This window comes from Macaca fascicularis, chromosome X, assembly GCF_037993035.2.
Source record: "Macaca fascicularis isolate 582-1 chromosome X, T2T-MFA8v1.1".
Lineage (NCBI taxonomy): Eukaryota > Metazoa > Chordata > Mammalia > Primates > Cercopithecidae > Macaca > Macaca fascicularis.
Window position 1 is genome coordinate 48,055,104 of NC_088395.1, and position 144,179 is coordinate 48,199,282.

Below are 144,179 nucleotides of genomic sequence, written 5' to 3' on the forward strand. Positions count from 1 at the left end.
GATGTCAGTATTACAAAACAAGCTGTGATTTGGGTGGCACCAGGACGCATTGCACAAGAGGGGAAGTTCCCTACAGCAGGAGACCTCCTGAGACAGCGGCATGGGGCCACTGCTCAAAAAGGGAAGACGGCAATGGAACTCCCGGTGGAGAAGGGAATTGGAGAAGGGGTTATGTGTTCAGGTGATGTGGCTCAGCAGCAAGATGGGGCGTCTGTGTCAGAGAACTCTGAGGGGCAGCAGCAGCTTGGTGTCTTTTCTAGCCCCAGAATTTGTTTTACCTATGGCTGGCAGAGGCTAGGTGCAGTTTGGCAGGGTATGCAAAGCAGGGAGGTTCTGAATGGCTAAAAATATTACTTGGGCTATATTTAAAGCAACTGATGTGTAAGAATTTGAATTTGGCACCAGCCTGCTGTGAGGAAGTGAACAACAAAGAGTCAATATACAGGGACCATCTTTGGCTTGTTTATGTAACAATCTTTAATTCTCGCAGTATGAGGTAGAGATCAAGATTATTTTTTCCAAGGCTATTCAGTTGCTCCGGCACCAAAAGAGTATCTGTTCCCCATTGAATTTTACTGTGGCCTTTATTGTAGTTCAGCCAATAATCTATGTGTAGATCTATTTCTAGATTGTTTACTCTGATCCATTTATCTATTTGTCTATCCTCGTCCCAGTACTTGACTGTCTTATTTAGGTCTTTACATTCTTTCAATAATATTTTGTAATTTTCTCTACAGTGGGTTTTGTATGTATTTTGTTAAATTTTTTCCTAGTTTTTTTTTGTACATTTCTTGATGTTCTAGTAAGTAGCCTTAAAGTTTCATTTTCTTATTATTGTTCCTGATACGTAGAAATATAGTTGTATGTATACAGTTTTATATGTTGACATTTTATTCAATGATCCTGATAAGTTCACTTATAAATTGTACTAGGTCATCTGAAGATACTTTTAGGCTTTTTTACATTCACAAAAATGTCATCTGCATATTATGGCACTTTTATTTCCTCCTTCCTATCCTTTACATTTTTAGTTTCTTTTTCTTGATGATTGCATTGGCCCTTTAATACAATGCTGAGCAGAAATGGTGATGGTAATAACAGATATTCTTTCCTGGCTCTTAATCTATGGAGAAACTGTCACTCATTCACCATTAACTATGATGTTTGCTGTAGGTTTTATATAGATACTCTTTATCAGATGAGGGGAGTTCTTATCGATTTCTAGTTTGCTAAGTTTTTAAAACATGAATGAAAATGCCTCTCCCAATCCCTTCATTCTGGTGGGTTTATAAATTTAAAAAAATACATATTATTTTAAGGGCAGTATATTTGTGTCTAGGGAGAGAGAAGACTAAATGTTTGTGGCCAATTCCCCTTTTTAATTGGAAGACTTAGATTGTTTCTTTTTTATTTTTAATCTCCTTGTATGTGTAATAATGTTCCCTTTCTCGTTCCTAATGTTTATCTTTTTTCTTAGTCAGATGTCATTGACCTATTACTTTTAAAATCTACCCTAGTGATTTTGTTAATGAAACTTAATATTTTGTTCTGTGTGTTAATGTCTCATTTTATCCTTAATTCCTACTTTTTACATTATTTGGACTAATTTTGCTGTTTTTATATTAAATGTTTGGTTCATTTTTTTCTAGATTCCACTTATAACGTATGCAATGTGCACATTTTCAATTCAGTTTTTGCCACATTCTACATTTTTATATTTATATTATTTTATATTTAATGTGTACTCATTCTTGTTCATTTCTAATGTTCATACTTTTATTCTTGATTTTTTCTTTAATAAAATAATAATTTTATTAAAGAAAGAGACTTTTTCCATTTCTAATTTTTTTCACATTGTGCTTAAACAAAGTGTCCCTACAATTTGTTGGGATTCTCTTTGTGATCTTCTACTGAGTCATCTATGTTTGTAAATGTTTCCTGTGTATTCCTCATTGGATTTAAATATGTGTATGTATACCCATATCCATGTATCATACATAGATCAAGCTTAATAATTGTGCTATTCAAATGAGTCATTAGTTTCTGTCTAAGACATGTGTGATAATTTCTGTCTCTGTAATTGAGGGTTCATCACTGACTTTAAATCTATGCTGTTAGGTACATAAACATGCATTACCATCATGTCTTTTGATGAATGTTACCTTTTATTATTATTAAAATATCCTTCTTTGTCCCACTTAATGTTTTTGCTATCAAATTTTATGTCCATTTTTCACTGTTAGCATTTTCCTAATATTTTTTTGAGACAGGATCTTGCCCTGTCACCCAGGCTGGAGTGCAGTGGTGACACAATCTCAGCTCACTGGAGCCTCAACTTCCTGGGCTCAAGCAATCCTCCCACCTCAGCCTTCCGAGTAGCTGGGACCACAGGCATGCAACATCATTCCTGGCTGACTTTTACATTTTTTTGTAGAGATGGGGTTTCGCCATGTTGCCCAGGCTGCTCTCGAACATCTGAGCTCAAGTGATCTACCTGCCTCAGCCTCCTAAAGTGCTGAGATTATAGGTGTGCCTGGCCTTTTTATTTTTAAAGTTATTTTTAAAAATTATGAAATATTTCAAACAACCCAAAAAGTATAGAGAAAAGTAGTTGGGTAATGTGCAGATCACATGTTTGTGTCCCCTTCCCCTGTCCAACTCATATGTCAAAACCCTTAACGTTAACCTTAATGGGATGGTATTAGGAAGTGGGGCCTTTGAGAAGTAATTAGGATTAGATGAGGTCACAAGAGTGGAATCCCCGTGATGAGGTTAGTGTCTGATATGGTTTAGGTGTCTATCCCCTTCAAATCTCATGTTGAAATGTGATCCTTGATGTTGGAGGTAGGGCCTGGTGGGAGGTGTTTGCGTCATGGGGGCACATCCCTCATGAATGGCTTGGTACCATCCTTGTGGTAATGACTGAGGTCTCACTCTATAAGTTCATGTGAGATCTGACTGTTTAAAAGAGCCTGGCATACAGAGTGATATAATAGACTTTAGAGACTCAGAACGGGGAGAGGGAAGGGGGGCCAAGGATTAAAAAAAAAACAAACTATACATTAGGTAAAATATTCGCTACTTGGGTGATGGGTGCACTAAAATCTCAGAATTCACCACTATAAAATTCATTCATGTAACAAAAAAAACACTTGTACCCCAAAAGCTATTGAAATAAAAAAATAAAAGAGCCTGGCACCTCTCCCCTCCCCCTCTCTTGCTCCCTCTGTCACCATGTGACATGCTGGCTCCCCTTTACCTTCCATTATGATTGTAAGCTTCCCCAGGCCCTCACCAGGAGCAGATGCTGGCACTATTCTTCATGTACAGCCTGCAGAACCACAAACCAAATAAACCTCTTTTCTTTATAAATTACTTGAGTCTCAGGTATTCCTTTATAGCAATGCAAAAATTGACTAACAGAAAATTGGTACTGAGAAGTGGGGCATTGCTATAAAGATACTTGACAATGTGGAAGCAGCTTTGGAACTGGGTAAGGGGCAGAAGTTGGAAGAGTTTGGAGGGCTCAGAAGAAGACAGGAAGATGAGGGAAAATTTGGAACTTTAACGTTAGAGACTGGTTAAATGATTGTGACCAAAATGGTGATAGATTGTGTTGAGTCTTGACAATGAAAAAAATGCTGATAGAAACATGGACAGTGAAGGCCAGGCTGATGAAGTCTCAGATGGAAATTAGGAATTTATTGGGAGCTGGAGCAAAGGTCACCCCTGTTATGCTGTAGCAAAGAATTTAGCTGCATTGTGTCCATGCCCTAGGGATTTATGGAAGGTTGAACTTAAGACTGATGACCTAGAGTATCCAGCAGAAGAAATTTTTTTTTTCTGAATGTGATTTTTTTATTGTCAAGAGAGTAAAGAAGACATATTATGATTTGTGGATATGAACAAGTAATATGATCGAAGGAGATGACAAATATTTTCTCAGTCATATGTGATCTTTAGTTAAAGTTTTTTTGTGTGTTTGAGACGGAGTCTCACTCTGTTGCCCAGACTGGAGTGCAGTGGCACGATCTTGGCTCAGTGCAACCTCTGCCTCCTCCAGCAGAAGAAATTTCTAAGCAGCAAAGCATTCAAAAAGAGGTACATGGATAGATATGGGAGCAAAGAAATGACTTTAAAGTTGGAACTTATATCTAAAAAGGAAGCAGAGCATAAAAACTTGGAAAATGTGACCAGGCATGGTGGCTCATGCCTGTAATCCCAGCACTTTGGGAGGCAGAGGCGGGCAGATCACCTGAGGTCAGGAGTTCGAGACCAGCCTGGCCAACATGGCGAAACCCCGTCTCTACTAAAAATACAAAAATTAGCCGAGTGCGGTGGTGGGTGCCTGTAATCCCAGCTACTTGGGAGGCTGAGGCAGGAGAATCACTTGAACCTGGGAGGCAGAGGTTGCAGTGAGCCAAGATCACGCCATTACACTCCAGCCTGGGTGACAAAGTGAGACTCCGTCTCAAAAACAAACAAACAAACAACAACAAAAATAAACTTGGAAAATTTGCAGCCTGGCCATGTGGTAGAGAAGGAAAGTGCATTTTCAGGAGAGGAATACAAGTGGGCTTTGGAGCACCCGCTTGCTGGAGAGATTAGCATGACTGAAAAGGAGCCAAGTGCCAACAGCCAAGACAGTGGGGGAAAGGCCTCAAAAGCATTTCAGAAACCTTCGGGACAGTCCCTATCATCACAAGCCCAGAGGGCTAGGAGGAAAGAATTGTTTCATGGGCCAGGGCCGGGGCACCACTGCCCTGTACCACCCCAGGAGGCTGCTCCTCACATCCCCGCTGCTCCAGCTCTAGCCTTGGCTCAAAGGGCCCCAGACACTGCTCTTGCCACCATTCTAGAAGGCAAAAGCCATAGCCTTGGTGGCTTCTCTGTAGTGTTAAGCCTGTAGGTGCACAAAATCCAAGAATGAAGGAGGCTTGGCAGCTTCCAGTCAGATTTCAGAGGATGTATTGGAAAGCCTGTAGGGCCAGGCAGAAGCCTTCCACAAAGGTAGAACTCCTGCAGAGACTCTACTAGGGCAGTGCCAAGGGGAAATATGGGGTTGGAGCCCCCATAAAGAGCCCCCACTGGGACACTACCTAGTGGAGCTGTACGAATGAGGCCACTGCCCCCCAGACCCAAGAGTGGTAGAGCTATCAGTGGCTTGCACCCTGAGCCTGAAGGCACTTAACTCCAACCTGTGAGAGCAGCCAAGTCACAGATGCAGAGTTGCCCAAGGCCTTGGGAGCCCACCCATTGTACAAATGTGCCCTGGATGCAGGACATGGAGTCAAAGAAGGTTATTTTGGAGCTTTAAGGTTTAATGTCTGTCTTGCTGGGTTTTGGACTTGTGTGGAGCCGGTTGCCCCCATTTTTTGGCTGCTTTCTCCCTTTTGAAATGGAAATGTTTACCCTATGCCTGTACTACCACTGTATCTTAGAAGTAAATAACTTGTTTTTTATTTTTACAGGCTCATAGGTGGAAGGACTTACCTCACATCTCAAATGAAACTTTGGACTTCTGAGTTAATGCTGGAATGAGTTAAGACTTTGGGGGACTATTGGGAAGAAGAGTTGCAATGTGAGAACTCATTGCACATTTTGCAATGTGAGAAAGACATGAGATCTGGGAGGCCAGGTGGGCAGAATGATATGGTTAGGATGTTCGTCCCCTCCAAATCTCATATTTAAGTGTAATCCCCAGTGTTGGATATGAGGTCTGGTGGGAGGTGTTTGGATCATGGAAGTGGATCCCTCATGGATGGCTTGGTGCCATTCTTGCAATAATGAGTGAGTTCTTGCTCTGAGTTCATGCAAGATCTGATTGTTGAAAAGGGCCTGATACCTCCTCCTGTCTCCCTTGTGGCATGCTGGCTTCCCTTTACCTTCCACCATGAGGCCCTCACCAGAAACAGGTGTGAGCACCATGCTTCATGTACAGACTACAGAACCATGAGCCAAACGTATTTTCTTTATAAACTACCCGAGTTGCAGGTATTCCTTTATAACAATGCAAAAACAGACTAATACAGTGTGCTTATAAGAGAAAGAGATTAGAGCTGTTTCTCTTAGCCATGTGAGAACACACGAGATGATGCCATCTGCAAACCAGGAAGGTGGCCCTCAACAGATTTCAGATCAGCTGGTGCCTTGATCTTGGAATTCCCAGTCCCCAGAACTATGAGCAATGTCTGTTGTTTAAGCCACCCAATCTACAGTATTCTGTTATGGCAGCATAAGCTGACTAAGACAGGTTCTCTCTGCCCAGTGTTGATAGATCTTTATATATTTTTTGCCACATTTGCTTCAGATATATACACACACATATATATGTACATACATACATATACAGATATACACACACCATTATAGATAAATGCAGTTGAAGCTCCCTGTATACACCTTCCTTCTTTCACCTCATTCTCTCCATAGAGTTCATTTCTCCATGTCTGATATTGGTATAAACATACCTACTTTCTTAGGTTAGTCTTTGCGTAACATATCTTTCTCCATCTTTGCTCTCTACCTTTTTGTGTACTCATAATAAAGGCACCCTGCTGTCCTCAGATGCTGGAGACCAAGGCAGCACTACAGTCATAACATTAACAGATGAGCCAATACATGAGCCCACACATGTATCTCAAGCCCAAGGATTGGTGGCAGATCCTTTATAAGCCCAGAACATATCCTGTGCTCAATGTAAGCCTCACCCCAACTTGGCATGAGCACCATTCTAGTGGCTTCATCTCACAAAATCCTATGAAAGAAATATGGGACATGCAGCAAAAGCAATCTTCTTGCAGTACTAGAACCAGGTCCAGTGACCTATCCAGAGGCAAGGGCCCAAGCTAGTCTTAGGCATTGGAGAGAGACTTAGAAAACTTAGAGGCAGGCCCTTGCACAGGGACTGGAGCCCCGACTTGTGGGTAGCACTGAAGAAAGCTATGACTCTTAAGGGTAGCACATGCTGTAGTCGGGCTTAGTCTTCATTTGCTCTGACAACCTTGGTCTTTAAAAAATTCTCTGGCTTCTTGGCCCCTCAAATCTCAGGTGCCTCAGCAGCTTTCTGATGACTCCAAATAGTTTTTGTCTTTTATCCAGTTGCTCTCAATAGGAACATTGGTATGCCAACAGCTTGTCTGTCATCACCAAAAGAAGTTTCTCTAATAAGATTTTTGTTTCTCCTCCAACGTGTAACAAAACCCAGATTGAGTGCAAGCATCCTTTGTGTAAACAGAGAAGAATAAAGATCCCATATATCTTTTTCTTATCACCCAGGGATACAGCCATCATGTGTTGTTGCAGGATTAGTAGCATTGGAGGATGAGGAATGAAGGTAGCTTTTAAAACCTCAGTCTGCAGTGGGCCGTCACGTATTGATGCAGGGACCAGTGACATTGGAGGATGAGACTGAGGACTTCACCTGGCAGCAGTGGCACCTGGACCCTGCTCAGAAGACTCCGTGTGGAGACCTGATACTAGAGAATTAGTCAGCTGGTGTCTGGGGAGGGAAGACTTTCCAGGGTAATTTGGTATTTATGATTATTGTGTCTAGGTTGATCCCTTTGGCATACCATTGACATACCGTGTCTTTCTTAAAGGAAGTGGGTCTCTGGTCGTTAGGAAGTGGGTCTCTGGTGGTTACAGGACATGGATACAAGCTCCTCAGATGAAAGGACACCTCCACGTCTTCCCCCATTCTTTGCCTAGCTTTGAGAAAGAACCCTGCTTCTCTTCCTTGTCCTCAGGATCTCATCCCTGCCTCCTTCAGCTGGAGCAAGTCTTTCTAGGTCATCCTTCCTTTCCCTAACCCTTTTCACTTTCCCTCCAGCCACTTGTCATCAACTCCATTCCTTATGCACTCAGACATTTATAGATCTGTCGTTTTTCAAATTTGTGACTTGTACTTCTACTTCCTTTTCTCATTCTTGTGAAAGGCTCAGGTGTTTTCTACTTGTGTTATACAACCAGATTCCACCACACCCCTTAACTCCTCCTTTCAAGGATCTCCATTAGGTGGCCCTATCAGTTGTTTCTGTTCTCCCAAACTGAAGTTATGTTATTGTATTAGTCTACTCTCCCACTGCTATAAAGAACTAACTAAGACTGGGTAATTTATAAAGAAAAGAGGTTTAGGCCGGGCGCGGTGGCTCACGCCTGTAATCCCAGCACTTTGGGAGGCCGAGACGGGTGGATCACGAGGTCAAGAGATTGAGACCATCCTGGCTAACACGGTGAAACCCCGTCTCTACTAAAAAATACAAAAAACTAGCCGGGTGAGGTGGTGGGTGTCTGTAGTCCCAGCTACTCGGGAGGCTGAGGCAGGAGAATGGCGTGAACCCGGGAGGCAGAGCTTGCGGTGAGCCGAGATCCGGCCACTGCACTCCAGCCCAGGCGACAGAGCGAGACTCCGTCTCAAAAAAAAAAAAAAAAAAAAAAAAAAAAAAAGGAAAGAGGTTTAATTGACTCACAGTTCCACAGGCTGTACAAGAAGCATGGCTGGGGAAGCCTCAGGAAACTTACAATCATGGCAGAGGGTGAAGAGGAAAGAGGCACATCTTATATGGCTGGAGCAGGAGGAATAGAGAACAGGCGGAGGTGCTACACACTTTTAAACAACCAGATCTCACGAGACTTCACTCACTATCACAAGAACAGCAAGGGGGAAATCCACTCCCATGATCCAATCAGCTCCCACCAGGTCCCTCCTCCAACACTGGGGATCACAATTTGACATGAGATTTGGGTGGGGACATAAATCCAAACCATATCGGGTGTCTTTGTTTTCTAGTTGTTTGTTGCTGATGCAAAGAAAAACAATTTCTATAGTTTGAGCTTATATTTAGCAACTTTGCTGAATTCACTTATTAATTCTAACAATTTATCTATAGATACTTTGGATTTTTCTATGTACACATCATCTGCAGAAATTGAAAGTCTTATTCACTTCCAGTCATTACTCCTTTTCTTTTTCTTGCGTTAATGCACTGCCTCCGACCTCCAATACAATGTTGATTAGAAGTGAGCATACCAGGTGTCCTTGTCTCATTCCCAATCTCAGGAGGAAATATTTTCCATGTTACCATTAAGTTTTGCCATGCTTCTTTTAAACACACCCTTCATCAGGCTAAGGAAGTTCTCTTCTATTTCTAGTTTGCTAAGAATTTATACTGTGTTGAATTTTCTCAAATCCCTTTCTCTTTAGAGAAATTAGTAATAGATCATATAATTTATTATGAATATATGAATTCATATATTCATATACATTCAACACAATATCATCAAAATAATAGGTTATATGATCTCTAAGAAAGAACATATAACCTATTATTAATTACATTGACTTTTTAAATTTATTGGCATATTTTCCATAATTCCCTATCCTTTTAATGTTTGTAGAATCTGTAGTGATGGATATTTATCATGGACATTTGAAAATTTGTATTTTATTTGTTGATCAGTCTAGAGTTTCTTGCATATATTAATCTTTTCAGAGAACTAGCTTTGAGTTTTGCTATTGTTTGTCCTCTAGAGGTCATGAAAACAAATGTGAAGGAGGAAATTCACAAGAAGTGCCAAGCATATATAGTAAGCTAGACACTCATGAGACATGAAGAAAATGCATAGGATGTGTAAAGTATAGATAAGTAAACAAGTAGCTTTTAGACAGGCAAAATTCATAAGATGTGTTATAGTTACCAAGCAAGCAACTTGTAAGACGTACTAAAGATAAATGGAATACATAGAATATGATAGAACAAATGAGTATATTACTTATAGATAGAAAGGGACAGGAACACCAACTCATAAGGTATCCTACCACCTTGGTTATATTATACTTAAATTAACCACCAACTGGTGACACTCAGTACTGTTCCATTGAACACAGATAAAACCCATCACTGTTCAGGCTAATTGGTAAGCTATAAGCTGAGGTAAGCAAGGTATGTCATTGACCTTGAGCACCTTCAGTCTGATTGGGGCCCTTTTTCAAACCTCAACTCTGGTCCTTGTAACCAATAAGGCTGATGGAACAGAGACAGACAGAGGCAGAGGCAGGGTCTATGAACATTCCATAACATAGGACTCAGGAAATGTAATCCTTCACCCTGTTTGTACCCTAAGTCTGTTAACTTACTCCATCTCTTTGCTTCTTCATGTGTATATATACACACATATTTGTCCTATACGTATATATACACATATATATGTATACATGTCCACATATATGTATACATATATGTGGATATGTGTATATATGGATATTTATATATGTATACATATTTGCATTTTTCAAAAAAATTGATTTAATAAGCCATGTGACTCAACAATTTTATTTTATTTTATTTTATTTTAAGGCAGTCTCACTGTGTCACCCAGGCTGGGGGCAATCTCGGCTCACTGCAACCTCCACCTCCTGGGTTCAAGCAATTCTCCTGCCTCAGCCTCCCAAGTAGCTGGGACTACAGGCATGTGCCACCACGCCTAGCTAACTTTCGTATTTTTAGTAGAGACGGGGTTTCACCATGTTGGCCAGGCTGGTCTTGAACTCCTGACTTCAAGCAATCCACCTGCCTTGGCCTCCCAAAGTGCCAGGATTACAGGCGTGAGCCACCATGCCCGGCCTGACTCAAGCATTTTAATTTGGTCTGTGAGCCTTTCTATTCTGAGACTTCTAGGGTAGCTTGCCTGGTCACATATTGAACACTATCACTGTATCAAGGGAATTTCTCACATTAACAGAGCCCAAAGGATAAAGTGGGAAGGGATCATAATTCACAGTTTGGAGTTTACCTAAAGAAACAGGACAATAATATGAAATAATTGGCTAAAATATTGGGGGCCCAGTATTGATCTGGGTGGTTATAGGGCCAATCAAGGGTCACGGGGCTGATCTTAGGAAACCAGGATAGTTTCGGGAGCCCTAAGAATAAGGTGAAGAAGGACCATAATTAATTTTATTTTAGACATTTTATCTAAAGCAGTAAGACAAATTAAGTAACCGGCATAAATAACGTGGGGGTGGGGCTTAGGGCTGGCCAAGGGGGCACAACAGAGCTGGTATGGGGGAGATATCAGGGACACCTCTTGCAGTGGGTCCTCTCCCCCTCTGAGTATATATAAGTAACAATGGCAAGGAAATTGTATTAGTCTGTTCTCACACTGCTAAAATACCTGAGACTGGGTAATTTATAAAGAAAAAAGGTTAAGTTGGCTTACTGTCCTGCAGGCTGTACAGCAAGCATGGAAGCATCTGCTTCCAGGAAGGCCCGAGGGAGCTTTTACTCATGGCAGAAGGCAAAGAGGGAGCAGGCATCTTACATGGCAGGAGCAGGAGGAAGAAAGGAAGAAGGTGCTATACACGTTTGCACAATCAGATCTCATCAGAAGTCACTAACTATATGGTACTAAGGCGGGATGGTGCTAAACCATACATGAGAACTCCACCCCCAACATCCAATCACCTTCCATCAGACCCCTCCTCCAACATAGGATTACAATTCGACATGAGATTTGGATGGGGACACAGATCCAAACGACATCAGGGATGGAACACAGAAGTGACATTCATTGAGCACTGTGTCCAGAACACAGGCTGATCCCATCCCATACACCTGTGGTCACTGCAGGGTCTTCAGCGCAGCTCCTCGTTGTGCAGAAACCCCAGGGATCACCTCCCACCTCCACCCAACTCCCCATCGCCAACAACGCAAGGTCATGCATCCCTAAGACCCCAAGACCCTATAACCTCTGACACCATAGATCCCCATCACTCACCCCAGAGTGCCTCCCATTCCAGCACAGTCTTCCCACCTTGACTGCCCGGGGTTCTTCCCCTCTTCACTCATTAGTGTCATGCCATGCTTTGCCACTTTCCTGCACTGCTCTTCACCCAACACCATTAACCACTGTCATTTACACTGTGCCTCATATCACTCCCAATTTCCTCCACTCTCCACTCACTCACTGCCACTCTACTCCCTCCTTCTCTCCCCAACACTACTCATGTTTACTTACACTCAACTGTTTCTTCTCCAGTAACTCACACCACTGGATATTTCCCCCATTTCACCCTACTTTTCCCTGTTCACCACCCTTCTGCCCCTCTTTACTCCATTCACTTCCCACTTTGCCCTTCGTTACCCTCCTCTCTCTTCCTCCAATCCCAATCCTTTTATTCACATGCTGATGTTCATCTCCATCCATCCCCGTCTTTGCTTCACTCACCTCCATTCACCCACATGTGGCCATCAGCTTGCCATTTGTGTTCCAGGAAGCAGGAGTCCAAGATCTACCTGAAATGGTGAGATATGACCCTCACTCCCACCCCACTACAGGATGACCTTCAATGGACCTGAAACCCTAGGAAGATTCTCTATAAGTAGAAAGGCAAAATAGCTTTATTTCCAGTGCCCTTGGGCATCTTTCAAGGAGACTGTACCAGGAGCAAGCCAGTCTGCCCCACATTTCCTCTCCCTGGAAAGGCACTGAATGTGACATGTTTACTTTACATAGTTCATAAAGTGAGCCCACGGCTTGTTTCCTTGCAGTATTACTCAGGGAAAAAAGAAGGCCTGGAAGGGCACAGGCAGGGTCTCAGGTCTAACTCACCCACCTGTTTTGATAAATCCAAACATTGCCCATCCCTAGTTTTTCATAGCTTAAGTTGTCCAGTTCCAGCAAAGAGATGGCCCCAGTGAAAAGCCACAGAACCATGAGGGCCACAAATACAGTAATTCACAAGCAGGACCGCTTGTTCTGAAGCAAACGTCCTGTTATGTGGTCTTTGGCTATGTCCATTCAGACCATCACTCTCAATCTGTCTCTCACCTTAGAAAATATGTATCACCAGCACTAGTGCCACCTTAGAGGAGCAAGTTATTCAACCTCTCTATGGATTAGTGTTTTGCAGCACTTGTAAAAACCGTTTGTATGAATGATGTAATAAAAATCATTTCGTTAAGATATGGAAAGTCCTCGGTGGGCTTTAGTACAGGATCTTTTCACAGATGTCACTGTACATACTAAATATGTTCCAGTCTCAATCATTTTAGTGGTCCCAGCTGACCTGAGAATCACTTGATTTGGCAATCTCAGGAAAATAATGCCTATGTGCCTCTGGAATTGATTGAATAACTGTTGTTCTATCTGCTTGGTTATTCAATTGATTCACTAAAAAATAAACTCTACATTGAGCATATCTATATTAAATATTATAAAATCCTGTACCTAGACTGTGACTTTACTATAACAGTAGAACAAAATAGCTTTTAAAATGTTTTATTTTTGAAAAGGTAGTACATCCACATAGTACATAGTACATCCACATTTTCAAAAGTTATGAAAGGATACAGTTGTCTCCCTCTCAATTCCATCCCCACAGCCACCACTGCTCCTTCCCCTTCCAGCGTAATCAGGGTTACCAGGTTCTCGTGTCTCTTTCCAGAGATAACTTATGAATTCACAATTATGTACTTACCATTTTTCTCCTTTTTATATACAAATGGCAGCATATTATACTCACTGTCCTTAACCTTGTTTTTCCTACCTAATAACATAAACTGAAGGTTATCCCACATCACTACATAAATGGTATCCTAGTTCTCCTTATTTATTCATTGTTGTCTACCCAGGAGTAGGCTGTATGAATATACCACAATTTAGGGAACCAGAACCCTGATACGGTATCATTTAGACAGCTTCCAATCTTTTGTTTTCACAAACAGTGCATTAATGAATACTTCTGTATGTTCATCATTTTGTACATGTGTGAGTATGTACATTCCTAGAAGTGGAATTGCTGGCCCCAAAACCAAATGCATTTGTGGTTTTGATTACTTTTGAATCATTCCTCTTCGAATGAGAAGAGTTTTTCCTGGACTTGCTATTTGCTGGAGGTTCATGTGGGAAAAGAAACCAGGGCCACATTCCAAGCAGATCAGTTTTTTTTGACAACTGAGATTTTTTCCCCCCACGTTAGTTCTAACTTTACTTCTCCCAAGTCAGTAAACGGGCAGCTGTGGGGCTCTTCACAAGGAAAAGTCCCTTCTCTTCCCCCAGCACCCCCATAACTGTTTCTCCCATCAGTAGACTACTTTCTACAAATATGGCTTGTCTGAGTGACTCCTTCTCGAGGCCCCAGCCTGTTTCTCCTCGGACCCCAAATGGTCTAGGAAACATCCTACCTCCTACCTGCCCACGCACTATTACCACTGTTATATTTATGGTTCCACGCCTCGGTGTATATCCCGAACCTCAGCTAAGAGTCCTTACCAGTGCTGTCTCGCATCTGCAGCCTTGAGCACGCTCGCTCTGAAATCTCCTGCACCAGTGCTTCATTTCCTCTGCCTGTGGCAGCCCTCTTATCAGGGTTGCAGCTGTCTTCTAATTTTGTCAGATACAGAGATTACACTTCTGCTTTTTCTCCCGTAGCTTTTGGGTTATGACCGAGATGAAAAGAAGAAAGGCTGAGTTTACTCCCATATTTAAACCAGAAGTCGGAATATACTTTTCAAATGTGAATTAAATTGACACAACTTTCCTTCAGTGTCCATAATATATACTGTTGATTAGCTCTCTAATGTGCCATGAACTTTGACTTCCGAGTGTGGCCTCTTCCATGGGCTTTCTTTCCTGTATGGGTTCGTTGATGTACAATAAGGTTTGATTTTTGGGTAAAGGCTTTCCCACATTCCGTACATTTATAGGGTTTCTCTCCAGTATGAGTTCTTTGATGCACAGTGAATGTTGACTTTTCTCGGAAGGCTTTGCCACACTCAGCGCATGCATAGGGTTTCTCTCCTGTGTGCGTTCTCTGATGTATTATGAGCTGTGACTTCTGGCTAAAAGCTTTCCAACACACAGGACATTCATAGGGTTTCTCTCCTGTATGGATTCTCTGATGTATAATGAGCTTTGACTTTTCTCTGAAGGCTTTGCCACATTCATTACATTTATAGGGTTTTTCTTCTGTATGAGTTCTTTGATGGATAATGAGATATGATTTCTGTGAAAATGCTTTTTCACATTCATTGCACTCATAAGGTTTCTCTCCTGTATGACCTCTCTGATGTAGCATGAGGTAGGACTTCTGAGAGAAGGCTTTCTCACATTCATTACATTCAAAGGGTTTCTCTCCTGAATGAGTTCTCTGATGTACACCAAGGTTTGACTTTTGCGTGAAGGTTTTCCCACACACATCACATTCATAGGGTTTCTCTCCTGTATGAGTTCTTTGATGCACAATGAGGGTTGACTTCTCATTGAAAGACTTCCCACATTCAGTACATTTATGAGGTTTCTCTCCCGTATGAGTTCTCTGGTGTATAATGAGAGTTGACTTATCACTGAAAGTTTTCTTACACTCATTACATTCATGGGGTTTCTTTCCTGTATGGGTACTATGATGTATAATTAGATCAAGCTTCTGTATGAAAGATTCTCCACATTTAGTGCATTCATAGGTTTTCTCTCCAGTGTGGGTTTTCTGATGGACAATGAGATTGGACTTCTGAGTGAAGGCTTTTCCACATTCATTACATTCATAAGGTTTCTCTCCTGTGTGAGTCCTGTAATGTATGATGACAGTTGACTTTTCTCTGAAGGCTTTTCCACATTCAGGACACTCAAAGGGTCTCTCTCCTGTATGAGTTCGCAAGTGTATAATGAGCTGAGATTTTTGGCTAAAGGCTTTTCCACATTCGGTACATCCAAAAGGTTTCTCTCCTGTATGAGTTCTCCAATGTACAATGAGGTGTGACTTCTTGCTGAAGGTTTTCCTACATGCAGTACATTCAAAGGGTTTCTCTCCATTTTTAATTCTCTGATGTAGACTAAGGCCTTTCTTTCGCCTAAGACCTTTCCCACACTCTTTATAGCCATAGGGCTTCACTCCAGGATTTGTTTTCTCATACTCAGTATGGAAGAATAATTTTGCACATCCATTATCATATTTATTTTCTGCAGAATGTCTACTAAATAAGTCTAAATTATCTACCATATTATTTCCAAATGATTCGTGTTTATCGGGTCTTTGTATTGAAGCAACAAGGTTTGTACTCAAATGAAGTATGTTTCCAAACTCATGACAGTCACGACCGCTCTTGGTGGTAATTGTTTTCTTGTCAGAAAATCCAACTTGCATCAGCAGACGTTTATCTTGGTCATCCTGATGTTGCCTCTCAATCTGTTCATCAACTTGACAGACTTCTAGAAAGAAGTACAATAAACCACCTTTATGCTTTGACATTATGGAACGGACCTTCTTTAGAATTATTCTGCCATATGAAAGCTGACACTATCATCTCATTTTATCAGAGTTCCTGGAGACAGAGTTTTTACTAAACTCCCACCTGCTGGTCTTTTTGTTACCAAGAACAATCTTACCCTGACACCTCAGTCTTTCTTACCTGTATTTATACATCACACCTGACTTCCATTAACTCTGGGAAACTTATACCCTTAATCTTCAGTTATCATATAAACTTTTTTTTTTTTTTTTTTTAAAGACAGGATCTCAGGTCTGTTGCCAGGCTGGAGTTTAGGGGCAAAATCACAGCTCACTGCAGCCTTGACCACCTGAGCTCAAGCAGTCCTCCCACCTCAGCCTCCTGAGTAGCTGGGACTGCAAGCACGAGCCACCACATCTGGCTAATTTTTGTATTTTTTGTAGAGACAAGGTCTCACTATGTTGCCCAGGCTGGTCTCAAACTCCTGGTCTCAAGCAATCCTCCCGCCTCAGCCTCCCAAAGTGCTGGGATTACAGGCACGAGCCACCACACCTGGCCAGTATTATATGAAGTCTTAACTGTACCTGACTTACAGAATTTCTGTCTAGGTGGAAATGCAACAGCATGATTCTCAGACTCATGTCTTACAATAGTAACACCAAATCCACATTCTCAATGAATGAAAGAAAAATATAGAATGATTAGCTTGACAAAAACAAAAAGCTAAAAATATTTGCACTATCTGGGTTCACCTGTGTATCCATCAAAGCTTCCATTCACAGTTCTTCAACACCACCTTCTCTGCTCCTGTCTATACTATTTCCACTAAAACTTCTGCCTATTCTGTACTCCAAACCCTTCTTTATGTTCCATCACCCACATAGCCCTGTGTTCTGTATTTTGCTATATTCAGAATCTAGATAACTTTCAAGAGGCAGGTCAGTCTTTTCTAAAAAGCTTACTCTGATCTTCCTATATAACTTAAATTTTTTTATTAACTTCTAAAGTAGTCAGTCATCTGTATCACTCATTTAAACAGTTAAAATTGCAAAGCCTTGCCCTTAATTTCATTTCATCAATTGCAAGCAGCACATTATTTCACATTTTAACATCTCTGAATTCAGATGCACCTTACAATCAATGTCATAGGTTAATTGGTGGCAATTTTTCTTTCTTAGTGGTATGTCTTTAAATCTATGGCAAGTACTTTTTGTACATATGGTGAGTTTTTAATCTTTTTTTACAGTTTACTTTTCTTCTTACTTTTCCCCAAATTTTTATATGAAAATTTTCAAGCATAGAAAAAGTTGAAAGAGTACAATAACTACTCATATTACCACTTAGATTCAATAGTGTTAATGTTTTGCTACAGTGATACTGAATTTTAACATGGATTGTGCAGCTGTGATTTTTCTTCCTGTGGCTTCCTTTCTTTGGCTAGCTAAGCATTAGTTTTTAGCCAGAGATGAACACAAAATCATATGAAGAACTTTTTACAAAATGCTCTCCATGGGACCCAAGCTCCACCAAAGATCTGCTGAATCTGAACCTTCTTAGGTGGTAAGAAGCAGTATGGCCCATGTGGTTAGGGTCCTGGGCTCTCTAGCCCAGGAGAAAATCCTGGCTCAACCTTTCACTTGGTCTGTGACCTCAGGCAAGTGATCTAAACTATTTGTATCTTACTTCCCCACCCATAAAGGAATTATAACAGTGCCCACCCAAATGGATGTTGAGAGAAGTAAATTACTTACAACAGGGCTTGCAGGGTACACAGGAAGTGCTTTAAATTGTTTACCAGCACTGTTACTATTACAACTACTACTATTATGATTTTTAAGAATCACTACATTACTGTAAAAAGAAAGAGTATCTTTATATATTTAACATGTTATAGAATATTAAGTGAAAAATGGTGAATAAAACTGTGCATACACTGTTACCTGAGGCAGGAAACAAAGGGAAAAACTGGGTGATGCTGGAGGTTATTTTGAGCCATAGGACAGGGAAGCTGAAGGGTTTTTAAAGTGTGGTGTGTGGTGTATGTGTGTGTGTTTGTGTGCTATGATATGGTATTAGTTTCATCACTTTGCTTCTTTTACAGCAAGGAATGAGATGAGATCATTTGCTAAAAGAGGGAAAAACAACTTGGAGTGGAGGTTTGAAGGAAGCAAGAAAGGTGTTAGAAGACATGGAATCAAACCTAAGTGTCCATCAAGGAATATCAATGGATAAAGAAAATGTCATCTGTTTACACAGTGGAATACTGTTCAGCCATAAGAAGGAATTAAATATTGTTATTTGCAGCTACATGGATAAGCCTGGAGGACATTATGTTAAGTGAAATAAGCGAGGCACAGAAAGACAAACACTGCATGATCTCACTCATATATGGGAGCTAAACGAGTTGATCTCATAGAAGTAGAGAGCAGAATAGTGACCAGACACTGGGAGGTGAAGAGGGGAAGAGAGGATAGGGAAAGGTTGGTAAATGGGTGCAAAGATATAGTTAGATAGGAGGAATAAGTTTCAGTGTTACATTGCACAGCAGGGTGTCTATAGTTAACAATAATATAGTGTATCTTTCAAAATAGCTAAAAGAAAAGATTTTGAATGTTCTCACCACAAAGAAACAAATGTTTGATGTGATGAATATACTACCAAAATTTCATCATGACACACTGTATATATGTATCAAAACATCACACCATACTCCATAAATATGTACAATTATGTGTCAACTAAAAGTAAAACTTTTAAAAATGTTTAAAACACTGTGCATAGTAGGAAATGAATAAATATATATTCCTACAGGCTCATGTTGTAAAAAATGATGGAAGAATAAACCTTTAAATTTTAATAAAGATTACCTATGAGGAAGGAAGGAAGGGAATGGAATGGAAAGGGAAAGAAGCTGGACTTTTCTGAATATACCTTGTTTTCTGTATTGATTTTGGAACCAAGTAAATCTTTTGTAACTATTTTATATAATCATAAAGCAAAACTGAACATAAAAGATTCCTTAATAATAGTAAATATTCTTTCTGCTGCATTTGCTAATGACCATGCTGAAAAGTCTTGATTCTCAATGGCACCGAAATGATTCCCTCAATTCATTCAACTCGCTATACACAAGCAACAGTCTCAAGAAGAATACTAACAATACTACTGTCAGATGTAAGATTAATAAATTAAAAACATTTAAGCCCAAAATTTGATTTGGAAATATTAATTTGAACACATGAGATATGTTTTCTGTAAAACATTTATACATAATAGTTCCTAGCTCTGTCAATGAAAAGGCCTCGAAACAATTCTCTAACCTCTAAATCATGGGCTTAAAACATTATTTTCCACTAAAAAGAGCCAGGGTCCCTTGGAGAAATCACCAATTCTAGGTCAGAGGCAGGAAATATACAAATGGAGCCTGGGACATGTTGTAACACCAGAAAGCAAGGAAGCTACCAAAGACTCAGGAGCCAATTTGAAGGAGATTCCACCGGCCAAAGATGGGACAGTGTAATGTATAATATGGAAAATAAGACAATGGATTAAAACATAGAAATGTATACACCCATAAGTCCATAAATGATTCACAAAAAAGATATAACTTATTGGTCACCTTTGGATGATGCTACAAAATCAATTCATTATTTTGAAAACTAGTAAATAAATGGAAAAGCTCAATCACTGAACCTGTCTTTTCTGTATGATATGTAACTCATGGTAGCCAAATAATAGATGGGAAGCAATTTCTCTTTATAGAATTATTCCAGTGGGGCCAGGTGCGGTGGCTCACGCCTGTAATCCCAGCATTTTGGGAGGCCAAGGCAGGCGGATCACAACATCAGGAGATTGAGACCATCCTGGCTAACACAGTGAAACCCCATCTCTACAAAAATTTAGCTTGGCGTGGTGACACACACCTGTAGTCCCAGCTACTCGGGAGGCTGATGCAGGAGAATTGCTTGAACCTGGGAGGCAGAGGCTGCAGTGAGCCAAGATTGCACCACTGCACTGCAGCCTGGGTGACAGAGCAAGACTCCGTCTCTTAAAAAAAAAAAAAAAAAAAGTTAAACATATAGTTCCTTTTATACCACCATATGGTATAATTCCAATCCTATGTATCTACCCAAAAGAAAGAAAAACATGTATCACCACAAAAATGTGTACATCAACGTACACAGCACCATCATCCATAATAACCAAAAAGTAGAAACAAGCAAAATGTCCATCAACTGATGAATGGACAAACAAAATGTGTTCTATCCTAACAATGGAATTTTATTCCTCCATAAAAAGGAATGAAGTACTGATACATGGTACAATGTGGATGAACCTTGAAAACACACCAAGTGAAAGAAACCAGACATAAAAGGCCACATTTTGTCTGACTCCATTTAAATAAAATGTCCAGAATAGGCAAAACCATAGAGACAAAATAGATCAGTGGTTGCCAGGGAGTGAGGGGAAGAGGGAAGAGAGAGTGACTGCTAGGGAGTAGGGGCTTCTTTTCAGTGTGATGAACATGTTCTAGAATTAGGTAGTGGTGATGGTTGCACAACTCTGTGAATACACTAAAAACTACTGAATTGTATACTTTAAAAGGGTGAATTTTATGGTATGTGAATTTTATCTCAATAAAGCTACTTTTAAAAAATAGATAACCAAGATGTTTTAGGAGAGCAAATCTGACAAATATCTAAACTGAACGAGAAGACGGGACTCAGGTTGTTCAATCTGAAATTAGCACATTAGAGTCCAGGCCTGTGACTAACGTGGGCCTGGCTTCAGATAAGTCAGTGACAGGTGACAGTCGTGGAAGTGGCAGGGCCAGGAGGTTGTGGCATTTAAAAGACACTTCCATATGGGACAAAAGGAACTGTGCAGAAACTTGCAGGTAAGCACCAACTTACGGAGAGTGGCCTGGTGTATGGGGGACAGCGGGAGTGTCAGTTTTGTGTCTGAGGTGTTCATGTTCCTGTCCTCCAACAGTGCCAAGGGCCAGAACCTTTTCCTAAGATATTCCTGAAAGCCCTGTCAGAGGGCCTCACCTCTGACTAACAGGGTGGAACTTCATGTCCCCAGAGCCTGGGTCAAAATTCCACTTACCTGGAAAGTTCCAAAATGGGATTTTTCCTTCTGCCGGGTATTCTTCTACCTCCAACTTGAGGATGAGGTTTGGTTTGGTAACCTGCTGCCCTGTTGATGAGAAATGACAGTGATACCTCCTTGGCTTTCAGAGCCTCTGAGACAGAAGAAGTTACATATTAGGGGCAGCACAAGGAATCTATTGCTTGACATAATGGTAAAGTCAAACCATTTAACTTGCATTTTGAGCTTACAAACACTTTTTCAGGAGAGAAAAGGGGAAAACCGAGAAAGGAAATGCCTTCCATTGGATGCAATAATCATAAATAGCAAAATTACCTAAGGAAGCCATTCTTACCCACAAAGACCAAGTTGCTGTAGGTCTCCAGCATCACGTCTCTGTACAGGGTCCTCTGTGGCGGGTTAAGGTACTGCCACTCCTCCTGGGTGAAATCCACAGCCACATCTTCAAATGTCACTAGCCCCTGTAATGGTACATTCCTTTTATTTTAAAATGCTGACCACTAGGTGATGAGGATAAAATGCAGGGGAACTTCTGATTGGGTTCCTGGTTCATCATGACGACTCAATACTGGATGTCTATTTCATATCAAGTTAGTGATCTACTTTGTGGGAGAATCACAAATCATGGTAAAAAAAAAAAAAAAAAGTAAGTAAGAGAATATTTGAGACAATGCCATATCAGCACAAGGATAGACAAACAGTCCAGTGGAACTAAAAAGGGAATCCAAACATGTATAGACACCTGATTTATGACAAAGTTGGCACAGTAAAGCAGTACGGAGAAGATGACCTTTTTAATAGATGTGAATGGGTTATTAGATATCTATATGGAGAAAACGAAATTTAACCCCTCTAGCCATACATAAAAATCAGCTACAGGTAAATTGTAAATCTAATGTGAGAGGAAAGTGTCTATAAAATAATATGGGAAAATGTTTTCATAAGCTTTGGAGTAGGGAAATAATTCTATAACAAAACATGAAAAGCACCCCTCATAAAGGAAAAGACAAGTGTTACAAGATCAAAAGTACTACAATGAAAAGGCAAGCCACAGATAGGGAAATTACTGGCAATCTTCATGAGGGAGAAAGGTATCGTATCTAGAATATATAAAATAGCCCCTTCAAATCAATAAGAAAATCACACACAAAAGAATGGATAAGAGAAGTGAACAGGTACTTCAAATCATACACAAAAGAATGGATAAGAGAAGTGAACAGGTACTTCACTAAAAAGCAAAACCAAATGATCTATGAACATAAGATAATGTACTCAACCCCATTCGCAATCAGGTAAGTGAAAAATTAAGCCACATTGAGACAGCACTATACACCCACAAGAAAGGTTATAATTAAACAGACTAAAATCACATAATACTGTGTTGAAATGAGAACTCTTACACACTATTAGCAGGAATATAAACTGGTATAATCGCTTTGGTAACAGTTTGGCATTATTTACAAAGGTTAATGGTTTGCATACACCATGACCCAGCAATTCTACTCCTAGGAAAATCAGGCACATATGCTCTAGAAAATAAATATAGGGATGTTCATAGCAGCACTATTTCTAATACTAGATCACAGATAAAATCCAAATGTCCATCAACAGTAGAATGGGTAAATTGTGGCACAATCATTCAATGGAATGCTGTGTAGTAATGAAAATGAATGAACTGCATGCTGTGAAGCAGGTTCACTGTGCACTCAAAAAAGAAGAAATTCTTTTTAACCTTGGGTTGGACAAGTATTTCTTAGATGTGACACCAAAATTCAAAAGACACTTGTTAAGAGATTAAAAAGACACAGAATGGAAGAAAATATCTGCAAATCAAATATCTGGCAAATAACTTGTATTGAGAATATATATTAAAAAAAACTTTCAAAATTAAAACAACTGGGCAAAAGAGATACTTCACCATGGAAGATAAACAGATGGCAAATAAGCACATAAAAAGATGCTCAACATCATTAGGCATGAGGGAACTGTAAATTAAAACCACAATGAGATACTATTACACACCTATTAGAATGGGGAAAAAACTGACAATACTAAGTGTTGGTGAGGATGTAGAGCAACTGCACCTCTCCTATCATAGGCAGGAATGCAAAATGGCACACGGCTACTTTGGAAAATGATTTTCCAGTTGTTTATGAAGTTAAGCATATACTACCATACAACCCTGTAATCCCACTCCCATGTTTATTTACCTCAGTGAAATGCAAACTTAGGTAAACCCAAAACCCTGTACATGAACATTTATATAGCAGCTACATTTTTAATTATCAAAACCTAGAAACATATCAAAGGCTTTCCAACCAGTGAATGGATAAACAACCTGGAATCCTCCATACAATATAATACCACTTGGCAATAAAAATGAGAGAACTAATGATTTATGCAACAACATGGATGAACCTCAAATGTATTATGCTAAGTGAAAGAAGCCAGACTCAAAAGGCTGCATACTGCATGATTACATTTATATATTACATTTATGGGAAATAAAAACTACAAAGACTGAAAATACATCTATATTTTCCTTGTCAACAATACTACTTCCCTGGTCAGCAATACTGTGCATACTGTCACATCTCAATGTGTTGGGAGGGTGACATGAAGGTGAACAACAGAAGCTTCATGGCTGGGACCCTCTGAGACCTCACCCTATGCATCTCTCCCTTTGTTCTACTTGTATCCTTTTGCTATAATAAAACTGTAATCATAAGTATTTACTTTCCTGAGTTCTATGAGTCATTTTACCAAATTATTAAACCTGAGTGTATACTGAGAACTCTTAAGTTGAATCAAGGTGTGGAAGTGGAAGTGGCACCATTCACCATCACCCCTAGTGACCCACTAGCAAAAGTTTTGCTTCCCGTTCCTGCAACATTATGTTCTGCCGGCCTAGAGATCTTAGTTCCAGAGGGAGGAATGCTGCCACCAGGAGACACAACAATGATTCCCTGAAACTGGAAGTTAAGATTGCCACCTGGCCACTTTGGGCTCCTCCTACCTGTAAGTCAACAGGCTACAAAGGGTGTTGGCTGGGGTGACTGACCCACACCATCAAGATGAAATCAGTCTAATACTCCACAATGAAGGTAAAGAAGAGTATGTGTGGAATACAGGAGATCCCTTAGGGCATCTCTTAGTATTACCATGCCCTGTGATTAAGGTCAATGGGAAACTACACCAACCCATTCCAGGCAGGACTACAAATGGCCCAGACTCTTCAGGAAAGAAGGTTTGGGTCATTCTACTGGGTAAAACACCACAACCCACTGAGGTGTTTGCTGAAGGCAAGGGGAATACAGAATGGATAGAAGAAGGCAGTTATCAATATCAGCTATGACCACATGAGCAGCTGCAGAAAGGAGGACTGTAATTGTCATGAGGATTTCCTCCTTATTTTGTTAAAAATATGTCTGTGCATGTTTACACCTGTATTAAGAAAATATCTTCATTTTATTTCCTTTTTTCTTTATCATGTGACATAAGATTTATTGACTTCATATCAGCACTTAATTGTTGTTAAATTTATGTAACAGCATTTAGGCTAAGAATTAGTGTGCTTCCAGTTGTGACAGGGATAGCTGTATCGTGTTAGAAGTAATTATGACCTTATTATTGTCTTTACTTGAAGATTTATGTGTGATTTCAGGAGATGTGTACAGTTTTAAGTTGCCAAGGGGTAGACTTATAATGGTTAATATTGAATGTCAACTTGATCGGATTGAAGGATGCAAAGTATTGTTCCTGGGTGTGTCTGTGAGGGTGTTGCCAGAGGAGATTAACATTTGAGTCAATGGAATGGGAAAGGCAGACCCACCCTCAGTCTGGGTGGGCACCAGGGCAGCCAGAATAAAGGGCAAAAGAAGGCGGGAGGAGCTGGCTTGCTGAGTCTTCCGGCCTTCATCTTTCTCCCATGCTAGATGCTTCCTGCCCTCAAACATCAGACTCCAAGTTCTTCAGCTTTTGGACTCTTAGACTTAGACCAGTAGTTTGCCAGGGTCTTTGGCCACAGACTGAAGGCTGCACTGTCGGCTTCCCTATTTTTGAGGTTTTGGAACTCAGACTGGCTCCTTGCTCCTCAGCTTGCAGAAAACCTACTGTGGGACTTCATCTTGTGATCGTGTGAGTCAATACTCCTTAATAAAACCCCCCTCATATATTCATCTATCCTATTAGTTCTGTCCCTCGAGAGAACCTTGACTAATACAGAAGTCATTGCAACATAATATACATAATGATTATAAAATAAAACAATATGTCAGTTTAGACCAAACATACCAGCCAAATCAATCAATGTGATTAGGCCTTAAGAAGGCTTATTAAAAAAAGATCTCCACATTGACTCACAAGCAAGATCCGGCTGTATGTTGTATACAAGAAATACAACTAAAACAAAGTGATTCAAGAAGGCTAAAAGTAAAGGGATAGGCAATGGTCAACCAGACAAATAAATGGAAACAATAAGAAAGCAGAGGTTGAGATCCTGACATTATCCTTAGTCTAAAGATAAAAGGCATACAAACAAATTGTGTATTATATTCAGCAGGTTGGTTTTCCACAGTGATGTGGGTGCAGCAATTCTGACTCTACTTTATGTATACTGTAGACTGAACAAATGAGTGAATTATTGATGCTAGGAACCAGTGCTCTCACTGTTAAAGAAGGGAGATGCAAATATGCAATGAGGGATGACTAAGATTCCCAGGATGCTATATGAACTCAAAATATGTATGTATGTGTGTGTGGTGTATGTGTGTACACATACAGATGTAGACATATAGATGTAGATATATATGTCCATACACACATCTCTGTTCACTGAAAGGGCCTAGAAGTAACGATGCCCCAGCAGTAATGAGCACAGCTAGCACCCAGATTTTGGTTTCTAAATATAATTATCCATTAACAGGAACCAGAGCTCCTTGGAGAAATGGCTGATTCCAGGGCTAGGGCAAGTAAAGTTAAAGATGAAGGCTGGAACATCTTGTGCCAGAAAATAAGAAAACGCTCAGAGCTCAGAAATGGACCAAACCTACCAAAGCCTTAAAATTCCACTTTTAGGACTGATGTAGTTTGGCTATCTCTCCCTTCAAATCTTATGTTAAAATGTGATCCCGGTTGGATGTGGTGACTCATGCCTGTAATCTCAGCACTTTGGGAGGCCAAGGTGGGTGGATGATTTGAGGTCAGGAGTTTGAGACCAGCCTGGCCAACATGGTGAAACCTCATCTCTACTAAAAATACAAAAATTAGCTGGCAGTGGTGGTGTATACCTGTAATCCCAGCTACTCGGGAGGCTGAGGCATGAGAATTGCTTGAACTCAGGAAGTGGAGGTTGCAGTGAGAGCTGAGATCACGCCACTGCACTCCAGCCTGGGCAACAGAGTGAGAGACTGTCTCAAAAAAAAAAAAAAAAAATGTGATCCCCAGTGTTAAAGGGAGGGCACGGTGGGAGGTGCTTGGGTAATGGGGATGGATCCCTCATGAATGGCTTGGTGCCATTCCTTTGGTGATGAGTGACTTTTCACTCTATTTGTTCAGACAAGATCCGGTTGTTAAAGAGTCTGGTGCCTCCCTCCCCGACTCACGCTCCCACTCTTGCCATGTGACATACCTGTTCCCTCTTTGCCTTCTGCCATGAGTAGAAGCTTCCTGAGGCCTCACCAGATGCAGATGCTGGTATCATGCTTCTTGTACAGCTTGCAGAACTGTGAGCCAAATAAACCTCTTTTCTTTATAATTTTTTTTTCTAAAGAAAATGTTCAAAAAATTATAGGGATGTGTCAAAAGGACACAAAAGCCAGCTTAAAGGGACTCCCACAGGCCAACTCAGGGACAACTGAGCATAGAAATAATGACAGTAATATTCATTGAATAAAATAAAAACCCATAAAAATAAAAATTTTCTATTCCCGATTATAAATAAAGGAGATAAAGAAGGTTTGCCTCATAGTAAAATGACAATAAATACAGAAGAAATAATAAGAGTTAGAAAATTGTCATTTGGTACCCATCACAATAACTGATTCAGGCAAGATTCATCAATGGATATTAATACTAATAGGTGAAAAGTTTGATGAAAAATGGGACAATTATGTAGCCTCAAAGTATCATCCACACATTAGTTATTAATTACAAAGGAAAAATAGTAATGTTACAGCAGAAAAACGTGGCTAGTGACAGAAACAAGTGATCAGTAAGTTAATATCATCAAAAAAGAGACAAATTGGGCTGGGTGTGGTGGCCTCACACCTGTAATCCCAGCACTTTGGGAGACCGAGATGGGCAGATCACTTGAGGCCAGGAGTTCAAGACCAGCCTGGCCAACATAGTGAAACCCCACCTCTACTAAAATTACAAAAATTAGCCAGGCGCAGTGGCGCACACCTGTAATCCCAGTTACTTGAGAGGCTAAGGCGCAAGAATCTCTTGAACCCGGGAGGTGGAGGTCACAGTGAGCCGAGATGGCGCCACTGCACTGCAGCCTAGGCAACAGAGTGAGACTCTCAAAAAAAAAAAAAAAAAAAAAGAAGACAAATTGACATCATTTGCCCCTGATGTGATACAACAAGGACACATCACTTACACTGTTTTCCTGCCAGAAATGCACGAACTCAATCAAACCATGAGGAAACATCAGACAAATCCAAAGTGAGGGACGTTCTGCAATATGGATGGCCTATGTGCTTTAAAAATGTCACAGACATAAAAAACGAAGAAATGCTAAGGAAGTCTTCCAGATTAAAATATAAAGAATATATACTGCATAATAGTATTATATCAATGTTAACTTTCTGAGTGTGTTCAGTGTAATTTAATGATATAGGAGAATGTCCTTGCTCTTAGGAAATTGAGGAGTCCAGCTCCTGGCTAAAACTCTATGTGTGAAAAAGGTCTGACCAATGACAATTACAAAGACTTCAGCTGTCAGGCTTTGTAGGAGAAATCTGCCCCCACATTAGACTTGGAATATATAGCCAAGACATTATAGTCTCTAAAGAGACTTACAGTCCAGGACTCAGGCCCCTCTGGCCAGCCCCACTCTTACAAATATCTGTATTCCTAGGCCAGGCACCTTCATTGGAGAATGATGATCATTATTTCAAATTTCTAGGTTTGTTTATGCCACTCCTGCTGATTATTGAGCCAGAGTAGCGTTCATCAGGAGGTCAGGTCAATTAGTCCACAACAAAATCCGAATCATAGCTGACAAATTCTCAGGCATTTAAAAAAACAGCTACTGACAAAATAATAAAAATTAATCACCAACGTCTACAAATATATTTTTGTTGATATCTACAATATCCATAAAAATACAAATCAGGTACCCTTCCCTAAATAATCTGGGCAACAGCCTTCCTCCAAAAATCTGGGTCTGGTTACTCAATAACAGGGTCTCAAAATAAGAGACTGATGGGCTTCTCACTAAAAAATTAATGGACAGGTACTAGGTTGTACAGGGCTCAACATACAGCCCCACTAGGGTCTGCACAGTGATGACTAACATAAAGACTATCTGAAGTGGCTAGCAGGAGTAAGCTGTCATTATGCTATTGCGTCTGCCATTAACTATCAAACTGTCACCCCCAAAATAAATGCATACATATGTGTGTATGCAGACACACACATACGCATATGTATACAGAAATAAAGTAAAAATAAATGTGGGAAAAGGTCAAAAACTGGTGAATCTAGATAAAAGCTATACAATTATTCATTGAACTATTCTCGCAACTTCTCTACAGGAAATGGCTAGCACATGTGGAAATTTGGTCAAGCTCATTAATAAATAAATGAAAGTGAGCAATCATCCATCAATTATATGATTGGCAAGGTACAAAAACACTGATAATACATGCTTGTGGGGAAAATATTCAGAAACAAGCATTCTGTTGCACTCTTAGTGACAGCATGACCTTGTTAGGCCTTTTTAGAAGATAATTTGGCAAGTCCTCTTAAAAATTAAAACAATTTCTTTATTTCAGAAATTCCAGTTATAGGAATCTATCCTACAGAAATGTCTCCACATGAATACAGACATACACATTCATTCCCTTCCTAACTCTCTTTGTTAAAACAAAAATGGAAGCAACCCAAAATTCTATCAATAAGGGAACAAAAGAAAAATGGTTTACGCTTGAATTATAATTGTTATGGGTTGAATTATGTCCCCCCAAAATCTGTATGTTGAAATCCTAACTCCCAATGTGACTATATGTAGAGGGAGAGCCTTTAAGGAGGTAATTAAGGTTAAATAAGGCCATAAGGGTAGGTTCCTCATCCAAGAGGACTGGTGTCCTTATAAGAAGAGAAAAAGACACCAGAGCTCCCTCTCTCTCTCCCTGCACCCAAAGAAGAAAGGCCATGTGAGGCCACAGCGAGAAGACAGCCCTCAGCAAGTCAGGAAGAGCAGCCTCACCAGAAGCCAACCCTACTGGTGCCTTGATCCTGGACTTCCAGCCTCCACAGCTGTAAGAACACACTCTCTGTCCCCACTCACTGGCTAAGCATGTATGTCGTGGACAGCTCTCTGCATCCCATTGTCCCTGCGAGGTGTGCTGCCCTCTTCCATCTGGACCTGTAAGGAATGTGCTGCCTCTGTGACTTCCTGTGTTCTGTTGAGTTGCCTCCTCTGCATCTCACTTGCCCCACACACCCAAACCTAACTTCTCTCCCAGTCAGGGCTCTCCTAGAGAGTGGCTATCTTGGTAGGAATAAGCTGTACCCAGGTCAGACAAGAGCCACAAGGGTGTCTGCCAGAATAAACAGGTTTCCTGGGAGAGGAACACCTGGTCATGGGTCAGACACAGGCACTAAGCCGCTCACCAGGATAAAGAAGAATTCTCTGAAAGGCACATGTGTCAACACGCACAACCACATTCCCTGGAGCCCCACCAGGATGGGGTTAGAATTTAAAGCCAAGCATATTATTAGAAGGTTAGAACTTTCAGGCCAACCCCCAGATCTCTAGGGAGGGGACAGGGGCTACAGACTGAGTTAATCACTAATGCCCAGTGATTTAATCAATCATGCCCATGTTATGGAACTGCCATAGAAACCCCTCAATGGCAGGGTTAGGGAGCTTCTGGTTTAGCGAACACACTGTGTTGGGAGGGCGGCACACCCAGAGAGGGCATGGAAGGAAACTCTGTACTCTTCCATCCCTTGCTCTATAGAACTCTTCCATTTGATTGTTCCTGAGTTGTATCCATCATAATAAACTAATAATCATAAGTGCTTTTCTGAGTTCTGTGAGTTGTTCTAACAAATAACTGAACCTGAAGGGTACATGAGAATCTCTGAATTTGTAGTCAACCAGGCAGAAACGCAGGTAGCCTGGGCACCCCACTCATGGCTGGCATCTGAAATGGAGGTAGTCTTGCGGGAATAAGCCCTTAACTTGGACGTTCTGCACTAATTCTGGTACTTATGTAGGAATTTGAGGAGGACACAATTCAGCCCAGTAACAATTTACAAAGATTTGTAGCAGCCAACACAAAAATGCTCCCATGATTACAAGTTCTTCTGACACAAAATCTCAGCAAAGAAACAGAAGTTATGAAACAGAGAACAAAATGGAGATTATAGAACCAAAAAATACAAGCAAATAAAAACTCACTGAATGAGATCAATAGTTTAGTGGTGATGACAAAGGACAGAATCAGTGAACCTGAGAAAAGATCAATAGAATTTACTCAATCTGAAAAACAAGTGAAAAAAAACTGAAAAAAAAAAATGAAAAGAATCTCAGGGACACATGGGACTATAACAGAAGATCAAACTTCATATCATTGCCATTCCAGAAGGAGATGAGGAGAAACAGAAGGCGGTTACAAGGGTATTTGAAGAAATAATACCTGAAAACGTCCCAAATTTGGCAAAAGACATAAACCTGCAGATTCAAGAAGCTGACCAAATCCATAATTCATGCCAAGACATGACAAAATTAAGCTTCTGAAAACTACAGAAACAGAAAAAATTTTGAAAGCAACCAGAGAAAAACAATGCATTACTTATAGGTAAAAAATCAAAACAAAAAATAACAACAAAAAAAACATTTGAATGACAGCACATTTCTCATCAGAAACCATGGAGGCTAGAAACAAGTGGCATATTTTTCAAGTGCTAACAAAAAGGGACTGTCTACCACCAATTCTATATCTGGCAAAGTTATCCTTCAGGAATGAAGGGGAAATTAAGACATTCTCAGGTGAAGGAAAACTAAAAGAATTTGTCTCTGGCAGACCTACTCTTAAGAAAATGCCTAAAGGAAGTTCTTCTAACACAAGGGAAGTGATAAAAGAATGAATCTCAAAGCATCAAGAAAGAACCAGGAACAACAGAGCAGAAAAATGACCAATTCTATATAAATACATAGGGAGGAGAAAGGGAATCAGAGGAAGGGGTGGAAAGAATGAGAGACAAACTTCCCTAGGGACTTTTAGCAAACTGTGAAGATGAGTCCCCTCCTCTCCAGAGGGTGATTTAACCAATCATACTTTTTTATGTGTGTAAGATGGAGTCTTGCTCTGTTGCCCAGGCTGGAATGCAGTGGTGCGATCTCTGCACACTGCAACCTCCGCCTCCCGGGTTCAAGCAATTCTCCTGCCTCAGCCTTCTGAGTAGCTGGGATTACAGGCACCCGCCATCACACCTAGCTAATTTTTGTATTCTTAGTAGAGACAAGGTTTCGCCATGTTGGCCAGGCTGGTCTTGAACTCCTGACCTCAGGTGATCCACCTGCCTCGGCCTCCCAAAGTGCTGGGATTACAGGCGTGAGCCACCGTGCCTGGCCAATTGTGCCTTTTTATATTCACATCTTTTTTAGATTCCTGAGTAGTTTTTGTGCAACCGTTCCATCTGCAATGAGAGAGTTCCATTTCTTTTATAAGACCAGCAGAAGAGGCCGGGCGCAATGGCTCACGCCTGTAATCCTGGCACTTTGGGAGGCTGAGGCGGGCGGATCATGAGGTCAAGAGATCAAGACCATCCTGGCCAACATGGTGAAACCCCTTCTCTACTAAAAGTAAAAAAAAAATTAGCTGGGTGTGGTGGCACGCGCCTGTAGTCCCAGCTACTCGGGAGGCTGAGGAAGGAGAACTGCCTGAACCCGGGAGGTGGAGGTTGCAGTGAGCCAAGATCATGCCACTGCACTCCAGCCTGGCAACAGAGCAAGACTCCATCTCAAAAAAAAAAAAAAAAAAAAAAAAAAAAAAAAAAAAAAAAAAAAGACCAGCAGAGGAGAAAAAAATCCCACAATGAAACAACAATAAAAAGATATGTGAGTGCACAGCCAACCTTCCCATTGCTTGCAGAATCTGCCTGGCAGTTCAGCAGCATGGCAACTATGGTTTGTCAAAGGCCCACAGTGATGGTGGTAAAACGCAGCTGAGATGGCAGACAGGTTTGGGGCAGTGCCTTCTGGCTAGTGCGAGGCAACTGGAGCACACAAGTACATACCCAAGATCTTGGTCCTGTGGGCAGTGCAGTATGGCACAAGCAAGATGGAGGAAGCACATTCTACCCTGTCTTTCCCAATGAATACAAGTATAGAACTTGGACAAAGGCCAGGCGTGGTGGCTCACGCCTGTATTCTCAGCACTTTGGATGGCCGAGGTGGGCAGATCACCTGAGGTCAGGAGTTGGAGACCAGCCTGCCCAACATGGTGAAACCCTGTCTCTACTGAAAATACAAAAATTAGCCAGGTGTGGTGGTGGACACCTGTAATCCCAGCTAACTGGGAGGCTGAGGTAGGAGAATCACTTGAACCTGGGAGGCTGAGGTTGCAGTGAGCTGAGACTGTGCCACTGCACTCCAGCCTGGGCGACAGAGCAAGACTCCGTCTCAAAACAAAACAAAACAGAACAAAAACTTGGACAGAACACATGAACTAGCAGTTTCATGACTCTGAAAATTAAAAAAAAAAAAAAAAAAAAAAAAAAAAGGAGCAAGTAGATTATGGGAAAAATCAGAATTTAAAGTACCACTAAATGGACTGTGAGTTTGCCACTTATTCTCTGGTATCTCCCGGCCCAGGATCAAGGCATTATCAAACCAAGAAGAGAGCACTGAGATGCAGAGAGAGAGAGAACTCAAGAAGCAGCCCTCTGGATCTGGCTTGAAGAGTGGTAAAAAGAACCAGGCACAGTTGGGGAAGTGTGTAGCATAGCACAGTAAGTAGAGTCTCAGTTTTCTGTCAGGAGGATGGACAAGGAGGGCCACAGGGAACCAAAAAGTACACAGGAAATCATGGAGAGGAGGAGTTCACCCCATACAATCATTTATCCACTCCCGGGCTCACCCTCAAGCTGTGCATGGATGGATCTAATCCTAAACAGAAAAGCGAACACTTTGAGAACTGAACTAAGGGACAAACCACTGCCCGCCTCTGTCCCAGAATGGCCACAGGGTCACACACAGACAGGACAGGTCTGAATGGCACTGCATAGGTTTGAAAACTGAACTGACACTGAAACCACAAACCACAGAAGGCTGATTAGAATGTGCAGCCGGAACTCAACCAGGCTGACTGACTATCACAAACAAAAACATCAACTTTCTCCTCAGGATTTAAACATAACCCCAACTTATAACAGCATCTTCAAAATGTCCAGGACACGATACAAAATTACATGGTACACAAAGAACCAATCAAATCTCAACTTGCATGACAGAAAACAATCAATAGACACCATCACTGAGATTACACAGATGTTGGAATTATTTGAGAAAGTATTTAAAATAGCTATTATAAAAACACCCCAAGAAGAAAGGGCAAACACTCCAGGAACCAAAAAAAAAATAGAAAGTTTCACCAAAGAAACAGAAGATATAAAGAAGAACCAGGCGGGTGCGGTGGTTCACACCCGCAATCCCAGCACTTTGGGTGGCTGAAGTGGGAGGATCATGAGGTCAGGAGTTCAAGACCAGCCTGGGCAATATGGTGAAACCCCGTCTCTACTAAAAATATAAAAATTAGCCAGGCACGGTGGCAGGCGCCTGTAGTCTCAGCTACTCGGGAGGCTGAGGCAGAAGAATCACTTGGACCCAGGAGGCAGAGGTTGCAGTGAGCCGAGATCGTACCACTGCACTCCAGCCTGGGCAACAGAGCGAGACTCTGTCTCAAAAATAAAATAAAAAAAAGAACCAAATGAAAATTTTGAAACTGAAAAAGATAACAACTGAAATAAACTCTCAATTGATGGACTCAACACAACAGAGATAACAGAGAAAAGAGCAAGTAAGCTTCAAGGTAAACCAATAAAGATTACCTAATCCCAAAAATAGAAAAAACACTGCAGAAACATGAACAGATTCTGAGACCTGTGGGACAATACCAAAAGGTCCAAAATTCACGCCATCAGAGTTCCAAAAGGAGAGGAGAAAGAGGATAGTACAGAAAAATATCTGGAAAAAATAATTCCTGAACACTTTCCCAAATTTGGCAAAAGACAAAAATCTGTATGTTCAAGAGGCTCAGCAAGTTCAAAACAGGATAACCCCAAAGAAATCCACACTCAGACACATCATCACCAAACTGCTGAAAACTAAGGACAAGTGAAAAACAACATATCATTTACAGGAGAACAACTATTTAAATGACTGTGGATTTCTCATGAGAAACCAGGGCATGCAGAAGAAGTGGAACAGCATTGTGAAAGTTCCAAAAGAAAACAACAGTCCACTGAAAAATCTACAGGCAGTAAACATCTCCTTCAGAAATGAAGGTGAAATGAAGACATTCTCAAGGAAGGAAAACCAAGACTATGTTGCCAGCAGACTTGCTCTGAAACAACTGCCAAAGGCAGTTCTTCATAACAGGCAAATGATATCAGAAGGAAACTTAGGTTATGAACAATGAAGGAAGAACATCAAAGTGGTAAAAATCTGGGTAAATAGAATAGATTATCCTTGAGTTCTTTAAAATACATTTGACAGTTGGAAGAGAAATAACATTTTATGGTAGAACTTTCAGTATATATGAAAGTAATATTAATACATAAGACAACAAAAACATAAAGGGGAGAGGGAAAAGGGGCTTATAAGATGGTAAGGTTCACACACTCCACTTAAAGAGGTAAAATACTGATTCTAAGCATGTTGTGTAAACTTAAATATACACAGTAATTTGCAGGGCAACCACCAAAAAAAAATATGTAACTCTGTAAACAGATATAGTAAAAAACACAACAGACAAATAAAAATGCAATCTAAGAAAATGTTCAAATAACCCAAAAGAAGGCAGAAAATGAGAAACAGAGGAACAAAAAAGGGAGAAAAACCAGAAAACAAGTAATAAAGTGGTAAATACCTAAATCCAAGAGCATCAATAATTACATTAAATGTCAATGGACTGAATGTACCAATTAAAAGGAAGAAATTTTTAAAATGGATTAAAAAAATATTACCCAACTGTTATGGACTGAATTGTACTCCCACCTACAAATTCATACATTGAAGCCCCAACCTGCAATGTGACTGTATTTAGAGACTGAGCCTTTATAAAGGTAATTAAGGTTAAATGAGGTCATAAGGGTGGGGGCCAAACCCAGCAGAACTGGTATACATATAAGAGAAATGGACATCAGAGCTTGCTGTGTGTGTGTGAGCAGAGGAAAGGCCATATGAGGACACAGCAACAAGGTGGCCAGCTGCAAGCCAGAAAGAGTGCCTGAGGCTAAAACCAAATCAGTCAGTACCTTAATCTGGGACTTCCCAGCTTCTGGAACTGTGAGAAAATTGACTTCTGTTGTTTAACCCACCCAATCTGTGGTACTTTGTTATGGCAGCCCGAGCAGACTAATATACCTAGCTACATGCTGTCTAAAAGAATATCCTGGTGGGGCGCGGTGGCTCACGCCTGTAATCCCAGCACTTTAGGAGGTCGAGGTAGGCGGATCACCTGAGCTCAGGAGTTCGAGACCAGCCTGGGAGACATGGCAAAACCTCATCTCTACAAAAAATTAGCCAATTGTGGTGGTGTGTGCCTGTGGTCCCACCTACTTGGGAGGTTGAGGTGGGAGGATCACTTAAGCCCGGGAGGTCAAGGCTGCAGTGAGCCAAGATCATGCCACTGCATTCCAGCCTGGGTGAGAGGGAGACCCTGCTAAAACACACACACACACACACAACATACTTCAAATATAATAATACAGGTAGGATAAGAGAAAGAATGGAAAAAAGTATACCACTGAAATACTACCAAAGGAAAACTGGAGTGACCATATTTAATAACAGCCAAAGTAGACTTCAGAGCCAAAACTCATCCAGGATAATGAATGACATAAGGATTAAAAAAACTCACCAGCCAAGCACAGTGGCTCACACCTGTAATCCCAGCACTTTGGGAGGCTGAGGCGGGTGGATCACCTGAGGTCAGGCGTTCAAGACCAGCCTGGCCAACATGGCAAAACCCCGTCTCTACTAAAATACAAAAATTAACTGGGCGTGGTGGCGGGCGCATGTAATCCCAGCTACTTAGGAGGCTGAGGCAGGAGAATCACTTGAAACCAGGAGGGGGAAGTTGCCATGAGTCAAGATCGCACCACTGCACTCTAGCCTGGGTGACAGATCAAGACTCCATCTCAAAAAAAAAAAAAAAAAAAAAAAAAATTAATTAATTCACCAAAAAGACATAACACTCCTAAAAGTGTATGCATCTAAGCATCTAACAACAGAGCTTCAAAATATATGAAGGGATACTGATACAACTGACAGGAGAAACAGGCAAATCTGCAATAATAACTGTATACTCAATACTTTTTTCTCAGTAACTGATAGAACCAGTAGACAGAAAATCAGCAAGAATATAGAACTAAACACCATCAACCAACTGTATGCAATTGAGATATACAAAACACTCCTGTAAAACAACAGAATATACATTCTTTTCTTTTTTTTTTTTTTTTGAGACGGAGTCTCGCTCTGTCGCCCAGGCTGGAGTGCAGTGGCGTGATCTTGGCTCACTGCAACCTCTGCCTCCCGCATTCAAGGGATTCTCCTGCCTCAGGCTCCCAAGTAGCTGGGACTACAGGCACGTGCCACCACGCCTGGCTAATTTTGTATATACATTCTTTTCAAGTGCACATGGAACATTCACCAAGAAAGACCATGAGTCAGAAAACCAAATTTAACAAGTGTAAAAGACCTGAAATCATACAAAGTATAATATGTTCTCAGACCATAATGAATTTTTTATAGTAATAGATAACAGGAAAATCTCTAGGTACTTGAAAATTAAACATCATTCTTCTAAATAATATATTGGTCAAAAAGGAAGTCTCAAAGAAAATTAGAAAATACTTCAAACTGAACAAAAATGAAAATACAACATATGAAAATTTGTGGGATGCAGCTAAAGAAGTGCTTAGAGGAGGCCGGATGTGGTGGCTCACACCTGTGATCCCAGCACTTTGGGAAGCCGAGGCAGGTGGATCACCTGAGATCAGGAGTTTGGGACCAGCCTGCCCAACATGGCGAAACCCTGTCTCCACTAAAAATACAAAAAAATTAGCTGGGCGTGGTGGTGGGCGCCTGTAGTCCCAACTACTCAGGAGGCTGAGGCAGGAGAATCTCTTGAACCCCAGAGGCAGAGGTTGCAGTGAGCCGAGATCGCACCACTACACTCCTGCCTAAGCGACAGAGCAAGACTCCATCTCAAAAAAAAAAAAAAAAAAAAAAAAAAAAAAAAAATCACCATATGATCCAGTAATGTCACTCCTGGGTATATATCCAAAGGACCTGAAATTAGTATGTCAAGGAGATATCTACAATCCCATGTTTACTGCAGCATTATTCGCAACAGCCAAGTTATGGAATCAACCTCAGTTTCCATCAGTGGATGAACGGATAAAGAAAATGTGGCATATATACACAACGGAATATCATTCAGCCTTTAAAAAGAAGGAAATTCAGGCCAGGAGCAGTGGCTCACGCCTGTAGTCCCAGCACATAGGGAGGCCAAGGCAGGCAGATCACCTGAGGTCAGGAGTTCAAGACCAGTTTGGTCAACATGGTGAAACCCCATCTCTACTAAAAATAGAAAAATTAACCGGGCATGGTGGCAGGTGCCTGTAATCCCAGCTACTCAGGAGGCTGGGGCAGGAGAATCACTTGAACCTGGGAGGCGGAAGTTGCAGTGAGCCAAGCAGCCTGGGCGACAAAGCAAGACTCCATCTCAAAAAAAGAAAAAAGAAAAAAGAAGGAAATTCTGCCGTTTGCAACAATGGATGAACCTGGGGAACATTATCCTAAGTAAAATAAGCCAGGCACAGAAAGATAAATACTGCATGTGCTCACTCATATGTAGAAGCTTAAAAAGTTCTCACAGAAGTAGAGTTGTTCTCATAGAAGAACAGTGGTTACTAGAGGCAGGGAAGGGTTGGGGGGTGGGTAGCCAAAGGTTGGTTAACAGATACATAAGTAGAGCTGGATAGGAGGAATAAGTTCTAGCATTCTACAGCACTGTAGGGTGACCATAATTAACAACAATTTAGTGTATATTTTCAAATAGCCAGAAGAGAGGCTTTTCAATGTTCTCAATACTAAGAAATAAATGTTTGATATGGATATGCTAATTATCTTGATTTGATCATTACACATTGTAGACATTTACCAAAACATCCCAGTATACCCCATAAACACGTATAATTATTATGTGTCAATTTAAAATAATAAGGCCGGGCACAGTGGCTCACGCCTGTAATCCCAGCACTTTGGGAGGCCGAGGCAGGCGATCACCTGAGGTCAGCGGTTTGAGACCAGCCTGCCCAACATGGTGAAACCCCATCTCTACTAAAAATACAAAAATTAGCCAGGCATGGTGGTGCATGCCTGTAGTCCCAGCTACTCAGGAGGAAGGCAGGGGAATTGCTTGAACCTGGGAGCCGGAGGTTGCAGTGAGCCGAGATCACACCACTGCACTCCAGCCTGGGCGACAGAGCAAGACTCCATCTCAAAAAAAAATTTAAGGCCGGGAGCAGTGGCTCATGCCTGTAATCCCAGCACTTTGGGAGGCCGAGGCGGGTGGATCACGAGGTCAGGAGATGGAGACCATCTGGGCTAACACGGTGAAACCCCGTCTCTACTAAAAATACAAAAAATGAGCCGGGCGTGGTGGTGGGCGCCTGTAGTCCCAGCTACTCAGAAGGCTGAGGCAGGAGAATGGTGTGAACCCAGGAGGCGGAGCTTGCAGCGAGCTGAGATCGCACCACTGCACTCCAGCCTGGGTGACAGAGCGAGACTCCGTCTCAAAAAAATAAAATAAAATAAAATAAAAATTAAATAATAAAATAATAAAAGCAAAAAAAATTATTAACAATTGGGGTTAGAACAATTGGAAATCCATATGCAAAATGAACCCTGACCTAATCCTCACACCTTACACAAAAATTAATGCAAAAGGGCCAGGCACAGTGGCTCATGCCTGTAATCCCACCACTTTGGGAGGCCAAGGTGGGTGGATCACCTGAGGTCAGGAGTTCGAGACCAGCCTGGCCAACATGGTGAAACCCCAACTCTACTAAGAATATAAAAATTAGCCAGGTGTGGTGGTGCATGCCTGTAGTCCCAGCTACTCGGGAGGCTGAGGCAAGTGATTCTTATCACTTGAACCCAGGAGGTGGAGGTTGCAGTGAGCCGAGATGGCGCCACTGCACTCTAGCCTGGGCAATACAGTGAGACTCCATCTCAAAAAAAAAAAAAATTAATGCAAAAGGAATCATCTATCTAAATGTAAAATCCAAAACTATAAAATTATAGAATAGGAGAAAATCTTCATGACCTAGTGTTAGGCAAAGTTCTTAGACATGACACCAAGGGCATGATCCATAAATAAATGATTCATAAATTGGAAATTTTCCAAATTAAAAAGTTTTGCTCTGCAAACAACAATGTACGAGAAGAAAAGGACAAGCAATACACTTGGAGAAAGCATTTGCGAACCGTGTATCTGACAAAGGACCTGTATAAAGGATATATAAAGAACTCTCAAAACTCAACAGCAAGAAAATCCAGTTGAAAAATGGGCACAAACTTTTGAACAGACATTCATCAAGAGGATAGACCAAAAGTAAATAAGCATATATAAAGATGCTTAACATCTTTAACCATTAAGGAAATGCAAATTAAAATCATTATGAGATAAACGACTACATAAAAAACACTGACAATACCAAGTACTGACAAAAATATGAAACAATTGGAACTCATACATTGCTGGGAGAAATGAAAAATGGTTCAACCGCTCTAGAAAATAATTTGGCAGATTCCTAAAAAGTTAAACATACACTTACCGTATGACCCAGTAATCCAATATTTACTCCGCAGAAATGAAAACCTATGTTCACACAAAGCCCTGTGCATGATTGTTTAAAGTAGCTCTACTCATAATTGCCAAAAACTGGAAATAACCCAAATGTCAACAGGAGAATGGATAAATACACTGGGGAACATTTATACCATGGACTACTATTCAGCAATAACAAAGAAACAACTACTGACACACACAACGTCGATGAATCTCCAGGGAATTGTGCTGAGTGGAAACAAACACAAAAAAATCCCAAAAGGTCACATACCATACGATCCACTTCTATTACATTCTTGAAATGACAAAATTCCCAAAACGGAAAACAGATTTGTAGCTGCCAAGAGTTTAGGAATGGGTATGGTGGAGGAAGGGTAGTGGCTATGGCCGTAAGGGACAACTTGAGGGATTCTTGCGATGATGGGGCTTGACCATATCAGTGTCAACATCCTGACTTTGATATTGTACTATGGTTTTTGCAGGATGTTATCATTGGGGGAATCTAGGAAAAGAGTACACAGGATTTCTCTGTATTATTCTTTCAATTGCATGTAAATCAATCATCTCAGAAAGAAAAGGTTACATAATACATGACACCCCACTTATATGACATTCTTGAAAAGACAAAACTATAGTGACACAGAACAGACCTGCCACTGCCTGAGGTTACAGGTTGGGGAAGATATGACTATTAACAGAGTAGCATGAAGGAGTTTTTTGGGGTGATGAAACTATTATCTGTCCTATAGATTAGTTACACCAATCTAACAGAAAAATCAATTTCACTGTATGTTAATTTAAAAAATAAAAATGTTTAAAGTGAAAGAAAAAATATGGTGGGTTGCAGGTATCTGAAAAATTTTTGTCTCTTGGACAGAAGATAATTCAAAGTCCAACTAAGAAAACTGCTTCAGGAAAATCATTGGAAAGACAAGCAGGTTCCCTAAGAGATTTCATTCCCAAGTTACATTTTGATGTGGTATCTCCAGCTCACTGAGGAAGGCTATAGGACATATCTGCAGGAAAGCATTTGTCACCAGGCTGTGGTTGAGGGCAACTGCACTATCCACATGAAGACCCAGCAAAGAAATACCTTTAAACACAATTCCAGGCAACCTTGACTTCCCATGAAGGCTGTGTGCTCTCTCCTGATGAGTAAGGTGAGCCAAGGTACTGCTTATGTTTCCTTTGGCTACCAGAAGGCTCAAAGAGAAACTGACAACCCAACATCAATATCTGTTACACCCTGAGTCCTGCACACCTCTACATTCTAACTTGGCCTTGATCTGTTGTCTCTTATTTTGTCTAATCCTAATCCTTATTTACAAATACTTTCCTATTTTATGGCAGGGATTTCCACATATTTCGCTACATCCACAGTAAAATAGAGGAATGAAGAAACAGACAACATACTTACCTGGGGTTTGGCCATTTCCTGCTCTTCTTGGGAAAAAGCAGATATGTGTAACGGCTGAGCTGGAACAAGTGGAGAAGAGTAGAGCAGATGAGGAGACCCCATCAGACTTTCAGTGCCCAGAATTAGCTGCCTAGCAATCCCCTCACATCAGCTGGCCATCAGACTGCTCTCTGGAACCAGAGTCTGGGCAACCATGTGATTTTAACAATCTATGTATTATTCACTCTTCATGCGAACATTGAACACAAAAGGTTTTATACACACATATCTTAAATTGTGTACTGACCTATAAAGTGTATTTCTAGGTATTTTCCTTAAGGAAATAATTTATCATAATGTATCATAATTTCTCTGTACGTACCCACGTCTCAGCATTGATTTTAATAATGCCAAACTTAAACGATCCTCTATGACACATAAGGGATTAATAATAACAAAATATAAAAGATAAAATGCTACAAAGCTGTTAAAAGCGTTATATGGAATTGTACAGTATCTATGCACTTTGTGGTACATATATCTCAACTAAACGTTTTTTAAAGGTGTACAAAAAATCTTAAGCTGAATTACATTAAACTTTTATATGAAAACAAAGTAGGTTTTAAAACTGTGGGAATCCATTTTAAAGCTATATGTTAAATGTTTAAAAGGCATACCCCTATACACACCAAAAATGTCTAAAAATGGACATTTAAATGCGTGGGGGAAGAATTAGTTCCTTTTGATTTTCTTTTCCTCTATTTCTGAATTAATCTATACTTCAAATGTTATTTATTAAATGCCAAAAAAACCACACTCTAAAACTATTGTCCCAATTACATTTTACCCCCATCTCCCTCAGACCCCGCACCTACCCCTCCTCCCAGGTCCCCAACTCTGGGCGAGGCCCGGGGTCAGGTGAGACCTCGCAGGTGCCTCTCCTTCCTTCTGCTCACCTCACCGGGGCCGCCTTGCCCAGGAGCCGGAAAGAGGCCTTCGGGTGCGGGGGTGCAGGTTCACTTCGGCCGGAGCATTCACACCAGGTCCCCACCTCGGGGCTTGGGCAAGGGGATAGAGCAGAGGGAGGAGCGGGGCGCGTCTAAAGAGGGGCCTGAGGGATGGGCATGAACCCTTAGGGGCAGGTCACTGTGCTGGGAAATGTGTAAAAGTCAAAGTTTAATAAGCCCCATTCAATCCTGCTTAGCCCCCATAACTTTGTTCACCAGCGAGCCCCTAGAACCTCGTCCACTGACCTCTCGGTCCCCCATCACTCAACCCCCAGCTCCCTCTTTACTCATCCCGCAGAACTCCCCATCACTCGGCCCACGACCCCTAGCACTTGCCCCCCTCAACCTCACTCTCTCTGGATAACAGATTTTCTGCTCGCTGCTCAGGAGACCGTTACAAAGCCCGGCCCCAACAAGCACTTCCGCTTCGGGACCGACTCTTTGGCACCGCAGCCTAAAGGGCTGCAGCGGTCGGTTCTGCGCACGCTCAGTGGCGCCTTTGAGACCCCGTCCGCCAATAGTCAACATGGGGCCGCAGCGCAGGCGCAGAGGGAAGGTAGTCTTGCCGGTGACGTCACTCCTCCAGGCGAGAGGGCCGCGGTCACCGTGTCTTTTTGCTTCTGGGGCTGCGTCGCAGAGCGGGTGTTTACTTAGTTCTGCAGAGGCCGGTACTCCTAAGACTTCAGACACCAATTTTCTTACGGCAAGGCGGGGAGGGGAAGTGCCCAACTAAGGAAAAGATTCTAGCAGGCGGCAGTTTCGCACTTTGAACTTTGAGGGCAGCAACAGGGTTGCAAGTGTAAAAGAACGGGATGGCGGGGTCTGTGGCTAAATTGCTCTGCGTGCACAAAGAGTAGGAGGTAGGGAAAAGCCACTGGCTTCATCCAGTGGCCAGGACTGGGAGTTTACGTTGTAGCATTTGAAGGACGGTAGGTCGGTATGCAGACAAGCTGAAAAATAAACGGCGATATGGGACACACACACCAGGGGTGAAGGGGTGTATTAAGTGGTGGCTAACAGGTTGCTTTTTCTGGATGAGTAGACAGTGTCAGTGTGTTGGGAGTGTAGGAGGTGTAGGCTGGGGCCAGGTGCTGTAGGGCCTCCTTGGCCAGGGAGCTCATATTTCATTCTGGACATATAGGAAACCATAAAAAGGATCCGATTTGTAAAGACCAGTCTGAAGCAATCTAACATTATATAGTAACGTTAAAAATACACATATATTGGGCTGGGCGTGGTGGCTCATGCTTATAATCTCAGCACTTTGGGAGGCCGAGGTAGGCGGATCACCTGAGGTCAGGAGTTCAAGACCAGCCTGGCCAACATGGTGAAACCCTGTCTCTACTAAAAATACCAAAAATTAGCCGGGCTTGGTAGCGCGCCTGTGATCCCATCTACTCGGGAGGCTGAGGCAGGAGAATCACTTGAACTCGGGAGGAAGAGGTTGCAGTGAGCCATGATCACACCACTGCACTCCAGCCTGGGCAACACAGTGAGACTCCATCTCAGAAACAAAAAAACAAACAACAACAAAAAGGAATGGAACTTCCCAGCAGACAAGACAAAGAAAGAAAGTAAAAAAGGAACTCACATCTCTTGCTCCCTGACACAGCAGCACCTCCTGGGTATACAAGTTATCCACTCTCTCAATGCATTAGGAGGTAGAAAATAGAAAGGGCTGGTCCTTTAGGGCTCATCACAGTGTCGCCCCTTCTAGCACCTAAACGTCATCTCCAACCACCTTGTACACACACACCTACACAAAGGAGGAAATCCTTTAGGGTTGGTGGGAGTTGGGGGGCAGAGGAGCCAGTGATACAGCGCCTCAGAAACTATCCCAGGGCCCACGGTGTGCATGCACAAGCTATGTGAGGCTAACTTTGCTGCTGCAGAGCGAGGACCCCCACTGTGTGTCCTGGGTAACCTCTACCATCAGTCCCTACAGGTATGACCTCCTCATACAGTAACCTAAGCAGCAGGTAGCTAGGTGAAGGAGAGTGAGAAGCTGATAGGTGGCTGGTCCCACCACAGAGTCTGCATGATATGACATTCCCATTGAAAGACAATGAGAGAAGCCCCCACGTGGCTGGCGAGTTATCATTACAATTGCTCTTAAGATACATTTTATCAAGACCACAAAAGCCTTGCCAATTGTGAGCAGTCATTTTGGACCAGAGGCAGCAGGTGAGGTTGACAGAACAACAGCACAAAAGGAGCCAGGTCTCTGGTGACCTTGGAGCCACCACACTAGGCCTGGATTACCTGCCTCCAAAAGAGGAGTCTGCTTCCCTCCTCTTGAAGCCACTGGTGTTTGTGGTGGGATTGGTGCGTGCAGCCAAATCAAATCCTGTGCAATCCATCAGACTTTTCTGTGTTGGCCAATGTGAGTGTCAGCGAACAGGAGACACATGGGACTGGTGGGTGAGGAGCATGAATAATGGTGACTGAAGGGCAAATTGGGAGTAAATGAGAGCAAGGAGAGGCAAAGGGCAATGGAATGGAGGTGAATGAACACCAGAGTGGAGTGGATGTGGGCCAAAGTGAGGGAATGACTATGCATACATCAATTATGAATGAATATGAGATTATGATGAGATTAAGTAAATGCTGGGAAATAAGGCACAGTCTCAGTGGAAAAAAGGTGAAAGTGGGAACAGACTCTGAATGGGGCAACTGAAAGGGGTGAATGTGAGTGGAATTTATATGAGTACTAAGGATTAGAGTGTGAATGAATGGTGGTTTTATGAGGCACAAGATGAATGAAGAGAGGGGAATTTAGGGAGACAATAGGAGTGAATGTGGGTAATGTGGGATGGAAAGGGAAGAATGGGGTGCGGGAAGGACAGAATAAAAGAGTGGAGATAGAGACATGGTAGAATGTGAAGCAGGCCGAGTTTGAGTGCGGGTGCTATGAGGGAGAAGGGTGACTAGAGATGACTGGGATTAGATGGGTGTAATACAGGGTAGTAGCCCAGGAACGTGGGTGTACAGGGATCCCAGTGGGAATCGGCAAATATGAATGAGCTGAAGAGTGCGCATGAATGGAGATGATGTTGGGCAGAGTGAGAGGGAATGAAAGTGAAGAGCAGAGGATGGGTGAAGGTGGGTATTGCGAGGCAGAGAGTGGAACTCACCTTTACTTGGGTGAGTAAAGCGAGGAAACATGGGGAGCCCGATGTGAGCAAAAGTAACGAATTTGAGGCACAGTGTGACAGAATGTGGGTACTGGGAGGCAGAATATGAGCAAGAAGAGGGTGATAGGGGTTACAATGGGAATAGATTTAAATGAATGAGGCAGTGAGAGGCAGAGTAAGAGTAAATGGAGGCAATGAAGAGAAAACTGAGAAAGAACAGTGACCAAGCATAGGCTAAGTATATGTGGGTAACTTCACCTAGTGTTTGGGAGTAATAGGGACAGAGCTCCAGGAAATGGGGGTGTTCCTGGGACAGCATCTGAGAGAATAGAGGTGAAGGAGGGGCAGAAAGGGAATGAATGGGGGAAATAATGAGGCCCCGGGTCAATGAAAGAAGCTGAAGGCTGGGCCACGTGCGAGTAAGCCAGAGTCATTTGATGCAGGGGTGGGAAATAGAGATAAATATAGGAAAGGAAATGAGTCTGAGCGAGAGTGAGTGGGGTGAAGAAGGAATATGACATGAGAGAATTTGGGTAATGCTAAGTAGACTGTGGGGAATTGTGATAATATGAGGCCCAGTATGGGTGAATATAAGTGGCTGAAAGGCAGTGTAAGTGAATGGAGGAACAAAAGGCAGAATGAGAATGAAGTTGAAAAAGCAGGCATAAGAATGTATATGTAATATGCCATTTGTAATATGAAACGTGGGGCACATTCCAGTAAATTAGGATGGAACAGCACTTTAAGTGCAGAGAGGTGAACCAAGGATGAGTGCTATGGTTTGAATATGTCCCTTCCAAAATTCAGATGTCAGAAACTTAATCCCCAATGCAACAGTGTTGGGAGGTAGGGCCTTTAATCCCCAATGCAACAGTGTTGGGAGGTGTTTAGGCTTCTGTGCTCTGTGTTCCAGAATCTACCACTTAGACCTTTGCTCATAGAGCCCAGAGTTCCAGAATGCCCCTAATTCCGAACACCACAGGGTGAGTCTGGAGCAAGTCACCTGGGAGGGCTTACAGGTGCCATAATGCAGGCCTGGGGCACTGTGGTAGTGACCTTGGCCACACTGATGGTTGTCACTGTGGATGCCAAGATCTATGAACGCTGCGAGCTGGCGGCAAGACTGGAGAGAGCAGGGCTGAACGGCTACAAGGGCTACGGCATTGGAGACTGTGAGAATCCCAGTTGCCCCTGAGCCACCCACCACATTCAGACCCAGACCCCCCTTGTCCTTTATCACCTCTCCAGGCCAGGGCATGAGCCCTTGAGTCACTCCCTGACTGACTATGCTGAGTAGTTTAACTAACTCTAACACCACCACCATTATGGCCTTCACAACCATCACCTCCATCTCTGCCATCAACACTATCACTACAATCAATATCACTGCTGTTACCATCATGAATACCATCGCTACCACCATCACTGACGTCTCACCAGAATCACCAACATCACCACCACTAAACCAAGATCACCACCCTCACAACTGAGATGACAACCATCCCTGTCCTCCCCCCATCCTATCCTTCCCTATTCCCAGGCTCTATACCTACTCCTTGCCTCCCTTCTCCCTGCCCCAGGGCTGTGCATGGCTCATTATGAGAGTGGCTTTGACACCGCCTTCGTGGACCACAATCCTGATGGCAGCAGTGAATATGGCATTTTCCAACTGAATTCTGCCTGGTGGTGTGACAACGGCATTACACCTACCAAGAACCTCTGCCACATGGATTGTCATGGTAAGTCAGCACTGGGGACACACTGAAGCCCTGCTGGGCCCTACTCTCCCACACTTGGAGGGCAAGGTTGTTTAAGCCATAATCTCCTGCAACAAGAGAAAAGTGATGGGAAAAGGAGAAAAGTTGCCTGAGCAACTTTTGGTTGTTTAGGACAGAAGAGCTCAGAGCTCAGAGCTCCCAATCCTCACCCAGAAAGGACACTGCAGTTTTCTTAGACTCAGGAAACAGGAAACTTACCTCCATGTGGAATAGAGATAGAGACTGTCCTGATTTGGGGTTGAAGTTACCCAGGCCCCGAGGAAAGAAGCAAATGTCTGATTCTAGAAACAGAAACAGATAACCTCCATGCAGAAATGACAGAACTTTCCAGATAAGACTGGTGTTGTTGAGGACAAAATAGAATAGCAGTTAAAGTTGTTCAGTGTTGGCCAAAATGGCGGTTGAGGTTGTCCAAGACAGGAAAAAATGGAGACTGAGGTTATTTGGGGCCAGCCCAAATGGAAATTGAGGTTGTCCAGGACCAGATAGTATGGGGGTTGGGATTATTCATAACTAGCCAACATGACCATCCAGATAATCCAGGATCAGTCAACATGAGTTAAGGTTGTACAGAACCAGCTAACATGGTGATTAAGATCATTTATAACCAACTGACAAGAGAATCAAGGTCATCCAGAATCAGCCAACATAGTGGTTGAGGTTCTTCAGGCCCCAAAGAACCCAAAACCCCTGGGCCCTCCATTCACTGTTACCCTATCCCCAATGCACTAGATCAGCATGTCCCTCTCTTCCCCCTCAGACCTGCTCAATCGCCATATTCTGGATGACATCATGTGTGCCAAGCAGATTGTGTCCTCACAGAATGGGCTGTCTGCCTGGTAAGTTCATGGGGATGACCCGGACTGTGGGCAGCCAGGGATAGTGTCACTGCCACCCCATCAACCTGTCCACTTCATGCTCTCTCTTTTCCTTCATTTCCCAGGACTTCTTGGAGGCGGCACTGTTCTGGCCATGATTTATCTGAATGGCTCAAGGGGTGTGATATGAACGTGAAAATTGATCCGAAAATTCATCCATGACTCAGATTCGAAGAGACAGATTTTATTTTCCTTTCATTTCTTTCTCTTGTGCATTTAATAAAGGATGGTATTGATAAACAATGCAAAAAATGCTGTGATGTCTGACTCTCTTCATTTATTCAATGCCCGGAAGTACCCTTCCGTCACAGTATTCTGTCACTTCCTCCATATATTCAAAGCTCTAATTAAGAAATACCAGATCACTCAGGGTGGGGAAGGAAGGGAGGATAGTGTTGTGAATCAAGAGCATGTGTTCTCCTGGGTTCAAAAACCATCTCTACCGGCCGGGCGCGGTGGCTCAAGCCTGTAATCCCAGCACTTTGGGAGGCCGAGACGGGCGGATCATGAGGTCAGGAGATCGAGACCATCCTGGCTAACACGGTGAAACCCCGTCTCTACTAAAAAATACAAAAAACTAGCCGGGCGAGGTGGCGGGCGCCTGTAGTCCCAGCTACTCGGGAGGCTGAGGCAGGAGAATGGCATGAACCCGGGAGGCGGAGCTTGCAGTGAGCTGAGATCCGGCCACTGCACTCCAGCCTGGGCGACAGAGTGAGACTCCGTCTCAAAAAAAAAAAAAAAAAAAAAAAACAACAAAAAAACCCCAAAAACCATCTCTACCACCTACTAGCTGTGTTGCCTTGGAAGAGATACTTAATTTCTCTGTGCCTCAGTTTCCTCATCTGTTAAATAAGGATGATAATAATAGTAACTACTTGATGGGGTTATTGGGAGGATTAAATGAATTAGTATTTGTAAAACGCATAAAGTGCTTGGTACATAAGACAGTTATAGGTTTGGAGATAGAGGAGTGGGATGGGAGAGATGAAAATTGGCTTCCCTTAAAAAGAATCAGTCTCTTAAAAAGAATCAGGGTGCGGTGGCTCACGCCTGTAATCCCAGTACTTTGGGAGGCCAAGCCAGGCGGATCATGAGGTCAGGAGTTCGAGACCAGCCTGGCAAATATGGTGAAACCCCATCTCTACTAAAAATACAAAAAAAATTTAGCCGGGTGTGGTGACACGGACCTGTAGTCCCAGCTACTCAAGAGGCTGAGGCAGAAGAATTGCTTGAACCCAGGAGGCGGAGGTTGCAGTGAGCCGAGATCGTGCCACTGCACTCCAACCAGGGTAACAGAGCGAGACTCTGTCTCAAAAAAAAAAAAAAAAAAAAAATCACTCTCAGTTCAGGTCACTACAGGGTCTTTATTTAAGGCAGATACCGTCTCTTCAGGGGAGAATGAATCCAAAAGGATTGTGCTTACACAGGAAGCTCAGTGGGAATTAGGAGTTAAAGGTACATTTTCCTGCATCCTGCCACACAACACCATTCTTCCAGCCCCCCAGGCCCTCTTTCATGATCGAAGCCTGAAGTTTCAAATGACAGAGCGGGAATGTAGGCAAAACATTCAATGGACATGCATGGTAATAATTTCTTCTTACAGAATGCCTGAGTTTCACTTTGTGTCTTGAGCAGAGAATTTAGGAATTTCAATTTGCCATTCTTTGCAACGACCAGCACCTTTGGAAGCAGCCACTCCCATAAGGAAGCAGTCCCTCATGTTCTTTGTACTCTTTGGTTGGGGTGGATACTCAAGTACCTGAGGCCTTGAAGTGTTCACTTCAACCAAGATAATCACAGATGATCATGAAAACAGCTAGCTGTCACTGCATGCCAAGGAATGCCAGAGCCCCCTTCCTTAATGCCAACTGGATTTCCCCTGCCTTGTGCCCCAACGAGCCTAGGTAATCAAATCTCACATCTCCCTATGGGTCCATAAAGGGTGCCAACGCTTTGGATACTGATTTCTTGTTTTTTTCTTCTTTTCTTTCTTTCTTTTTCTTTTCTTTCTTTTTTTTTTCTTTTTCTTTTTTTTTTGAAATGGAATCTTGCTCTGTTACCCAGGCTGGAGTGCAGTGGCTCATTGCAATCTCCACCTCCCGGGTTTAAGCGATTCTCCTGCCTCAGCTTCCTGAGTAGCTGGGATTACAGGCACCCACTACCACACCCAGGTAATTTTTGTATTTTTAGTAGAGACGGAGTTTCACCATGTTGGGCAGGCTGGTCTTGAACTTCTGACCTCAGGTGATCCACCCGCCTTAGCTTCTCAAAGTGCTGGGATTACATGGCCTAAAGTATATTTTTAATTGCTGTTCTTTAGTGGCTATTTTTAAATCTGTAGCTACCTATCATTTGATAAACCCTTTTGTTCTTGTATCGCACTTATTCTCCATTATGACAAAACAGCGATTCTTAATAATAGTAGATTTTATTAATTTTTCTGTGAGAGTTTGTTATTAAATCTGGAGACATTTTTCCTAAGTATCATTTCCAAGGACTATGCTTATTTAATTAATTAAATTGGGTTTCCCTTAATACCTGCGGCTAGATTTATGGTGAGGTTTGGCTTCCAACTGACAGCCCTCATATCTTCAAGGCCTCAAGATGTGCCTCTCTAGCTGGTCATCAGCTTGCCAGGCTTCTAGAAAGAATAATAATAATCCACACTCTAGCCTGTGAATACAACTTTGTCAGAAGCAGGTCTCTGGTGGGACTGACTTTTCTTTCAAGCCTATATACCAGTCAGAAAGAAATTCCAAGTACATTTCTTTCCTACACTCTGAGCTTGAGAAAAAACAAACAAACAAACAAACAAACAAACAAAAACCCAAGTTGCTGTAATAGAAATTGGAATGGGAAAGTGATGATAAATATAAGCGAATTTTATTGTTTAAGAAAAATACTTTAAAACTGGGGAGAGGCTAGGCACGGTGGCTCATGCCTCTAAGCACTTTGGGAGGCCAAGGCGGGTGAATCACTTGAAGTCAGGAGTTCGAGACCAGCCTGGCCAACATGACAAAAACCCGTCTCTACTAATAACACAAACACACACACACGCGCGCATACGTGCACACACACACACACACAAATAGTCATGCGTGGTGGCATGCACCTGTAATTCCAGGTACACAGGAGGCTGAGGCATGAGAATCACTTTAACCCAAGAGGCGGAGGTTGCAGTGATCTGAGATTACGCCACTACACTCCAGCCTGGGCGACAGAGTGAAATTGTGCTTCAAAAATACATAAATAAATAAAACTAAAATAAGGGAGAGAAGGTAAAAATAGGTTTAGGGAGCCATGAGCAGGGGAAAGGGAGATGAGAAGGATACCACATCCAGGATTTGTGGGGAGAAGGACTCAAACAGAACGCAAAGAGCCTTTTAGGAAAGCTGGAAGCAATTGAGGTGAACAAGAGAATAAGCAGAAGGACGAGGCCAGATTGTGGTGAGGCTAGCTCTTCACCATCTCACTCCAACATTACTGTGACACAATAGCTCACAAAACTAACAATTTGCAGTTAGCAATATCCTTTAAGAAGATATTTCTGAGCTTTCAAAGATGTCCAGCCCTCACTGACCCACTGCAGTATCCTTCTCATCACTTCCCTTCTTTCTTTCTTTTCTCTCTCTCTCTCTCTCTCTCTTTCTTTCTTCCTCTCTCTCTCTCTCTCTTTTTTTCTTTCTTTCTTTCTGACAAGGTTTCATTCTGTCACCTAGGCTGGAGTGCAGAGGTGCGATCTCAGCTCACTGCAACCTCCGCCTCCTGGGTTCAAGCGATTCTTGTGCCTCACCCTCCCAGGAAGCTGGGACTACAGGTGTGGCCACGACACCCAGCTAATTTTTGCATTTTTAGTAGAGAAGGGGTTTCACCATGTTGGCCTAGCTGGTCTCAAACTCCTGACCTCAAGTGATTCGCCTGCCTCAGCTTTCCGAAGTGCTAGGATTATAGGCGTGAGCCACTGTGCCTGGCCTGCTCATTTCTTTCTTATCTGTACAACTCAAACTTGGGACTTCTCTGTCTGTGATCCAAAGTCCTCCCTCCTCCAAAGAGGCAATCACATCTGGTTTGGTCACAGGATACCCTGTAACAGAAAATGATACAAGACTTGGGCACGTCTGTGTGGGCTTTGGGATCTCAAAAAGTTAGAAAGGTACATATTCACGAGGGTAAATTTCACATGGGAGATGAAAATAGAAACACATTGTTCAGTCTAGGAGGGATTAAGAATCTTTAATCCCTAGAACCTGAGGTCAAAATATTGAAGCACTTCAGAGATGGAAAGTTATTCTACTAGATATACCATGAATTACTCAGGGAAGCCATCCTCACCCACAGAGACCAAATGGCTAAAGTTCCATAGTATCACATCTCTATATCTCTCTATAGTTCTCTAGCATCACAGGGTCCTCTGAGGAGGACCAATCAGTTCCACTGCTCCTGGGTGAAATCCACAGCCACATTGTCAAATGACATGATCCCTGTAATTGAATGCTTCTATTCAATAGGTCGGATAAAAATCAAAATGATAATACTTTCAAAAATAAAGAACATATTCTTCAGAGAGAATATTTCATTTCAAAAAGGACTTTTTCATTTGAAATGAAATATTTCATTTCAAAAAGGGCTTTTCTGAGATATTTGCAATACCTATCTACAGCAAAGGACTTTTATACTATAGAAACTATAAAGAACTCCTACAAACAATAAGATAAATATAGATAGATAATCCAATAGAAAAACCAGAAAAAAAGATTTGAACAGGTAATTCACAAAAGAGAATACCCAAATGGCCAATACATATGTAAAAAGGTGCTCACCATCACTAGTCATCAGAGAAAGGCAAACTTAAACCACAATGAGATACCACTATATGCCAACAGAAAACTAAAATTAAGACCAACAATCTTCAGCTTTCCTGAAAGGTTTTTTGAATCCTTTCTTCCTTCCTTCCCTCCTTCCTTCCTTCCTTCCTTCCTTCCTTCCTTCCTTCCTTCCTTCCTTCCTTCCTTCCTTCCTTCCCTCCCTCCCTCCCTCCCTCCCTCCCTCCCTCCCTCCCTCCTTCCTTCCTTCCTTCCTTCCTTCCTTCCTTCCTTCCTTCCTTCCTTCCTTCCTTCCTTTCTTTCTTGAGACGGAGTTTTGCTCCTATCACGCAGGCTAGAGTACAGTGGCACGATCTCGGCTCACTGCAACCTCCGCCTTCCGGTTTCAAGTGATTCTCCTACCTCAGCCTCCGAAGTAGCTGGGATTACAGGCGCCTGACACCACGCCTGGCTAATTTTTGTATTTTTAGTAGAGATGGTGTTTCACCATGTTGGTCAGGCTGGTCTCAAACTCCTGACCTCGTGATCCGCCCACCTTGGCCTCCCAAAGTACTGGGATTACAGGCGTGAGCCACCCCACCAGGCCCAGCTATCTGCATTCTATTTGAGTCTTTCTCCCCCTAAATCCTGGATCTGTTCAACCCTTCCAATTTCCCTCCAAATGTTGGCTGGAGGTAGAGCAACTGAAGCTCTCATACATTGTCGGTGGAAGTAAAATGGTGTAGGCACTTAACAGATTGGTAGAATCTAATAAAGCTGAACATCTAAATTAACATCTAAGTTAGTTTATCTAACTTATCTGCAAGAGGTAGATGATACACCTAACCTAGGATTCAGCAACTCCACTCTTAGGTATATACCCAGTGGAAATGCACACGTATATTCACCAAGACATGCACAAGAATACTCACAGAAGCATTATTTGTAATAGCTAAAATGGAATATCCAACAGCAGGGGAATGGATTAACAATTGTGATATGTTTATACAAAAGGAATAGTGAATAGTATGGAAAAAGAACAGACTACTGACACATAAAGTAACAAGGATGGATCTCAAAAACATTATGGTAAGTAAAAGAAGCCAGATCCAAAAGAATAATAATGTGTGATTCCATTTATACGACATTCAAGAACTGGCAAAAATAATCTATGGTGGTAGAAATCAGAAAGTCGTTAGCCGTGAATCAAGCGATAGTGATTGGAAGTGGCATGATGGAGGCTTCTGGGTGGCTTGTCATTTCCTGCTTTTTGATCCAGCTATGGGTTACAAAGGTGTTTTCACTTGGCAGAAGTTCATTAAACCGTATACTTTATACGCTTTTCTCTGTATGTTCTGCTTCAATAAAAGGTCTGACCCAAAACATTTTCATCTAAGTTAGTTTTCCCTAAAAGGTTTTAAAAAACAGTAAGAGGGTCGGGCACAGTGGCTCACACCTGTAATCCCAGCACTTTGGGAGTTCGAAATCAGACTGGCCAACATGGTGAAACCCTGTCTCTACTAAAAATACTAAAAATACAAAAATTAGCAGGGCATGATGGCACGCGCCTATAATCCCAGCTACTCAGGAGTCTGAGGCAGGAGAATGGCTTGAACCCGGAGGCAAAGGTTGCAGTGAGCCAAGATTGCGCCACTGCACTCCAGCCTGGGCAACAGAGTGAGACTCTGCCTGAAAAAAAAAAAAAAAAAAAAAAAAAGCAAAGCAAAGAAAAGAAAAAGGCTGGGCGTGGTGGCTCATGCTTATAATCTCAGCACTTTGGGAGGCCAAGGGAGGTGGATCACCCGAGGTCAGAAGTTCAAGACCAGCTTGGCCAACGTGGTGAAACCCCGTCTCTACTAAAAATCCAAAAAATATTAGCTGGGCGTGGTGGCGCATGCCTGTAATCCCATCTACTTCGTAGGCTGAGGCAGGAGAATCACTCGAACCTGGGAAGGGGAGGTTGTAGTGAGCTGAGATCGTGCCCTTGCACTCCAGCCTGACCAACAAGAGCTAAACTCCGTCTCAAAAAAAAAAAAAAAAAAAAGTAAGAGAAAGATTTAAAACTCCCACAGAAAAAAAAGTAGCATTTGTCAACTTCATTGACAAACACACACAAAAGAAATGAGATATTTTCAACTATCAAATGGCAAGGATTAAAACCATGACAAGAAGATTAGAAAGGGTATTTTCATTCATTATTAGTGGGGGGTGTCAACTTGAACTAACTTTTCAAAAGGCAATTTGGCAATGTCTATGAAAGTTCAAAACGTGCCCACCTTATGAACCAGACATTCTAGAAATGCTCACCACTGTGTACAAAGATAGATGACAAGATAAAAAAATAACAGATACTGCTGAGGTTGTAGACAAAAGGGAATGCTTATACACTGTTGGTGGGAATGTAAATTAACTCAACCACTGTGAAAAGCAGCGTGGCAATTCTTCAAAGAGCTAAAGAGAGAATTACCATTCAACCTAGCAATCTCATTACTGGGTATATAGCCAAAGGAATATAAATTGTTCTACCACAAAGATGCATGCATGCATATGTTCATTGCAGCACTATTCACAATAGCAAAGACATGGAATCAGCCTAAATGCCCATCAATGGTAGACTGTACAAAGAAAATGTGGTGCATATGCACCATGGAATACTATGCAGCCATCAAAAAGAATGAGATCAGGCCAGGTGCACTGGCTCTTGCCTGTAATCCCAGCACTTTAAGAGGCCAAGGTGGGAGGATCATGTGAGCCCAGGAGTTCAAGACCAGCCTGGATGACATAGCAAGACCTCATCTCTAGACTTCGTCTCTACAAAAAACAATAATAACAATTTTGAAAAGAACAAGATCATGTCCTTTGCAGCAACATGAATAGAGCTGGAGGCCATTATCCTTGACAAACTAACACAGGAACAGAAAACTAAATACGGCATGTTCTCACTTATAAGTGGGAACTAAATGATGAGAACTGATGGACACAAAGAGGGGAACAACAGACACTGGGGCCTACTTGAAGGTGGAGGGTGGGAGGAGGGAGAGGATTAAAAACATAACCATTGGGTTTAGTACCTTGGCAATGAAATAACCTGTACAACAAATCCCCGTAACATGAGTTTACCTATATAACAAACTCGCACATGTACTCCTGAACCTAAAATAAAAGTTAAAGAAAAAGACAAGAGAGATCACTGCCGCACTGTAGCAGAAATTACACAGAAGTCCTTCAATATGGGGCTGATTAATAAATCATGATACATGCATACAAGAAAAAAAAAAGCATCTCTTAAAAATATCACTATGTCCTGATACTGAAATACCTTCCATCAACAAGTGTTCATTAAGTCGGGGCTATTCCAGCTCTAAGTTCCAGTGAGCAGCTGTGCAAGCCCATGCCATCTGCTTATCCACTCTGGTACTCAGCTTCCTTATCTGTAAGAGGTAGATAACAATGGTACCTACTTCCTAAGGTCATTATGAGAACTAAAAGTGATCACGCATATATAATGCTTAGTAAGGTGTCAGGTGCAGTGTAAGTTCACTACATGTTGGCTCCTGTTGTGTCACTTCTATTATCATTATCATTACTACTGTGACCATTATTAATATTATTCTGGAAAGGGCAAATGGAATGACAAAACAGTTTTACCTAATGAGCAGATTTTAGCAAAAGGAAGACATTTACATACATATATATTTATATGTGTATGTAAATATAAAGAGAAAGAACAAGGGGGAGAGAGAGGTGTATAGGTGGAAATTAACCAAATTCATCAGAAATTGGTTATTTGGAATGACTGGTGATATGGGATTATAAGTGAATTTCCCCTTTTAGATTGTATATTCCTCAAGAGTTTGGATTTTTGGTGTGCCACTTCTAAATCACTTCTGTAGCAAGAGAAAAAAATGACAAAATAATATAGACTTTCTTAAAAAGGGCAGAAGGGAAAGTACTGAACATGCTTAGGGACATCATGAATTCTGAGCCTAAAAAGGAAAAGGGCAGACCTTCGGGTTGCTCAGGCTGTACTGAAACCCCAGATGTGGAAAAACTACATATAGATTAGAAAAGAATTTGAAGGGCATGGGGTTTACTGATTCTTCCTGATGATCAAGGTTTTATCCATATATTGAGCCAGAACATAAGAGGTATTTATGCAGACATGACTTTGATTTCCTGAAGAGTCACATCTTTTTAGTTCTGCTTTAGCAGGACACCTTTGGTTCACATGAAGACATATTTTAAGTCACAGCAGAGCAATCCTATCCCTGTATTTATCACAAGATTGCTGATAAGGGACTTGGCTGATGCATCAGAGAACTGTCTTATCAAGGAAATCTTTGCTTCTGAGGAAGTGGCTTACTTTCTCTGTATGGGTGAGATAAAGAAAGCAAATGAGCTTTTTCCCCCTCTACGTTGTGGCTTCTAGGAAGCTCAGAAAAATAACTGTAGCTCAACATAATTATGTAGAATCCTATGATATATATATAGACATTTCAGCCTGGCCCTGGTTTTGCTCTACTTCCGTATTCCTTTTTATGTGTTTATATGTATCCATTTTATGGTATTAATAATAATATAATAATATTAAACTCATGTATGTGCTAGGCATTGTTGTAAACACTTATATTGACTCAATTGATATACACAACAACCATACAAGGCAGGCATTATTATTATTATCATTAACATCATCATCCCCATTTTACAGTTAGGGAAACTAAGGCACAAAGAGGTTAAATGACGGCTCTGCCCACAGACCACCAGCCCTCTCACTTCCGTTCTATGTGAACTCTGCCCTGCCTCATACCCTGCTCTGATGTTAAGATCTGAATTCCTATTCGGGCAAGGTCCCCTTGTGTTTCCACAATCAGTCACAACTTCCTCTGACAGCCACCTTTTTCCGACCTTTACCCAGGATTAGGTACTGCCAGTCACTATATTTTCTCATGCACAGTACCGTTCCCAAAGCCATTGGCACTAGCAGCCAAAGTTGTTTTGTGGTTTTCTTTAATTTAAGGATTAAATTTTTAAAAATTGTACATATTTGTGGGGTGTAGAGTGGTTATTTCAATATATGCATACAATGTGTAATGATCAAATCAGGGTAATTAGCATGTGCATCGCCTCAAATATTTATCATTTCTTTGCGTTGGGAATATTCAAAATCTTCTCTTCTAGGTATTTAAAAATGTACAATAAATTATTGCTAACTATAGTTATCGAACAGTGCTATAGAACACCAAAACTTTTTTGTTCCTTAACTGCAATGATTGTACGTCTTTGGCTGGCAAGAAAAATGGCCGTGCCAGTAAACCAGCTTGTCAAGGGAGCAGGCATCTTTAGAGCCCTTACCATTCCGTACAGGAGAGTAATATGCCTCTTAAGGTTTGGAAAAGATAGAACTCCGAGAGGACTTTGAAGACTTGGCGATAAAAGTGGGGCCCTTTGTGCAAAGTTAGTGACGGGCAAATTATGGGCGTGTATGGGGTGTTTCAAGAGAACGGGTGTGTAAAAATGCAGAGTTCAGGACCACAGACCCCTCCGCTGGGAGATACCACTGAGGAGATGGGGGAGGCCTGAAATGGTACGGACCTCCCCGGTACCTATCGCCGGGGAGAAAGGATGCAGAGTCGGTGAAAATACATTCCTCCCTCCACAGGTCAGTATCACTGGGCAGACAAGGAGAACGTGTGGAGCTGGTAGTTCTTTCAAGAAAACAACAGTAGGGAGATAAATACTATTAACCTAGCGGTGGCGAAGGCTCAGGTTGGGACAGTCCGTTGTGGAAGATACCACTGGTGCAAATAGGGAGGTGTGGTACAGTCTGTCCTCGGAAAAAGAAACGTGAAGAAAGTGACATTGGTAAACATAGGCGCAGGGAGAGTTGGAGACAGAAGCCTAGGGATAAAGGAGCCCGGGTGAGGTGGAATCTTAGTCGGAGACTAGGTGAGAAGACAGATCTGATTGTGACCCCGCCAGACCTCCTGGGAACCTGTTGCAGAGAGATTTGAGAGGGCGGAGATTCCAGAGTCCCAGTCCTATGGGGCCTTCCTGAGGCCTAGGGGAATAACCGGGAGACAGACAGTGATCAGGTTCCGGACCTCAAGCACTCTGCCCTATTAATCACATTCTACCAATTGATCACCTGAAAGAAAATGCACAGGTGAGCCCTTTCAGGCTATTGCAATAGGGAAAACTTTCCTTAATGAGGAACATCCCAAAGACAAGGAAGGAGACCTCGGGTTGTATAGAGGCAGGTAAGGAAAGGAGTCATCCTTGAGTCATCAGGACAGATAGAGATAGGTCTTATCTCAGAATATGCAGATACATTAGGGACTACTATAGACTGAATTGCGCCCCTCCCCCATCCCCCAAATTCGTATGTTGAAGCCCAAACTCTCAATGTGATGGTATTTGAGGATGGGGCCTTTGGGAGGTAATTAAGGCTATATGAGGTCATGAGGGTGGGGCCTTGGTGTAATGGGATTAGTGCTCTTTTAAAAACAGACGTCCAAGAGTTTGCTCACTCTCTCTCCATTTGCACAAAAAAGAGGTGATGTGAGAACAGAGTAAGAAGGCAGTTGTCTGCAAGCCTTATGGCTTTCTTTTTAGAGAACCCTCACCAGGAACCAAATCAGCTGGCCTCTTCATCTTGGACTTCTCCCAGCCTCCAGAACTATGCCAAATAAACCTCTGGTTTAACCCATCCAGTCTGTGGCATTTTATTATGGTAGCCTGAGCAGGCAATCCAGAGACTTTTAAAGTTAGCCCTTTGCTGGAACCCCAAAGGGAGCTGGGAGCTGTGAGAATTTTGTAACCATGACTGCTTTCCAGGAGCACAGGACCCATTCAGATATAAAGTAACACCGTCACTCCCCTTCCAGCTCACTCTGCCCTCATGGCTCCTACTCCTTCCCACTCTACCAATCATTCACATCTATTCTCTCCCACGGTGCCCCCAGTTTCCCCCCATTCAGTCACACTGCCATTTGCTTTCATTCATTCTGCTTCATGGCCACCGTTCACACATCTTGTACCTCATATAAACACCTTTTTTTTTATTGTGGTAAAATACACATAACGTGAAACTTAGCTATTTTAACTATTTTACATTGTACAATTCAGTGCCATTTAGGACATTCACAGTATTGTGCAACTATTACCACTATTTAATTCTAGACCGTCTTCACCACCCCAAAAGGAAACCCCATCCCCATTAAACAATCATTCTCTATTCCCCTTTCCCCCCAGTCCCTGGCTACCACTTAATCTGCTTTCTGGTGCTATAGATTTGCCTATTATGGCTATTTCATATAAGTAGAATCATACACTATGTGGTCTTTTGTGTCTGGCTTCTTTCACGTGGCATAACGTCTTCAAGGTTAATCAGTAACAGTACTTCATTCCTTTCTGTGGCTGAATAATATTCCATTGTATGGATATACTATACTCTATTTGGTTTACCCACTCATCAGTTGATAGATATTTGAGCTGTTCTACCTTTTGGCTATTATGAATAGTGCTGCTATGAACATTGGTGGATAAGTTTTTGTTTGAATGCCTACCTGTTTCCCATTTTATTACATATATAACTAGGAGTGGAATTGCTGGATCATATGGTATTTCTATGTTTAACTTTTTGAGGAACCACCAAACTGTTTCCTACAGTGGCTGTACCATTTTACTTTCCAACCAGCAGTGTATTAGGGTTCCAATTTCTCCACATCCTCTCTAACACTTGTTGTTTTGTTGGTTTTTATTGTAGTCATCCTAGCAGATGTAAAGTGGTATCTAATTGTGGTTTTGATTTGAATTTCCCTGATGACTAATAACAAATCTTTTCATGAGCTTATTGGCCATGTGTATATCATGTATATCTTATTTGGAAAAATATATATTCAAGTCCTTTGCCCAGTGTTAACTGGGTATTTTTTGGTTATTAGATTGTAAGAGTTCTTTATATATTCTGGATACCCTTATCAGATTATAATTTTCCCATTCTCTGGGTTGTCTTTTCATTCTCCTGATAATGTCATTTGATACACAAAAGTTTTCATTTTTATTAAGTCAAATTATTCATTTTTTTATTTTGTTCCTTATGCTTTTGGTATCATATCTAAGAACAATTGCCAAGTCCAAAGTCATGAAGATTTATTCCTTCATTTTCTTCTAGTTATTTTACAGTTTTAGTTCTTATATTTAGGTCTTTGATCCATTTTGAGTTAACTTTTATATATGGTATGGGGTTATGGTACAACTTCATTCTTTTACATGTGGATATCTATTTTTTCCAGTGCCATCTGTTGAAGGGACTATTCTTTCCCCATTAAATGATCTTGGCATCCTAATCAAAAATCATTTGAGCTGCATGGGTTTTTTTCTGGACTTTCAATTCTATTCCATTGATCTATATGTTTATCCTGGTGCCAGCACCACACTGTTTTGATTACTGTACCTTTGCAGTAAGTTTTGAAATAGGGAAGTGTGAGTCTTCCAACTTTGTTCTTCTTTTTCAAGATGATTTTGGCTATCCAGGGACTCTTGCAACTCCATATAAATTTTAGGATTAACTTTCCCCTTATGCACAAAAGGGATTTGGGATTTTGCTAGAGATTACATTGAATATGTAGGTTGCTTTGGGGAGTATTGCCATCTTGAAAATGTTAAGTTTTCCTTAACTATCCACGAACACTTTCCTTTTATTTAGTTTTATTTTTTATTTAGTTTTTCCTTTTATTTAGTTTTCCTTACTTTTTTTTTTTTTTTTTTGAAGTCTCGCTCTGTCACCCAGGCTGGAGTGCAATGGTGTGATCTTGGCTTACTGTAACCTCCACCTCCCAGGTTCAAGCAATTCCCCTGCCTTAGAACCTCCTGAGTAGCTGGGATTACAGGCGCCCACCACTACACCTGGATAATTTTTTTTGTATTTTTAGTAGAGACAGAGTTTCACCATGTTGGCCAGGATGGTCTTGAACTTCTGACCTCAGATCTTGAACACCTGCCTCGGCCTCACAAAGTGCTGGGATTACAGGCGTGAGCCACCGCACCCGGCCTTCTTTACTTTCTTTCAGCAATGTTTTGTACAGGTCTTGCATCTGCTTGGATAACTTTATTTCTCAGTATTTTATTCTTTTTATCCTATCGTAAACAAAATTGTTATCTTAATTTACGTTTTGGATTTTTCATCGATAGTGTATAGAAAAGCAATTGATAGTTGTGTGTTGATCTTGTATTCTGCCATTTTGCAAGATTTGTTTATGAGTTCTAATAGTTTTTTTTTGTGGATTCTTTAGGATTTTCTATATATATAAAAATCATATCATCTGGGAATATAAATAGTTTTACTTTCTTTCTAATTTGGGCACCTTTTCTTTCTTTCTTTTGCCTGAAAATTTATCTGGTTAGAACTTTGAGTACAATCTTTAATAGAAGTGACGAAAGCAGGCATCCTTATCTTGTTCCTATAACTCTCTACCCTTAAACTTTTATACCAGAATTTCTAAGGACCAGTTAGGATGAATTACACCTTCACTGTTATATAAATGAGCCAAACATGGTCTACGTATTGACCCCCAGGTTGTTTATTTCTTCACTGCAGGCTGAGACCCCTTAACTCAAAAGTTTGCTGGCACCAAACAAATTTTTACACACCCAATTATTTTATAATTAGCCCAAACAAATAGACTTTTATCCATTGAGAGCCTATTGAGAGCCTTCCTGCTTTACATACCCCAGAAAACCTGGCACTACATCTTTCATCTTTGGAGAATAGATAAGTTAGGCCCCAGGCCATAAAATACCCAAAGCTGCTGCTGCCACCCTTCAGAGTTCTCTGACCCAGAGACTTTTCTCTTTGCTGCTGAGTGACATCACCTAGACAAATAAAACCCCGTCTTGATGCCCAAGCAGTTCCCTTGTCGTTCTGCCCTTCCGAATAGCTGACCAGTGTCCATAACCTCTGTACAGACTCCTCCTGTGAGGGACTTCATGCAAACCTGTCACAGAATCACCCCATAACCCTTATTATGCTATGCCACCTTGTGGTCATATATTTCCTTCATCAACACCCTAAATTGCTCAAAATCCCTGTAAGTGACAAGGAGGAAAAGGGAAGGATTTCTGGTACTCATGAAATAGATAGGAGAGAGTAGGACAATTAACTGGTAAAACAATCCTGGATGGTCTCAAGCGGTGGAACTCAAAACTTGGAATGCCATTACATCCATCAGTTTGGCATGGGATTGCTCTGTGCTGTGTCCCATACTCTACATTTGTGGGTTTTCTCTGTGCCTCACTAGCCTGGCTAAGCAGTAACACCAGTATTTGAATGAATCTACTTCATTAGAACTGACTTTTGGGATCAGGTGTGGAATTGCCTGGGGAAGGAGGTCACCCTACCCGCCTGGGGCCCCACTAGGCAGGGAACTGCTGGGGCACCCACAGGACACTACAAGGCCTGTGGATCTGAACACAAAAGGAGGGGGGAGTACACATCTCTGGACTGAGGGTGGGCTATCCTGACCCCATGACTGGCTAGAGTGGGAGGAGCCCCGTGAATTGGCCCTGTGATTTGGGGTACTCTGAGACGCATATGACACGTGAACATGGCTCTAAGGCAGCAACGTCGGGCTGACGTGGATTCCCTAAGCACAGCTGGGGGAGGCGCTTTTGTAAACAGCTAGCATGCCTCTGCTCTTGTCACATTTGAATTTGCTATTACAGACGACGTCACTTCTGTTCCTTTCCGGAGCAATATCAGGACCACAGATTTGTTGAGGTGGGGCAAAACTGTTACTTCACGTGACTAAAGACAAGATGTTTATATTGTTGTCCCAACCAGGACTCCAAAGGAGGTGGCTGTCCTCTTGAATCCAAACCGGGGACCCATGTTGGGCTTGCTCGCTTCTCGCCAGGACACGGCCCAGAGGGTAGGTCTCATTCATACTAGCCACATCAAGCCTGGCTGTCTATTCTATGATTGGGGCATAGAATAATAATAACCCTTATTGTGCTACGCCACCTTGTGGTCATATAATCTTTCATCAGAGGAGACTAGAAGGCAGAGAAGACCCCGGAGAAGAGAACCGGCGCCCTCTAGAGGATGACGCAGCACAATACCACCATGAGAGAGTGAGGAACTTGACCCTCTCCTTTGCCAGCGACCACCAGCAAAGTCAAAAAGACTTTGAATCCACTTCAAAGCCCCCGTCTTGATGCCACAACAGTTCCCTTGTCGTTCTGCCCTTCCGAATAGCTGACCAGTGGTCATAACCTCTGTACAGACTCCTGTTGTGAGGGACAACAGGGAAGGGTCAAGAAGGAGAGGCCATTTCTCATTTGGAGGAGGAGACACCCTCTGTCTCACCCTACCTGTCCTTAAGGACCTAGCCAGGGAACCAAATGAAAAAGCTACAGACGGCTGGGGGCGGTAGCTCACGCCTGTAATCCCAGCACTTTGGGAGGCCGAGGCAGGCAGATCACGAGGTCAGGAGATGGAGACCATCCTGGCTAACACAGTGAAATCCCGTCTCTACTAAAATACAAAAAATTAGCCGGGCGAGGTAGCGGGCTCCGGTAGTCCCAGCTACTCGAGAGGCTGAGGCAGGAGAATGGCGTGAACCCGGGAGGCGGAGCTTGCAGTGAGCCGAGATCGTGCCACTGCACTCCAGCCTGGGTGACAGAGTGAGACTCCATCTCAAAAAAAAAAAAAAAAGAAAAAGAAAAAGAAAAAAAAGAAAAAAAGCTACAGACACAGCAAGCTCCACCTGACAGGGGCTGAAGTGAAGCACTTGGCTGCCCCAGGATGGGATGGAAAAGTGGCTTCCCTACTAAAGGATTCTGCACAGTTAGTGCAGAAGCTGGGCATGACCCCCAGGAGGTTTTGCACCACAGTCCACATACACCTGGTTGATGTGGATTTTGCATTTTTGTGAATTGTGGTGGCTTGGAAAGCTGCCCACACTACACGAGGCCTCACAACCCCCTGGGCAGACTGGTGATGGAAAACGTTAGCTGAGGCCAAAAATGTCCTCCATCAGCTCTGCACCTTCCAGTGGGATTATCTGGTGACAGATGGCGCGGCATGAGGACTCTGTAGTCTGAGGAGGCTGAATGGAATGCTGAGTCCACACAGTAGTTTCTGTCAGTGACGGCTAAGGCTAAACAATCCACCAGGCCATGGCTGCCCTGGATGGAACAGAAATTCATGGAGGACAAACTCACAGCCCAGTGTTGCCTGCAGTTATGAAGACAACGCCCCACCTGGCCTAAATCACAAGGAACATCACCGGTGAGGCTGCACCCTCGTAGTGCAAATAAACCACCACCAGCCAGGCCCCCAGTTGAGTGGGAGCCCTGAGATGCACGGAAGAGGTCATCTATTAGTCAGGGTTCTGCAGAGCAACAGAACCAACAGGAGGCGATACGTCTATGTCTATGTGGAGATATGCAGGATTTATTACAAGGAATTGGCCCACATGGATCCAGAGGCCCACAAGTCCCAAGACCTGTAGTTGGCAAGCTGGGGACCCAGGAGAGTGGGTGGTGCAGGTCCAGTGTGACAGCCAGCAGGCTTGAGGCCGAGGAAGAGCTGACGTTTTAGTTCATGCTCCAGGGTGGGAAAAAACTGATGTCCCAGCCCCAGCACTCAGGCAGGAGGAGTCCCCTCTGACTCACGGAGGTTCAGCAGTCTTGTTCGCCTCAGGCTTTGAACTGGCTGGGTGGGGCCCCCCACATCGGGGAGGGAGGTCAGCTTCACTCAGTTTTCCGGGGAAAGGTTAATCTCACCCAGAAACACACTCACAGCCACACCCAGAACAGTTTGACCCAATGTCTGGGCACCCCTGTGGCCTAGGCAAGTTGACACGTACAGTTCACCATCACGGGTGGTATGGAGCCCTAAGGGACAAGAGGATCCCAAATCAGACGTGCTCTGATAAATCAGTGGAACAACACAATACGAGCCAGGGTGGGAGGACAGCCGTGGCAGGCCTCCACGTCCGAGGCAGCCTCACCTTCAGCACCTGCCTTGATCTCTGCCAGGGACAGGGACCCGCCCCACACGGATCCCGTGGTCATGGAAGCAGGTCCCTCTGGCAGACAATCAGCCTTTACCACATCAACTGTGGTTTGCCCTCCAGCAAGTCAACACCTACAGGAGGACTCCAGCAAATCAATGCCACAGGCTGGCTCTCAACAGGAGTGCTGGAATCTCCCTCACCTCAGGTAACATTCCAGCTTTAAAGGGCCCTCCCCAGGAGGTGGCCTGCTTGGGAGGAGGAACCAGGAAAGCATCATCACCCTCTTCCCTATTCAGGTTGGCTCAGGGTTGCTAAAAGACGTTTCTGTCCTGGTTGTTGTCCCCAATCCGCCCCTTTTCCCATCGCTGGAACAGGCCCTCTCAGTCAGCGGGTGACCTCAGAGAACCCCCTAAGGGCCCTGCACTATTGCTGCCACTGCCAGGTGGGAGCCGGTTAACCAAGCCCCTTCCCCTGCCAGTGTGGGGGTCCACACGCCCCATAGTAGCCCCCATAGTAGCGGAGGCAAGTCCTGCCGTGCTCACTTGGTTAGGGAAGGAGAACGAACTCTACCATCTCACCTTCTCACCTTCCAGCTCCCCAGTACGAGCTGTGCTGAAAGCCACTACTAAGGTGTGAGGCTAACTCCAGACTATGGAGCCTTAAACAAGGCTGTCCCCTTGCTTAGAGCGCTTCTACCAGACATCTTTGCCTTAGGACGACATTCAAAACAACCTGGCTAAATAGTTTGGAGTTGAAGAGGCTGCTGACATGTTCTGTTCTGTGAAAATGTCCCAGGAGACTCACCACAATCATCTTCCACTTTGGGGGCCAACAGGACACCTTATACTGATCGCCTCTGTGGTTGTTCAGTACCCCGGCCCCCAGTAGCACACAGGCTTTGCACACAGGACCTGAGTGCTGCCTGCACACCCAGCAGAGCTCGGCTTTGCCATCACATCCGCAACATCCTCCTCACTGAAAGGAACCAAGACACTGTCCCACAGGCAGTCGCAGTCCTGAGTGTGTACCTTACTGCAAGGGGATGGGCAACTGCCCCTCCAAAAGGTCCACGGCCCCTCCCGGTCTGTTGAATTCGGGAGCTACGTGTAGAACTCAGAAGGGCAAACTGTCCCCGATCCTGTAAAAGACAAGTTCCCAGAGCTGCAGCCTCCCACACTGGCAAGGACGCCCAACTGTGGCAGGCGTGTTTGGATTCTGGCACCAGCACATCCCCCACTTCCAATATTTGCTGGGCGCTATCTGTGGAGTCTCCCTTACCTCTTCCACTCTCCAGCAGGGACCTGAGCAACAGACACCACATAAACGCATGGAGGCTGTTATGTCAGCTCCCTGACCTTCCCTGAGGGCAGGACTCACAAAGTGAGAAGGTCCAGCCGCCTCCAAATTTACTTCCCAGAGTGTCTGTCCCAAATGCACAGGCAAGCACCTACCCATGGGCTTCTGCTGTAGGCGGCTCCCAGCCTCAGCCCAAAGGTATTTGCCACAAGAGAGGCATCACCTGGCAGCACCCTGGGTACTTCTGGAAACGGAAGCCCTTCCTGGGACACAGTCCATCACCCTGTATGCTGAGATTCCTAGTATGCCCTGCACAGTGGGAGAAGCTCCCCCTAAAACCGAATCTGCAACAGAGGACCCCAGATCAAAATAGAAACGGGCTCCACAGGCTCCATGGGCTCCATGGGCTCCACAGGCTCTGGCTGAACTCGGCCCTCCTGGAGTGCCACAAGCCCATGAGCAAATTGCCACATGCCCTGCTGGTGAGGTAAACTTGCCAAACCCTAGAAATGCTTCCACCCCTTGCTCGGGGAGGACCAGAGGCAGGAAAGCCACAGCACTCTCAAAACAAGAAAAGCAACGCTCTTTCTTTACAGATGGAGGGAACACAGGAAATACGAGAGTCAGGCAATGACACCCACAGCCCCGCACCCCAGGCCACCAGTCTACTTTCCATGTGGGGGAGGGGCCCCAGTGCCAGCGGGCTGAGCTGCGCGCAATACTCCTGGCAACAGACCGTGCTCTTGGCAAATATTTTCCCAAGATATTTCACTGGCACCAGGTCAGAGGCTAATGGGCTGACTACATAGTTGGGGCGTTAGCAGAATCAAGGCTGAAAATACAAGGCCCAGACATTTGGGATAAAAAGATGGGGCGGGGGGCGGGGTGGAAATTGCCCGATTCACCCTGCTGTGCCCATGGTTGTGTACCATACCTCTGCTCACATTAAACAAGACACGGAGGAGGCGCGACACCATGCCAAACATGAGCTAACCCAACCAGCCAAGCAGGCAGGGCTGCGAAGGAGGGCGAGTCCTCAGACCCTGGAGACAAGCCACCTGACCCCTTCTACCAATGGGCACATGAGGTCAAGGCACTTGGGCACCACGAGGTTGTGAAAATATGTTGTTAAGAGAGGAGCTGACCCAGCAGAGGGACATTTAAACAAAGTCACTAGGGACCGTACCAGGTGCCAGCAATCCAGACATTGGGACCACCAGTGGGAGGAAACATTTAGAGAGAAGAAGGGCTACATCAAAACTGGCAAATCGATTCCATTGGGCATCTCCCTGCAGCAGCTGGAACGTGAAATATACCTGAAGAGCGGGTGGATACCTACAGAGGCATCTATCGGCTTACCCATGCAAGGTAGCAGCCTCTATTTACGTTATTGCGGGGTTAGCACATTAACTTTTACAGCATTTGGATTTGCCACAAGGTGTATGATCAGATCAAGGCTCCTACTTCACTGCAAACAAATGCAGCAGTGGATGTTAGAAAATCACATTGCTTGGGTTTTCCACCTACCCCATTACCCTACAGAGGCAGGTATCATAGAGAGACATGATGGGATTTTTCTTTTTTTTCTTTTTAGGATTGGAGGCTGGGCACGGTGGCTCACGTCTGTAATCCCAGCCCTTTGGGAGGCCGATGCAGGTGGATCACCTGAGGTCAGGAGTTCACAACCAGCCTGGCCAACATGGTGGAACCCATCTCTACTAAAAATCCAAAAATTAGCCGGGTGTGGTGGCGCATGCCTGTAGTCTCAGCTACTTGGGAGGCTGAGGCAGGAGAATTGCTTGATCCCGGGAGACGGAGGTTGCAGTGAGCCGAGATCACACCACTGTACTCTAGCCTGGGGGACAGGGCAAGACTCCGTCTCAAAAAAAAAAAAAAAAAAAAATTGGAGATGAGGTCTTGCTATGTTGCCCAGGCTGGTCTTGACCTCCTAGGCTCAAGTGATCCTCCCACTTCAGCCTTCCAAAGTTCTGGGATTACAAGCACGAGTCAACGTGCCCTGCCCACAGTGGGCTTTTAAAACAAGGACTATTGAGAGAACCTGTAGGAATATGGCCCCCCAAGTGGCTCGGCCCTGCACTCTCCAGGAGGGAGGAGGTAAAAAGGAAAGTACCAGCTGAAAGTTTCTTTGCTGTGGGAACTACGTCAGCGCTCCCAAGTCTTGTGAAAGCCGGTAACTCTCTCTGATGTGGGCGTGTACACCAGCAGGGGTGGCAGTGTCCTGTTGGTGGTCTCTTCATTTATTGTGAATTTCCATATGGTGTAGTTATGGCATAAGCATATGAAATAATGATCAGGCCTATGGGCAGTATTTTATTTTTTGCCACTTACTAACCACCTTAGAATCACTAATTTTAGGAGCAGTAGGAACAGCATATGTGCAGGACACTATAATTAAAAAGAAATGCAGATAGCTATGTCCAAGGAGTTATCTACGTGAATTAGACAATGGCCCAAGAACCAGAGCTCTTGGTCAAATCCTGTTGTACTGTCCAACCATGGGGGCCGTGGTGTTAGATAACTGCATATTCCTAGATTACCCACTGGCTGCTGAAGGGGAGGTCTGTGCACTTATTAATACATCTTGCTGTATGTGAGTTGTCAAAGAAAAACAAATCAGGGCTTATTAAGGAGAAACTTTTGTTCAAAAAGATTGTTGTGGGGAAGGAGAAGAGACTATTGCAACAGGGAGAGGGGGATGATTGCAGTAGGGAGAATGCTGTGACCATAAGGTCTCCAAGGCAATAAAAACCAGGGAGAAAAAAAGGCTTTTCTTGTAGAGGGTAAGGAGGCAGGCAGGGATAAGCAGAATCTGTGGAGAGGAAGCTGCACAGACAAGGGGGAATGCCCAGTGGGGCCTGCCAGGAAAGTGTCCCACCGTGATTGGCCCATTCCCGGGAAAGGCAGAGAAGCAGGGGCACACTCCTCCTTTTCGTGTGTTTGCACAGGTTTAGGGGCAGGCAGAGTTTGGGGGCCTGTAGGAGAGAGAGAAGCCTGGCTCAAGTTTGGTTGGGACTAAGTAGACAGTAAGCAATGCACGACTGTGAACCCTTGATCTGTTTCCCCTGTTGTTTCAAGTATTTTTCTTTGACAACTCACATAAAGCAAGATGTATTAATAAGTGCAAAGTCTATCCTGAAATTCTATTAAGGATGGAATAAGAGGCATTGTGAGGTTGAATTTTCTCCAAATAGTGTCCATGAGTGTGTTAGCCTTCACATTCTTGTTACTGAAGGACGACTGTATTATCTGTTGAGTATGCTATCAGACTGACAGCTGTCAGAAGGACTTTGAGACTAGGCGCTCAATGAGAGGTATACATAGGAATAAAATAAAAATAATAGTTTTTAAAAGTTGAATAAGGCTGGGCGTGGTGGTTCATGCCTGTAATCCCAACACTTTGGGAGGCCGAGGCAGGCAGATTGCTTGAACCTACTAGTTCAAGACCAGTCTGGGCAACATGGTGAGGCCTCACGTCTACAAAACAAAATCCAAAAAAAAGGCCAGGCACGGTGACTCACACCTGTAATCCCAGCACTTTGGGAGGCCAAGGTGGCAGATCGCTTGAGGCCAGGAGTTCAACACCAACCTGGCTAACATGGCAAAACCCCGGTCTCTACTAAAAATACAAAAATTAGCTGGGCATGGTGGCACATGCCTGTAATTCCAGCTACTTGGGAGGCTGAAGTACGAAAATCACTTGAACCTGGGAGGTGGAGGTTGCAGTGAGTTGAGATCGTGCCACTGCACTCCAGCCTAGGCAACAGTGAGAGACTCCGTCTCATTAAAAAAAAAAAAAAAAAAAAGTAGAATAAAGGAGTAAAGCCAAAATTTGAGATTTGAGGTTTGGAGGAAGTCAGTCAAGAAGATTCCTAGCCCTTGGTCTACAGTGTATTCATAGAGTGGAATGAGGATGACAGTAGCAATCTGACGAATTTCCAAGTTTGCAGCCTGTTTTTGGTGATGGCAGAGACATCAAAGAGGTTTCTGGGAACATATGTACAGGAGTTGCTTCTGATCATTTCACAGGTGCCCCCTCGAGAAGCCAAGATCATGTCCTATGCCAGTTGATTATGAAGGATCACTCTGCTTGCAGAAGTACTTATCATCCTCTGGCAATGATGGTGGTGGTTTTGGTAAGATTGTCCATAGTTATGGTTATTTCATCTAGCAGAACATGGAACATGCAGGAGTTCCAGTGAACTGAGTGGCCCACACAGCAGCGGCTCTATGCATAAAAGTTGCCCATATATGATGTTGCAGCAATCAAGATTTTTTTGGTTTATTCCCAATCTCTTAGCCTCTTGTTCTAAGGCTTCTTGAAAACCTGATGAGAAAGGAAGGTCACAGCCTCCCTCTGGGGCTGGGATTCTTTCTGCCTAAACTTGTAACAGGTTTCCATGGACCCTGTGGCTCATCTAGTGTCTGGAAAACTTTAGATATAATAGAGTAGTTGAGGTGAAAGAATAAGCCAGTCAGTCTGGTTAAGCATAGATTGTCCTTTTCGAAAAGTTTTGAAGTTAAAAAAAGCTTCCTTTAGAAGACTTGGAAACAACCAGATGCCCATCAGTGATAGACTGGATAAAGAAAATGTGGCACATATACACCATGGAATACTATGCAGCCATAAAAAAGAATGAGTTCATGTCCTTTGCAGGGACATGGATGAAGCTGGAAACCATAATTCTCAGCAAACTAACACAGGAACAGAAAACCAAACACTGCATGTTCTCACTCATAAGTAGGAGTTGAACAATCAGAACACGTGGACGCAGGGAAGGGAACATTACACACCAGGGCCTATCCGGGGGTGAGAGGCAAGGGGAGGGAGAGCATTAGGCCAAATACCTAATGCATGCAGGCCTTAAAACCTAGATGACGGGTTGATAGGTGCAGCAAACCACCATGGCACACGTATACCTATGTAACAAACCTGCACATTCTGCACATGTATCCCAGAACTTTAAGTAAAATAAAAAAAAAATTTTAAAAGGTGCTGTGGAGAAAAGCTAAAGGAACTTGACTGATAGCAAAAGGATGCCTTTAAATCTGAGACAGGTATAGGAACTTAGGGAAAACTGCAGGCTGCCAAAGGGAAGGAAACACACAGCAAGCAATGAAAAGCAGGGTTGTGAGACTGAGATTGAGATAAGTTGAATGAATGAATGCCTTAGATTCTGGGGTCTTTGCAGAGATGGTGGAATTGTTAAGAGGGAGAATAACTTGGGTGAAGGGGAAGAGGGTATAATACAAAGCAACCCTCATCACAGAAAACTGCAAGTCGCAATGGAGGAAGTTATACAGAGAGTGAAGGTGATGCTGGAGGGGATGGAGAAAAAAGAGAGCATAGCAAAGGACAGTAAAAAGGTTAAGAATAGGGCGTTGGCAAAGGAATCCTGCAGGGTAATGTTCCAGCATCTTGGGTGGAAATTGACCACCTCATGATGTCACCTACTTGGTCTGAAGTTCTTGGGAGAGCTGTCTACTTCGAGACACTGTTTCTTGGGGACTCTCGAGAGAGTCTCAGTTTAAAGTCTCTGGTTGGGGCAGATTTCCACTTAGAGTAGCTTTTAATATATTTTCAGTTGAGAAACATCAATCCAGGGTTAGACCTCCCAGGTTTTGGCAGCAGTGTTAGTGATGTACAGAGGACAATGCAGACGCCCTTTTAACGGGGTTTAAGATTAGTTTTCTGGTGATGTTGACTTTAGAGAACGAGGTCTCCAATTTCTAGGTTGTACAATGGTTTGGATAGGAAAATTGGAGGAAAATCAGCCTCAACCTATTGAAGGTAAGTTTGAGTATAATTGATAAATATTTTGAAGTAATTTAAAATGTCTGAATTGACCAGGTAAGGATATTTGAAAGTCTAAATAGAATAGGGAATTCTCAAGGGGCTTGCCAGTTATTATTGTATATAGGTATAGTTGGTGTGATCTGGCAGGAGAGGATCAGAAGGCAATCAGGGCTAAGGGTAAAACTTTAGGCCATTGCATATTGAGTCTTTCCATCAGTTTAGTAAGCTTTATTGTTTGTTTTGTTTTGGTTTTGTTTTGTTTTTTACAGATAGGATCTCACTATGTTGCTCAGGCAGGTCTCAAATTCCTGGACTCAAGCAATCCTCCCACCTCAGCCTCCCAAGTAGCTGGGACCATAGGCGTGTGCCACCACACCCAGCTATTTAAAAAAAATTTTTTGTAGAGTTAGGATCTTGCTTTGTTGCCCAGGCTGGTCTTGAACTCCTGGCCTCAAGTGATCCTCCTGCCTTGGCCTCCCAAAGTTCTGGGATTACAGGCGTGAGCCACCATACTCACTTTAGGAAGTTTTAATTTTAATAGTCCATTAGGTCTGTCTATCATTACAGGAGAGAGAGATGACAAAGGATGATCTGGAGAGATAACAAGGACAACATATTTTTGTGATACAGGAAGAACGACTTGGATTTCTTAGATTACTTTACTGGTGAAATGGGTCCCTCAGCCACTTAAAAAGAGCTGATGGAATTGTCCATGTGCAAAACACTTGCCCTGTTAATCTAGGGAAGGCTAAGTGTTTTTTTTTTTTTTACAACACTTCCCATATACTTTATATAATATTAACTAAATCTAATTATTTTAGTACCTCCTTTTAAAAAGTGAAAGAACAAATCCTTTTGTGATTTCCTTGGGACTCTCTGGAAAATCTCAAAGGCAGGTTTAGGTATAAAACATATCATTTCATATTAGATTTGGAGCTGGGTGCAGTGGCTCATGTCTATAACCCTAGCACTTTGGGAGGCCGAAGCTAGTGGACCACTTGAGGTCAGGAGTTTGAGACCAGACTGGCCAACATGGTGAAAACCCATCTCTACTTAAAACATACAAAAATTAACCAGGTATGGTGACACATACCTATAATCCCAGCTACTCGGGAGGCTGAGGCACGAGAATCGCTTGAACCCAGGAGGCAGAGGTTGCAGTGACCCGAGATGGAGCCACTGCACTCCAGCCTGGGTGACAGATCGAGACTCCGTCTCAAAAAAAAAAAAAAAAAAAAAAAAAAAAAGAGAAAAGAAAAAAGATTAGATTTGGGGAAGGCAAACTGTCAAAAATCGTCAGGATACTTGAAAATGTGGTTAAATAGGATCATAGGTCACTGATAAACAATACTGGGCTACCATTTAACTAAAGTGATTTTAAAGTAAATATAGGACGTAACATGGTTGTCAAAAAATATCTTAGCTCTTTAAAAAGTGGAAAAACTTGATTCTCTTAAATAACTAAGGATATGAAAAAGTCAACATAAAGCACAGGTATAAAGAGTTGGGTGTCCTCTAATTCAATTCACTACTGACTACCTACCTGGAGATAGAGTGAACTCCCGCAAGTTGAGGACTCAGTCTCACAAGACTGTCTCCCACTTGAGATGCCAGTCACGATCACATATTGAGATCTGTACTTCTGACTAACTGGCTATAAGTTGGGATTCCCACAATCCCCTTGAGGTTCAATTAATTTGCTAGAGCAGCTCACAGAACCCAGGCAAGCACTTTACTTATGTTTACTGGCTTATTAATAAGGGATATAATGAAGGATGAAGATGAACAGCCAGATGGTGAAGATGCATAGAGCAAGGCATGAGGGAAGGGGCATGGAGTTCCCATGCCGCCTCCAGGGCACCACGCTCCAAGAACCTACACATTTCCAGCTATCTGGAAGCTCCCCAAACCCTGTCCTTTTGGGTTTTTATAGAGGCTTCATTACCTAGATGTGATTGATTACGTCATTAGCCATTGATGATCAATTCAACCTTCAACCCCAGAGTTGAGGGATGGGGCTGGAGGTCCCAACCTTCTAATCACATGATTGATTCCCCTGGCAACCAGCTCCCATCCTGAGGCTATCCAGGAGGCCATTAAGAGGTCACCTCATTAGAGCAAAAGATGCTTCTTCACCCAGGAAATTCCAAGGGATTTAGAGGCTCTGTGTCAGACACTTCTATCACACGAGAAACTACAACGGTCTTAAGAGCCTTGTATCAGAAACTGGGGTCAAAGACCAAATATTAGAACAGAATATTCTTATCATCTATCGCCCCTGTAATGATAGACCGACCTAATGGACTATTAAAATTAAAGCTTGCTAAACTGGGCATAGTGGCTTATGCCTGTAATCCCAGCACTTTGGGAGGTCAAAGCGCCAGGAGTTTAAGACCAGCTTGAGCAACATAGTGAGACCCTATCTGTAAAAGACAAAACGAAACCTAAAACAAACAAACAATAAAGCTTAAACTGATGGAAAAACTCAATCTCCAATGACCTAAAGTTTTACCCTCTCTGGGACTCTCCTTCACCATCTGTAAAATGAGGCCAGGGCTCATTTACATGAGATTCCTATGAGGATCAAGTAAAACTGTGTTGGAAGACTTTAGCACAACACATTCCTGTCTGGCAGCAGAAGGGGATCAGCCTTGAAGTACAAAATCCTGGGTTGCAATCAGTGGTGTGCTGGTAACAGCTGGCCCCAGCGAACTGGCACAAGCCAGCTCAGCACGGCTCAATTTATGTGAAGTTTCTAGAAGAGGCTAAACTAATCTATGGTGAGAAAAGTCAGGACAATGCTTGCCTCTGGAGGGGGTGGCAGCAGGGATTGATAAGGAAAGGGCATGAAGGAACTGTCTGGGGTGATGGTCATGTTTAATGTTTTGATAGGGGTTTACATTTGTCAAAATTCTTTGAATGATACACTTGAGATTTGTACATTTCACTGTATAAAATTTTACTTAAAACTGTAAATGGATTGATGGACAGATACATGGATAGATGAAAAAAGATGAGATAAAGCAAGATTAACAACATGTCACAGTCTGGGTGTAGGGTATATGGGTGCTTACCGAACAATTCTTTGTATCTTCTGTGTGCTTGAAGATTTAATTGTAAAAAATGTTGAGAAAACATACTTAGCATATCTTACATACAAAGTTGTTTATCTTTGCCCCATTGCTTCTAGTAGTTTCACTTACATATATTGATTATAATTTTAACCACAAATGACTTTTGCTTTGCAGAGAAAACTAGGAAGTAGATAACTGTGAACAGTCTATCATAGAGCAGGCTAGCAAAGCTTATGAATATATATCTCATAATCTAGTAGATACAATATTGGCTTATTTGACTAGTAAACCTGTATACATTTAGGAAGAACATACCAAGTAGAATAAAAGTGTATACTTCTGTTATACTTAATGGTAATAACTCATAAAACATAGCTATTTTTATTAAACCAACAATATTAAGCTAATTTTGTTTGCCAAAGATTTACCTAAATTATGTAACTTGAATTTTTTTTTTCTTTGAGATGAACTTCATTCTTATTGCCCAGGCTGGAGTGCAATGGTGTGCTCTTGGCTCACCACCACTTCTGCCTCCTGGGTTCAAGCGATTCTCCTGCCTCAGCCTCCAGAGTACCTGGGATTATAGGCATGCACCACCATGCCTGGCTAATTTTGTATTTTTAGTAAAGACAGAGTTTCACCATGTTGACCAGGCTGGTCTTGAACACCTGACCTCAGGTGATCCGCCCGCCTCAGCCTCCCAAAGTGCTGGGATTGCAGGTGTGAGCCACCAAGCCCAGCTGTAACTTGAATTTTTAAAACATTTATGTTAGGTTTTAGAGAATACTTTTTCCCCTACACTGGAAGTATTAGATGTTCAGATTTTTTTTCTGAGAGTTTTAGGGTTTTTAAGGAATTCTACAAATTTATTTGACAGTATCATCCAGAGGTAGAAAAATATCACATATGCATAAAATAAATACATAAACATACAGACAGATGCAAACAAAGATCTTACAGTTTTCATTCTAAAATTTTAGCCACGATTCAGGCATAAACACAGAAATACAAAACTCACTAGTCAATACAACAGAGTTGGCTCTTGTCTTTGCCCCACTTTGTATTTTTATCAGAATTCTGTTTCTGGCAGATGGGACAAGTTGAGGTTTACCTATTCAATATGAGGGCTAAAGCTTCCCATCAATATTTGTGGAGGAGACTTTTTTTTTTTTTTTTTTTTTTTGAGACGGAGTCTCGCTCTGTCGCCCAGGCTGGAGTGCTGGAGTGCAGTGGCGCGATCTCGGCTCACTGCAAGCTCCGCCTCCCAGGTTCACGCCATTCTCCTGCCTCAGCCTCCAGAGTAGCTGAGGCTACAGGTGCCCGCCACTACGCCTGGCTAATTTTTTGTATTTTTTGGTAGAGACAGGGTTTCACTGTGTTAGCCAGGATGGTCTCAATCTCCTGACCTCATGATCTGCCCGCCTCGGCCTCCTAGAGTGCTGGGATTACAGGTGTGAGACACCGCGCCCAGCCTGGAGGAGACTTTTAAGATTTTCTTTGCACTGATGTGTAATCTGATGGATGTTGTGGACCAAATGTTTGGTGAGGGACTGAACAGACACCTGGCAGCCATCTGGGTATCTCCAAAGACCATCTGAGTAGCTAAAATATCCAGTATGTTTCCAGTTAGCTTTTTCAGTCTTTGATGCTTGCTCTTGGAGTCCCTGAGTCCCTCAGTGGTGGCAGAAGGACTAAAGCTCTAATGCCTATAGGGAGTTGAGGTACTGGTTTGAGAAGGGAAAGGTCTGGCAGGGGTAGACAGAGAGATGGAGGAGGTAGGTGTATGAATGGGGACACATCAAAGGATCCAAGGAAACTGAAGGGAAGATCAAAGGTGTTAAGGGAAGAAAGGAGGAGTAGAGGCCATGGAAAGGGAAAGGTCTTAGATGAGCTAATTTGGGGAGATCTCAAGTTCCCTAAATAGGCTACTGAAGTTCCAAATTCCCTCTGGTAATTTTTTGGCCATTTATGAATACATTAGACTGAATCAGTGCCCCAGCGGCAAGGCATGTAGTAAACAGGAAAGAAGAGGAGGGAAGGCATCTGAGAGAATGAGTTCCCCGCGGGATTAACAGATAGTTAAGCCAAGATTGAAGAGCCAAGGGAACACTTCATATAATCTCCACGGCAGAAATCCCAGAGAACTCCCACGGACAATTTCTGGGGTGGAGTCAAGTGGACCCCCTGCCCCATGCAATCACCAGTGATTGAGGAGATGAGGAAATTCCCACACACAATCCCCATGTTTGAGATGCCAAGAAAATTCTTATGCATAATCCCCCAGTTTAGAAAGCCAATAAAAAAACAGCAGAGGCTTCACAGAAAGGGATAAAGAAGTCACTTTGCCAGGAAGAATAAACGTAACTCCTGATTACCACATTACAAAAGATAAACGTCCAAAGCACTGGATTAGATTAGGAAGTATGACTCACCACCATGGATTCCTACTTTTCCAGGCAGAAAAAGACACAAAGGGTCCAGGAAGCCAGCATGAATACCTGGGTGAAGACACAGGTTCCGAGGGACAGCCAGCACTCCGTCTGAGTCACGGCACCATTAGTATTCAAAGAAACACAAATCAGGATTTAGTAAGGAGAGACTTTTATTTAAAAGGGTTATTACAAGGGAGAGAAAAAGACTATTGAAATATGGAGAGGAGGATGATTGCAGTAGGGAGAATGCTGTAACTATAAGGTCTGCAAGATTCTCAAAGCCAAACAGAAAAAGGTTTTTCTTTTATAGAGGAAGGAGGAGGCAAGCAGAGATAAACAATCTATGGAATGGAAGCTGGACAAGCAAGGGGGGCATGCTCTGGTTCTTTGTGTTCGGGTTTAAGGACAAGCAGAGGGTAAGCAATAGACAACTGTGAACCCTTGATCAGGGTAGATGACACTCTCCAAGGCTTACAGCTAGCCACGTGCACCAAAGGGACAAACAAATCACAGTCTTCTCCCTTTCTGATCTTTTCTCCTGGCTTTCCCCAACTGAAAGGGCGGACTGGCTGCAAACGGGCTTTGAAATCTTAGTTTGTGGACTGTAAGACCAAGAATCTTATATGAGTCTCATAGGTTGCTTTATCACTGACACAAAAATCAGGTATTATGAAATAACATGCAACTAAGATTATAAAGCCATCTGGGTCCAGGGCATGGATTTTTATTTTTATGTATTTAGTTATTTATTGAGACATGGTCTCTCTGTCACCCAGGCTGGAGTGCAGTGGCACAATCGTAGTTCACTGCACCTATGTCACTGAAGCTGGTCTCAAATTCCTGGCCTCAAGCAATGCTCTCAAAGTGCTGGGATTACAGGTATGAGCCACCGCGCCCGGCCCAGGATGGTTTTCTCATATATAAATGAGCCAAACATGGCCTCTATGTGTTGGAAAAAGGGCTAAGGTGCCTGTACAAACAGATACACAATGGCCAGTTTATGCAGGCAACCCACAAGTCCTTTTCCCAACATCTATGTATTAACGCCCAGGTTATTTCTTCCCTGCAGGCTGAGTTCAAAGGCCCACCAGTGCCAAACTTAAATATTTGCACATCCAATTATTTTTATTTTATTGTTTTTTCTTTGAGACAGAGTCTTGCTCTGTCACCAGGCTGGAGTGCAGTAGCTCGATCTCGGCTTACTGCAACCTCTGCCTCCCGGGTTCAAGCGATTCTCCTGCTTCAGCCTCCCGAGTAGCTGGGACTACAGGCACTCACCACCATGCCCAGCTAATTTTTGTATTTTTAGTAGAGATGAGGTTTCACCATGTTGGCCGGGATGGTCTCGATCTCTTGACCTCGTGATCCGCCCTCCTCCGCCTCCCAAAGTGCTGGGATTACAGACGTGAGCCGCTGTGCCCAGCCTCAATTATTTTTTAAACTAGACCAAAGAGGCAGATTTTTAAGCAATTTACATCCTGCCTGTTTTGCATACTCCACAAAATCTCACCCCACATCTGTTGACAATAGGTAAGCCCTGGGCCATAAAGACCCCAAGCCTCTGCTGCCCTTCTGAGCTCTCTGACCCAATAACTCCACATTGCGGGCTGAGCAACATCATCTAGACACGTAAGTCCCCTCTCTGACCCCCATCTCCCCTAAGAATGCCTTGCCTTCCTTCCCTTCTCAGTAACCTCTGTACATATTCCTGCTGTGAGGGACTTCTGCCACATACGAGCCTGTTGATGCACCACCCACTAAAGCTGTGTATGCTACCGCCACCTCATGATAATATCATTCCTCCATCGGTCCCCAAATCCCTCAAATCTCCTACATCTCTGGCAAAATTGGAGTTGACAGTGAATACGGCTGTATTACCTAGTGGCAAAATATTAATAGCTCAGTAGTTCTGTACCTATGTAACCCTACCCCCATATGAATGGGAATGGACTGAGGGGGAGGCACTTGCTAGACTGGCATTACTGACAGAAATCCGAGTCAGTACAGTGACTGAACCTAACATCCCTTCCAAAGGCAAAAAAGTTTGGATATAAATAATTGACAAATGGAGAGAAGAAGAAATGGTAGTTGAGAGGAAATGAATGAATAAATGGTTTATGCAATGGGGGAAATCCAGTATTACACTGGTGCCTCAAGAGAGGCTCAGATCAAGAGAATGATATTGTCTCCTAGCACGATTATGCCAGATCCCTGAAAGGTGAGGCCATATGTCTGCTGAAACTACCTCTCCTTTTGGAACCTGACAAGGTTGAATGGAAGCCTGCAAACCTGAGTAACATCATTCTGGGAGACATTTTGGGTACATCATTTGATGATGAACTGGATCAATTGTTGATGACTGAGTGAAACTCTACATGACATTATCTTTAGACTCTTGTCAAAAGTATATCATTTGGGGCCAGGCACGGTGGCTCACGCCTGTAGTCCCAGCACTTTGGGAGGCTGACAGGGGTGGATCACCTGAAGTCAGGAGTTCAAGACCAGCCTGGCTAACATGGAGAAACCCTGTCTCTACTAAAAATACAAAAATTAGCCTGGCATCTGGCAGGTGCCTGTAATCCCAGCTACTCAGGAGTGTTGAGGCAGGAGAATCACTTGAACCCAGGAGGTGGAGGTTGCAGTGAGCTGAGATCACCACCACTGCACTCCAGCCTGGGCAACAGAGCGAGATTCTGTCTCAAAAAAAAAAAAAAAAAAAAAAGAGAGATATCATTTGGGAAGTAGTTTCTAGGAGCTACACCCTGCCAGGCCATCAGACTGTGTGGTGTAAAATTCCCAGCGGACTGATTATTGTGTAATTACAGACCTTAATGATAGAGTGCTTAGAAAGGTCCCTGGTTTTAAGAGGCAAAATATAGCGGCAGCATGTCTGACATGCTACAGTTAGCCATGCACAAATGTATATCACCCTTGTTTTGTGGACAGAAAGTTATCAGGTTGATGCAAAAGTAATTGCAGTTTTACATTACATTAAAAGTAATGGTAAAAACCACAGTTACTTTTGCACCAACATAATATTAACCAGAATAGAAAAAACAATGGGTTTCAGATGGGATTAAAGCAGTAAACATCAGGTGGTAGGCTCAGATTCCCTAGGGAAATGCCCCACCCTGAGATGAGGAAGGTTATGTGAGACTTTATGTCATACTCAGACTAAATTACCTCTAGATTTACCACTCATCTAACCCTGTTATGGGGGTCCCAACATTTTGGGATACACAATATGTGTCCTAGCTGCACTCAGGTCAGCAGTGCACAATGGCAACAACATGCATAGTGGATTAAACAACATTGACCATGGAACAGAAAAGGGCTTTAGGGGAGATAGGTGCTGGTCTAGGCATCGTGGGACAAGTTGAATTTGCTTTTAAGGAGAAGCAGCATTCAGAGGAAAAGATGTATTAACTAGAATAAGTAGACTAGAGAGATTCTCTTCCAGGCGAAAGACAAAGGATGGGTGTCAGCCTGGAAAGATAACAAGGCCTTAGTGAAGTGGGGCAGGCAGACTCAACAAACAATGCTGGGTAATGCTAGGATCCAGTATTGGGAAAGGGTTTGTACCCAGACCCAGCAAGGCTTCTTGACTGTTTTAATACAGATGGAGGCTGAAATGGCCATAAGGACACCTGTGTCTTCCCCATAGAAGGGAGATGGGCCCTAATTTATAACAGCACATAATGGAAATCAGTCTCAGTACAAGCCTGTGGATTGAGATAGATGATGGGTTTTGTCCTCAATTGTCTTAGAACTCAGAAATAACCCATAATCGAGTTATAGTTAATTGTAATAATACTCGTCAGGAATAATATCTGGTATATGCACAAGTGCTGATTCTGTTAGGAAGGCAGCAAATACCTCTATAATTCTTACTGACATGAAATGAACCATACTCTGACCATACTGTGATAAGGTGTAACACTGACATTGTTAGCAAGATTAATTTGCCTTATATAAATAACTCATGTGATAATACAGATATTAATAATCAAATTTATTGGAAGATTGAGTTAAAGCTTATTAAGAATGCAATACTGATGGGGGATCACTAGTCCGAGGAAGAATTAGATTTACCTAGCCATTAGCTAATGTTTATCCTAAATAGTTCTGTACTAATTTATCATAAGGTACAAATAGCAGTAGATCAAGAGGGTAAATGAATAATCAAATTTGGCCGGGCACAGTGGCTCACGCCTGTAACCCCAGCACTTTGGGAGGCTGAGGCGGATGGATCACTTGAGCCCAGGACGCAGAGGTTGCAGTGAACCAAGATCGTGCCACTGCACTCCAGTTTGGGTAATAGAGCAAGACTGTGTCTCAAAATAAATAAATAAATAATCAAATTAGTATGAAATGTAATGGTTTTGTAAGGTGGATTGGTTGTTTCTTTAAATCTACCCCTACCCTACACTGGTTTTTTCAAATGTTAGGAATATGCAAACTGATATTACCGCTGTGCCTGGTATATGCTGTGTTAAATACTATACTAAATGTAGATGCTCAAACAAATTTTATCATTTTGCTGTAAGGAAGCCTAGGCCAAGGGCCAGAAGAGTGGACTATGCAGTAAAGTGTTAACTCAGCAGGCCTGGGCTGCCCAAACCCTACACATTCCAAATGTCCTTAGAGTTGAGCCTGGATCAACTCCTAAGAAATAATCTCTGAGCCCTTGGAATATCTTGCCTGATTAGAGTGTCTTTGTATACCTGAAGCCTTGGGGCAAGATAAATAGTTTATGCTAACAATGTGATCTGTGTGAATGCCTATTTTTGTATGCTTGGACTTTGGGTCACACTGTATCAGTCTGACCTCTGGCGAGCTGGGGTTTAAATGGCTAAGGTCAAGTCATATACATTCCATGCCTACAGAACTGGTTCTCAATAGAAAACCCTAGACATCAAGACTCAGGTGAGTTTCCCTGGTTGGCTATACTTTATATGTGTTGTCACATATCATTGCTGGGAAAATTAAGTGCTATTCACATGACTCTACTCAGAAAGGATAACCTGAAGCTTCTACCTGGTTTCTCCTGAACTCTGCTCTATGCACATTTTTTCTTTGCTGGTTTAACCTGTATCTTTATCTATAATAAACCATAACCATGAATAGAACCATTCTTCTGAGTTCTGTGAGTTCTTCTAGTGAAATATCAAGTCTGAGAGTGGTTTAGGGGACCCCCAACATAGTATTCCCCACTAGGTTTTCCACACAACAAACAAAATAGAAAAAGAAAAATAATTGAATAACCGGCATCAGAGAAATTTAGAGAGAATAGAGATTAGTAAGTTCGAGACCAGCCCAGCCAACAAGTTCAAGACCAGCCTGGCCAACATGGTGAAGCCCTGTGTCTACTAAAAATATAAAAGTTAGCTGAGCATGGTAGTAGGCACCTATAAACCCAGCTACTCAGGAGGCTGAGACAGGACAATTGCTTGAACTTGGGAGGTGGAAGTTGCAGTGAGCTGAGATTATACCACTGCACTCCAGTCTGGGTGACAGAGTGAGACCTTGTCTCAAAAAAAAAAAAAAAAAAAAAAAGAAAAAAGAAAAAAAAACAGAGAGAAATTCATAGCTCATATGACCTTACTTCTGTATAAACTGCACATTTGTCTGCGAAAAGGGCACACATCATCAGCTACATGATTTCATTCTCCATAAAGAAAAAATAGATCAACTTCTTAGGAAGTAAAAATTTCCAGGCCGAGTGTGGTGACTCACACCTGTAATCCCAGCACTTTGGGAGACTGAGGCAGGCAGATCACCTGAGGTCAGGAGCTTGAGACCAGCCTGGCCTACATGGTGAAACTCCATCTCTATTAAAAATACAAAAAATTAGCCGGGTGTGGTGGCGTGTGCTTGTAATACCAGCTACTCAGGAGGCTGAGGTAGGAGAATCACTTGAACCTGGGAGGTGGAGGTTGCAGTGAGCCAAGGTTGAGTCATGAGCCAAGGTTGAGTCACTGCACTCCAGTCTGGGCAACAGAGCGAGGCTCCATCTCAAAAAACAAAACAAAAAAACCCAGACACTTAGGCCTAAGAAATGTTATTGTTGGTTCTTTCTAAAGGTCGTAGTGATTTTCAGCTCAGGATTCTCCCGATGAAACTGTTTTAAAATTTTTCTGGTAGATGCTTGCAGAGCAGAGAGTGAGATTTCCTGGTTTTCTATGGCTTCTTTGCTGTTGTCTCTCTTTGTGAGTTTATGCCCAACTCAAGGCAAATTCCTTCTCCTACACTCTTCCACTAGAAAAGTCTTTATTGTTTTTTCTCCCTACAAATATGATCTACATGTGGAGCAAAATATGTAAACAGCATAAATATGTAAACATCAGGAAAGGAAAAGCCTCTATAAATGGACAAGGAAAATCCTCTATAATCTAACTTTTGACTCCCAACTCAACCTGACCACGATTATCTGGTTTGAAATAGACCCTAACAGACTTTATTTACTAAACGTATAATCCCGTCTATCTGTGAGTCATTTTGTGTAAAATGAGCGTGCTGTTCATTATATTCTGTATTTTCCTTGACAAAAAAAAAAATTCTGCTATATATTGTGTCCTGCAATTTGCTTTGTTCATGGTAGATTTCAGCATAATTTGAAAAAAAAGTTTATAAAGCAAAACCTACCAATCTTCTCTCTTACGAAACCTAGATTTTCTGTAATGCTTTAAAAGGGCTTCCCCACAAAGAATTTATAAGCAAAAAATTATCTTGTTTATCTTGTGTTTCTCTTATTACTTTTACAATTTCAATATGTTAGGTTTAAATTTTTGTCATGTGGAACTTTTTATGTAAGGTTTCTTCTTTTACTAAGGAAGGAGACCATCACTTCTCCTACTGCCTTCCTCTCCCCTTGTCTTGCCTAGTTTATAAGACAAAAGGAAAGGGAGAAAACAAGAAGTTGGAAAGAAACAGAAGATAAATGGCCAGACAACCTTGGCACCACCACCTGGCCTTGGTGGTTAAAAAAAATAATGATCACATCTGCACGCTTGCCTGATCTATCACGACCCTTTCACATGGACCCTTTAGAGTTGTAAGCCCTTAAAAGGGCCAATAATTTCTTTTTTGAGGAGCTCAGCTCTTAAGACGTAAGTCTGCTGAAGCTCCCAGCCAAATAAAGCCTCCTTACTTCTTTAACCTGGTGTATGAGGAGTTTTGTCTGTGGTTCGTCCTGCTACATTTCTTGGTTCCCTGACCGGGAATCGAGGTGATTAACGGATGGTCGAGGCAGCCAACTTAGGCCTGCCCTGTGGAGCATCCCTGTGGGGGACTCTGGCCAGCACGAGTGAGGCGGATCCTAAGAGCACTCCTGGGTAGGCATTTGCCCCAGTGGAACGCCTCATTACAGCAGTGCACGGCAGGCCCCCCGCGGAAGATCAACGCAGTGGTTGAACACCAGGAAAGAACTGGCGCTTGAAGTCCAGACATCTGGAATATGGTAAGACCGGTCCTAGGAACTTGCACACTCCATAGAGTAGAAGCCTGGCCTGATCACCCACAGCGTGCCTTTATCGGCACTTTAGTTTCCGTTTTGATTTTGACTTGACTTGAATTGCTTGACGAACAGTCGTGCCTTTAACGACACTTTAGCTTTAGTTTTAATTTTAATTCAGTGTAAATTAGACAAGTAAGTGACCTTTTACCCTCTCCTTCTTGTAGTGTAAATGTTGTTTTGTCTCAAGGGAAAATGGGTCAGACACAAAGTAAGCCCACTCCGCTAAGGACTATGCTAAAAATTTTCAAGAAAAGATTTGATAAAGACTATAAAGTTACTATGACACCAAAAAAAAACTTAGAACTTTGTGTAAGATAAATTGGCCAGCATTAGGAGCAGGTTAGCAGTCAGAAAGAAGCCTAGATATGTCTCTTGTTTCAAAGGCATGGCACAAAGTAACTAGAAAGCCAGGACACATAGACCAGTTCCAGTATATAGACACTTAGTTACAGTTAGTACTAGACCCCCCACAGTGGCTAAGAAGGCAGGCAGCAGCAGTGCTAGTAGTATAGAGACAGATAGCCAAGGAAAGATCCGACTCCACCTGACGAAATAAATCAATTCCTAAAGTTCTGTCTGACCCAACACCAGAAGACCCATGGCAGGAGATGGCACCAGTGATCTCGGTGGTGCCTTCTCCTCGCCAGAGAGCGAGCCTCCCCACTCCTGAGACCACAGCATTTGCATCTCTGCAAGATGCACACACCTCTAGGCCACCCGAGGTAGACAAGAGAGGATGTGAAGCCTCAGAAGAAACCCCTCCCTCGGCAGCTCATTTATGACCCTCATAATGATGATGATGATAATAATAATAATAATAATAATAATAATATCAACCTCTAACCTAAACTACTTGTGTCATCTGTAAATTCCAGACATTGTATAAGAAAGCACTGGAAAACTTTCTGTTCTGTTAGCTGATGCATGTAGCCTCCAGTCATGTTCTCCATGCTTGCCTGATCTATCATGACCCTTTCACGTGGACCCTTTAGAGTTGTAAACCCTTAAAAGGGCCAGTAACTTCTTTTTTGAGGAGCTCGGCTCTTAAGACATAAGTCTGCCAAAGCTCCTGGCCAATAAAGCCTCCTTACTTCTTTAACCCGGTGTCTGAAGAGTTTTGTCTGCGGTTTGTCCTGCTACATTACAACTTCTGTAGTTTCTGGATTTTTAAAATGTTTACATTTTTGTTACATCTGGAATTTATTTCATGTATGGTATGAAATAGGTAGAAGGTCCAGTGGATAAGGGTCCAACTATATATTTTTTTCTGATGACTACTCAGTATTGAATAATCTATCTTTCTTCCAGGTACATGAAATGTCACTGTATTAGTCCGTTCTCACACTGCTATGAAGAAATACCCAAGATTGGGTCATTTATAAAGGAAAGAGGTTCAGTTGACTCTGCAGTGCTGGGAAGGCCTCAGGAAACTTACAATCATGGCAGAAGGGAAAGCAAACACATCCTTCTTCGCATGGCAGCAGCAAGGAGGAGTGCAGTGTGAAGGAGGGGAAAGCCCCTTATAAAACCATCAGATCTCATGAGAACTCACTATCATGAGAACAGCATGGAGGTAACCGGCCCCATGATTCAATTACCTCCCACCAGGTCCCTCCCACGACACATGGGAATTATGTGAACTACACTTAAAGATGAGATTTGGGTGGGAACACAGCCAAATCATATCATCACTTATGTTAGTAAATTCTCACTTGTGTTTGGTTCTCTTTCTGGTCTCTATTCTCTTTCAATGACTACTCTGCTAGTGGCAGAGTGGTCATTCCCTAAAAGCCTCAGAAAAAGCTAACCCTTCCAACACCTTGATTTAGGACTTCTGGCTTCCAGAACTGTGAGATAATACATTTCTATCTTTTAAACAACTCAGTCTATGGTACTTTATTATGGCAGCCCTAGCAAACAAGCACACCTTCTTTTGTTACTTTAAATGTGTAATTTTTTTTTGAGACATAGTCTTACTCTGTCACCCAGGCTGGAGTGCAATGGTGCAACCATGGCTCACTGCAGCCTTAACTTCCCAGGTTCAAGCAATCCTCCCACCTCAGCCTCCTGAGTAGCTAGGACTACAGGTGCATACCACCAGGCCTGGCTAACTTTTCTATTTTTCATAGAGATGGGGTCTCATTATGTTATCCAATCTGGTCTTGAACTCTTGGCCTCCCACCTTGGCCTCCCAAATTGCTGGGATTACAGGTGTGAGCCACCACACCCAGCCTATACTAAACAATCTATGTCTAATAACTTCAGTATCTAATAACAACAGTTTGACTGTTGTTTCTTATGAGTCTTGCTAATAGTGTTTTGTGTCTTGTTTTCTTGTGTGCGCTATGATTTTTTTCCACTGTGGGTTCCTATATTTTGAAATTTTATCTGTGGGTTGAAAGGTGGCTTACACCAAAAGTAGATTTATGTTTACTTCTCTCAGGCATCTTGGGTCACTACAACCTGGGACCATTTCAAGTAAATCCTTGAGGTGTTTTGCTGATACACTGGAGATGTGACTTCAGGCTGCGAAGAAGCATGACGGCAGCTATTCCTCTGGCTCAAGGCTTTTGTACTTGCTATTCCCTCTGCCTGGCATGCCCTACTTCAAATCCTCCCTCACTTCCTTCGGATCTCTGCTCAAATGGCACCCTATCATTGAGACCTTCCCTACCCACCCCATATCCACAAGTGATTCCTTGTTCTCCTATCTTGATTTACTTTCATCCATACCATCATCAGAGGATGAATACTTATACACACAGACACACACACGCACACAACAAAAACGTATAACTATCTATATATCACCTTTTTATTACCTATGTCCCCACAAAGCAGGAGCTATTTTTTCTGCTTTGTTCACTGTAGAATACTCAAAATAGGCTGGGCGCGGTGGCCCATGTCTGTAATCCCAGCACTTTGGGAGGCAGAGGTGGGCGGATCATGAGGTCAGGAGATCGAGACCATCCTGGCCAACATGGTGAAACCCCCGTCTCTACTAAAATACAAAAAAATTTACCAGGCATGGTGGCGTGCATCCGTAGTCCCAGCTACGCCAGAGGCTGAGGCAGGAGAATCGCTTGAACCCGGAAGGCAGAGGTTGTGATGAGCCGAGATCTTTCCAGCCTGGCAACAGAGCGAGAATCCATCTTAAAAACAAACAAACAAACAAACAAAAAACAAAAACAAAAACAAAACACAAACAAACTTCAAAATAGTGTCTGCCATGCAGTACATGCTCAGCAAAGGTTTGCTGAACATGAAAAAACAACATCTGGCTGGGTGCAGTGGCTCACACCTGTAATCCCAACACTTTGAGAGGCCGAGGCGGGCGGATCACGAGGTCAGGAGATCGAGACCATCCTGACTAACATGGTGAAATCCCGTCTCTACTAAAAATACAAAAAGAAATTAGCCAGGTGTGGTGGCGGGCACCTGTAGTCTCAGCTACTCAGGAGGCTGAGGCAGGAGTATGGCGTGAACCCAAGACGCAGACCTTGCAGTGAGCCAAGATCGTGCCACTGCACTCCAGCCTAGGCGACAGAGCGAGACTCCATCTCAAAAACAAAAAAGCAAACAAAAAAACAATGCCCATCCACACCATGGGAGATTTTTAGGAAATTCTTCACTGTTCCTGTGGTTTGCTGCAAAGCACTGACTTCACAGGAAATCAGACAGCAGAAGCTCAGCCACAGCAACCTCAACAAAACAGACACTCCACTGTCTGAGTCTACTCAGGCTGCTATAACAAAGATACCATAAACTGGGCAACTTATAAACAACAGAAATTTCTTTATTACAACTCTAGAGGCTGACAAGTCCAACATCAAAGTGCCAGCACATTTGGTGTCTGGTGAGGGCCCATTTATCATTGATGGCATCTCCTTGCTGTATCCTCACATGGTGGAAGAGGCAAACGAGCTCCGTCAGGCTTCTATTATTAGGTCACTAATCTCATTCATGAGGGCAGAACCCATGAGATCAAATCACCTCCCAAAGGCCCCACCTTCTAATATCATCACTTTGGTAATTAGGTTTCAGAATATGAATTTGGGGAGTACACAAACGCATCCACTATTGCTACCCCTTCACTTGGAAAGTATCTGCCAAACCAAGATTACTGAAGTTGCAATTCTCAAGAACATGGACTGCTCAAAGTGAGTAAAGACTGTTGACATAAATCTGGGAACAAAAATGGCTTCAATTTCAGTGAAAGAATGAGCTTGAAATAAAACCACCTCTGCCCGACCTAATAGACATCTACAGAACTCTCCACCCCAAATCAACAGAATATACATTCTTTTCAGCGCCACATAGCACTTATTCCAAAATTGACCACATAGTTGGAAGTAAAGCACTCTTCAGCAAATTTAAAAGAACAGAAATTATAACAAACTGTCTCTCAGACCACAGTGCAATCAAACTAGAGCTCAGGACTAAGAAACTCACTCAAAACCGCTCAACTACATGGAAACTGAACAACCTGCTCCTGAATGACTACTGGGTACATAACAAAATGAAGGCAGAAATAAAGATGTTCTTTGAATCCAATGAGAACAAAGATACAACATACCAGAATCTCTGGGACACATTTAAAGCAGTGTGTAGAGGGAAATTTATAGCACTAAATGCCCACAAGAGAAAGCAAGAAAGATCTAAAATTGACACCCTAACATCACAACTAAAAGAACGAGAGAAGCAAGAGCAAACACATTCAAAAGCTAGCAGAAGGCAAGAAATAACTAAGATCAGAGCAGAACTGAAGGAGATAGGGACGCAAAAAAAACCTTCAAAAAATCAATGAATCCAGGACCTGGTTTTTTGAAAAGATCAACAAAATTGATAGACCGCAAGACTAACAAAGAAGAAAAGAGAGAAGAATCAAATAGACACAATAAAAAATGATAAAGGGGATATCACCACCAACTACACAGAAATACAAACTACCATCAGAGAATACTATAAACACCTCTATGCAAATAAACCAGAAAATCTAGTAGAAATGGATAAATTCCTGGACACATACACTCTCCCAAGACTAAACCAGGAAGAAGTTGAATCCCTGAATAGACCAATAACAGGCTCTGAAATTGAGGCAATAATTAATAGCCTAGCAACCAAAAAAAGTCCAGGACCAGACGGATTCACAGCTGAATTCTACCAGAGGTACAAGGAGGAGCTGGTACCATTCCTTCTGAAACCATTCCAATCAATAGAAAAAGAGGGAATCCTCCCTAACTCATTTTATGAGGCCAGCATCATCCTGATACCAAAGCCCGGCAGAGATACAACAAAAAAAGAGAATTTTAGACCAATATCCCTGATGAACATCGATGCAAAAATCCTCAGTAAAATACTGGCAAACCGAATCCAGCAGCACATCAAAAAGCTTATCCACCATGGTCAAGTGAGCTTCATCCCTGGGATACAAGGCTGGTTCAACATATGCAAATCAATAAACGTAATCCATCATATAAACAGAACCAAAGACAAAAACCACATGATTATCTCCATAGATGCAGAAAAGGCCTTTGACAAAATTCAACAGCCTTTCATGCTAAAAACTCTCAATAAATTCGGTATTGATGGAACGTATCTCAAAATAATAAGTGCTATTTATGACAAACCCACAGCCAATATCATACTGAATGGGCAAAACCTGGAAGCATTCCCTTTGAAAACTGGCACAAAACAGGGATGCTCTCTTTCGCCATTCCTATTCAACATAGTGTTGGAAGTTCTGGCTAGGGCAATCAGGCAAGAGAAAGAAATCAAGGGTATTCAGTTAGGAAAAGAAGAAGTCAAATTGTCCCTGTTTGCAGATGACATGATTGTATATTTAGAAAACCCCATCATCTCAGCCCAAAATCTCCTTAAGCTGATAAGCAACTTCAGCAAAGTCTCAGGATACAAAATCAATGTGCAAAAATTACAAGCATGTTTATACACCAATAACTGACAAACGGCCAAATCATGAGTGAACTCCCACTCACAATTGCTTCAAAGAGAATAAAATACCTAGGAATCCAGCTTACAAGGGACGTAAAGGACCTCTTCAAGGAGAACTACAAACCACTGCTCAGTGAAATAAAAGAGGACACACAAATGGAAGAACATTCCATGCTCATGTTTAGGAAGAATCAATATCGTGAAAATGGCCATACTGCCTAAGGTAATTTATAGATTCAATGCCATCTCCATTAAGCTACCAATGACTTTCTTCACAGAATTGGAAAAAGCTACTTTAAAGTTCATATGGAACCAAAAAAGAGCCCGCATTGCCATGACAATCCTAAGCCAAAAGAACAAAGCTGGAGGCATCACACTACCTGACTTCAAACTATACTACAAGGCTACTGTAACCAAAACAGCATGGTACTGGTACCAAAGCAGAGATACAGACCAATGGAACAGAATAGAGCCCTCAGAAATAATACCACGCATGTACAACCATCTGATCTTTGACAAACCTGACAAAAACAAGAAATGGGGAAAGGATTCCCTATTTAATAAATGGTGCTGGGAAAATTTGCCATATGTAGAAAGCTGAAACTGGATCCCTTCCTTACACCTTATATGAAAATTAATTCAAGATGGATTAAAGACTTAAATGTTAGACCTAAAACCATAAAAACCCTAGAAAAAAACCTAGGCAATACCATTCAGGACATAGGCATGGGCAAGGACTTCTTGTCTAAAACACCAAAAGCAACGGCAACAAAAGCCAAAATTGACAAATGGGATCTAATTAAACTAAAGAGCTTCTGTACAGCAAAAGAAACTACCATCAGAGTGAACAGGCAACCTACAGAATGGGAGAAAATTTTTGCAATCTACTCATCTGACAAAGGGCTAATATCCAGAATCTACAAAGAACTCAAACAAATTTACAAGAAAAAAACAACCCCATCAAAAAGTGGGTGAAGGATATGAACAGACACTTCTTAAAAGAAGACATTTATGCAGCCAACAGACACATGCAAAAATGCTCATCATCACTGGCCATCAGAGAAATGCCACAATGAGATACCATCTCACAGCAGTTAGAATGGCAATCATTAAAAAGTCAGGAAACAACAGGTGCTGGAGAGGATGTGGAGAAATAGGAACACTTTTACACTGTTGGTGGGATTGTAAACTAGTTCAACCATTGTTGAAGACAGTGTGGCAATTCCTCAAGGATCTAGAACTAGAAATACCATTTGACCCAGCCATCCCATTACTGGGTATATACCCAAAGGATTATAAATCATGCTGCTATAAAGACACATGCATACATATGTTTATTGCAACACTATTCACAACAGCAAAGACTTGGAACCAACCCCAATGTCCATCAATGATAGACTGGATTAAGAAAATGTGGCACATACACACCATGGAATACTATGCAGCCATAAAAAAAGATGAGTTCATGTCCTTTGTAGGGACATGGATGCAGCTGGAAACCATCATTCTCAGCAAACTATTGCAAGAACAGAAAACCAAACACCACATGTTCTCATTCATAGGTGAGAATTGAATGATGAGAACACTTGGACACAGGAAGGGGCACACCACACACTGGGGCCTGTTGTGGGGTGGGGGGAGGGGGGAGAGGGGAGGGATAGCATTAGGAGATATACCTAATGTAAATGACGAGTTAATGGGTGCAGCACACCAACATGGCACATGTGTACATATGTAACAAACCTGCACGTTGTGCACATGTACCCTAGAACTTAAAGTATATAAAAAAAAAAACCCACCTCTGCCCAAGGGACAGTGCTATGGTTTGAATGTGTCCCTTCCAAATTTCAGATGTTGCCAATGTGCTAGTATTAAGATGTGGGGTCTTTAAGAGGTGGTTAGGTCACAAGGGCTGCTCCCTCATTAATGGATTAATGCCCTTTTAAAAGAAGATTCAGGAAGTGTTCAGTTAGCTCATTAGCTTATTAGCTTGCCCTTCTGCCTTCTGCTATGTGAGGACATGGCAAGAAGGCCCTCACCATTCCAAATACTAGTGTCTTGATCTTGGACTTCCTAGCCTCCAGAATAGTAAGAAATAAACTTCTATGCTTCATAAATTACCAGTCTCAGGTATTCTGTTGTAGAGGTACAAAGTGAACTGAGATAAACGATAAGGGAATCATCCATCTAAAATCTTGGCACTAAGTGGAAAGGTAAAAACGTCCTCTGAACATTTATAGCCACTGGCCTGCCATCATGCTTCTTTGCAGCTTAAACTCTCACCTTCCAGGTATTATGGACTATCAAGATTAAGAATATCAGGATTATCCTTAGCTTCCTGAAAACCCTTTGGGAGACTCCCTCCCTTTGTTACACCCTGGAACAAAAGTAACACATCTAAAACGGTACAAATGAAATCAGGACCACATGATGAAGGGTCAAAAGACAATAAAGCAACAAAAACAGGATGCACAACAGGAAATATGCTGGGAGTCCTAAGACCAAATAGATTCGTTATACCAACAAACAAAATTGGGCTGAACAATAGGATTTACCTACTGAAAAACAGAGTGCTCTCAGATTGGACCACAATGTCTAAAGTAGTTCTCAGATTAAGATACATAATCCAAATATACCTATAATAAATCAGAAAGGGTGAGATTAATTGAATTACACATTAAAGAAGTTAGAAAAAGAAAAAAAATTTAAAAGCAGATGGAAGGATTTTAGTGAAATAAAAGAATAAATGAATAATTAGAAAATAGAAAAATGGCAAAATGCATGAACTGCAATACAGGTGAGGAAGAGTAAAATAAATAAAATATTAGCATTTATTTACCTAATTGAGGGAAAAATCACAAATACACTCTATGAGAACTATGTTGGAGAAATAACCCCAGATATAAAGGAAATTAATCATGAGACTACTTTACCCAAAATTATACAAATATATTAAGAACCTTGAGGAAATACATGATTTTTAAAAATTACAAAGAGTCCATATTTCTACATCTATATATTGATATATCAATATCTCAATCTAAATGCATATATAGGCCGGGTGCTGTGGCTCATGCCTGTAATCCCAGCACTTTGGAAAGCCGAGGTGGGCAGATCACCTGAGGTCAGTAGTTGGAGACCAGCCTTGCCAACATGGTGAAACCCCATCTTTACTAAAAATACAAAAATTAGCCAGGCCTGGTGTTGCATGCCGATAATTCCAGCTACTCAAGAAGGTGAGGCAGGACAATCGCTCGAACCTAGGAGGTGGAGGTTGCAGTGAGCCAAGATCGCACCACTGCACTCCAACCTGGGTAAGAGTGAGACTCCATCTCAAAATAAATAAATACATAAATGCATATATAATCTAAACAGAAAAATATGATGGAAGAAATAGAGAAAGATGACAAAGAGATACCCTTCAAATAATGCGCCATGCCCAAATAAATTCACAAGAGAATTCTATAAAGCATTTTAGGACCAGACAACATCAAAGTAGTGCTAATTCTTCCAGATACATTTATCCTGTGAAGGGGGCCAAGATAGTTTTGAGGGTGAGCAAATCGATTCCATATTTGTGGTGTTGAAAATATTCTGAGGGCCTAACCAGATCATTCTGTGGAAGGGTAATCATATATACTGGGGAACATATGAGTCTATTCTACAGCTGAGAAGTTGTCACTATTTCTGTTCAATGTGAGTTTTCCCATGCACAGTGAGGACTGACTTCTGGGAATAGACCTTCCCACAATCAGCACATATACAAGGTGTCTTTACTATATGGATTCTGATGCCCAGTGAAGTATACATGCTAGCAGAAGGCCTTCCCACAGTCACTGCATCTGGAGGGTTTCTCCCCAGTGTGTCTTCTCTGATATGTAATCATCTGTGATTTCCGGAAAAAAGTCATCCCAGACTCAGCACATTCAGGGGGTTTCTCCCTAGGATGGGTTTTCTGATGTATGAGTGGAGACTTCCCACAGAAGGCCTTTCCACATTCACTACATTCATAGGGTTTCTCTCCAGTATGACCTCTCTGATGTAGAATGAGATGTGACTTCAGGGAAAAGGCCCTCCCACACTCGGTACACTCATAGGGTTTCTCCCCTGTGTGAACTCGCTGATGAATAATGAGGGGTGATTTCTGGGAGAAGGTTTTGCCACATTCACCACACTCATAAGGTTTCTCCCCTGTATGAATTCTCTGGTGTATGATAAGAGGTGATTTCTGAGAGAAGGATTTTCCACATTCAGTACACATGTAAGGTTTCTCTCCAGTATGAAGTCTTTGATGACCAGTGAGGTGTGACTTCTGGGAAAAGGCCTTCCCACAGTCAGTACACACATAAGGTTTTTCTCCTGTATGAATTCTTTGATGTCCTATGAGGTGGGACTGTTGGCAGAAAGTTTTCCCACATTCATTACACTTGTAGGGCTTCTCTCCAGTATGCGTTCTCTGATGTATAATGAGCTGTGTTTTCCGAGGGAAGGTCTTCCCACATTCGGTACATTCATAGGGCTTCTCCCCAGTATGAGCTATCCGGTGTATAAAAAGATGAGACATTGCACAGAAGGCTTTCCCACATTCACTGCATTCAAAGGACTTCTCTCTGGTATGAACTCTCTGATGTATAATTAGATGTGACTTCTGGGAGAAAGCTTTTGGACACTCAAAACATTCATAGGGTTTCTCTCCAGTATGGACTCTCTGATGAACAATGAAAGGTGACTTCTGGGAGAATGCTCTTCCACACTCAGTACATTCATAGGGTTTCTCCCCAGTGTGAATTCTCTGATGCACAATGAGGTGTGATTTCTCACTGAAGGCTTTCCTGCAATCTCCACATATATATGGTTTCTCTCCCGTATGAATTCTTTGATGTATAATGAGCTGTGACTTCTTGATAAAACCTTTCCCACACATACTACAAACATTGGGTTTCTCTCTGGCTTGAACTTTCTTATACTGAACATGGGCTTGCTTATGACTGAGAACTTTTTCACTTTGACTGTCTCCATAGGGCTCCATTCCAGTATGAATGAAGCCTTCCTTCTCAGGCACAGAACAGGAAACATTATACCTAGGTGGTCTCCCACATCCAAATCTCTCAATGGGATTCTTTCTTGCATAGCTCCTATTATAATTTAGTAAGTCTGAATTGGACTTTAAGCTATTTTCACATGAATCAAGCTTATGGAATTTTTGACTTGAAGGAGCAAGGTCTGTGCACTGATTGAACATTTTCCCAAATGCACTATACTTGGAACCCGTCTCATCAGTCAATGTTTCATGACTGATGACTGTGACTTGCCTCAAAACTCTGTCTTGATTTCCTTGATATCTATCTATCTGCCAGATTTTTAAAAGAGAGTACAATGAATTATCCTTTGGGGCTCTTTCTAGTATCTCCCTTTGAAATAAAAGTTCTCCAGAAATGATCTGCTGGGAAGATTCAAGGCCTTTCACTCTGTCTGAAGGAAGAAGAAAGAGGCAAAATCAAATACACACACACACACACACACACACACACACACACACACACACATACAACATTTGGCAATGAACAGAGGTACTAGGAAGGTGGCTGTTGTAGAATGAATGTTATAAAGGAGGCCTGATAAATTTTAAGGAAGAAAAAAGGTAACAGATGTCAGAGATGTCAAGGAAGAAGAAGATGCCCTCTTGACCATCTACCCACTTCTCACTTACCTGAGTAGATCCACCTTGACAACTCACTCTCTATGATCCATGGGTCCTTTCCATGTTCCAACTTAAATATTACATCTGGTTTTATACCTGAACACCCTGTTAAGAGAAAATTGTAGTGGCTTTGGACTTGGCAGCTCAGAAATTCTTGAAGAGAAGCACTTGCAGGGGCCTCCCAGCAAAGTTGAATCCTTAACTCACACCATAACATAAAAATTAATTCTAGATATAACAAAAGTATAAACATGAAAAATCAAAACTATAAAAGAACACACTCTATTAAAGGAATATCATAAAGGTCATGGTATTGACAGCTCTAAAAGAAGGATGAGGAGGATTTGATTCATTGGTACACAGGGAATCTGCCCTTACCCACGGAGACCAGGTGACTATAGGTCTCCAGCATCACATCCCTATGTAGGGTCTTCTGAGCAGGATTCAACTGCTGCCACTCTTCCTTGGTGAAGTCCACAGCCACATCCTCAAATGTCACTGGTTCCTATAACAGCACATTCTTGTACAATCTGCTTATTCTGGTCATTTTTACCATAGCAATACATGTAGGATGCCTACTTTGCACTTTGCCCAGCATACTTTATGAGAGAAACAATGTAAAACCCTGCCATTAGCAAGCATAGTTAATGGAACAGAACAGATAGTCTAGAAATAGATACAAATAAAAATATGAAATTTAATATATAATAAAAGTAGCATTTTAAACAGGTATGGAAAAACAGATTATTCAAAACTAGAGAGCTATCAGAAAAAAAATGTAACTGAATCCCCTACCTCACACTACATACAAAAATAAATTCAGGACAAAAATTTAAATGAAAAAGAGAAACTATAAAATAAAGACAGGACAGGTTTTAAAAAATAATCTTTGAGTGGAGAAGACTCTTCTAAGCATGCCCCAAAGCCCAGATGCCATAAATGAAAACACTGATAAATGTGACTACTTTATGTATTACGTGGCAAAATATATCAAACAAACCCAAAGGATATGACTAACTAGGGAAAAAATATACACAAAACAGATAGGATGGACAAGGAGTTAATTTATTCCATGTATAGAGAGAACTCCTCCAAAGCAAGAAGAAAACAACCAACAACTTTTTAAAAAATGGTTGATATGGTTTGGCTCTGTGTCCCCACCCAAATCTCATCTTGAATTGCAATCCCCACTTGTCAAGTGAAGGAGGTGATTGAATCATGGAGGCACTTTCCCCCATGCTGTTCTCGTAATAATGAGTGAGTTCTCACAGGATCTAATGGTTTTATAAGTGTCTGGCATTTCCCTTGCTGGCATTTCTCTCTCCTGCCACCATATGAAGAAGGTCCTTGCTTCCTTGCTTCCTTTCTTCCCCTTCCACCATGATTGTAAGTTTCCTGAGGCTTCCCCAGCCCTGTGGAACTGTGAGTCAATTAAACTTCTTTCCTTTATAAATTACCCAGTCTTGGGTATTTCCTTATAGTGGCATGAGAACAGACTAATACAGTGGTCAAGGGACATAGCCATCATTTCACAGAAAGGAAAATGCAAATGTTTTTTAAACACGTAAAAAGATGCTCAATTTCACTCACATGAAGATAAATGCAAGCTAAAACAAGACACAATTTTTCCCTTACATATTATCAAAGATGGGCATTTGATTAGTCACTGGTCAAATGCTATGACTGGGGATAAGTCACAGTGACTTAGTGTAAGTTAGTAAAGATGTCAAAAAACAGGCATACTCAAATTGTCTGTGGTGTATGGTATATTTTGAAGGCAATTAATTTGGCAATATCTTTCAAAATTTGTAATGTACACATCCTCTGACTTGCAATTTGGTTTCTAGAAGTTATTCTACATAAACATAAACATTCACATATGTGAGCAAATGACATGTGTGAAGACACTGCTTTATAGTACTATTTATAATAGCAAAAGAATGGAAACCATCTCATGGGAGATTGGATGAATAAATTATGCTACGATCTCCATAAGGGAATACTATATGCAATTATAAATAGTAACAAGGAAGGGGCCAGATGTGGTGGCTCACACCTGTAATCCCAGCCCTTTGGGAGGCAGGGGCAGGTGGATCACTTGAGGTCAGGAGTTCGAGACCAGCCTGGCCAAAATGGCGAAATCCCGTCTCTACTAAAAATACAAAAATTAGCCAGGCATGGTGGTGCATGCCTGTAGTCCCAGCTACTCAGGCGGCTGAGGCAGGAGAATTGCTTGAACCCGGGAGGCAGAGGATGCAGTGAGTCGAGACTGTGCCACTGCACTCGAGCCTGGGTGACAGACTGAGCCTCTGTCTCAAACAAAACAAAACAAAACAACAAACAAACAAAAAACCAGCCTGGGCAACATGGCAAAACCCTGTCTCTACAAAAAATACAAAAAATTAGCCGGGTGTGGTGGCACACACCTATAGGCCCAGCTACTAGGGAGGCTGAGGTGAGAGGATCACCTGAGCCTGGGAGGTCAAGGCTGCAGTAAGCCAAGATAGTGCCACTGCACTTTAGCCTGGGCAACTGAAGTGAAACCCTGAAAAAAAAAAGGAAAGCAAACAAGCAAGCAAGCAACAAGGAAGCTCTACATTAATTGATATGCTACAATATCTAAGATATACTGTTAAGTGAAAATAAGCATTCATTCACTCAGCAAGCAGTTATTGAGTACCTAGTGAATACCAAGCACTATTCTAGGAACTGGGGATACAGCAGGAAAAAAAACCTGGCAAAAATACCTTCCCTGAAGGAGTTTATATTCTAGTGAGGGGGGACAGACAAAAAGATTGAGAGAAAAATCACTACCTGGCAAAAAAAAAAAAAAAAAAAGTTTGCAATGTGCACTTCAAAATCACTCGTATACAAAAAGCTTCTGGGAAACCATAAGCAAAGACAAAGAAAGAGGGATTCACAGAGAAATACAAAATGGAAAATAAATATGTGAAAAGATGCTGAAGCTTATTTAATCCCTACAGAAAAGCAAATGAAAATGAAATATAATGCTTAATCATAAAAACAACAAGAATGAAAAATACAGATGATGGCTAATGGTGGCAGGAGGGAAGGGGAACCTTGGGAAACAGGTGGACTTTCTTGTAAACAATTTGTGGCCACATGTGTCAGCTGATTACACAGGATCGAAATACAATTTGGACCAGGCAGGGTGGCTCACGCCTGTAATCCCAGCACTTTGGGAGGCTGAGGTGGGCAGATCACCCGAGGTCAGGAGTTCGAGATCAGTTTGCCCAACATGGTGAAACCCAGTATCTGCTAAAAATGCAAAAATTAGCCGGGCGTGGTGGCAGGCACCTGTAATCCCAGCTACTCGGGAGGCTGAGGCAGGAGAATCGCTTGAACCTGGGAGGTGGAGGTTGCAGTGAGCTGAGATCACACCACTGCACTCCAACCTGGGGGACAGAGTGAGACTCTGTCTCAAAAAATATATATGTACGATTTGAAAAATATTCTTTAAACTTTAAGCATGTGTGCCTCTGACCTAGCACACTCATGTCTAAGAATGTGGCCTACACAAATACTTCACAAATATAAAAAGATGTCTTTATAAAGTTGTTTTATTTGTGACTTCACTGCTTGAGAGGTCTGGTTAGGTCATGTACTAGCTGTGTGATCTCTGTGCCTCGTTTTCTTCATCTGAAAAATGGGACTAACAATGATACCTAGCACAGAGGGTTCCTGGGTAAATTAAATGAGTTAATTCCATGGTATTTTATAATAGCAGTGCCTGGCACATGATAAGCACTGGGTAAACAGTAGCTATGATTATTCTTATTATTATAACTATTGTATATAAAAGAAAAACTAGAAATAACTTTTTTACAGCCCATCAACAAGGTTCTGGTATCCTGCAAACATTAAATGGACATTTAATGGACATTAATTTGACAATGTAGATCAGTGGACAATGTAGATCAGGACATAGCAAACTATGGCCTGCAGGCCAAATTTAGCCCATAATGTGTTTTTCAATGGCCCACAAGCTGAAGTGGTTTTACACGTTTTCTTTTGAGACAGTCTTGCTCTACCACCCAAGCTGGAGTACAGTGAAACAATCTTGACTCACTGCAACCTCCTCCTCCCAGGCTCAAGTGATTCTCCTGCATCAGCCTCCTGAGTAGCTGGCACCACAGGCGCATGCCACCATGCCTGGCTAATTTTTGTATGTTTTTGTAGAGATGGGGTTTCGCCATGTTGCCCAGGCTGGCCTAGAACTCCTGAGCTCAAGCAATCCGCCCACCTTGGCCTCCCAAAGTGCTGGGATTATAGGCGTGAACAGCTGCACCTGGCCTGGTTTTTACATTTTTAATGATTAAAAAAAAAGTCAAAAGAAGAATAATATTTTGTGACACATGAAAATTATATGAAATTCAACCTTCAGCGTCCATAAATAAACTGTTATTGAATCATGGCCAGACTCATTGGTTTACATATTGTCGATAGCTGCTTTCTACCTAAAACAGCAGATTTGAATAGTTGCAACAGGGACCGTATGGCCCACAAAGCCTCAGATATTTCGATCTGTACCTCTACAGAAAAAAATTTGCTGAGCCTTGACTTAGAGGAACTGAACAAATTGAAAATTACAATTTACCAAATCGGACATAAAAAGAAATAGAAAATTTGAATGGTAGTATATCTTTTAAATAAATTGAATATATAATTTAAAACCTTCCCACAAAGAAAACTCCATACCCTGATGGCTTCACTGGGGAGCTCCTCCAAACATTTAAGAAGGAAATAGGCTGGGTGCGGTGGCTCATGCCTGTAATCCCAACACTTTGGGAGGCTGAGGTGGGTGGATCACCTGAGGCCAGGAATTTGAGACCAGCCTGCCCAACATGGTGAAACCCCATCTGTACTAAAAACACAAAAGTTAGCTAGGCGTGGTGGTGGGCACTTGTAATCTCAGGTACTTGGGAGACTGAGGCAGGAGAATCTCTTGAACCTGGGAGGCAGAGGTTGCAATGAGCCGAGATCGTGCCACTGCACTCCAGCTTGGGCGACAAGAGTGAAACTCCATCTCAAAAAAAAAAAAAAAAAAAAAATTAAGGAGGAAATAATACCAATATTACCCCAATTTTCCCAGAGAATATAAAGAGAATACTTTCCAACATGAGGCCAACGTAACATGATGCCAAAATGTGGCAGAAACAATACCAGAAAGTAAAATTACAGGCCCTTATGTCTTATGAACATAGTAGTATAAACCCTAAACAAAATATTAACAAGGGATTGGCTAGATCATGATGATGATAATAGGAGTAGGTGGGGATAAAAGATAGATAAAACAAGCTTGGCTATCAGTTGATAATATTTGCAGATGGATAATTACAAAAGGGTTCACTAAAATCTCTACTTTCGTATATGTTCAAAATTAACATTTTCCAAATAAAAGGTATTAAAACTACATTTATTGAGTATATTTTATATTAGGCAAGAAAAGAAAGTAGCAGAATAGAACAGAAACAGTGTGTGTATTTTTTTGTGTGGTAAAGAAAAAATACGTGACAATAATGAGATCATTTTCACACATTTACACATCCATCTACACATATAGATGGAGTTATAAATGCATGAAGAAAAGAGATACTCCTCAAACCAGATAATCCTAGTTATGTCAGGGAAGGAGGAAGAAGTGAGATTGGAGATATTTCACTTCTTTTTTTTTTTAAGCTATATTGTTTATATTCTTTGCCCCATGTATAGGTTACCTTTTCAGGGAGGCGGAAAAAAAAACCAGACTAAAATTGGAAGAGCAGAGAAGGAACTGGTCTTGAGTTGGGTTGAGACCCCACAAACTCTGAGATGACAGCAAAGGAGCCATGGAAAACAAGGAAACTATCCCACTCTCCAAGCCCCTGCCCGAGAACTTTAACTAAAAACATTCTCTTTAGAACAACTACTGACAATACCACCCTGAACTGAAAACCACTGGCCTTCAGGAAAACTCAGTAACAAAATTCCTTAGGTTAAAGTCCCAGAAATCTTGACTTGCTAAGGAGCTGGACTGATTTCTTTTTGTGGAGAATGCAAATCACATAATTGATCATGCTATGTTACCCTTTTCACTGGAGCTGCCAGGAGGCTCATAGTCAAAATGCTTAGTTACGTTTCTATGAAGGCCAGATGATCTGTGTATCTTCACAGCAATTTTGCCTGTTGATCATCTATTCTTTCTAAATTTCTCTAATCCTTATTTTCAACGAATTGCCCTTTCCCATTTTGTTGTGGGAAAACCAAATGGCAAACAAATAACTTACCTGGGACTCAATCATTTTCTGTTTCTCTTTGGAAAGCAATTGGGGGCGGGGTGGGGTGCAGAAGAGTCTAGGAGATCAAGCTGAATTAACCACTCTTCAATAGCTGGATGTGACAATGTGTTGCTTGTTAATTCATTGATGACTTGTGTTTCTCATCTGACTTGGTAATTCCATTTCCAGAACTTTGTCCTAAGGTAATAATCATGGATACGTGCAGATATTTAACCACAGAAACCTTCAACACAGTTTTGTCTTTAACACCATATTATTGAAAATAATACAAATGAGCAGCACTAAAGACTGGGAAAATAAATTATAGAACCTCCAAAGGCTTGAAAGGCAGGCAGCCCTTAAAAGCAACACTCTAGATGATTAAAAGAGGCTCAGGAAACACCGCCAGCAAATGTAAAATATGGTCTTGTCTGAGTCTTTACTTGAATAGACAAAAGAAATTTTTGAGATAATCGTGAAAGTTTGAACCCTGACTAGATATTTGATAACATTAAGGAATTTAACCATTGATTATCTGAAGATATTATTGTTAATTATTTTACCTTAAGGTAACAGCATCGACCTTTAAGGCCTTATCTTTTACATAATGAAGCGTGTATGGATGAAAAGATATGTCTGGGATTTGTTTCAAAATAATAAAGACTACACATGTAAAAAGTCATTGAATTACATACAGGCTGGGTGCGGTGGGCCAGCACTTTGGGAGGCCAAGGCGGGTGGATTGCCTGAGCTCAGGAATTGGAGACCAGCCTGGGCAACATAGCGAAAACCCGTCTCTACTAAAAAATACAAAAATCAGCCAGGCATGGTGGTGCGTGCTTGTAATCCCAGCATGTTGGGAGGTGGAGGAGGGCAAATTGCTTGAGACCAGGCGTTCGAGACTAGCCTGGGTAACATAGGGAGACCCATCTCTACAAAAAATTAGCCTGGCATGGTGGCGCACACCTGTAATCCCAGCACTTTTGGAGGCTGAAGCAGGCAGATGGCTTGAGCCCTGGAGTTCGAGACCAACCTGGCCAACATGGCAAAATTCCCCTCTACTAAAAATTAGCCAGGCATAGTGGTGGGTGCCTGTAATCTCAGCTACTAGGGAGACTGAGACATGAGAATCACTTGAACCCAGGAGATGGAGTTTGCAGTGAGCCGAGATTGAGCCACTGCACTTCAGCCTGGACTACGACTGAGTGAGGAAAGAAAGGCAAGAAAGGCAGGAAGGAAGGCAGGAGGGAAGGCAGGAAGGAAGGCAGGAAGGCAGGGAGGGAGGGAGGGAGGGAGGAAGAAAGAAGAAAGGAAGGGCATTCTGGGAGGAAGAAGTGAGAGGGTGGCCTAGATGAGGACTTGGCGAACTTTTTCTGTAAAAGGGTCATATGGTAAATGTTTTCGATTTTGTGGGGTCTGTGGTTTCTGCTGTAACTACTCAGCCCTGCCATTGCAGGTTGAAAATAGCCCTACACAATACATAAACTAAAGGTGCTCACTGACTGTGTTCCAATTAAACATCATTTTTGGGCACAGATATTTGAGTTTTATATCATTTTCATGGGTCACAAAATATTCTCCATTTGATTTTTTTCCAAGGATAAAAAGTGTGAAAAAACTATTCTTAATTCCTGGCTGTATTTTTTTTAAAAAGCAGCAAGTCAGATTTGGCCCACTGCCCAGTTTTCTACCCCTGGTCTAGATAAAACAAGATTGGCCATGAGGTGATGACTGATGAGACTGGGTGGTGGGCATAATGGGGGTCCATTATACAATTCCCTCTATTTTTGTGGATGCTTGAAAATTTCCATAAGAAAGGTTTATATTTAAGTATTACCATAGAAATAATCTAAGTAGTACTATGGAAATTAAGTTAATGGCATGGAAACATCACTGCAAAATGAAGAAGAGGCAGAACACAAGAATGTGTTCCTAATTGTTTAATAACAGAATAATAGGCCAGGGTGGTGACTCACACCTGTCATCCCAGTACTTTGGGAGGCCAAGGCAGGAGGACTGCTTGAGTCCAGAAGTTCGAGGTCAGCCTGAGCAACATAGTGAGACCTCATTTCTACAAAAAATAAACAAAATTAGCCGGGCGTGGTGGTGCACACCTGTATTCCCGACTACTTGGCAGGCTGAGGCAAGAGAGTCACTTGAACCTGAGAGGCGGAGGTTGCAGTGAGCTGAGATCACACCACTGCACTCCAGCCTGGGCAACAGAGCGAGACTCTGTCAAAGAAAAAAAAAAAAAAGGAAAAGAAAAACAACCATGTAGATCACACATTCTCATTGGGGGTGATACTGCCCCCAAGGAGGCAAAAATTAGTTCTTGGTGGTCAAAAAAAAGAAAGAAAAATTCTTAGATATTACAATGGTTTGTGACCCTCCAAAGCAACCCTAGCTGACAAAACCTTATTCCTTGGTATTTAATTTCCTTCACCAGATTTTGGTATTACATGAGCAGCAGTAACCTTGAGTTCAAGGAAGATCCATGAAATATATACAAAATCAGTGCTGCAAAACTACGGTGAATAGGTAACATTCAGGTATTAACTCACTTCTCATCCCAAGCCTCACAGGGTAGGCCCTGCTATTATCCTCATTTCGCAGTGGGGAAACTGAGGCCTGGAGAGGTTTAATGAGTTGTCTAAGATCACACTGCCAGTGATTTAGAACAAGGTGATAGAAGAACAAAAAGTAAAGAACTCCTCCCAAGCTGTCCTGGCACTAAAATTTTCAGAGATTCAACACCATTTGCTTCTGGGTGCCCTAAAAAATTAGTTATCCTCCTAAATTCCACAGGACATTGTCTGTTTTTTAACTGAGAATGTGCTTTACAGTTCGAAATTAGCTTAAAATCTTCATATTTAAAGCCATAAAATGAAAAGAGAAGCCAAAAATTGGAAGATTTGCAAAACACATACCACTACTAAAGGAGTGGTATCAGAATATATAAAAACAATTCCTGGCTGGGCACAGTAGCTCACGCCTGTAATCCCAGCACTTTGGGAGGCCGAGATGGGTGTATCAACTGAGGTCAAGAGTTTGGGACCAGCTTGGCCAACATGGTGAAACCCCGTCTCTACTACAAATACAAAAAAATTAGCCAGGCGTGGTGGCGGGCACCTGTAATTCCAGCTACTGGGGAGGCTGAGGTAGGATAATTGCTAAAACCCGGGAGGCAGAGGTTGCAGGGAACCATGATTGCTCCACGCACTCCAGCCTGGGCGACAGAGCGAGACTTCGTCTCAAAAAAAAAAAAAAAAAAAAAAAAAAAAAAAAAAAAATTCCTACAAATCATTAAGAAAAAAGCAGAGAGTCTAACAGAAAAATGAACAAAAGACAGGCCCCTCACAAAAGAGGATCTCCCAGTGATCAATCCTTATAAGAAAATGTGCTCAAACTTATTGGTCATGAGGGAAATACGAATCAAACCACCGAGTCGGACTCCTCCATGAGAATGTGGACACCACAAGGGCAGAGATTTTTGTTTATTCATGGACGTATTATTGATCTGAAAGAGTCACCGCATCATGGACCCCACAGAACGTCAACACTGACCCCACACACTCCCATTCTTGTCCCCATAGACCCTCATCCCTCACCCCAGATCCCCCTATCCATTCACCCCACGGACCAGCATCCCTCACCCTACAGACCAACCATCACTCACCCCAGACTCCCTTCACCCATCCCATAGAAGCCCCATCACTCACCCTTACAGACATCATCAAGCACCGCACAGATCCCCCGTCACCCCACAAACTCCCATTCGCGTAACCCACATACTGTTACCCCTGGTCCCACAGACTCCCCTATCACTGTTCTCCACGTCACTCAATCCCCTCCTTAGGCCCTCCACTTGTCCCCATCCGTCACTGATCACATAGACCCGCAGCGTTCAGCCAGGCCCCTCACCCCGGCTCTGCTCTCAAGCCGGGCTTGGCTTCCCGCCTGCCCAAATGCGTTCAACATCCCCCAAAAGGCCATTTCCCCTTCCAGTCCTCCCGGGGAGATGTCAGGGTGACGCGGGAGCTTATCTTTCGCTGGCTCCGAAACAGCCGCGAAGCCGCGAAGCCGAGCTCTACCAGTAATAAAAATGGCGTCATTCCGCCAGCGCCAGGACCTCTGTCGCTGGCCGTGGTCTCGCACTGCTTCCGGAGGCTCCCATTCCAGCCAGAGGAGAGGTGCGTTTGGGGGCCCGGGGGAGTCCTCATGATATCTCCGAGTTTGGGTATTCGAAATTGATCCTACGAAAGCAGTGTGAGGCTTGGAAGGGCCGCGACTGTCCCGGGCGGGTGAGTGGGCGTTCCCGGCCACCAGAAGAGGCACGGCCTGAGCATAGGCGTGGCGATATGGCAGAGTGGGAAGGGGGGAAAGTGGGAAGGCCGGACAGAGCACCCCTCGGGAGATTCCTCTGCAGAAGCGGATTCCTAAAACGTCTGGAGAAAGGGAAGAGACCTTTGACATCATACAGCCATTCAGGGGACTCACACATACTCGCCCACCTCTCCCCACCTGGCCTCGGCGCCCTCCCGCCTTCCTATTGTTCCTCCTAGGCGTCAGGACCCGTCCCCGTCTGTCACTCACTGCCCACCGGTCCTCCATTGGCTCCTTTGAACACGGAAGGGCCTGCCTTCACCTGTCATTTACAGCCTGGACTTCTGCTCACCTTAGTTCAAGTAGGCTTATATGGCCTTTTGCAGCCCATATCAAAACTAAAAGAGTTCATAGAGTCAGAGGTTCGAGGTAAAACCTAAGGGACATTGGTTTTAGAAGAGTTTAACAAAGGGCTGGATTGGAAGTCAGCCTGGAACAGGATTGCAGAGTTAACAAAGGTTCATGTTCTATACAAAACAGGAACTCTGATGGTTGCAATAGTTAAGAAAGTCCTAAGATTCAATACTTCTATCAGGGTGTATGGATGGAGAAAACATGAACAAATACCCTGCCTAAAGATCAAATCAGAGGGGCACTGGTGGTGGAATAGTAACCCAATTCCGAAGTTATTTCAGAGAGGACTTGAATGGAAGGTTAACTTAGACTCAAGTCTGAACCACAGACCAGAGACCCATTAAAGGTGATGTGGTTAACAGAGGCCCAGAATTCACAGCCTATACCAAAGGGATAATGATGGTGGAAGAATTAATCAAGGTCTGACTTCAAAGTCAAACCAAATGGCATTCATGATAAAAATGTTAACTGAGGGCCGGGCACAGTGGCTCACACCTGTAATCCCAGCACTTTGGCGGCTGAGGCCGGAGGATCATGTGAGCCCAGGAGATCAAGACCAGCCTGGGCAACATAGTGAGACTCCATCTCTATAAAAATAAATGTTAACTGAGGGCTGGGGTTGGCGGATACAGGAGAAGGGGCACAAGTAGCTAAAAAGTTAGTACAGCTTTGATTTTCTGTACATACCAAAAGATCATAGATGGAGAGGACTTAACTGAAGTCTGCAGTCAGTATAAAGATCTGAGGGATGCAGAGTGTAGTGGCTCACTCCTGTAATCCCAGCACTTTGGGAGTTCGAGGCGGGCAGATCACTTGAAGCCAGGACTTTGATACCAGCATGGCCAACATGGCGAAACCCTGTCTCTACTAAAAATACGAAAATTACCCAGACGCAGTGGCACATGCCTGTAATCCCAGCTGCTTGGATGGCAGAGCCATGAGAATCACTAGAACCTGGGAGGCGGAGGTTGCAGTGAGCAAGACCTGAGGCACAGTAATGGGGAAGGAGTTAACAGACATGCAAAACGATTCACATGTAAATTGCCCTGGTAATGGAAAAGTGAACAGACCCTCAAGCTTAATACACAGACCCGGGATTATTAATTTCCCACCCTCAAAGCCCTGAATTCTGTCTCTAGATCCAAACCCAGTAATAGTGGAATGGATAACAGATTCCCAGTTCAAGGCAAAATCAAGGGTTGATTTAGATTGGAAGAATTAATAGAAGCCCAAGTTGGAGAGCACAGATAAGAGACTTTGATGGTGGAATTGCTAACAATGGCTGGGGTTTGAGGTGAGGTCAGAGGGATAGGGATGGTGGAAGAGTTAAGAAGGACTTGGTTTGAGTATAGGCAAGATGGGCATCAATGGTGGAATATTTCAAAGATGCCTGTATTCATTTCCTATTGCTGCTCTAGCAAATTATCACAGACTTACTTGATCAAAACAACACAAATTTATTATCTTACAGTCCTGCAGGTCAGAAATATGATATGTGTTTCACTGGGCACTCCCTGTATTCCTTGACTCGTGGTCCTTTCCTCCATCTTCAAAGCTGACAGTGTAGCATCTTCACATCGCTCTCTGACAGTAACCTTCTGCTTCCATCATCACATCATCACATCTCCTTCTCTCTCCTTCTCTAACTCAAACCCTCTCCTTCCCTGTTTTTTTGTTTTTTTAAATAATAGAGACAGGATCTTGCTCTGTCACCCAGGCTGGAGTGCTGTGGTGTGATCAGAGCTTACTGTAACCTTTAACTTCAGGGCTCAAGTGATCCTCTCACCTCCGCCTCTGGAGTAGCTAGGACTACAGGCAGACACCACCATGCCCAGCTAATTTTTAAACTTTTTTTTTTTTTAAAATGGAGTCTCGCTCTGTCACCCAGGCTGGAGTGCAGTGGTGCGATCTCGGCTCACTGCAAGCTCCGCCTCCTGGGTTCACGCCATTCTCCTGCCTCAGCCTCCCGAGTAGCTGGGACTACAGGCACCCACCTGAATGCCCGGATAATTTTTTGTGTTTTTAGTAGAGATGGGGTTTCACCATGTTAGCCAGGATGGTCTCGATCTCCTGACCTTATGATCAGCCCACCTCGGCCTCCCAGAATGCTGGGATTACAGGCGTGAGCCACTGCGCCCAGCCGTTTTTTAACCTTTTGTAGAGACAGGGTCTTGCTAGGTTGACCAGGCTGGATTCCATCTGCTGGCCTCAAGCAATCCTCCCAACTCAGCCTCCCAAAGTGCTCCCTCCCTCTTGTAAGGACCCTTGATTACATTGGGCTCATCTAGATAATCCAGGAAAATCTCATCTTAAAATTCTTAATCACATCTGCAAAGTTCCTTTTGCCATGTAAGGTAACATATTCACAGGTTCTAGGGGTTGGGAGAGGGACATCTTTTGGGGACTATTAACCTGTCTACCACAATGCTCAATGTTTAAGTCAAACCAGAGGGCCAATGGGGGTGGAAGATTTGGTTAAAGCATGGGGTATTAACAAGAGAAAGCTATCAATGGTTCGAATCAGCTTTAAATTCACATAAGATGGGCATAGATGAGGGGTCCAGGCTGTTATGTCAGAATTGCATCACGGGCCTGAGTTCAAAGTTAAAACAAAGGAAATTGATGGAATCTCAACAGAGACCCTGAACCCTGGATCAAAGCCCCAGGAGCACTGGTGGTTAAAAAAAAAAATGTTAACAGAGACCCACGTTTAAGATCTAGAATATAGACACATTGATGGTGGAATAATTAACAGGTTTGAGGTTAAAACTGAGGGTCGGTTGGCTGTGGTGGCTCATGCCTGTAATCCCAACACTTTGGAAGGCCAAGGTGGGTGGAACACAAGGTCAAGAGATCAAGAACATCCTGGCCAACATGCTGAAATCCTGTCTCTACTAAAAATACAAAAATTAGCTGGGCATGGTGGTGCATGCCTGTAGTCCCAGCTACTCAGGAGGCTGAGGCAGGAGAATTGGAGGCAGAGGTTGCAGTGAGCCGAGATCGTGCCACTGCACTCCTGCCTGGTGACAGAGCGAGACTCCATCTCAAAAAACAAAACAAAACAAAACAAAAAATCTGAGGGTCATTGATGATTAAAGACTTAACAGGGCTGGGTGCAGTGGCTCACACCTATAATCCCAGCACTTTGGGAGGCTGAAGCAGGAGGATCACTTGAGCCCAGGAGTTCAAGACCAGCCTGGGCAACACAGCAAGAACCCATCTCTACAAATAAAAAAATAAATAATTAGCTGGGTGTGGTGGTACATGCCTGTAGTCTCAGCTACTCCAGAAGCTGAGGCAGAAGGATCGCTTGAGCCCAGGAGTTCGAGGCTGCAGTGGGCTATGATTGTGCTGCTGCACTTCAGCCTGGGTGACAGAGCAAGACCCCTAAAAAAAGAAATTTAACAGCCAGCCAGATTCAATGTCAAAAAATGGGAACATTAATGCTAAAATCTATAACTGAGCTCTAGGTTTAATGTATCAATCAGAGTGGGAAAACTAATGGTGTTAAGAAACCTGGATTTAATTCACAGATCAGAAGAGGCATTGACGGAGGAAAAAATAAAAAGAAGTCAGGTTTGGTTTTCATGATAGAAATGAGTTGATGATGAAAATAGTTAACAAAGACCTCAGTTAGATGCCCCAACAAGTAGGGCATTAGGGCCGGAAGCATTAACAGAAGTAGGCATAAAGAGAAAACTGAACAGGCTGGGCACAGTGGCTCAAGCCTGTAATCCCAGCACTTTGGGAGGCCGAGACAGGTCACTTGAGGTCAGGAGTTCGAGACCAGCTTGGCCAACATGATGAAACCCTATCTCTATTAAAAATACAAAAATTAGCCAGGCGTGGTGGCACATGCCTGTAATGCTAGGTACTCAGGAGGCTGAGGCATAAGAATCACTTGTACCCTGGAGGGGGAGGTTGCAGTGAGCTGAGATCATACCACTGCACTCCAGCCTGGGTGACAGAGTGAAATTCCATCTCAAAAAAAAAAAAAAAAAAAAGAGAGAGAGAGAGAGAAAACTGAACAGAGAACCAGGTGCTGAGTGGCAGTGAAGGTGGAAGAGTTAACAGAGGACCAAGACCAAGGCTCAGATCTGAAGGCCGTAGATGGCAGAAATGTGACCCAAGGCCCAGATTCAATGTGGAGAAGAGAGGACACATAATCTGCTGTGTAGTCCTAACTAAAGCCACAATCATGTCTAGACTTAATTAGTGTTATACAGTAGCTGTTGTGGACTGAATTGTGTTCCCTCAAAATTTGTATGTTGAAGTCCTAACACCCTACATGACTGCATGGGAGATACGGCCTATAAGGAGATGATTAAGGTTAACGATGTCAGAAGGTGGAACCCTGATGGGAGACAAGTGTAAGAGACACAAGAGATTTTCTCTCTGCCATGTGACTACACAGCATGAAGGCAGCCATTGGCAAGCCAGAAAGAAAGGCTTCACCAGAAACCAAACCTTTCTGGAACCTTGATCTTGGACTTTCCAGCCTCCAGAACTGTGAGAAAATAAATTTCTATTGTTTAAGCCATCTAGTCTACGGCATTTTGTTATTGCAACCTGAGCAGACTAATACAGTAGCTATGTACATCTTTAAGATTTCTCTCAAATATGTGGGAAACCATGTATGACAGGACCCCTGGAAGTTAAGAATGTTCATGATGATCAAAGCCCTTCTCAATAATTTTTTGATGCTTCTCTCTAGACACATCCACAGGAATTTTTTAAAATAAAATGTTTAGGCAGAGCACAGTGGCTCAGGCCCATAATTCCAACACTTTGAGATCCCAAGGCAGGAGGATAGCGTGAGCCCAGGAATTGGAGACCAGCCTGGGCAACATAGCGAGGTCCCATCTCTACAAAAAATGTAAAAAAAAAATAATAAAAAATAAAATAATCTTTACAAAAATGTTTGATGCAGTAAGTAATGCCCTTCATGCATACTCCTGGACTCTAGGCCCAGAGCTTCTGATCCAATAAGTCAAGGATGAGGTCCAATAATCTGCATTTATTTTAATGCTTTATTTGGAAATAATTTTGAACTTACAGAAAAAGTTGCAAAAATAGTACCAAGAACTCTCATGTACCCTTCATCCAGATTCTCCAAATGTGATTATTTTATCCCATTTTCTTTACATATATATAACATATATGTACATATATATGTGTGTATATTATGTGTGTGTGTGTGTGTGTATATGTACACACATACATAATTTTTTTCTGAGGGAAGGATGGTGGGTAACCTATCCAGTCAGCCTGGCAAGGTGGCTTAGGCCTATAATTGCAGCACTTTGGGAGGTCAGGGTGGGATGATCACTTAAACTAAGGAATTCGAGACCAGCCTGGGCAACATGGCAAAATCCCATCTCTATCAAAAACACAAAAAATTAACCAGGTGTGGTGGCACACACCTGTGGTCCCAGCTACTCAGGAGACTGAGGCGGGGGGATTGCTTGAACCTGGGAGGTGGAGGATGCAGTAAGCCGAGATCACGCCTCTGTACTCCAGTCCGGGCAACAGAGTGAGACTCTGTCTCAAAAAACAAACAAACAAACAAACGAAAAAAAAAAAACAGTAAATGTCCCTAAATACTAGTGTGTTTTTGCTGAAGAAAAACAGAGAAAACAGGACATTGACTTATATAACCACAATATAATAATCAAAATCAAGAAATTAACATTGGTACAGCACAATTATCTAATCTTTAAACCTTTTCAGGCCGGGTGCAGTGGTTTGTGCCTGTAATCCCAGCACTATGAGAGGCCGAGGCGGGTGGATCACTTGAGGTCGGAGTTCGAGACCAGCCTGGCCAACATGGTGAAATCCCATCTCTACTAAAAATGCAAAAATTAGCTGGGTGTGGTGGTGGGTGCCTGTGATCCCAGCTGCTCGGGAGGCTGAGGCAGGAGAATCGCTTGAACCTGGGAAGCAGAGTGGTTGCAGTGAGCTGAGATCACGCCATTGCACTCCAGCCTGGGTGACAAGAGTGAAACTGTCTCAACAAAACAAAACAAAACAAAAACAAAATCAAAACCTTTTCAAAATGTGCCAATAGTCCCAATAATGCTCTTTACAGCAAAAGAAAACTTTTTTTCTGTTCCTGGATCCAGTCCAGATTATGCTTTGCATTTACCTGTCTCATCTCTTCAGTCTCCCTTAATCTGTCCTTTCTTCATCTTTTATGACATTGGCCTTTTTTGAAGGACATAGGCAGGTTGTTTCACAGAATGTACCTTGGGTTCATACTGACATCTCTGATTCCAGTCCAAGGTCTCAGGATTATTCTAGCCCTACCTCCTTTCCAGATTTGTAAGGCCTTTCTCAGGCAGTGAGAAACATGGCTCTCATTATCTCTATTTTACTCAGTTGCTCAATCCTCATATACACATAAAGTAGTCTCAGAATTCCTAACCATAACCCTGTGTAAAAAAAAAAAAAAAAATCACTAACTAAATTACAACATTTGCCTGGGCATGGTGGCTCATGCCTGTAATCCGAGCACTTTGGGAGGCCGAGGGGGGAGGATCACTTGAGCCCAGGAGTTCAAGATTAGCCTGGGCAACATAGGGAGACCCCATCTCTATTTAAAAAATAAAAATATTTGTGTACAGTCATTTTTGCTTTTTGTCTTATAGTATCCAGTGAAAATAACTGTTTCCCAAAGTTACTTAGATTAGTTATTTTCTTCCTCATGCCCGTTAGCATGGTTATGTTATTCATTTGTAATATGCTTAGGTTCCTTTGTTTCTATTTATGTTCCATTCTGGGTTCCCCCAAGCCTAGTTTATTTTAATGTATTTATTTTGTCACCCACTTCCTCACTTTTCCATATCTATTTTTGGAATATGTGAAACATTACTATGCTTCTAAAAGAGGCAAAACTATACCAAAAGAATAAAAGTGTTCCTCCCTGCTCATCCCTACTTCCTGTCCCCTCCTTTCCACCATGTGCCTACCCATTCCCTTTAGGTAACAAATCTCGTTCATTATTGTTTCATGTGCAAGCTCAGGATGAAAGTGTTGGGCCCTGGGAGGTGGATTCCCATGATTCCATGCTCTGGTTCCCTTCTGCAGTAAATGTATCCAAAGTCCTGACCGTGCTTCTTAAATTTTCTGGGTGTAATGTATTGAAGAGGGTCGGGGAATTCACCTGAGCGCATGGTTGTGGGATCATCCAGAAATTGAGGAGTTTCACTATTTTATTTAATTTAGCATTTAAAAAGGTAAGGTGTGTTCTATATACCTGTAAGAAAACAGCCAGTTTATGGCAAAAACGGTGCCATCTTGAAGCAAGCCCACCATCATGATCAATGTTTGACTCCTGCATACCGAGGTGTTTTGCAGCAAGATTTTTAAACAGTTCCTGTAGTATAGGTAACCTTAATAATAATGCTTATTTAACCTGCCCAGTTTTCTTTCTTTCTTTCTCTTTTTTCTTTCTTTCTTTCTTTCTTTCTCTTTCTTTCTTTCTTTCTTTCTTTCTTTCTTTCTTTCTTTCTTTCTTTCTTTCTTTCTTTCTTTCTTTCTTTTTCTCTCTCTCTCTCTCTCTTTTTCTTTCTTTCAGAGTCTCTCTCTGTCACCCAGGCTGGAGTGCAGTGGTATGATCTTGGCTCACTGCAACCTCTGCCTCCCGGGTTCAAGCAATTCTCCTGCCGCAGCCTCCAGAGTAGCTGGGATTACAGGTGCCTGCCATCCACACCTGGCTAATTTTTGCATTTTTAGTAGAGACAGGGTTTCACCATGTTGGCCAGGCTGGTTTCAAACTCTTGACCTCAAGTGATTTGCCCGCCTTGGCCTCCCAAAGTGTTGGGATTACAGGTGTGAGCCACTGTACCCAGCCTCCCCAGTTTTCCAGAGTTTTGGCAAGAAAGTCTAAGACCAGACTGGCTGGACATGCCTTTACTCTAAAAGCATGCTATAGAAAGAATACTTTCTGATGGGCGGGTGCGGGTTTCCACCCTCTTAGAACTCCCTGAGACATGGCTTCCATTCCTAAGTCCCTATTAAATATTTCTTTCTGAGAAACTGGGCTTGTCAGCCTTGCTCTTCTGCTTTTCAGTTCTCTTGACCTTTAGGGGTGGGTTGCATATACCAGCTACTGTGGAACATTTGCTGAGCCAGGCAGGAGCTGAAGAACCAAGAAATTGATCCTTTTGTAGTTCCTAAGCATGATGATTGGGTGTTCATGTGCTTATGTGAGATGTGCCTTTCTCAAACCTTGTTATGACATCAGCACATTATTCAACTGATATGAAAAAAAAAATGGGTTAGGGGAATGAAGCATCTGTGTGTGAAACTCTAGGGTGATCAGCAACATCTATGTGGCGTGGTGTGACACCTCTGCTAGATTCTTGTGGACCTCCGCATGAGTAACGGCACATCCCGAAAACTCAAAAGGAGTTATTAACTGAAAGCCATATAGTGCACTGCGATAGGGAAGGATGGTGGGTAACCTATCCAGTGGGCTGCCCACTTCTCTGAGCTGTTCATTTGGCTTTGGAGGCCCAGTTAGCAGCAGAGGCGAAAATTAAATGGCTAGGGAAGGAATTGCAATGAGAAAAAGACACGTGACTTTTGACTTCTCTCCTTGCATCCAACATAATGAAGAAAATTGACGACCAAGAGAACAAAAATTGAAACCTTAGCATGTAGACAGATTGGTCCGCTTGGGGGGAATGAAATGGAAATGACCAGAAATCAAAGCTATCATAACTAAGCCCGATTGGGATGTGAAAATTTGGAATACCTGGGAATGTTGTGGAGAGGAATATTTCAATGACATAGAAGTCATAGCTGAAGAGGGGAATGAAGATCATTGGCAAGCTCACCCCTCATGCACAGGAAAGTGAAAGCTGAACAACTCCAGCAATGTGGGAGTCGATGGATCCAGGAGACTCTCACTATCGGGGTATATCACTTTCACTATCACTATCTCACTGCTACAGAACTCTTAAAGATTGCAAAGACGTTTAAAAATCCACCTAAGTAACCACTGACCTCTTAGATCGTCCGATTGTGGGACACAGGGTTTTTCTTTAGCTGGGAATCAAGCAGAGAAAAATGATTAACATCATCACCCATCTGGTCCTGTGGCAATGCCTTCATAACCCAGGAAGAATAGCCTTATGGAATGGATTATTCTAGCTATGAGAGAGGCTTGACCTAATGGAAAAGATTTACCAGGAGGGATAACCTGCTGGTGGTCAATCAAAGAGGCCCAGAGGCTTCTCTGGGAATTAGGAATTAGGCAAGCCATCTGTACCTGGGTTTTCACGGGAACTGATATAGCAGTTTTTACTGCCGGGGTGAAAAATAAATTGCTACAGCATGCACCAAGAAAATGGCATGGCCCTTTTCTATCTTTGTTGAGGCCTGGAGTGGAACAAGATTATACACATGATGTGGGAAAAGCCATTGCAAATTTGGAAAAAACTGAGCAAACCAGGGACAGGGTAAGCTTGGGAACCCAATGAGGGTTAGCAAAAGGGAAAAAGAAAATCCCACAGAAAGAAGGAGGAAAAAAAAGGGAAAGGGATAGATAAGAGGCACATGTAAGTAAATGTGGCATGATTTATTGGGAGCATAAATATCCCAATAAAAAATAGACAAACAACCTAATGCTGTATTAGCCGCCACACAGAGGGAACTACAGCCTGAACAGCAATTTTGTTGCTTCCTTTCTGCCCCTCCCACAGAAGAGGAATACTCGACCCCTTCTTGCAACGCCTATCAGGGTGGATCCCACCCCAGCTCCGAAATTAGTAGGGCCGAGGTTAATCCCATATTTGGGCAATAGAGGGTGACCAGAGGCCCCATATTGAGCTCATCACTTACTGGTCCTGAGAAATAAGAAGACTATTGCCTTACTAGGGACGGGATGTACTTTAATCCATGGACACATTCAGAAAGACCCCTTGGTCAGTGGTCTACCATTGATGGTTATGGCGGACAAATGATCCCAGTAAAAAGGACTTTAATACATCTCGGTTTGGAGAAAGTGTCCCCTGCCCCGTATATGGTGCTTATTTCCTCTATTCCATAAAGTATTTTAGGCATGAATATTCTATTAGGAAAGACTGTAAACTTCAGTGGAAGAATTCAGATTAAAGGTGATTAGAGTACAGATATTCTTAGGAAAGATGGAAACCCATACAATTCTCTAGCCCTAGGTGGGTTGTCAACGTTAAACAATACAAATTGCCTGAGGGGCATGCTGTAATAAGTGCAGTTACTGAGGAATTTAAAAGGCGCATATTATCCGACCAATTCAAAGCAAGATTATCAGTTCCATCTGGCCTGCATGTAAACCAGACCAGGCCTGGCTGATGACTGCAGGTTACCAGAAATTGAACAAGGTAACCCTGGCCATGCAAGCTGCAGTTTCTTAAATTACTCAGGTAGTCAACCACATCGTGTCTGTCCTGGGTACACATCATGCTGTCTTAGGTTTGGCTAATACCTTTTTCTGCATTCTACTGTCCAAATAATCACAAAACCAACTTGCTTCTACCTGGCAAGGTTTCCAGTGGACCTTTCAAGTGTTGCCCTTGGGCTATTTCACATTCTTACAATTTGTTACCCAATGATAGCTAGAGATGTGTCTTTGCTCTCACTCCTGACTTCTCTTTTTTGATCTTCTTATATGTATAATATGATGTTAACCTCTGAGATGTTTATGTGTATTATGAAAGTCTCAGGGCATTGTTAATCATCTTCTGGATCAAGGATGGGAAATCAATCCTTCAGAAGATCCAGGGCCCAGGGCCTGCAGTGAAGTTTTAGGAGTTACATGGTGGGGTAAGATTCCTTTTATATTGGGTACATTAATGGACAAAGTCCAGTAACATTCAACTCTGAAAACAGAAAAGAAATCCAAACATTTGTGGGTCTTTTAGGATATTAGCATTTATCCCACACTTAGCCCAGTGTTTGAGGCCACTATATGGACTTATTAGAGAAAGAACACATTGAAACTGGGACACATCACAGCAGGGAGCTTTGAACAGGCTAAAGTGCTAGTATAGCAGGCACAAGCCTCAGGCACCCCTTTAGAGGGAGTAGCAATGACTTTGGATGTTACTGCTACTCCTGTGGGCAGGAGTTGGGTTTTATGGCAACCACGGCATGGTAAATCAATCCCTTTAAGATTTTGGTCACAATTATGGAAAGGAGCAAAGCCAGATACCGAAACAGGAAATTTTCCCTGATCCCTTCACAGGCCTCATGACAGGGGTGCCTCGCTTACTCAGCCCACAGCTCTCAACCCCCTGTGGGATGGGAAGCATGCAGGTGAGCAGGTGTAAGAGCCAGGGAAAGTGCTTTTGGGCACTGGCAGGAGCAAACTCTGTGCGTGCCCCAAGGCAGCATCTAAGGGGGATAAAAATCCCGTGGCCCCCAAAGCCCCAGAGGGCGTGTGTTGCAGTGAGGTCTTTTAGCTTTGCTGTCGGAGGATGGCTTAAGTAAGTGTTTAACAGCTCAGCGGACCCTCTGCCTTTTCGTGAGAGCAGAGGGTCTGTGTGACAGCCTTTTTGTATTCCGAGCTCTTGTCCAGCATCCAGGAAAAAGCAGATTGCATGAATGAATTGAAGGGTAACAAATGCAGAGGATTTTATTGCCGATGGAAGTGGCTCTCAGCAGGAAAGGGAGACGGAAAGAGGAAGGAGCAGGAGAGTATTCTTCCCCTGAAGTCTGGCCATATTCAGCCAGACTCTTCTCCAAAGTCCTGCCGTCAAGCCATCCCTCTGAAGTCAAACTGCATCTCTCCAGTGTTCAACTGCTGCTTTTCTTCTCCCCTTCTCTGCTCTCTGCCAGTGGAGCCTGGGGTTTTTATGGGTACAGGATGGAGAGCATGGTGGGCCAGGGGTGGTGTTGAAAAAGGCAACATTTGAGCAGGAAAACGGGGATGTAAAGTTCTCACTTTGGGCTGTGGTTCCAGGCTTGAAGGTGGGGCCCTCGTCAGGGACTCCACTTTTTCTGCCTGGAATTTCTCTCCCTCCTGTCCCTATCAATACTCTCCCATTGAACAAGTGCTAGCAGTGTATGCTTTACGGCAGGTGGAATCATTAGCAAAGACCCTTCCCATGACTGTGAGAACTGGTCTACCAATCAAGGGATGGATAGAAGGATTATTTAAATCACCCACCTCCGTTTAAATCCCAAACACCTACCTTGAATAAATGGCATGCCTATTTGCAACAATGAAGTGTCCTGGTAACCAATCCCTTAAGCCCAGAATTGCATGCTGTGTTAGGCCTTGTTATATGTGAGCAACCAAAAGACATCCCTTTGCCCCTTCCTACTCCAGTGCCTGACACAATAAGCAAAGGAGTGTTATGCATCCCTGACCATGCTTGGTATACAGATGGCTCCAGCAAGGGAAACCCCTGTACTTGGACCACTGTTGCTATATGACCACAAACTGAAACAATCTGGCTTGATATAAGTACCCATCACAGTAGACAGTGGGCTGAGTTGCAAGCTGCTTGGTTAATAATCACACATAAGCCCTGGCCCCTGGCTCTTTGTGCTGATAGCTGGGCTACATTCAAAGGCCTAATTGTGTGGCTAACCCAGTGGCAACAAGAAAAATGGATGTTTATGCACAAACCCATATAAGGCATGAACATGTGGCAAGACATATAGAGAAGCTGCAACACCCTGCAGCTGATGAAATTGTTGGCATTTCATGTAGTGGTACACAGTAAGACTCAGTTCCAGGAAATATAGAAGCTGACACCCTAAGAACAATTAGAAGCGTTGTGCTCTGTCCCAGGCCAATGAATAGAGACCTGGGTACATAACAAAAGTAGTCATAGAAGTGCAAGAGTAGGCTAGGAGATAGCCAAGAAGGCAGGATTGCCCTTAAAATATAGTGACCTCCCAATAGCTGTTAAAAATGTTGATACGGTTTGGCTCTGTGTCCCCACCCAAATCTCACGTTGATTTGCAATTCACACATGTCAGGGGAGGTGGCTGGATCATGAGGGTGGTTCCCCCATGCTGTTCTCATGATAGTGAGTGAGTTCTCAAGAGATCTGATGGTTTAAAGGTGTTTGGCAGTTCCGTCTTTGCTCTCTTTCTCTTCTGCCGCCATGTGAAGAAGGCCCTTGCTTCCCCTTCACTTTCTGCCATGACTGTAAGTTTGTTGAGGCCTCCCCAGCCACGTGGAGCTGTGAGTCAATTAAACTTCTTTCCTTTATACATTACGCAGTCTCAGGCAGTTCTTTATAGCAGTGTAGAAGCGGACTAATACAAATGTATACCACATTCTTTATTGCATCCACACTATATACCATCTCATGCAGGGCACACTCATAGGGCTGTCCACCCTATAATAGATCAGCAAATGAATTATATAGGGCTTCTTTTTGTAAGTCAAGACAAAAAGTATGTATTGGCCTGTGTAGATACTGCTACTGAACTGCTGTAAGTTTGTCTTTGTAAGTGAGCTAATCAAGCCAGTACTATTAAAGGTTTAGAGGCTCTCAGTACTATGTATGGATATCCTTGACACATTGACAGTAACCAAAAGACCCATTTTGCTGGACATGATGTGCAGGACTGGGCCAGGGAACACAACAGATCATGGCACTTTCATCTCCCATGTAACCTCCAAACAGCAGGGTTAACTAAAAGGAAAACTGGTCTTCTGAAAGTACAAATTCAGTTTCCTGGGGAGGCTGGGCATGGTGGCTCATGCTTGTAATCCCAGCACTTTGGGAGGCCAAGGTGGGAGGATCACTTGAGGTCAGGAGTTCGAGACTAGCCTGGCCAACATGGCAGAACCCCGTCTCTATTTAAAAAACTACAAAACTTAGTCAGGCATGGTAGCATGCACCTGTAATCCCAGCTACTCTGGAGGCTGAGGCAGGAGAATTACTTGAACCTGAGAGGTAGAAGTTGCAGTGAGCCAAGAGCATACCACTGTACTCCAGCCTGGGCAACAGAGTGAGACTCTGTCTCAAAAAAATAAAAAAGTTTCCTAGGGAAACCTACAGTATTAATCTGTTCTCACATTGCTCTAAAGAAATACCTGAGACTGGGTAACTGGAAAAGAGGATTAATTGGCTCACCGTTCTGCAGGCTATACAGGAAGCATAGCAGCTTCTGATTTGGAGAGGACTCTGGAAGCTTCTGATCATGGTGGAAGGCAAAGGGGAAATAAGCAGCTCACACGGCAGGAGCAGGAGCAAGAGAGAGTGAGGGAGGAAGTGCTACACACTTTTAAACAAACAGATCTCACAAGAACTCACGCACTATTGTGAGGATAGTATGAAGGGGGTGGTGCTAAACCATTCATGAGCAATCCACCCCCTTGATCCAATCACCTCCCACCAGGCCCCACCTCCAACACTGGGGATTACAATTTGACATGAGATTCGGTAGAGATACAGATCCAAACCATATCACCTATCACCTACCTTGCTAGAGTGGATGAATGTACTATCTGCAGGGCTTATTTATTTAACTTCAGCCAAAGCAGGATGCTTGCTCTATATGACTGGTTGGGACCACCATGCCCCAAGCCTACCACTGTTTGCATATGGGTAACTGAGAAGACTGCTGCTTTGCTCCCAGACCTGATTGACAACCAGCATATTTTGTGCATGACAACACTGACAGATACACTCTCAAGGGAGAGGACACTGCACTGGGACTTAGAATGGCAAATACCCCCAGGCTGGATAGGCTATTTCCTGCCAGAGAGGGGGAAATATCCTCAACAGTCAGAGTGGTTCCCATTGCTCCTATTGAATACTGGACCCATGATCACCCACTATAAATGGTTAGGGGAAGCAGTATCATAAGCGAACTAACACAGGAACAGAAAACCAAATACCGCACGTCCTCACTTGTAAATGGGAGCAAAACATTGAGTACACATGGACACAAAGAAGGGAACAACAGACACCAGGGCCTACTTGAGGGTGGAGGGAGGGAGGATCAAAACACTACCTATAGGATACTAAGCTTATTGCCTGGGTGATGAAAGAATCCGTATGCCAAACCCCTGTGACATGCAATTTACCTATATAAGAAACCTGCACATGTACCCCTGAACCTAAAATAAAAGTTTTTTTTTTTTTTTTTTTTTTAAAAGAAGCACAAATTCAAACTTTCCTGGAGAAACCTACCTTGCAAAGGTGGATGAATATGTGATCTGAAGCCCTTATTTCTTTAACTTCAGCCAAAGGGATGAGGTGCCTGCCCCATATGACAGGTTGGGACCACTATTCCCCAAGCCTACTATTGTTCACATACAGGTAACTGAGAAGACTGCTTTGCTTTCAGACCTGGTTGACACCCACCATATTTTCTGCATGAAGATAGTGGCAGACATTCTACCAGGGGAGGGGAGACTGCACTGGGGCTTAGAATGGCAAATACACCCAGGCTGGATAGGCTATTTCCTGCCAGAGAGGGGGGAATATCCTCAACAGTTAGAGTGGTTCCCATTGATTTGATTGAATACTGGTCCCCGATCACTCGTTATAAATGGTCAGGGGGCAACACATATACCCCATGGCACGGTGGTGAGCTCTCTAATATGGTGTACTCTCAACCAAATTACTTTGACCACAGCCGCTGACACTTCATCCCTGGGCAACATGGATGGTATACGGCCCCTTTCCCTTTACAAAAGCCAAGAGCTGACTCTATACTAACTACTCTAAATGAAAGGACTGGTGTATTCTAACAGATGGAAAACAACTTTCCTTGCAAATACCCACTAAATTTGTTTCCTTTCATCCTTAGTTGTCATGTTCTGCCAGTACTATCACTAGCTTCCACCGATGAAGCAAACCTTTTCCTACAATGGGCCAAAGAGTATGCTGTTGGCTTACAGAAAAACATCTGTTGGGGCCGGGCACAGTGGCTCATGCCTGTAATCCCAGCACTTTGGGAGGCTGAGGTGGGTGGATCACTGGAGCTCAGGAGTTCGAGACCAGCCTGGCCAACATGGTGAAACCCCATCTCTACTAAAAATACAAAAATTAGTCGGGTGTGGTGGTGGGTGCCTGTAATCCCAGCTACTCGGGAGGCTGAGGCAGGAGAATCGCTTGAGCCTGGGAGGTGGAGGTTGCAGTGAGCTGAGATCACGCCACTGCACTCCAGCCTGGGCAACAGAGCAAGACTCAATCTCAAAAAAAGGAAAAACATTGGTTGGGTATGCGGCTTCATGCCACGCTCCCATGCTTCTGGCTTGCTGTGGTGGGTATCTCTTTTCCAAGGACAAGATTGGAGAGAATATATAACACAAATGACCAGCTTCTCAGACAACCCCTGCGTTGAATGCCCTAGTTGTTATTGGCTTCATAGCTGGCTTTGGTCCTGGGGCACCTGGTGGCAGAAGCTGCTTCTTCGTTTAGGTGTTGTGCTCCTATGTTGGTTACTGTCCTGGTTTTGCCTTTATTGTTGCTGCAGCATCTTCCTCCAATAAAGCCAATGAGCTGCTGCTATAGCCATACGATATCAAGCATCCTCCCCCTAGACCCAGGGACTGCACCCTCCCTCTAGACCCAGGGACTATCAAGGAACAGGTGGGGGTGTGAGATTTTAAGGACCAGTACTGAGGAATGGAGTGTAGGTACACAGCCTGCTGTGTGGCCAGAGTGATTTCATCTTGAAGGGAAAACATCATGATGACAGATGTTTGACTCCCGCATACCAAGGTATTCGGCAACAAGGTCTTTAAACATTGGCCATAGCATAGATAATGTCTCATAAAGATGCTTATCTAACCTCTCCAGTGGTCAGGAATTTCCACAAGAAAGTGTGAGGCATGGCCAGGTGCTCATGTTTTAGCATAAAAATTTGCTACAGAAAGTAAACTTTCTGGAGGACGGGTGTGGGTTCCACCCTCTTGCAGCCACTGGACACATAGCTTCTGTTCAAAGGTCCCCATTAATTGTTTATTTCTGAGAAACTCGGTTTGTCAACCTCTTTCTTTGGCCTCTCAGTGCCCTCGGCCTTTGAGGGTAAGTTTATATAAACCTGCTCACCATGGAACAATACCAATGTGCCCAGTATATTGTCTGTCTTTCTAGAGCAATTACTAGGAAATAAAACAGTAGGAAATAAAAGGTTACAAGGTGTTGTCTTTCTTTCTTTCCTCCCTTCTTCCTTCTTTCCTTTCTTCCTTCCTTCCTTCTTCCTTTCTTCCTTTCTTTCGAGACAGAGTCTCACTTTATTGCTTAGGCTGGAGTGCAGTGCTGTGATCTTGGCTCACTGCAATCTCTGCCTCCCGGGTTCAAGTCATTCTCCTGCCTCAGCTTCCCGAGTAGCTGGGATTATAGGTGCCCGCCACCATGCCTGGCCAATTTTTGTATTTTTAGTAGAGATGGCATTTCACCATGTTGGCCAGGGTGGTCAGGAACTCCTGACCTTAGGTGATCCGCCCACCTTGGCCTCCCGAAGTGTTGGGATTATAGGCGTGACCCACCACGTCCGGCCTGCTGATCTCTTTTTGATGCATTCTCTCCATCCGCATCTCTCTAAACCTTCTCTAACAGACTGTCAGACTTTCCTCTCCCTCCTACACTTTCTTCCTTTTGTCTCTTTCTGCTCCTCACCTCTTGACTAAAGATGTTGGCTGCTGCATCTCTGGCCAATGTCCAAATCCTAATACAACAACAAGCATGGTCAGTACATCTGCCTTTAAGCACTTGTCACAGAGGTCACCTGTGCATCGTCCACTTCCAGCCTCCAAAGAAACAATTCACTACAAACCACTTCTGGAGACATGGCACCAACTACCAGGGAGGCAGCCAAGGAAAGATGAGGAACTCTCATCATCACCTTTCTGCTCGGGACCAAGGTTCCTGAACTGGAAAGGGCCTATCTGCTCAGCGCTCTCCATCACCCCTAATCCCTGCAATGCTGTAGGTTTTCTCTATTGACACCTACAAGCTTCTCACTTTTGGGAAACAAAGATTGTAAAGGTTTTTTGTGTTTTTTTTTTCCAGAATTAACTCAATTTGATTTAGAGGAATTTCTTTTTAACTCATGTATTTTAGTTAGAAAAACACCATCTTGGGCCGGACATGGTGGCTGTAATCCCAGCACTTTGGGAGGCTGAAGCAGGCGGATCACCTGAGGTCAGGAGTTCAAGACTAGCCTGGCCAACATGGTAAAACCCCGTCTCTACTAAAAATACAAAATTTAGCCAGGCGTGGTGGCACACATGTGTAATCCCAGCTACTCGGGAGGCTGAGGCAGGAGAATTGCTTGAACCTGGGAGGCGGAATTCAGTGAGCCGAGTGCAGTGAGTCAAGATCACACCACTGGACTCCGGCTTGGGTGACAGAGCGAGACTGTCAAAAAAACAAAAAAAAAGAAGAAAGAGAAAAAGAAAGAAAGAAAGAAAGCAAGAAAGCAAGCAAGCAGATAAAAGGCAGAGAGAGAGTGGGCCACTTGGTGAGACAGGGATGGAGAGTCGCCTGCCTGAGGCACACCCACCCAACTCACAGGTGAAACTGGAGTGGAATCAATGAGGATCTAAGTCAGGGATCTGGCTACTCTTGCCTCTCTCTAGATGACCCCTTGCCCTGCCATCAGTCCCACTGAGACCCCTCACTGTCCTTCCTCCAGGACAAATTCACATGCCTAGTGGAATCCATGGAGAGCCCTCACAAGGCAAAAAGTCAGGAACTGCAGGCTAATGCTTCCCTCCCACTGGACAGGCCTCGGGAAGACTGGGAAGGGGCTAAGGGAAGCAGAGAAACTGCCTTCTCTGCCCAAGAGCAACAGACATATCTGCAGGGCAGGAATGAGGGACCCACATCTGATACACTTGGGACCGGGCTTCAGAAAGTGACCCCTCCCTATGCTGTTTGTGTCTCAGAAGGTGGTTTTGTCCAACCCTCTTCCCCCAGGTACCAGGAGGTACCAGCTGCATTAGCAGGTTCAAAGGCCTCAGGGGACGACCCTGTGTCCCAGATTTCTGAGCAGATGGCCTAAGCTACTTTGCTTTGCAGCTCTGCAGACTGAAAGGAATTAGCCCCAGAGGCTAAGGACCAATGGGGCTGTGGGAACTTCTGGGCCAAAGGAGGAAGAGCACTTGATGAATTATTCAAGATTTGATAGATAGTGGCATCTGAATTTCGCTACCAGCAGGCAGTGCAGATCTCAACATCCACCTGGAAAAGATGCTGAGCCTGGGCACCAGTGCCACCACCTTTCAAGGGTGCTATGCTTGGTGGTCTGGCTGGGTTGGGCTGCTGTCGTGGGAACCCAAATTACACAGCCCCACTAACACATCAGTTTTGCCAGAAGGTTCAGGCCACAGGGCTGGGCCATCATCTGGACATTAATCCCCCAGATGCTGAGGAAGTTGCTGAGGCAAAGAAAGGAGCAGCAAGATCACTGCAAGTAGAGAGTGTTTCAGCCAAGGATGCTCGTAAATTCGGTCCTTCACTCAGCTCACCCTGCCTATCCTTGAGAAGCTCAGCTGAGAAGCTATTCTCCTCCACTCCCATTCCTCCAGAGTCTCTGGACTAGCCCAGTTTCACAGAAACGCCCCTTAAAATGGAGAATCTGATTCTACACCATGAATTTAGCCTAGCTTGATAAATCAGCTAGAGAGCCTGATTTATCAACCTAAGAGCACCTGGAACAAACCTGTAATCTGACAATGTCAAGTTTATTAACCCTTTGCAATGAGGGAGGCTGCACACCAGAAGGACTTTAGAATGTCTCACCAAACAAGGAAAGGATAGAGATTTTATAGGATCTGAGGAAAGGCTGAAACTTATGTGAAATGACACAAACCCTGCCATATCTGTCCATGTCATGTTGTCTATCAAGTATATTAATTGTGAGGAGCACATCTGTGTATCTACTTCTAACGCAGAGTTTCTCAATCTCAATGCTATTGACATTTTATGCTGGATAATTCTTTGTTGTGGGGGTTGTCTTGTGCATGGTTGGATGTTTAGCAGCAACCCTGACCTCTAGCCACTAGATGCCAGTGTACCCCCAGTACCAGCTGTGACAAATGAAAATTTCCTAGACATTTCCAAATGTCCCTTGGAAAGCAAAATTACCTCTGGTTGAGAACCACTGCTCTAATAATTTATTGATAGTGGTAGTGAATACTAAGTAAAAGGTTTTGTGGAATGGCTTCTATTTTTAGGAAAAAAGGTATTAAATGAGGGGCACATTAAAATGACAAATCTGTGATTAATGCTAAGCTCATTGTTAAAATTAAAAAATAATGGCAGAGGCCAGGTGCAGTGACTCACTCCTACAATCCTAGAACTTTGGGAGGCCAAGATGGGAGGCCAAGATGGATGGATCACCTGAGGTCAGGAGTTCGAGACCAGCCTGGGCAACATGGGGGAACCCCCCCCATCTCTACTAAAATACAAAAAATTAGCCAGGTGTGACAGCACACACATGTAGTCCCAGTTACTCAGGAGGCTGAGGCACAAGAATTGCTTGAACCCAGGAGGTGGAAGTTGCAGTGAGCCGAGATCGTGCCACTGCCCTCCAGCTTGGATGACAGAAAGACCCTGCCTCAAAAAACAAAACAAAACAAACAAACAAACAAACAAATAAACGTAGTCAGCTCAGCACAGTGGCTCATGCCTATAATCCCAATACTTTGGGAGGCCAAGACAGGTGGATAACTTGAGGTCAGGAATTTGAGACCAGCCTGGGCAACATGGTAAAACGCTGTCTCTACTAAAAATACAAAAATAAGTCAGACGTGGTGGCACTCACCTGTAGTCCCAGCTACTTGAGAGGCTGAGGCACTAGAATCACTTGAACCTGGGGGTGGAGGTTGCAGTGAGCCGAGATCACGCCACTGCACTCCAGCCTGGGCCACAGAGCTAGACCCTATCTCGGAAAAAAAAAAATAACATTTACTAAATCATAAAAAATGTTAAATATTTAAGGGTAAATTTGACAAAGGATGTGAAAGATCTGTACACTGAAAATTACAGAATTGCTGGGAGAAACTAAGATGTAAATAAATGAAGAGATATACCTTGTTCATAGACTGGAAGAGTCAATATTGTTTAGATGTCAATTCTCCCCAGATTTAATCTATAGGTTTAACACAATATCAAACAGAACTCTAGCAAGAGTTTTGGTTAAAAAAAAATGGCAAGCTGATGCTGAAATTCATATGGAAATAGAAAGGATATAGAATAGACAAAACAACTCTTAAAAAAAGAAAAACAAAGCTAGAGTGCTTAACACTATCTGACTCAATAATTATTATAAAGCAGCAAAGCTAAGTAGCTTAGGCCATCTGCTCAGAAATCTGGGACACAGGGTCGTCCTCTGAGGCCTTTGAACCTGCTAATGCAGCTGGTACCTCCTGGTACCTGGGGGAAGAGGGTTGGACAAAACCACCTTCTGAGACACAAACAGCATAGGGAGGGGTCACTTTCTGAAGCCCGGTCCCAAGTGTATCAGATGTGGGTCCCTCATTCCTGCCCTGCAGATATGTCTGTTGCTCTTGGGCAGAGAAGGCAGTTTCTCTGCTTCCCTTAGCCCCTTCCCAGTCTTCCCGAGGCCTGTCCAGTGGGAGGGAAGCATTAGCCTGCAGTTCCTGACTTTTTGCCTTGTGAGGGCTCTCCATGGATTCCACTAGGCATGTGAATTTGTCCTGGAGGAAGGACAGTGAGGGGTCTCAGTGGGACTGATGGCAGGGCAAGGGGTCATCTAGAGAGAGGCAAGAGTAGCCAGATCCCTGACTTAGATCCTCATTGATTCCACTCCAGTTTCACCTGTGAGTTGGGTGGGTGTGCCTCAGGCAGGCGACTCTCCATCCCTGTCTCACCAAGTGGCCCACTCTCTCTCTGCCTTTTATCTGCTTCTTTCTTTCTTTCTTTCTTTCTTTCTTTCTTTCTTTCTTTCTTTCTTTCCTTCCTTCCTTCCTTCCTTCCTTCCTTCCTTCCTTCCTTCCTTCCTTCCTTCCTTCCTTCCTTCCTTCCTTCCTTCCTTCCTTCCTTCTTCTTCTTCTTCTTCTTCTTCTTCTTCTTCTTCTTCTTCTTCTTCTTCTTCTTCTTCTTCTTCTTCTTCTTCTTCTTCTTCTTCTTCTTCTTTTTTTTTGACAGTGTCTCACTCTGTCACCCAGGCTGGAGTCCAGTGGCGTGATCTTGACTCACTGCACTCGGCTCACTGAATTCCGCCTCCCAGGTTCAAGCAATTCTCCTGCCTCAGCCTCCCGAGTAGCTGGGATTACACATGTGTGCCACCACGCCTGGCTAAATTTTGTATTTTTAGTAGAGACGGGGTTTTACCATGTTGGCCAACCTAGTCTTGAACTCCTGACCTCAGGTGATCCGCCTGCTTCAGCCTCCCAAAGTGCTGGGATTACAGCCACCATGTCCGGTCCAGATGGTGTTTTTTTAACTAAAATACATGAGTTTAAAAAATTTTCCTCTAAATTAAATTTAGTTAATTATGGAAAAAAAAAAACCACCTTTACAATCTTTGTTTCCCAAAAGTGAAAAGCTTGTAGGTGTCAGTAGAGAAACATCTTTATGAAAACCTGCAGCATTGCAGGGGTTAGGAGTGATGGAGAGGGCTGAGCAGATGGGCCCTTTCCAGTTCAGGAACCTTGGTCCAGAGCAGAAATACATACAAGAAAGTATAAGTTGGCCAGGCGTGGTGGCTCACACCTGTATTCCCAACACTTTCAGAGGCCGAGAAGGGAAGATTCCTTGAGGCCAGCAGTTGAGACCTGCATGGGCAACATAGCAAGACCCTGTCTCTACAAAAAATAAAAATGTATGTAAAAAAAGGATGAAAGTCTAAGTTATTGAACCTTAAAACTGACAGATATATTTTTCTTTTACTTTTATTTTATTTTTTTCTGTGAGATGGAGGCTTGCTCTGTCACCCAAGCTGGAGTGCAGTGGCGTGATCTTGGCTCACTGCAACCTCCGCCTCCCAGGTTCAAGCAATTCTCCTACCTCAGCCTCCCGAGCAGCTGAGATTACAGGCGCCCTCCACCACACCCGGCTAATTTTTGTATTTTTAGTAGAGACGGGGTTTCAACATGTTGGCCAGGCTGGTCTCAAACTCCTGGCCTCAGGGGATCTGCCTGCCTCAGTCTCCCAAAGTGCTGGGATTACTGGTGTGAACCACTGTGCCCGGCATGACAGAGATATTTTGCTGATGTCATATTCAACAGCAATGGTTTACTTGAGGAAGATAACACCATCTCCCACTTCTTGGGTTTTCCCACTCTTTTTAGGTGATATAGTTGTGATTTGTGCAATATTTCTTTTTTTTTTAAATTTATTTATTATTATTATACTTTAAGTTGTAGGGTACATGTGCATAACGTGCAGGTTTGTTACATATGTATACTTGTGCCATGTTGGTGTGCTGCACCCATCAACTCGTCATTTACATCAGGTATAACTCCCAATGCAATCCCTCCCCCCTCCCCCCTCCCCATGACAGGCCCCTGTGTGAGATGTTCCCCTTCCTGAGTCCAGGTGATCTCATTGTTCAGTTCCCACCTATGAGTGAGAACATGCAGTGTTTGGTTTTCTGTTCTTGTGATAGATTGCTAAGAATGATGGTTTCCAGCTGCATCCATGTCCCTACAAAGGACACAAACTCATCCTTTTTGATGGCTGCATAGTATTCCATGGTGTATATGTGCCACATTTTCTTAATCCAATCTGTCACTGATGGACATTTGGGTTGATTCCAAGTCTTTGCTATTGTGAATAGTGCCGCAATAAACATACGAGTGCATGTGTCTTTATAGCAGCATAATTTATCATCCTTTGGGTATATACCCAGTAATGGGATGGCTGGGTCATATGGTACATCTAGTTCTAGATCCTTGAGGAATCGCCATACTGTTTCCCATAATGGTTGAACTAGTTTACAATCCCACCAACAGTGTAAAAGTGTTCCTATTTCTCCACATCCTCTCCAGCACCTGTTGTTTCCTGACTTTTGAATGATCGCCATTCTAACTGGTGTGAGATGGTATCTCATTGTGGTTTTGATTTGCATTTCTCTGATGGCCAGTGATGATGAGCATTTTTTCATGTGTCTGTTGGCTGTATGAATGTCTTCTTTTGAGAAATGTCTGTTCATATCCTTTGCCCACTTTTTGATGGGGTTGTTTGTTTTTTTCTTGTAAATTTGTTTGAGTTCTTTGTAGGTTCTGGATATTAGCCCTTTGTCAGATGAGTAGATTGCAAAAATTTTCTCCCATTCTGTAGGTTGCCTGTTCACTCTGATGGTAGTTTCTTTTGCTGTGCAGAAGCTCTTTAGTTTAATGAGATCCCATTTGTCAATTTTGGCTTTTGCTGCTGTTGCTTTTGGTGTTTTAGACATGAAGTCTTTGCCCATGCCTATGTCCTGAATGGTACTACCTAGGTTTTCCTCTAGGATTTTTATGGTATTAGGTCTAACATTTAAGTCTCTAATCCATCTTGAATTAATTTTCGTATAAGGAGTAAGGAATGGATCCAGTTTCAGCTTTCTACTTATGGCTAGCCAATTTTCCCAGCACCATTTATTAAATAGGGAATCCTTTCCCCATTTCTTGTTTCTCTCAGGTTTGTCAAAGATCAGATGGCTGTAGATGTGTGGTATTATTTCTGAGGACTCTGTTCTGTTCCATTGGTCTATATCTCTGTTTTGGTACCAGTACCGTGCTGTTTTGGTTACTGTAGCCTTGTAGTATAGTTTGAAGTCAGGTAGCGTGATGCCTCCAGCTTTGTTCTTTTGACTTAGGATTGTCTTGGAGATGCGGGCTCTTTTTTGGTTCCATATGAACTTTAAAGCAGTTTTTTCCAATTCTGTGAAGAAACTCATTGGTAGCTTGATGGGGATGGCATTGAATCTATAAATTACCTTGGGCAGTATGGCCATTTTCACGATATTGATTCTTCCTATCCATGAGCATGGTATGTTCTTCCATTTGTTTGTGTCCTCTTTTATTTCACTGAGCAGTGGTTTGTAGTTCTCCTTGAAGAGGTCCTTTACATCCCTTGTAAGTTGGATTCCTAGGTATTTTATTCTCTTTGAAGCAATTGTGAATGGAAGTTCATTCCTGATTTGGCTCTCTGTTTGTCTGTTACTGGTGTATAAGAATGCTTGTGATTTTTGCACATTAATTTTGTATCCTGAGACTTTGCTGAAGTTGCTTATCAGCTTAAGGAGATTTTGGGCTGAGACAATGGGGTTTTCTAAATATACAATCATGTCATCTGCAAACAGGGACAGTTTGACTTCTTCTTTTCCTAACTGAATACCCTTCATTTCTTTCTCTTGCCTAATTGCCCTAGCCAGAACTTCCAACACTATGTTGAATAGGAGTGGTGAGAAAGGGCATCCCTGTCTTGTGCCAGTTTTCAAAGGGAATTTTTCCAGTTTTTTCCCATTCAGTATGATATTGGCTGTGGGTTTGTCATAAATAGCTCTTATTATTTTGAAGTACGTTCCATCAATACCGAATTTATTGAGCGTTTTTAGCATGAAGGGCTGTTGAATTTTGTCAAAAGCCTTTTCTGCATCTATTGAGATAATCATGTGGTTCTTGTCTTTGGTTCTGTTTATATGCTGGATTATGTTTATTGATTTGCGAATGTTGAACCAGCCTTGCATCCCAGGGATGAAGCCCACTTGATCATGGTGGATAAGCTTTTTGATGTGTTGCTGAATCCGGTTTGCCAGTATTTTATTGAGGATTTTTGCATCGATGTTCATCAGGGATATTGGTCTAAAATTCTCTTTTTTTGTTGTGTCTCTGCCAGGCTTTGGTATCAGGATGACGTTGGCCTCATAAAATGAGTTAGGGAGGATTCCCTCTTTTTCTATTGATTGGAATAGTTTCAGAAGGAATGGTACCAACTCCTCCTTGTACCTCTGGTAGAATTCAGCTGTGAATCCATCTGGTCCTGGACTTTTTTTGGTTGGTAGGCTATTAATTATTGCCTCAATTTCAGAGCCTGCTATTGGTCTATTCAGGGATTCAACTTCTTCCTGGTTTAGTCTTGGAAGAGTGTAAGTGTCCAGGAAATTATCCATTTCTTCTAGATTTTCCAGTTTATTTGTGTAGAGGTGTTTATAGTATTCTCTGATGGTAGTTTGTATTTCTGTGGGGTCGGTGGTGATATCCCCTTTATCATTTTTAATTGCGTCGATTTGATTCTTCTCTCTTTTCTTCTTTATTAGTCTTGCTAGTGGTCTGTCAATTTTGTTGATCTTTTCAAAAAACCAACTCCTGGATTCATTGATTTTTTGGAGAGTTTTTTGTGTCTCTGTCTCCTTCAGTTCTGCTCTGATCTTAGTTATTTCTAGCCTTCTGCTAGCTTTCGAATGTGTTTGCTCTTGCTTCTCTAGTTCTTTTAATTGCGATGTTAGAGTGTCAATTTTAGATCTTTCCTGCTTTCTCTTGTGGGTATTTAGTGCTATAAATTTCCCTCTACACACTGCTTTAAATGTGTCCCAGAGATTCTGGTATGTTGTATCTTTGTTCTCATTGGTTTCAAAGAACATCTTTATTTCTGCCTTCATTTCGTTATGTACCCAGTAGTCATTCAGGAGCAGGTTGTTCAGTTTCCATGTAGTTGAGCGGTTTTGATTGAGTTTCTTAGTCCTGAGTTCTAGTTTGATTGCACTGTGGTCTGAGAGACAGTTTGTTATAATTTCTGTTCTTGTACATTTGCTGAGGAGTGCTTTACTTCCAATTACGTGGTCGATTTTGGAGTAAGTACGATGTGGTGCTGAGAAGAATATATATTCTGTTGATTTGGGGTGGAGAGTTCTATAGATGTCTATTAGGTCTGCTTGCTGCAGAGATGAGTTCAATTCCTGGATATCCTTGTTAACTTTCTGTCTCGTTGATCTGTCTAATGTTGACAGTGGAGTGTTGAAGTCTCCCATTATTATTGTATGGGAGTCTAAGTCTCTTTGTAAGTCTCTAAGGACTTGCTTTATGAATCTGGGTGCTCCTGTATTGGGTGCATATATATTTAGGATAGTTAGCTCTTCCTGTTGAATTGATCCCTTTACCATTATGTAATGGCCTTCTTTGTCTCTTTTGATCTTTGATGGTTTAAAGTCTGTTTTATCAGAGACTAGTATTGCAACCCCCGCTTTTTTTTGTTCTCCATTTGCTTGGTAAATCTTCCTCCATCCCTTTATTTTGAGCCTATGTATGTCTCTGCGTGTGAGATGGGTCTCCTGAATACAGCAGACTGATGGGTCTTGACTCTTTATCCAGTTTGCCAGTCTGTGTCTTTTAATTGGAGCATTTAGTCCATTTACATTTAAGGTTAAGATTGTTATGTGTGAACTTGATCCTGCCATTATGATATTAACTGGTTATTTTGCTCGTTAGTTGATGCAGTTTCTTCCTAGCCTCGATGGTCTTTACATTTTGGCATGTTTTTGCAATGGCTGGTACCGGTTGTTCCTTTCCATGTTTAGTGCTTCCTTCAGGGTCTCTTGTAAGGCAGGCCTAGTGGTGACAAAATCTCTAAGCATTTGCTTATCTGTAAAGGATTTTATTTCTCCTTCACTTATGAAACTTAGTTTGGCTGGATATGAAATTCTGGGTTTAAAATTCTTTTCTTTAAGAATGTTGAATATTGGCCCCCACTCTCTTCTGGCTTGGAGGGTTTCTGCCGAGAGATCTGCTGTTAGTCTGATGGGCTTCCCTTTGTGGGTAACCCGACCTTTCTCTCTGGCTGCCCTTAAGATTTTTTCCTTCATTTCAACTTTGGTGAATCTGGCAATTATGTGTCTTGGAGTTGCTCTTCTCGAGGAGTATCTTTGTGGCGTTCTCTGTATTTCCTGGATTTGAATGTTGGCCTGCCCTACTAGGTTGGGGAAGTTCTCCTGGATGATATCCTGAAGAATGTTTTCCAACTTGGTTCCATTTTCCCCCTCACTTTCAGGCACCCCAATCAGACGTAGATTTGGTCTTTTTACATAATCCCATACTTCTTGCAGGCTTTGTTCATTTCTTTTTCTTCTTTTTTCTTTTGGTTTCTCTTCTCGCTTCATTTCATTCATTTGATCCTCAATCGCAGATACTCTTTCTTCCAGTTGATCGAGTTGGTTACTGAAGCTTGTGCATTTGTCACGTATTTCTCGTGTCATGGTTTTCATCTCTTTCATTTCGTTTATGACCTTCTCTGCATTAATTACTCTAGCCATCAATTCTTCCACTTTTTTTTCAAGATTTTTAGTTTCTTTGCACTGGGTACGTAATTCCTCCTTTAGCTCTGAGAAATTTGATGGACTGAAGCCTTCTTCTCTCATCTCGTCAAAGTCATTCTCCGTCCAGCTTTGATCCGTTGCTGGCGATGAGCTGCGCTCCTTTGCCGGGGGAGATGCGCTCTTATTTTTGGAATTTCCAGCTTTTCTGCCCTGCTTTTTCCCCATCTTTGTGGTTTTATCTGCCTCTGGTCTTTGATGATGGTGATGTACTGATGGGGTTTTGGTGTAGGTGTCCTTCCTGTTTGATAGTTTTCCTTCTAACAGTCAGGACCCTCAGCTGTAGGTCTGTTGGAGATTGCTTGAGGTCCACTCCAGACCCTGTTTGCCTGGGTATCAGCAGCAGAGGCTGCAGAAGATAGAATATTTCTGAACAGCGAGTGTACCTGTCTGATTCTTGCTTTGGAAGCTTCCTCTCAGGGGTGTACTCCACCCTGTGAGGTGTGGGGTGTCAGACTGCCCCTAGTGGGGGATGTCTCCCAGTTAGGCTACTCAGGGGTCAGGGACCCACTTGAGCAGGGAGTCTGTCCCTTCTCAGATCTCAACCTCCGTGTTGGGAGATCCACTGCTCTCTTCAAAGCTGTCAGACAGAGTCGTTTGCGTCTGCAGAGGTTTCGGCTGTGTTTGTTATTGCCCTATCCCCAGAGGTGGAGTCTACAGAGACAGGCAGGTTTCCTTGAGCTGCTGTGAGCTCCACCCAGTTCGAGCTTCCCAGCAGCTTTGTTTACCTACTTAAGCCTCAGCAATGGCGGGCGCCCCTCCCCCAGCCTCGCTGCTGCCTTGCCGGTAGATCACAGACTGCTGTGCTAGCAATGAGGGAGGCTCTGTGGGTGTGGGACCCTCCCGGCCAGGTGTGGGATATGACCTCCTGGTGTGCCTGTTTGCTTAAAGCGCAGTATTGGGGTGGGAGTTACCCGATTTTCCAGGTGTTGTGTGTCTCCGTTCCCCTGGCTAGGAAAAGGGATTCCCTTCCCCCTTGCGCTTCCCAGGTGAGGCAATGCCTCGTCCTGCTTCAGCTCTCGCTGGTCGGGCTGCAGCAGCTGACCAGCACCGATCGTCCGGCACTCCCCAGTGAGATGAACCCAGTAGCTCAGTTGAAAATGCAGAAATCACCGGTCTTCTGTGTCGCTCGCGCTGGGAGTTGGAGACTGGAGCTGTTCCTATTCGGCCATCTTGCTCCGCCCCCCAATTTGTGCAATATTTCATCAATGTAAAGTTTACTTTTTTTTGTTTTTGAGACAGGATCTTGCTCTGTTGCCTAGGCTGGCATGTAGTGGTGCAATCTCGGCTCACTGCAGCCTTTGCTTTCCGGGTTCAAGCGATTCTCCTGCCTCAGCCTCCCGAGTAGCTGGGACTACAGGCGTGTGCCACCACACCTGGCTAATTTTTGTATTTTTAGTAGAGACAGTGTTTCACCATGTTGGCCAGGCTGGTCTTGAACTCCTGACTTCAGGTGATCCGCCTGCCTCGACCTCCCAAAGTGCTGGGATTACAGGCTTGAGCCACTGTGCCTGGCCGAAGTTTACTTCTTAAAAAAAAATAACTGAAAATACACTATGGAGTGAAATAATTTGGGACTCAATAAACAATATTCTTGGGTAATCATGAGGAACACCAGGAACCACATTATGCTGGCCTTTCTTTTGTTTTTTAAAGATGGGGTCTCGCCATGTTGGCCAAGCTGGTCTCGAACTCCTGGGCTCAAGTGATCTGCCCACCTCGGCCTCTCAAAGTGCTGGGGGATTACAAGTATGAGCCACCATGCCCAGCTAATGCTAGCCTTTCCAACCACCCATCCTTGGGTCAGAAGGTCCACAGCATCCCAGGGTAGGCCCTGCCCTCACACAGAGGTTTGTTGCCACCACCAGTGCAGAGGGTCTCTGATGTTCTCTGTGGAAAAGTGCTGCACACACAGACCTCCAACATTCTGGTTTCTCACACCACAGTCTGCAGCTCTGACAGTCAGCAAGTCCCTCCACACAGCTGGCCGCAGACTTTCCTGCCTGCAGATGTGTCCCTGTCATTTACACATGCTCTCTGTAGGCACTGGCATTTAGAATCTCCTATGGTGGAGAGCAGAGCTGTGGGGAAGGATCAGCCAGACAGGGTCTTTGTCCTTCCTCTATTATTTGTTGACTGTCTAAGTTTGGACAAATCTTAGCCTCTGAGTCTACATCTGTGGCATGGGGCAATAAGGCCATCTACATTGCATGTTTCTGGGGAGTATGTTTTACGACTCCCTGTGAACCTGGAACAGAGCAGACACAGAGTAAATGCATAGCATTATTCTCATCATGTTTGTGGTTTAATAACAACAGCTAATTGTTTTTTGATCACTCACAATGTGCCCAGCCCTATGCTAAGTTCTTTGCAAGCACACCTTAGAATAGCCCTGTGTGGGAAGTGCAATCATTACCTCATTTCAGAGGAGGGACTGGAGGGCCTGGGAGGTCAGGTGACCTGTCCAAGGTCATCAAGTGTTGGGGCTGGGAAGTGAACTCAAGTCTGTGTGACTACAGAGCTCATATCCCTCCGGTATTAGTCTGTTCTCACACTGCTATAAGGACATACCTGAGATTGGATAATTTATAAAGGAAAGAGGTTTAATTGACTCACAGTTCCTCAGGGCTGGGGAGGCCTCACAATCATGGTGGAAGGGGAAGGAGAAGCAAAGTCACATCTTATATGGTGGCAGGCAAGAGAGCACGTGCAGGGGAACTCCCCTGTATAAAACCATCAGAACTTGTGAGACTTATTCACTATCATGAGAACAGCACAGGAAAAACCCGCCCCCCCTTGATTCAATTACCTCCCACCGGGTCCCTCCCATGACACATGGGGATTATGGGAGCTACAATTCAAGATGAGATTTGGGTGAGGACACAGCCAAACCATATCATTTCTCAATAGGCTGGACTGCTTACCACCCCATGTGATCTCAAAGAGCTCCAGTCACTCCTTTACAAATCCAATCACCCTAGAACTTTGGAACAAAGTTTCTGACTTGCTCCTTGTAATAGGCTAAATAATGATTCCCAAAGATATTAGGGTTTAATCCCCAGAACCTATAAATATTACCTTATTTGGAAAATTATTCTTAGCAGATGTGATTAAGTTAAGGATATTGAGATGCAGAGATTATCCTAGATTATCTAGACTATCTGGGTGGATGTATTGGCCAGGGTTCTTCAGAGGACAGTGCCAATAGGATATGTGTATATATAAAAGGAAGTTAATTAGGGAGAATTGGCTCACATGATTACAAGGTGAAGTCCCACGATAGGCCGTCTGCAAACTGGGGAAAGAGAGAAGCTAGTTGCGTGGCTCAGTCCAAATCCGAAAGCCTCAAAACTAGAGAAGCTGACAGTACAAGCCCTAGTCTGAGACCAAAGTTCCAAGAGCCCCTAAGAGGCTGCTGGTGCAAGTCCCAGAGTCCAAAGGTCAACAAACCTGAAGTCTGGTGTCCAGAGGCAGGAGGAGAGGAAGCAGAGAGGAAGAGAGAGAGCAAACAGACTCAGCAAGAAAGCTGCTGTTCTTCCACCTGTTTTGTTCTAACCATGCTGGCAGCCAATTGCATGGTGCCCATCCACACTGAGGGTGGATCTTCCTCTAACAAACAGTCAAACACTGACTCAAATGTCAATCTCCTCTGGCAACACCCTCACAGACACACCCAGGAACAATGCTTCACCAGCCATCTATGCAACCCTCAATCCAGTCAAGGTGACACTTAATATTAACCATGACAGTGGGCTCTAAATGTAATCACATGTATCCTTATAAAAAAAAAGAGGCAGAGGGAGATTTGAAGAACTATACAGAGGAGAAGACAATGTGAAGATGGAGGAGAGTGAAATTTGGCCATCAAGACTGGAGTCATTGATATAGTTTGGATGTTTATCCCCTCCAAATCTCAGGCTGAAATGTGATTCTTGATGCTGGAGGTGGGACTTGGTGGGAGGTGATTGGGTCATAGGGGCAGATCCCTCATGACTGGCTTCATGCCCTCCCCACGGTAATGAGTGAGTTCTCACTCTGTTAGTTCACATGAGAGCTGGTTGTTTAAAACAGCATGGCATCTCTCTTGCTCCCTCTCTTTGCCATGTGACATGCCTCCTCCCCTTCACCTTTTACCATGATTGGAAGCTTCCTGAAGCCCTCACTAGAAGCAGATGCTGGTGCTATGCTTGCACAGTCTGCAGAACCGTGAGCATCAATAAACTTCTTTTCTTTATAAATTAACCAGTCTCAGTATTCCTTTATAACAATGCAAAACGGACTGATATGGTAATGCCGCCAGAAGCCAAGGAATGCCAACAGCCATCAAAAGCTGGAAAAGGCAAGAAAGGATTCTCACCAGGCATATGGTGGCTCACACTTGTAATCCCAGCACTTTGTGAGGCCGAGGCGGGTATATTGCCTGAGCTCAAGAGTTTGAGCAAATAATATTAAATAATATTAACCATGACAGTGGGCTCTAAATGTAATCACATGTATCCTTATATTAATAAGGATTAATAAGGATTAATATTGCCTGAGCTCAAGAGTTTGAGACCAGCCTGGGAAACATACCAAAAATACAAAAAAAATTAGCCTTGTGTATTTGTGCAAGTCTGCGGTCCCAGGTACTCAGGAGGCTGAGGTGGGAAAATCACTTCAGCCTGGGAGGCAGAGGTTGCAGTGAACCGAGATTGTGCCATTGCACTCCAACCTGGGTGACAGAGTGAGACCCCCATCTCAAAAAAAAAAAAAAAAAAAAAGAAGAAGAAGAAGAAAGGATTCTTCCTAGAGCCTGAGAAGGGAGCATGGCCCTTCTGACATCTTGGTTTTGGCCTAGTAACACTGTTTTCAGACCTCTGACCTCGAGAACTCTGAGAAAATAAATGTGTGTTGTTTTCTGCCACCAAGTTTGCAGCAATTTGTTACAGCAGCCACCAGAAGTTCATACCAATTTTGGCACCTAGAGGGGAAGTGCTACTGTAGCAAATACCTAAAAATGTGAAAGTGACTTTAAAATTGAATAATAGGTAGGTAGGGACCAGAAGAATGTTGAAGAACTTGATAGAAAAAGCCTCCATTTACATGAACAGACTGTTAGGAGAAATGTAAACATTGAAGGCAGTTCTGATGAGGACTCAGAAAGAAGTGAGGAACATGGGAGAGAAAGCCAATCTCATCTTTGAGAATACATAGATCATCGTAAGCAGAATGCTGGTAGAAATATAAATATTAAAGGTGCCGTTAGTGGCTGGATGCGGTGGCTCACGCCTATAATCCCAGCACTTTGGGAGGCCGAGGCGGGCGGATCACCTGAGATCGGGAGCTCAGGACCAGCCTGACTAACATGGAGAAACCCCGCCTCTACTAAAAATACAAAAAATTAGCCGGGTGTGGTGGTGCATGCCTGTAATCCCAGCTACTTAGGAGGCTGAGGCAGGAGAATCTCTTGAACCTGGGAGGCAGAGGTTGCGGTGAGCCGAGATCACGCCATTGAACTCCAGCCTGGGCAACAAGAGTGAAACTCCATCCCCCTCCCAAAAAAGGTGCCATTAGTAAAGGCTCAGAAGGAAATGAGGAGTATGTTATTGGAAACTAGAGGAAAGGCAATTCTAGTTACATACTGGTAGAAAACTTAATTGATTTATGTCCTCCAGTTATGTGGAAAGTAGAAATTGCAAGCAATGTGTGTTATTTATCTAAAACCCAAACAAACAAACAAAAAAAGACAGATTGTAAGCAATGTACTTGGATATTTACCTAAAGAAGTATTGCAAGCAAAGTGTTAAGGGTATGGCCTGATTTCATCTTGCTGCTTTTAATAAAATGTGAGAGTAAAGAGATAAACGGAGGAAAGGACTGTTAAGCAAAAAGGATCCAGGACTTGATGATTTGGGAAATTCTCAGCCTATCAAGATTGCAAAAGACTCTAAAATTAGGAGAGGCACTGTCAGGAAGGTATGCTCTAGAGAGAAAGTCAAGAATGGGGCCATGTTTGCTAGTGCTGAAGAGATTGGGCACGTGACTCAAGGAGCTCTTCCACTATGCTCAGCCATAGCCGGTAATAGAAATGATATTACCTGGGAAAGATCCACAAAGGACCTGCTGGTCTAAAGGTGTGAATCACTATGACATACATTCTGAGAGGAGGGCTATGGGACCAGAGGAGAGAGCTTCAAGCTACAGAGGAATTTTCTGAGTCCTTGAAGCCAAATGGAATTTGTCCTGCTAGATTTCAAAATGGTTGGAAGCAGCGACTCCTTCCTTTCTTCCATTTTCTCCCATTTGAAAAGGAAACATCTGTAACTATTATCCTACACCTGTCCTGCCACTGTATTTTTGGAACAGATAACTTGTTTTCTAGTGTCACGAATTCACAGCAGGAGAATTTTGCCCCAGGATGTTTCATAACCAGAGTCTCATCCATATCTGTTTTAGATGAGGAGACTTGGTACTTCTGAGCTGATCTTATTT

The 144,179-nt window shown here is 43.0% G+C and overlaps 3 protein-coding genes, 2 long non-coding RNA genes and 1 other non-coding gene across 16 annotated transcripts; 4 read left to right on the forward strand and 2 right to left on the reverse strand.

Annotated features, from left to right (window-relative positions):
• Positions 1-13,265: 13,265 nt before the first annotated feature.
• Positions 13,266-43,498, reverse strand: ZNF182 (zinc finger protein 182). Of its 8 annotated transcripts, none has more exons than XM_074029972.1 (7): positions 43,418-43,498; positions 43,016-43,210; positions 42,081-42,134; positions 26,971-27,105; positions 21,676-21,802; positions 21,339-21,428; positions 13,266-16,209 (listed from the first exon to the last, which is right to left on the reverse strand). In XM_074029972.1, the coding sequence occupies exons 4-7, from the start codon at positions 27,040-27,042 to the stop codon at positions 14,579-14,581; spliced, it is 1,920 nt and encodes a 639-aa protein (XP_073886073.1). In that variant the 5' UTR covers positions 27,043-27,105; positions 42,081-42,134; positions 43,016-43,210; positions 43,418-43,498; the 3' UTR covers positions 13,266-14,578. The 8 variants fall into 8 exon arrangements, with proteins under 8 accessions (XP_073886073.1, XP_065394306.1, XP_073886075.1 ...); XM_065538234.1 differs by having other exon boundaries at positions 42,081-42,139; XM_074029974.1 differs by lacking the exon at positions 26,971-27,105.
• A 144-nt stretch (positions 43,499-43,642) lies between these two features.
• On the forward strand, positions 43,643-49,108 carry SPACA5 (sperm acrosome associated 5). 2 transcript variants are annotated; one of them, XM_005593438.4, is made up of 5 exons: positions 43,643-43,734; positions 47,114-47,372; positions 47,781-47,939; positions 48,739-48,817; positions 48,922-49,108. In XM_005593438.4, exons 2-5 carry the CDS (start codon positions 47,228-47,230, stop codon positions 49,016-49,018), a joined length of 480 nt encoding a protein of 159 aa, XP_005593495.1. In that variant the 5' UTR covers positions 43,643-43,734; positions 47,114-47,227; the 3' UTR covers positions 49,019-49,108. The 2 variants fall into 2 exon arrangements, with proteins under 2 accessions (XP_005593495.1, XP_045239953.1); XM_045384018.2 differs by having other exon boundaries at positions 47,142-47,372.
• A 10,114-nt stretch (positions 49,109-59,222) lies between these two features.
• Positions 59,223-60,371, forward strand: LOC141409459 (uncharacterized). Its single transcript, XR_012430320.1, has 2 exons — positions 59,223-59,824; positions 60,274-60,371. It is a non-coding gene; the product is annotated as an uncharacterized lncRNA (long non-coding RNA).
• A 35,322-nt stretch (positions 60,372-95,693) lies between these two features.
• On the reverse strand, positions 95,694-109,061 carry ZNF630 (zinc finger protein 630). 3 transcript variants are annotated; one of them, XM_015443629.4, is made up of 5 exons: positions 108,874-109,061; positions 104,754-104,942; positions 98,845-98,971; positions 98,476-98,571; positions 95,694-98,237 (listed from the first exon to the last, which is right to left on the reverse strand). In XM_015443629.4, the coding sequence occupies exons 2-5, from the start codon at positions 104,766-104,768 to the stop codon at positions 96,577-96,579; spliced, it is 1,899 nt and encodes a 632-aa protein (XP_015299115.3). In that variant the 5' UTR covers positions 104,769-104,942; positions 108,874-109,061; the 3' UTR covers positions 95,694-96,576. The 3 variants fall into 3 exon arrangements, with proteins under 3 accessions (XP_015299115.3, XP_005596134.4, XP_015299114.3); XM_005596077.5 differs by having other exon boundaries at positions 108,666-109,061; XM_015443628.4 differs by having other exon boundaries at positions 108,464-109,061.
• On the forward strand, positions 108,834-114,021 carry LOC135969258 (uncharacterized). The gene is made up of 2 exons (XR_010584402.1): positions 108,834-108,934; positions 113,756-114,021. It is a non-coding gene; the product is annotated as an uncharacterized lncRNA (long non-coding RNA).
• A 3,619-nt stretch (positions 114,022-117,640) lies between these two features.
• LOC123571514 (small nucleolar RNA U13) lies at positions 117,641-117,744 on the forward strand. The gene has a single exon (XR_006695666.1). It is a non-coding gene; the product is annotated as a small nucleolar RNA U13 (small nucleolar RNA).
• The last annotated feature ends 26,435 nt before the right edge of the window (positions 117,745-144,179 follow it).

Excerpts from the sequence above, each read along its gene's own strand:
- ZNF182 (XM_074029972.1), bottom strand. The coding sequence starts at position 27,042 with ATGATACCAGCATCTGCATCTGGTGAGGCCTCAGGAAGCTTCTACTCA. Across the intron at positions 21,429-21,675 it reads CAGCAACTTGGTCTTTGTGG|GGCAGCAGGTTACCAAACCA; the intron begins GTAAGAATGGCT and ends TCTCATCAACAG. Across the intron at positions 16,210-21,338 it reads CCCATTTTGGAACTTTCCAG|AAGTCTGTCAAGTTGATGAA; the intron begins GTAAGTGGAATT and ends ACTTCTTTCTAG.
- SPACA5 (XM_005593438.4), top strand. The coding sequence starts at position 47,228 with ATGCAGGCCTGGGGCACTGTGGTAGTGACCTTGGCCACACTGATGGTT. Across the intron at positions 47,940-48,738 it reads CTGCCACATGGATTGTCATG|ACCTGCTCAATCGCCATATT; the intron begins GTAAGTCAGCAC and ends CTTCCCCCTCAG. Across the intron at positions 48,818-48,921 it reads CAGAATGGGCTGTCTGCCTG|GACTTCTTGGAGGCGGCACT; the intron begins GTAAGTTCATGG and ends TTCATTTCCCAG.
- ZNF630 (XM_015443629.4), bottom strand. Across the intron at positions 98,572-98,844 it reads TAGTCACCTGGTCTCCGTGG|GGTGTTCAGGTATAAAACCA; the intron begins GTAAGGGCAGAT and ends TTCTCTTAACAG. Across the intron at positions 98,238-98,475 it reads GTCAAGGTGGATCTACTCAG|ACAGAGTGAAAGGCCTTGAA; the intron begins GTAAGTGAGAAG and ends TTCTTCCTTCAG.